Genomic DNA, 144179 nt, shown 5'->3' with positions numbered 1-144179 from the left:
TCAAAACACTTAAAATTCCAAACTCTACTCTGTTTGATGACAAATAAGCTTCCAAAATAGGTATTATGCCTAAAAGTTAGAAAAATTTTGACAAAAAATTTACCATCACTAAAATTTGTCAAAACACTTCAAATTTGTATTCTCTTTACCTCATAGATCCACAATGATTTCTGGTTCTTTTCTGCTTCTTTACTAGCTTATTCGTTTCTCAAGTCAGTAAGAAGATGTGAATGAGTTCTTCTTGCTCTTTTACTCTTTGCTCCAAGCTTTCCATCTTTATGGATCAAAGCTGTTCTAATACCACTTGCAACATGACTAGTCACAATTTGATGAAAATCAACACAATTTTCGTTAGAGAGACACTAGTAGAAAGACAGAAAGAGAAATCTGTATTAGAGTTTGAAGGAAAAAGGGGATTAGTAGATAGCACAATCAGAAATTGTACTCTGATGCAAAACTCAAACCTCCTACAAGCTGACTTCATATACATGAGAATGACAATCTCACTATCAATTGCACTCTCACTCACAATCTCAAAAGCAATCACAATCACAATCACATTCACAATCTTAATCTCAGATTTTTAAAGAAGAGGATGATGAAGATAACTATTCGTTCAGTTTTTCTGCCAAATGGCTTCATGCATCCAGAATAGGCATTTCCAAGAACAGCATGTTCTTGAAGAAAAGTGTGTGCAAAAATTGACGTAATGCTCCAAATCATCACTCGTGTCATGCAACCTACCAAAAATGAAAAGAAAGCATAGAAAGCATGATAGGTTTTTTTAAAACAATTCTTAAGTGCTAAGAATTTTTGTTTTCGAAGACTCATATCTCGAAAACAATGGAGAATTGGACCGAGCCTATGAGACCACAAAATACTCTCCTCGATCTCCTCTTTGAACTCCATGAGCAGAACTTTGACCAAACTTTGCTATGTTGGATCACAAATTAGCTTCTGAAACATGTCTCATGCCTAAAAGCTACAAAATGTTTGACCAAAGATTACCATCACCAAATTGTGTCAAAACACTTAAAATTTGTAGTCCCTTCACTTCCTAGATTCACAATGATCTCTTATGTCTTTGCTACTTCTTTATCGACTTGTTCTTTTTTTAGGTCAACAAGAAGAGGTGAAATGAGTTCTTGCTCCTTGATTCTTTCTCCAAGATTTCCATCTTTAGGAATCAAAGCTACTCTGATACCACTTCTAATATGACTAGTCACAATTTGATGAAAATCAACACATTTTTCGATAGAGAGACACTAGTAGAAAGATAGAAAGAGAAATCTCTATTAGAGTTTGAAGGAAATAGAGGAGTAGTAGATAACATAATCAGAAATTGCAGTCCGATGCAAAGCTCGAACATCTCGATCACCCTCCTCGAGTTGACTTCGTGTGAATGAGAGAATCATAATCTCACCCTCGCTCACAATCTCATTTGTAATCACAATCACATTCACAGTCTCAATCTCAAATTTAAAAAAAAGAGGATGATGAAGATAATTGTTTGTTCAGCTTTTTTGGTGAAAGCTTCACACATTCAGAATAGGCTAGAAGATATTGAATGAGTTCTTCTTGCTTCTTAAATCTTTGCTCCAAGATTTCTATCTTCACGGATTGGAGCTACTCTAATACAACTCGTTACAATTTGATGAAAATCAACAAATTTTTTTATAGAGAGATGTTAGTAGAAAGACGCAAAGAGAAATTTGTATTAGAGTTTGAAGAAAACAGAGGAGAGCAAATAGCACAATCGAAAATTGCATTCCGATGCAAAGCTCAAACATCATGACCACCCCAAAGTTGACTTCATGTACATCAAAGAATCCCAGTCTCACTCTCAATCGCATTCTCACTCACAATCTCAATCACAATTGTGATCACATTCACAACCTCAATCTCAGATATTAGAAAAAGAGGATGATAAAGTTAATTGTTCATTCAATTTTTCTACCAAAAGGTGTCAGGACACTGTGCGTCCACCACTGCAAACTTGAGGGTGGAGTTTTTCACCTGGAATATGATCTTATCATGTCTTTTTGTTTGTGTTTTGCATGACGCAAGAGCGTATGTAGTTAGGCTAGGCACAATTCTTCAGTGCATCCATAATTTTTGTGTGAGCATTTTTTGATTGATTGCATCACATGGATCCAACATTGCATATTTTCTCGAATCATGAGTAAATGAGCACGAAGTTTTATTTCAAAGCATATTTTCTTGTTAAGGCACATTGTATGGAAGAACGAGTTCATATGAAAGGAATATCCGTTTTGAAGACTCAAGGATAAAAGGAAAAGGTTATAAGTTTTACATCACCAACGAGTATTCCATGGAGAAAATGGTGAATTTTCACAAGTCTCATGAAGAAGCCTAGATAATGCTTACAAAGATAGATGAGTTTTTCCAAGCATGGAGTGGATTATAATGGAAGAGAATTCAAGTCAAGTATACCTATTAGGGAGGAGCTGCAACTTCTAGCACAATAGCCCATTTAGACTTCCCATTGATGAGGCTCTACAGGCCATGGAAGATAAGGTTCTTTTGGTTATGATGGACATAGGCAAGATCATGAATATGGCTATATGGGATGTGACAAATGATGCTGAAAAGTTTGCCATTGTTGATGCTCTTCTAGCTGATTAAAAAAATCTGAGAGAATTGGAGCCCAGTTTGTGTTTGGAAGTTTGATGCGGTAGTGGCTACGTTATTACATCTCTTGCACTTATGCTTGGTGATACCAAAGGCAAGGTGCAATCTTTGGCTACAGATGTAACTAGTGAAGCTGCAATAAACACCACAATCACAACCCTTAAAGCCCACCATGTCCATCCTGATGTAGTTGTTGCAGATATCGTTTATAAGGGACTTATGAAACAAGTAGCTGGAGCAGCGGACGTGCTGAATAGCTTGTACTTGGGCTGGTGGTGCTAGAGGAAGGGCTGTCATTGGCCGCATGCAACAGTCGATTCATTGTTATCTAGCAAGGGTTTGTTGGTGGGGAGATCTGCAAGATCAAGAGAAAAAAGGGGTTTGCATCACGAATTGTTGTATAACGTTATACTGAAGATGAAAGCTTGCCGCAAGAGTTGAGTATGAGCATGTGGCAGCGTAAGCAGAATATTTGACGGCTTCGATTGATGATTTGGCATGCGAAGTCGACGGCATAACAGGCAGAATTAATGGCATAGTCCGTTGATCATGAACAAGACATAATGGTGAAAATTAAACGCTTCAAAGCATAAAAAGAGCGACATATTAATCTATTGAAGGCGATCAAAGTTGACGCATGGAATGACAACAAACGCAGGAATATAATAGCATATTTTTTATGGAAAAGTGTCGTGTTAACAACGAGGGAGAGGATTTTTCCGGAATCCATACTTTCTTTTTTTTGTAGCCATGATCAATATATAGTGAAGTTCCCAGAGCTACTTCGGGGCGGCGGATCATTCTGCAATTTTGATCATCATGGCATCGTAGGCCAATCCTGTCGGGAGTCATGAAGACGTTGCAGAAGAGACGGGCATCCTAGTGCCAACGCTGGCAGCCTCCATCGCATTGGAGATTCCAAGCTGCAAAGCCAGCGCAGCAGCTCATCCTTTTGAACAGACGTTCAAGATGCAGCGATCGTCCTCCTCCTGGAAGAAGGATGCGATGATTCTGCTACCCACCGATGCTGCAAACGGGTGGAGGACCACAAGCAATGAAACTGGAGCTCGATGGGCCATCTTGATAGCTGGCTCAGCAGGCTATGGAAATTACCGACATCAGGCCGATGTTTGCCATGCCTATCAAGTACTCAAACGAGATGGTCTCGAGGACGACAACATTATTGTCTTCATGTATGATGACATTGTGGATAATGACTATAATCCACTCCCTGGTATAATCATTAATAGTCCTACCGAATATGATGTTTATGCTGGAGTCCCTAAGGATTATCCAGGGTGAAATGTTACGATTGACAATTTCTTTGCTGCGTCTTTAGGAAACCGAAGTACCCTAACTGGAGGCATTGGTAAGATAGTCTATAGTGACCTTGACAATCATATTTTCATATTCTATTCGGATCATGGGGGTCCTAGAGTTCTTGGAATGCCTACCAACCCAAACCTTTATGCAAGTGATTTCAAAGAGGCTTTGTAGATGAAGATTGTCACCTTCGTGGGGATAAATGAAGGACATGAAGATGACATAAGGCCACAACAAGACCAAGACTTCAGCAAGTTCATAACTTTCACTAAAGCATTATAACAAGGCTGCTTCATCATTGTACTAATAGTCCAATTGATTCATATCAAATTGCTCTTGCATACTCACCACATCTCATCATACAATTGTGATATCCTTTATCCATACCTTCTCCATAGTATCACTTTACTTCTACATTTTAGTGCTTATACCATGGAGTGGATCTCTTACCTTGGAAGATCATTTCTTTGTATCTTGATCCTGAATGTAAAGCAAGTTTGAATGTATACATGACTTATTCCATCTTACCTTGCCCACATATGTATTTGACTGAATAGGAAACCTAATCATTCTTCTTACTCCACGTATTTGCCTTGAGTTGAGTACTCTTCATCATCCTTTACTCCCATCTCGTGTAGCGTCCATGTGACAAGCGACTTTTGCGAACTCCTCCGCATATTTTGTGTAACATCTGGTGAACTTGATGTGAAAGCATGGCTTTCAATCACCAAGATGGGAGACTCTTCGAACAATCCACCTTCATCATCGACTGTTTTCTCCTTTTCGACCGATGAGATGAAGATTTTGCTACAAACTCTTTCTTTAGCCATTATGATGCAGAATCAGTAGATGTGGAGTTATCTATGCAGCAGCAACATCAGTTACATCAGCAATAGTTGGATCAAAAATGATAGTTGCATAAAAAACAAGAGCACACGCATGGTATGACCAAGGCAATCAAGGCTGTGGTTAGTGAGTGAAAATTATTTGATGGCCAAAATGTTTCAGCCTACATTAAAGCCTTTGAAAGCTAGACGCTTTCGATTAATTGTAGTAATTATTTTTACAACTTGTCATGCCTGCTTTGCGTGCTAGAGTAACAAATTTGTTTGTGCAGGACTCTTCTTGGGTGGTTTCAAGAAAGTGCTCAAATATGAATAGTTCCTGGAGGTTTATGGTATTGCTACTACATGGAAGACATTCAGAGAGTGGGTTTATCAGCCTAACAAAGGACTTGTTGCTTTTGAATTATTGTGGGAGTTTGAAGAGCGATATAACCAGTTGGATGCACTAGAGCAAAGAGCTCTGAACTCAGAGAAAGTGAGAGTTTGAAGAGCGATACAACCAGTTGGATGCACTAGAGCAAAGATCTCTGAACTCAGAGAAAGTGGAGTTATTATTGCAGGCGGCTGCTCTTGCACTTTAGATGAACTGGGAGAGCTCCTAGAGGACTGTATGCAGCCTATGGGATTGAAGACGGATTGGTAGGATGCTATCGATGTGGTTTCTATACTAACGAAGAGGCGGAGAGGGAAGGCTTGCTTGCAGAACGTGATGCAGTCACCACCATCGATGTCTTTTCCTTCCACAACTTCTCCTACTTCTCATGTTGTACTATCCACTACTTCTCCTATTTCTCATCATATGTCTATGCCTATGCCTATTCCTACTATAGTTGTCAGACTATCTACAAAATTGATTATCAAAGATATGGTGGAGGAGATATCAAAGAACTTAAAATACCTTCAAATCAAGATGACTAGAATGGAGCAGCAACCACTTAGTCCAGCTCCAGTTTCAACCCCAACTTCTTCTACTCCTGCAAATTCTTCCGGGAATGATCGTGTCTGTCATTGCATGTGGTGTGGTATAGTCCATATCATGAGCAGAAGGACTATCAAGATTTTGAAGAGGAGAGAAGACTGAAGTTGATAGTCTAGAAAGACAAGATGATATGTTTTGGATAATCGTTCTTCTTACTCCACGTATTTGCCTTGAGTTGAGTACTCTGCATCATCCTTTGCTCCCATCTCGTGTAGCGTCCCTGTGACGAGCGACTTTTGGAAACTCCTGCGCATATTCCATACGACAATAGCTTTATGCATTCCAAATAGACTTTTCCAAGAACACCGTATTTCCTAAGAAAAGCATGTGCCAAAATTGACACGATCCTTCAAATCATCATTTACATCAGGCGATTTACCAAAAACAAAAAGAAAGCACAAAAAGCAATATAATTTCTTTTAAAAATAATTATTGTGTTAAAATAAAATATTTTTTATTTTCAAAGACTCATATCTCCAAAATGATGAAGAATTGGAATGAGACTGTGAGACGATAGAATATTATCCTTGATCAGCTCTTTGAAATCCATGAGAGGAACTTTGATGAAACTTTGCTTCGTTTGATCACAAATGAGCTTCCAAAGCATGTCTTATGCCTGAAAGTTAGAGAAAATTCGACAAAAATTTTATCATCACCAAAATTTATTAAAGCACTTAAATTTTGTATTCACTTAATCTCTTAGATCCACAAAGATCTCTAGTGTCTTTGCTACTTTTTAACTGACCTATTCTTTTCTCAAGTTAGTAAAAATACATTGAATGAGTTCTTCTTTCTTCTTGACTCTTTGTTCCAGGCTTTCCATCTTCACAAATCAGCATTGCTCTAATACCACTTGCAACATGACTAGTCACAATTTGATGAAAATTGATAGAACTTTCTATAGACAGATGCTAACTAAAAGATAGAAAGAGAAATGTATATTATATCTTGAAGAAAATAGAGGAGTAGCAGATAGCACAATCAAAAATTTCACTCCAATGTAGAGGTGGAACCTCTTGACCATCCCTGAGCTGACTTCATGTACATGAAAAAATTGCAATCTTACTCTTAACCACACTCTCTCTTACAACCTCAATGGCAATCACAATTGCAATCACATTCATAGTCTTAATCTCGGATTTTAAAAGAAGAGGATGATGAAGATAATTGTTCATTCAACTTTTCTACCAAATGGCTTCACATATCCAAAATAGGTTTTTCTAGGAGAACAATGCATTTTTCAAGAAAATCATATCCCAAAATTGATGCACTTCCTCCAAATCACCACTCTCGTCATGTGACATGCCAAAAATGAAAAGAAAGCACTTTAAATTTCTATTCACTTGACAGGCTCCTAGATCTACAATGATCTTGAGTGTCTTTGTTACTTCTTTGCTAGCTTGCTCTTTTCTCAAGTTAGTAAGAAGATGTTGAATGAGTTCTTCTTGCTCCTTGACTCTTTGCTCAAAGATTTCCATCTTCATATAGACCAATTAAAAGATCAACCAATGAAATGCTTAGTTCTTTGACTATGGCAGAGCGAGCCCTCACCCAAGCAGAAAGAGAAGAGATTTTGAAAGATGCGGGACTTTCTGGTAGATCATGCTTGTGGAGACTATATGAACTCTATGGCTTTGATTTATCCCTGGACCTTGTATATGATTGCATGCATATTTTGGCTCTAAATTTGTTCTCAAAATATATATGTGCTCTAATAAGGACTGTGGATAATAGGATGAAAGTAAAAATTGGAAACAACACATCGTGTCACTAAAGTAACACCATACTCTATTCGTTATGGTCGCTGGCCAAGATATCCTAGTAAGTATTGTGAGAGCTACAAGGCTTAGGAAAATCAAAAGTGGATTCAATGGTGTTTGCCTTATGTACTATGTGAGATTGAAGGTATTCTATGACCTAGGATTGATTCTGATAGACATTGCTCATGCTTTTTACAACTACACTCGTGACCATGGTTGGTCTAGAGAAAATATAGACACTTTGAGAGAATTGCTTGGTTCATGGAGAGTAAGCTCTGAGGAGCTCTTAGGATCAAACTCAGCTCCTTTGGAACATGTTGCAGGTATAAATATTTTTTATTTTCTTAGTTTCTTCATTTATATAGCAATTATATTTCACTTTAATCGTATATATTTTCTTGCCTTACTAAATGTAGGTTTTGGAGAATTCTTGGATGACATTATTCGACATGGTAGTCATGATGCTTTCTGGTGTTATATTTATGAGTGTATGGTCTCAGTATATGTCAATATCAAAACAAATAACAAAGATAATGAGATTTCTTATGCAAACTACCAAAGACGAAGATTCTTTACATGGATATTTATGCATATTACAAAAGACCAATGTGACAGACTTATGTCGTATCAAAGGATGACAAGAGAACTTCACAAAGCTTTACTACCACCTGATGGATACTTAGTGGATTCTAATAGGTACGATGAATGTCCAGAATGGCTTGCATCAGGTCTCATGCATGTATCATGTGTGGAGAAAGAAAAAGAAATATGGAGTTTTTTAGAAAAGGCTAATGATTGTGCATGCAAAAGAGTAGCTCTAACAAAGGGAATAACCATAGGAGCAAAGAAGTTAAGACACAGAGATGCAACTAATGAAGAAAAGAGATATGTTCATCATAGCTTCAACATAGAGGTGGAAACAGTGACAGAATATAAAAAGATTTTTCTAAAGGGAGAAGTTTATAAAGTGGGAGATAAAGTGGTGGTAAGATGCGATGAAGACTCTAGAGTGGACATAGATGTTGGCCATTGGAAAGCATGCATATCATCATTTTTTTCGTTTGAATGCAATAGTAAAGTGAAACTATTTTTTGGAGCTTATTACTACAGACAATGTATTGTGGTTGAAAGTGGCCATGAAAGTCTAGTTGTGGATACCACTACAGGTATGAGTGTCTTGCAAAATGGTTTTGTTCCATTTTCATGGGATTGTATTAAACCAATACAATCATTGTTACACAAATTTATTCCACTTCAACATGGAAACAATATCATCGCATATGAGACAAAAGATTTGAGACCAAGGTCACGTTTGATTAAGATAGGTTGCATCGGTTGCATTCCTCCTTGGCTAGAGGAAAATGATGTTGTCTATATGAAGTCTCATCTAGATGCTTTATGTGAGCCAAATGACCTCAAATGTGCGGTTATAAGAGCAGTACACTATGAAATGAAGTAAGTAAAAGTGGGATGGCTAACTAATGTACACTTGCAAGAAAATATTTGGAAAGTGAGAATAGAGGATCAAGATTGGAAGGATTGGTGGCTATGTGTATCCACGAAAAAGCAATGGCAAGTACTCAAAACAAAAGCAATTGCAATTGACAACAAAAGAAAGATTGTATCTACCATGTGGCGTTCGCATGATCATGAGGCAACAATGTTATGACGGTATGTTTATTGAAGTCTTTTGTTTTGTATTGCTTAATGTAATTTACATTTTCAAAAATTATGACGGTATGTTTATTGAAGTCTTTTGTTTTGTATTGCTTAATGTAATATACATTTTCAAACATGCATTGCAAATACTTTCTTATTGTTACCATGCCTATGTAGGTTTGCCATGTCGACTTCTAATCTAGAGATGATGGCTCTTTTGAAAAAAATGATGAGTGAGGATCCCAAACTACTTGGGCTTGTGTATTCAGTTGTGGAAGAAGTGAAAGGTAACTAACTCTAATAACTAAATTTATACTTAATTTTATTACTATTTTATGTGTTCTAATCCAAGTGCTAAGGAATTAAGTGATTTCGTTTGATATAGTACTTCTTTTTAAAAAATATAAGTCTCTTATGTTTCTAAAATTTGGTTTATTATGTGTACATAAAGGTAACAAAATCACAAATGATGGTACAAGAGATAATGGAACAATGAAAGCTAATGAGGTCATTGGCCCTAATGTCTCTTCAAATCACGATACAGGTATATGTCTTTATTTCTACTAAACTTTTAAAATTAAAATTTGTACATATATTACATCTTGCTTTATTAGGTGATTCATTTTGAGATTAACTAGCTTTAATTAGTCTCTTTGCCTAATTTAAAATGTTCATAGTTATTCATATATTTAAACTTTAAGTAATTGTGTGTATATATATAAACATAGATAAAAGAACAACAAAAGGTGGGAAAAGAGGTAATGTAAGAAAGGGAGATCAGGAGGTTACTTGCGATAATGTTTCTTCAAGACAAGATGCAGGTACCAACTTTAAGGATCAAAAACTTGTACAAATTTGGTGACCCAAATTGATACAAAATATCCAATTACTTTCTTTTGTGTTATTGAAAATTTTCATAACCTTGTATTATCGTGAGCTTTGGTTAACTCTATGTATATATAGATAAACAAGTTACTAAAGATGACACAAGAGACAATGTAAGAAAGGAAGACATTGAGATTGCTTGCCTTAACACTTCTTCAAGCCAAGAATCAAGTATTACCAGTTTTCTTATTTTGACAATGAGTCATTTTTTGAAATGGTTATACAAACTAAGGATATTTGATCACTTGAGTATCAATAGGAGTGATACGCATACCATCATATGATGATATCTATCGGCCACCCATGTTGAAATTTAGAGAAGAGGGTAGACTTTATGGAAAAAAGCTCTTGGCTGAATATTTTAAAAGTCAACACACTGTCATGCTCGAAATTTATCATCGAGTACGTAGGTGGTTTGAATCCTTAAACCCACATGATCTACGTTATAAAAATGCGGATAAAAAGTATATCATGAAAATTATATCAGATAATCACCATGAGATTTTACCATTGAAGTTTACTGGATGTGAGTACATATGGAGAGAGAATGACATATATGACTGGTGGAAGGGTACAAAGCAAGATGAAAGAAAGTATTTGAAGAAAAAAGATTTTTTAAAGAAGGTAAGTTGATTGTTACTTTTTTTAATTGGCTTTCCTAATATTTGAGGTGTAGATTCTTAGTTATTGAACTATTAATCTTATGACATATAGAGAGAATTATCCACATCTCTTGGAGTGGATGATATAGATAAGCCTCAAAATGTATCAAATGACATAACATCATCAATGGTAAGATGATATGATTTATAAGTTTGATATCATAAGTGTAGGATTGGCTCTTTTTCTCCCATACTCATTTAGGGGTGTCTATTGATGGCAGAGTGAACCATATGTTGCTACTATTGATTCTAATCAACTTGATGTATACATTCCTAGCATGGATGATATTGCGAATGAACAAGGTTTGAAAAATGTATTTTATAATCTTATATGTTTATCATTTTTGTACTTGATTCCATATATTTTGGAGACATTTGATGTATACACATGATCTTATTTTGTTGACGTAGCCTCTTGAAGAAAGTAGCTCCTTTGAAGGACAACAATACAAGCAAATAGATTTATCATTACAGGTAATGCTTTTAAGCTCATATCTAATAACTTTCTTTGAGAATGTCTCTTATACAGATACTTATACATTAACTTTCATTTCCCATAGATGAATATGTTCGTGGAGGAAGAAAAGAGCTTTGAAGAATTTCAATGTTATACATCCGATGAGGTTCTTTGCTTTATATTAAATTTAAGATTAACCATATGATTCATGTTCTTAACAGTATCTTATCCTTTACATGCTTAAAATGTAGGATGTTGAAAATGAAGATGAGACACTTGATATGGAAAATTGTGCCAGCTTTTCAAAGTTATTGTCACATGGTTTAGACAAAATAATGTACTCAACTAAACGTCAAGAAACTCTGGAACAAAGTATCCATAGTTCAAGCAATGATAAGGTATGTAACTTTTTTTTCTATATAAATGTTTTTAATGTGATTACTAATTTTAGTTTTGAATGTAGGCTAATCCAGATGATGACATTAATGAAAATCTCGAAAAAGTCAAAGAAAGAGGAAGGTATTTGATATATGTTTGTGAGAGAACAATAGCGTCATAGTTTAGTGAATAACTAAAGATATAATTTATTACATAACTATTTATTTTACGTGTTGACTAGCCAAGTGAGAAGATGAAGGATCTTTTGCAACAAAGGAGCATGAAACGAGGTACCAATATCAACGAAAAAGAACCAAAGGTGCTAGATGTAAATGTTTATATTTTTGTTTATGTCATACATGAAAAGCATAATCTAATCTTTTTATTTTATTTGAATTAGGAATTTCAAGATATCCCAAACCAAGGCATTATATATGTAAAATAGTCATGTAGTTAAATTTATGGCTTTTCATATTATAATTCGTGTTATTTAATTATCTATACATAGTATAATAAGTTACTTATTCTCTTTTTGTTATTCAATGCAGGTTAATATGACAAAAGAGAACATGGAAACCATACTTTTGAAGTATCTTGGTGTGCCTACAATTCATGATATGTACTTTTCTTTAAAGAGTACATACATGAATCTCAAAAAGATTAAAGCTAGCTTTCGAGTCTTGATTAAGGATACAAAGAAGCCAACAAGTGATGATATGGTTAAGAAGATTGTTTATTGGCTACTAGGAAATGGCAAAGTTGTATTAAATAAAAATAGCAATGTGCTTAGTCTAGATGATGTGGAAGTTTTAGCATAACTTCTACTTTGAGTTAAGAATTTATTGCTTTTCAACATATTGGAGATTTAAGGGATAAAACAATCAAGACACACATGTTGCTTAATTAGTTTTTAGTTTCATGCTCCTTTAAAAGTATTTTTATTTTTCTTTAGGTTGCTAGAAGTAGATGTTGATGTCTTAATTTGTTTAATCTATTTTGATCATTAGATGTATGTTATTGATCCTTACTTAGAAATGATGACATTCTCTATATAATTTTCTAGTTAAAAATTTATTGTGTAATTTCTTGTTTGATATTAGCATGTCTAAGAGTAAGGGCAAAGTAGATAAAGTGATAAGGAAAAAAGAGAATTCCCACGGAATTCCCTAGTTGAAAGTACATATAAGTAGGGAATGTGAAAAATGGAAAAAATGAGAGATTTCCTAGTGAGAGTACCTAGGGAATCACATCTAGATTTTTTTTCCTATATATGGAATATTTCTTATATAAGAATTATTTCCTACATAGAAAATTCTGTATTTTCCTATGTATGAAATATTTCCTACATAGGAATTTCCTATGTAGAAATTTCATATGTAGGAAATATTTCCTACATAAAAAAGATCTTATGTGATTCCTTACTTATTCTCACTAGGAAATGTCCCATTTTTCCTAGTTTTTACTTTCCCCACTTATATGTATTTTCAACTAGGGAATTCTATGGGAAATTCTCTTTTTTTCCTATATGGGAATCGATTGAAAGTTCCTTGTGGTATGCACATTTTACAAAACAAATACATGATTAAAAGCACGCATAAAATAATTGAGTATGCAAATTTGTTATTCTAATTATCGAACACAATGTTAGCAATCCCATATCCTTACATATAAGATCAAGTGTACAATAAATTACAAGTGAAACCTTGGTCGATTGATTTGCTTTGGAGGGCCTTGGAAGTACTTTCAATGTGTAGGCGATGGTCCCGATGATGCGACTCAACGTGGCTTGTCAATGTAATGCTGACTCCTGAGGTTTGCACCGCGCCCAAAACTATTGTACTTTTCTTCAACATAAACAAGAACTTGAGTCTTATAAATCCAAGAATAGAAGAGTTCGGGTATTAGGTAACGTCATAGATTTAGCGTGGCTCGTGTTGTGTGGAATGAACTTGGATGTGAACAAGCTCTTAAGGCTAAAAGAAAAACCTTAATGAACCTCCTCTTTCTTTTTTAAAATCAGAAGATTAAACCCTAGTTTACCAGAATAGAGTCAACGGATGGATGGATGGATGGGCACCGGCGGCAACAGGTGGATGTGAAGGAGGAGGTTGCTGACGATGGTGAAGGATGAGAGGAGGCCATTTTTGCTGGTCGTATGGTAGGTAGGTCGGCCAAATTTTCAATTTTCAAAAAACAAAAAACCGAAAAAAGCTGGCCGCCCGAAAATCATCATTACCTAAATAGACTCTAGAAATATTGTAAGTTTTAGGACGTTGGCTCTTTGCTAGTGTGCGAGAGTCCCCGTCTATCATCGGCGTCTGATCAACCAACGATGAAAGCACTAAAACGAGAGAGAGAGCGCGCGCGAGAGAGAGGCCTTCCAGAGTGGGTGGTCCTCTCTCACAAGCTTCCTCCCCTTTCTTTGACGTACCGCGACCATCTTATTCCATCTAAGATTTAAAATGAAGATTTCTTTCCCTTAACTAAATAATATTAATAATGAAAAGAGAGAAGATAAAAATATCTATGATAGGTTATATTGTCACATCAGCTCCCAATAATTCATAGTGAAAGAGAGGAGAGATTGTTACCTTGGAAAGAGAATGCACACTCAAATTAACGAAGGGAAAAGAATCTAGTGCCACCACTCACATGCCTCCTAATATTGATGATGCCCTCTTAGATGGATGTTGGATGGCTCCTCTTTCATGTTGACACATAGGGCCAATCACCTTGCTCAATTAAGCTTTTGTGCTCAAAATATATTGAAAGCATCCTTTTTGAGTTTTTGCTTCTCCTTGTCATTGCACAATTTGCTTTTATGCAAATAAATCGAACTCTCTCTATTCCAAATATCTCTTTATAACTGAAAATCGAAATTTATCTTCTCTAATAAATACATCAAAATAAACCTATTATGCACGTGTGTATGAAGTCCTTGTGCTAATAGGCACATACGAAAATATAGTGCTTTTTATCATATTTTTCCACACTACTAAGCACGTAAATTTCACGCATTAAAATGTGCACTTCAAAATAATAATTTCACCTAACTCCGTCTAATTATCTGCTCACCACAACATAAAACACATTAGTATCTTTCTATCTATCTACCAAGCATAATGCAACCAGTATTGTATGCACATTTTCGTGCGTAAGGCATGGATTTGCAGCAAAAAAGATCAAATGCATAGTAATCAAAATCATCTAAACTTTATAAGTTTTTTCATAAATATAAATTCATAACAGTAGCAAGCTTGTTTAAATCACTAAAATATGCCACAATACTTATGGGAAGCGAGTGAATAGTTAAAAAATCATCCTACGATCGAGTGGACCTTGTTAGCCGAGTGGCTTTCCCCTAAGATTAGAAAAAGATCAACAAGTGTGTCTTTCTAGAATCAGTCCCTAGAACCAGTTAAGTACCATTTTAGGGAGCCATTATGAAACTCTACCTTCTAGACACAAAGAGTGAAGCTTTATCTCCTCCTTATTTCTCACTCTCATTGAACCAAGTGCAGTGCTTGCCCACATCAGCTCTCTCATGGTGCTAGATATCATAGTTATGTCTTTAGGAACCCACAAGTCGATCCTCATAGAATGAGGCTAGACATTTTGCTTTTGCGAGATAGACCTAAGGATCACCTAGTGACTTAAATCTGTAAGCTCAAAGATAGCTCGGATGGTGGTGACTAGGATTGAATCCCTAAATGACTACCAAACTACCCTTCTTAGGAATTATAATCATGTATGTTTTAGTATGAAGATAATGGCAACGCAAGAGCACACCCTAGATCCTCTCATTTACAAGGGAGTTGATTACAACATTCTAACACATGATGCTTGGATGCAAATCAAGCAATCCTAATTGATCCCAACCCATGCCCAATTCAAATCATTTGGGAGCAAACCATGTGCTTTACTAGAAAAGTGCAAGGTCATGCTAATCATTGAGACTGAATGCCCTTCAATAAACTTGTTGTGCTACCAAATACAAGATTTAGGAAACAAGCTCTCTTAGGTAGAACATTTAAGCAACAAGAAAAGTGCAACATTGACTATGACAATCAACACATACACTTCGCTCTTCCCAACATAAAAATCATCATGGCTTTCAGGAAGGGAAATCTCACCTTTGCCAAGTATAGTACACCATCAATGCCTTCAATAAAACATGGATTCACAATAATGAAAGAGAAAGAATAAAAGTTGACAAGCAAAATCCTGAACCCTAACAATGACACAAGAAATTGGATCCTGGGAATAACAAGCACGAGCAAGGAAGCTGTTATATTGGAAACTCAATTGCATGGATCTACTTTCCATAAATGGAGACCAAAGTGTCATTGATAATTGTGATGGGTCCCCGAGGCCTTAGTGCATGCTTAAAGTTCATATGCTAGTAAGAGATTGGATCTAGCTCTCCAAGCTTCAGCAACCATCTACTACCTTGCAAACTACCAAGACACCCTCCACAATGATCCAAATGTCCTTACAACATCACCAATCAACAAAACAGATTGCATAGCCTTAAATGAGAATATCCTTCCATCGCAATCCAAACATGACTATTTAGAGGAAGAAAAAGCTTGGGGTACCACCAACCTCGATGCAACAACCTATTTCTTCAAGCTCTATACATATGCAAGTGACCCATTGGACATGTCCACCACAAAGAAATCATTGCCATAACTATGCAAGGTGAGGAAGGTACCGCACCAACCACCGATTGTTACCACTACATAAACTAATAACCCTATGAACAAGGAGACGATAATCAAAGACTTAAAAATTGTATCTTCTCATTCTTCAAAAGCCATTCCTAAAGAAAACCAGGGTTCATCAAAACAACAATCAACAACCACCACACCTACATAAACTACCAACGACCTGAGCAAGCATTAAAAAATACTACACCCACTAACAAGAAGACAGAACCATTCAAGATCCCATCATCAAGTAATTGCAATTACCAAGTATCTAGTGCTACACCTAAACCACCTCTAGGACTACACTCGCCGTATGGAAAACCATCAATCATGGCCAACATGACTACAAGCACATGTACAAATATTTTAGCATACATTAATTGATTGAATAACACCTTCACTTTATTTTGTAGCCATGATTGAATGAACTTGAGAATTCTAGATGATCAAACAGTTGAAACGATCAAAACTCTTCCACATTCTTGGGAGAAGTACAAATTTATCTTCACCAAGTGCACCACCATAGTAGTGAAATCAATAGCAAGTATCAAAAGGAAAAGTGTTGCATTACCACTTGATCACATCCTTCAAGCCTAGTTGCTTGGACACTTCACAAGAAAACCTAGATGATTTAGATTGCATCACCAAATCCAAGTCCCCATTCTTGTAAAAGTGGTTCACACAACATGCATTGTGGAAATGGATTGACTATCAGACTATGACTAACATTAAATAGTGCCAAGCAATAAAAGCCAATGAGTATAACCCGAGTTATGTTGCCCTAATGTCATTTCGAGTGCTTGCATTAACTTGCAATAGACTGCTAAAGGATCACATTATGCTACATCCATACTTGGACTAAAGTCTAAGGAAGACCTTCATGTAGCTAGTCGATTAGGTCCAAGTGGCATCTTAAGTGATGTCCTAACATATATAACCCACATTGACATGCATATATGACATGGATTATTACGTGGCCCTTGAATACAATCCTCACGTTTTTGAATGGTTGCTCCAAGGATTGCAAATTACAAATAAATAGACCTCAACTCTTTTGTAAATAAGTAAAAAAAAATTCTCTTCTTTATTTGTTTATTAAATTTATATATTTCTACCAAAAAATGAGCCGCACAGTGCACACTTGAATGCATCATTGACCACCTCCTAAGCCATCACTATAGTACTAGTCACATGCCACATTTATCAGATGGGAAAATGCAACTATGAGTCTAAAGTCCTCTTGCAACGTATATTGGCAAAAAACTTGACTTTTTATCAAGTTTTTCCTATTTTTAAGGTAGAATCAACTACATGATTATCTCAAATCTTCAACAAGTAAAGGTGGTATAAAACATGTCACAGTATCAACCAAGCAATAGTTGAAGACGACACCGAATACAATTGCTTCTCCTCAAAAATCACAAGCTTTAGCACCATCCAACTAAGGATCAAGTGAAAGACTTGACTAGATGTCACACACATCCAAGTCTACCAAATATGGAATCCCTCCTTCAAGAAAGCATGGCTTGAAAATCCACCTCAACCAACTATTATTTACCTCGAGAGGCTTGCAAGCACTCCCATCCTAAAGACGGGCCTTAATAAAAATAAGGGCTCTTCTTTGATAACACTTTCACCAAATGACCAAGCTTTGAGCTTTAAATTACCTTGGTTCAATATCCATTAGTCGCACATGAGTGTACTAATTGTGTCAGCCAAGGTTATTATCTTCAATTAGCCTCCTAAGCTCATACGCTTATCACTCATGTGAAACTAAAGTCTTAATGTATGGCATTGCAATTATTTTTTCAAAATAAAAAATAAACGAACGAAAGAAAGAAAAGAAAAATGAGCACCACATCGTGCCTAGGGGTCCTCAAGCTAGGTATACCTTGTGACCTTAGTCACGATTGGTGCTGTCCCTAAACTGGGGGCATGGTAAAATTTTCACAAATGTTACGTGAATCTTTTCTAGGCAAAAAGGAATCTTTAGTATAACTTCATCTTTCTACTTCTAAACCCTAGCAACCCATATATAAACATAAAGCTCTTGAAGAGTAGGTTCTACAAATGTAATCTTCATCGAAGTTTCAAGTTCATTTGTGAAAGAAAAAAATTGTGCCTCCATTTTTTGAGGAAATCTCTTGGTCAAACAACCTTACAATGCCATTTTTTTACCTTAAATTTTCCCTACTAGATCTATTACAATGCATTTTTGAGGCTTTAAATCCCCCCTAATGCTCTGTGTGTGTGTGTGTGTGTGTGTGTGTGTGTGTGTGTGTGCAATATCCATTCTCCTTGCAACTCCAAACATATTCTTGAATAGAAAAGATGCTCTTTAGTACTAAAGAACAAGGCATCTCCATCACATCTCATAGTTATCTTCATAGTTCTCTCCAAAAATGCATTTTTCTTCAATGACAACAACATTTCTATTTCATCTACCAACATGCATCTTCCTTCATTGAATTATTGACCAAAAAATACCATGGAACGGTCTTATAACTATGTAATAGCATATATAAGCAAATGCACTCACATAGTAATTGCACCATAACCTACACATGGCTTGGGTCCTCAACTATGGGACAACACTCCAAGATTGATTAGAGCTCAACCCATCTACCAAACCAACAAAATGTCTTATGCACACAAAAATACTAGTACTCTCCTAAGAAGAGAATGCAATAGAGATTTTCCCTTATAGGTGTAGATTTGCAAACCGCAACTTCTACTCTTAGATGAGTCTTCCACCCATTACAATCTTTGATAATTCCCCTTTCCCATCAAGCCACATCCACATATGCAAATTCCTCTCCAAGCTACCAATCCCCTATCAACCTTGTCTAATAACAACTCTAATGACTGCTCACCACAACCAATAGCATCAATTACAACCATTACTCCATTTCATTGCCCCTCTCTGTAACCATCTCCATTATTCCACATCTACAATGCAAGCTAAAGTATACTACCTTCAATGTTGAGGCTATCAGTTGCCTAGGAGAGGGTTAATATGAACTAAAAATGGTAAAGAAGGGTCAAGCCAAGCACAACATAACGTGCCAAAAACCATTTTGGGAAAGGATTGTCTTTTAGGTTGCATCATCGTTTAAATATGGCTATCCACAATGGGCAACCAAAAAGTATTCTAGTTATTTTTTGTGAATGCATTATTATTTTGTGATACTACTTAAGATCCAACAAGCTCGCTCGTGTAATTTGTAATATCTATTAACTGGTACAAGAGGATTCTTTGAGATGAGGTTGTGGCTACTAAGCCTCAATTAACTTTTGATAGAATAAGCTTGATTAACCCAAGGTGCGTGCATAAATCAAAGGAGGTCTAGTAAGAGGTAGCCAAAAAGAAGGGTAGGGTGCCCAACCTAACCATATGTATAAATTTGCATTTAAATGGAATACAAATTTATACTCGTGTAGTAATAGCCTCTCTATCTCACACATTGTGCATGCATATGTAAATATTGAAGTGCATGCATAGACTCTCTCTCTCTCTCTCTCTCTCTCTCTCTCTCTCTCTCTCTCTCTCTCTCTCTCTCTCTCTCTCTCTCTCTCTCTCTCTCTCTCTCTCTCTCTCTCTCTCTCTCTCTCTCTCATCCAAACAATTAAGGAAAACCCATGAGAAAACCCCTTCCTACTAAAAGGATGCCCAAGTGCACATAGGCTCGATGGAGCTAGCTAAGATAATATACAGATCCTTGAATATGTATCTTATAAAATATCACTCCTATGCAAAGTTGGCCAAATCACAATTAGCAAGTCTACTAGCTCCATACACATGTACATGTGTTTTTGAGAGATTTATCATGTCTAGCCTAAAACCACCAATGTTCTAACAAGAAGAGATTGCAAAAGAGAGGGTAGAACAAATGTAAAAGATGAAGGTAAAAAGCAACCACAATACATGAAATAAAATAAACCCAATTGTAGATTTTATTTATCATGATGTAGCCTTGACTTAGATTCAATACAACATATGCATCCACTTGAAGATATATATGTTTAAAGCTATAATTGAGAGGAAACCTAAAATAATTTAGCCTAAAAGTTTTATGATTGCAATACATAAATCCAAGCATAAAACAATGTATCCTTGATCCAAAATGTGGCCCCAAACGTGCATAAAATATTCTGAATTCAAAACAACTCATACACCAAAATACCATGTCCTAAAGCTTCAAAAAGACCTTATTTTGAGTCCAAAATCCCTATTTTGATTCAACTATAGCAAAATCATAGACAAACCTCAAATATATCCACATTATCTCTTTAATCAAGGTAGTTTAGAGCCATAGATTGCACCCAAATTAAGGTAGAACTCCTTAAGGTAGCAAATAGCAATGAATAGCCTATACTCTCTATAGAGATCAATTCACAGCAATCCAAAGACTCAATTTAGTTCCTCTTCATGCATACAACCACACCAATTGATCTTCTCCTACTACGCTTTAAGTTACACCCTAGCTTTTCCCAATGATTAGCAACCAAAAATCATCTTTCTTAATGATTTTCCTCAAACTAAGTCACATTGTAAGAGCCCACAAACCTACGTCTGTACTTTTGAGAGAGCATCTACTCTTGCTACAAGCTTATTCTCTTAAGCATATGAAGAGAGAGAGAGAGAAAGAGAGTGACAATGAGATAGGGTAAGTGTGTGGGGGGGAATGAGGAACCAACAAAAAAAGTTCTTCTCCATCACTATCTTTTTCTTCTTCCTCTTGTCATTATTCTCTTGATGCTTGATTTATCTATGCATTACAAGGCCTAATATTCAATTTGCAATCTCACAAATAAGCAAGTTTAGGCACCAAGCATTGGTAGACAACGAAGCATATCTTTCGCTACTTGAGTGATACTCAATACCTTGGATTGTTATATCCCAATGGTGGATCATTACTGCTAGATTTACATGTTTTTCGAAATTCCAACTCGACTGGTTGTTACAATTCTCTAATATTCATAAGTGATTTTTGTTTCATGCTTGGCACCTCATATATATTATGATTAAGTAAGAAGCAACCCACGATAAAGCGTGTTTGGCTTGCTACTTTGAACGTTGGACTATCATCTACCATCATCATTACCATAGATAGATGACATTAGCAATTGCATAACATCAAGTATTGCATGCATATACCACACATTGATGTGCACTATCATAATGTTTGAAAGAGACTCCATGCAAGAGAGAGCAACTTCCTCTACGTGCCAACACAAAATGTTGCAAGTATTTTCACAAAGAATGTCTCATGAGTAGTTTAAAGCCTTCCACAAAGCTTTGGACCAGCTTCCCTTTGTAGATTAATCTAGTCTATCAAGCTTGGTACTTCCTTATATATAAGTGACGGTTGTTGTTCACTACATCACTCCCAAGGGGAGGGGAGGATAGTTACCATATTTCAATAGTGATTTACATAAGACCACCAATGTGCTTTTTTCCATCTTTCAAAGTTCTATTTTCCCCGTACCTTGTATATATACCTATTCACTTGAGAGCATACAAGGTCTTGTAAATCCCCTTTGTCAATACCTCTCAATATGCTTTAAGTTGTGCTCTCTCTCAGACTTCTTCTCCAAGCTATGTTTGTGAATTCTTGAACTAACATTTCATGTGGTATTCACCCCACTATATAAAACATCTTCACTTTAGTGTCGCATGACAAACTTCCCATTGTGGTATAATTCATGAGGGCACATATAAGGCCATAAAGCACAACCCCTACACAACTACAATGTATACATTGCTGTGCAACACAACCCTATAAAGCAAGCATACCCCACATTGCCTACTCAAGATCCAATGATCCAACAAATGAGAGATTTTCAATGTGATCTAACTTGTGAGATATAGAAATGAGTCACATTAAGTGCGCTTTATACTTCAAATTTTCTAATAATACATCATACAACATCATTTTTTTCAACAAAATAAGGGGTGCTAGCAACAAAAGATAAATGATGCACCACAAAATGAGGTGCCACACAACAACAAAGTGCAAAGCTCAATGCAAGATAAACTCATAGAGCAAAGCATGATACACATTGCCTAACATGCTATACAAGCTAGTATGTATGGCCACAATAAACAAGGTAAGGCACTTCAAAGAAACCGTTTCTTTGTGAATAGTTATTTGTATGTATACAAAATCAAAAAAAAATTGTACAAATATATAAAATATTGCATTATTGTATTTAAAAAACTCATGTTTCACCTGTAGAGTAGAACCATCCAAAGGAAGACATTGCAAAGCCCTAGAATTGAAGAAAACCAAACCTTCAAGCTCATTGTATACACACACCAACCAATCATGCATAATCCATAATCCAAAAGGCCCTAGAGTTCACATTCCTTTGTTACCAAAGGGAAGCTATTTCAATCTTTTCCTTTCCATCAACTCAACTATACATATAGGAAAACACAAATTTTGCACTTCATTTTAATATATAAGTTCACATTAGGTTGACCTATGATTTCTTGAAAGAGCATTCACCATTTAGAAGATAACTACTACGGTTTTCATATTAGAGTGCTCATCACCAAAGAGGAATGTGTGCCCCAATTTCATCATGATTAAAAAGAAAAGCATCCTTGTCATAAGTGCCTCCATGCTAATGTGAGGGTCACTAACAAGCCATCCCTCTAAAATGCCTTGGGCGGGAAAAAATGAGTGAAGAACTGTAGTCATATAGATCATCTAACTAATCGTCCAAGTCCAGAGAGTTTTAATATTGGCCTTTCTCACATTTTGTTGGATGCCAAACTCACTCACATTCAAAGGATTTCAAGTTATCTCCAATTCTAGGTGACATTTTAATGTGAGAGTGACTACATACACTTTAGCCTCAAAAGTCCACATGAAGATGCACCAACATTTTACATGAAGAAAAACTCATACAAAAGACATTGCAACATACCAACATTGAACTAGCGAAACGAGGACTTGGAACACCAGAATGCCATATCCTAATAGTTAGGAACAAGGAACACATTCTAACCGATTGGAACATTCCATGTCAACCGTTCCACAATGTTCCAACTCTCCCATTCCATGTTGGGAAAGCATTCACCTTTTTTTTGTATATTTTCAATAGTTTGTTGAGTACTCAGTCTCATTGGTAACTGCCCAATACATTAGTTTGGGCTCCATATTCAAATTTCAGCTTGAGTTATGACTCGTAAGTCTGGAGTCTTGACTCTCAATTTTGTATTTGTATGTACTATTGACCTTGCCACTTGGGCATTCACTCTTTCATGATGCTTGGATATGTTATTGTTGTAGTTCAAGAAAGAGGTCTAGGATTGCATTGCTATACAGATTTTACAAGCTGTAGGCAGGTCACAGATGGTATTAGAGCAATGGGAACCTATCCTGTTTACAAGAACTATAGAAGAGAACAAAAGATCTGGTGGGCAGGAGGCAACCAAGTACATTTATGAGTTATGGCTCTTAAGTCTTTAAAGTTTCATCATTAGAGTTTAACTTTTCTCGGTTGTGTGCAGTGTCCTCAAGTCTTATTTGCAGCACTAATTGGTCTTAATGTATCTCACACCATTTATGCAATATAATTTTTAAAGTGTGCTTTAGAGTGTCTTTGAACACTTGTGAAGTCGTTTAATACATAATTATTTTTAAAATGTTAAATATTTATCTATTTTTTAATTTCCCTTTCCCCCCCATTCCTAGAATGCCCCCCGCCCCCCCCCCCCCCCCCCCCCATTCCAATCGCATTTCTCGTTCCTGTTACCGTTTCCCGTTCCCCGTTACATGTCGCCATGCATTGCAGCATGAAAATATTGCAGCTTGTAGAGATACTCATTCATAGAACCTGCAATTTTTCCAATTTACTAATTTCCTATCACAAAACAGATGGGTATGTCCATTTAAAGCTGGCAAGTCTGTTCTATAATTTAATCTAACTTTTTGTGCAAAATATGGAAGTTTCCTGATGCATACACCCAGAACTAAGCTGTGAGTGAAGCAGCTGTAATGTGTTCCACGTTTTTCAAATCAAATATTTCGATCCAGTAACCATCAGGGTCCTTGATAAATGCCAACCCCTTCATCTTGCCTGCACAGGCAACAGAGTCAGACATGGTATTGCATAATATCAAGCTCAAGTAAACAAACAAAGAGATTATAAGCTACACGTCAGATTAAGGATGCAGAGTAGTAAAGACTACCATATGTATGTTTGGGTTACTTTGGTTTTAAAATATGCATGCATACAAGTTGAGCTTTAAGTTGTAATGGCTAATGGCCATTAAACAAGGGTAGCTAACAATCTTCCATAGCTCCATGTGCTTTTACAAGCATCAGTGCCTTCTCAGTCCACTTAATTCTATTCCAGGTGCCCATTAACTCTTTATCCCACATTGAACCATGCTATGAAAGAGCTTGGACTTCTCAAATATTTATGACTTTTCTTGCAAGAAATACACTCAAGTCTTTCGAGAACACATTAGTGGTAGTGTTTTGTTGTTTTTTGGTAGGTCTCTTGAAGGATACAAACAGCAGAGGAGTATGATAGGCAGGATTGTATTGTTTGGGACCACAAGGACCAATGAAGTGATAAGTGAGATCGAGAAGACTGGTGTTCCGATTGCTATGACCATGAAGACCTGTCAAGATCGGGATAGAGGATCGATTGATGAATTGCGACCGGGTTTCTTCTTGACCACCTTCATATCATTCTAACCTTGTTGCATCTGGCCTTCTCCATTGGTGATTATGGCACCACCTATACATGTGCTTGTTCTATCCCCTATTTCCGCTTCCAAAAAGCTACATGGAACAAAGTATTCTCTACGGGCATATAGAAGGTTAGCATTTTGATTGTTGTGATTGTGAGGATTGTCATAAAGACCATCGAGATCAACACAAAGCTTGTGATCCTCGTTGATGGAGGGACTGTGACGGGTTTCTTCCCAACTACCTTCATATCATTTTTGTCTTGCATCAGATGTTTCTGGAGGTGAAATGGAGGCAAATTGCAAAAAACCCCAAGTTCCCAGAGAAAATTGAGAGAGAAATAGGTCAGAGTGAAAAGCCCCAAATTTCTGATGCAACTGCCTGCAAATTTCAGCGCCAACTGGGTTGCTGGCTGAGGTGGAGGTGCTCCTGGTGGCTACAGAGAGGTGGCAACTGGGGGTGTTCCCACAGACAGCTGGAATACCTGCAGAGGCGGCAGCTTCTGCAAGTGTGGTGGATAGGAGGGGCAGCAATAGACTGAAAGTGAGTGGTGAAGAGGGCAGGCAAAGGGCGGCTCTAGAACAGATGGCAGATCCTAGAGATCAGGGCAGCTATGGCATACAGATGGACAAATGCCCTTGTTTGAGTCTAACAAGGAGAACAAATCATGAAATACAAAGTGACTTTGTGCAAACCCTTTTTTCTCATATTCTGAGGCATCTAGGTTGACGTGTACTTAACTAAATAAGTGATAGTATTACAGCTTCAAAATTTAGATTCCAAGTTTCAGTCTCTCAAGCCTATGCAACTGAATTGCAATCGAAAACTTGGAGTGAGGACTAACCATCATCAGGCCTTTTCACAAACTCTACTCCCAATTCCTCAAACCTTTTGCAAGCCTCATAAGTGTCATCCACTGTAATACCTATGTGTCCTGCACAGAAGCACAAGCAGTATGAGATTATCATATATATACTTCACGAGAAAATATAAATTGGGGTTGTATACCAGGCTTACCATAACCTCGAGGCTCACTGTTGCCATTATGATAGCCTTTGAAATCAGGATCAGACTCAGTGCCCCAATTGCTGTGACAATTGCATAAATTTCTAACAACTAAATAGATAGCCTTATTCTCAATTCAAAGAAGTATTCAGGTAGAATGGGTAAACAATGTATAACTGTGTCAACTCCAAAGTTGCTTTGCACTTGAAAGTCCAGACACTCCGCTCAACTGGATCTGCAGGTGCTTTATCAACATTCTGCAATCAGCAGATGGTCATACCTAAGTGTCTTTGGAATGGCTTAAGTGCTATAAATAGTCAGTATGATCAGTTTTTTAATGGTAAGAAGTAGACCTCATAGCCCATGAAGTACAAACTGAATTTCATGTCCGGAAAATCAAACCTTTTTAACAGCCTATCAGAAAAAAATCCAACTTAATCATCACACATTGACTGCTATAGAGCAAGTCCTAAAAGCTGTGATAGTTAAGACAGCAAAAATGGAAAAAAACCATTGCCTGCACAATCTTTAACACTTACTTCATGCCCAAAACACGTGAGTAAAAGTCTAAGCTGACCTTTGGGTCCTTGATTCTGTACATCTGCACCAGAAGAACCAAAAATCAGGTGGCAGTTCATACAAAGATAGTAAGCCCAGAGGGCCAAAAAGCTTCAACTCGTTTCATTGGTTGTTGATATACATGTAGGGATTTACAGATTTTCCAAATTTCAACAAGTTCAAAAGTCCCCCAATGCAATACTAACAAATTGCAAACTTGCTGAAATATGGACAAAAGAGGATGTGGCTGGGCAAACAAGTTGCAAGGCAGTCCTCCTTCCCTCCCTCCTGATGCAACAGCAGTAAGAGGTAGACAAGGCTCAAACACACATCACAGAGACAAAAGGTGGCTGGGCAACAAGTTACTGGTGAGTTGATTCTGATTCAAAGCATTAGGATAACCACAATATCTCTCCAATGGCTGGCTCTCCTGTGTCCCTCTCACCCTCTTCAAAGTTGTAACATACAATAGTGTGGCAGTGGCCAATGTCCCAAAAAGCCAAAGCTTCATCTGTGGCTCTTGAAACTGGGCATGAGCAGGGCAGCATATGGTTAGAGTTTTCTTATCTGGTCACTTCATTCATGGTATCACAGCATAGACTTCAAAGTTCATTCTCACCATTTCAGCACTGCAATCTAGACCTGTGGTTTTTACACGATTTTTCCAAGCTGATCTTGTCTGCTGGTGCATTAGCCTTCAATCTTTCCCAACTCTAGGTGCTTGTTTGGGATGCTTAGAGTCAAAATTTGATATGCTTTCATTGAGATCCCTTAAGGTCTTTCATCACTGATGATAACTGCATTTTTCTGCACTTTCACAGTATATCTGCTGCCACACCTCATCATGACACACTGCCCCTTTGCCCTTAACATTAAACTGATTGACCCACAAGCTTGTTTGGAAGAAAGTTATGAAGTCCCAACTAATGTAAAGAAAGCACAAGGAAACCACATGATCGCTCTGAATGTCAGAAGTGGTGCAGCAATGGAAGCATAGACAAGTGCTGAAATAAACTGCTAAACACAAGACACGAGAGAAAACAAAAGAACACTGCAAAAGAAGAGAACTCAGAGATGTGCTCGGGAAATGGAATCCATATACCAAACACGAGAATGACGTATACAACAGTGAGTCACTGGCTGCATGGGCACTAGCACCGACTCCTCTCCAATGGAAGACCACTTGAAGAATGATGATGATTGCATGGGGAGGGAGCCCCTGAATAAAATTTAAATAGGCCCAATGTATGCCAAATATAGCGGCTGTTTGGCTAGCATTTAATGCTGTCTGACTGGCATAAAATGCCACAAATGCCATACAAACCATCACTAAAATAATGCCTTAAATACAGACTAAAATGCCCAACCCTCTCGCATGCACAAACCCACACATGAGCTAACAATCCTGCTAACACTCTCTCCCATGATCTGATACAATACAAGGATACAGTGATAATGACTCCTCACAATCTATACAACATAGAACCAACAGAGTAGAACCATGGATACCCAAGCAATGGGTGATCAAGCCACTACCAATGTGTCTTGGACAAAATTTAATGTCAATGTTGTTTGTATCAGCCATAGTTGTCACGTACAAAACGTACGGTACGGTACGGTACTAAATGGTACCTTAAGATTTTATAAGGTACGGTACGATATTAGTACAAAAAAATTTTAACTTCATTATTTTGAACTATAGATGATAGAACCAATGTTTAAAGTCTAAATAGCAATGCTATTGGAGTATATAAAATGAATACTTGAGGGTAACACGCCAAAACCTCTATGGCATATGCCGCATGCGCAACATGCGCTACAACTTACAAGTACATATATAGGAGTGGATACATCATACATGAATGATCATACAAATAAGAGGCATGTATGCTTGAGAGAGAGAAGGTTGAGAGCGAGAGAGAGAGAGAGAGAGAGAGAGAGAGAGAGAGAGATATGAAATGACATGAGAAGCTTTATTAACGTCTACAAGAGGCCAAAATGACCTGTGAGACCAACAGTTACCAAATAAACCACCAAAGGTTTTGGTACAAGATTTATGAATATTGTTATGGTTTTTTTGCAATTGCTAAGGCTAAAGTAGCTACCGATTGTACATTCACTAATTCGTGTACTCTCAGAAGGTACATTAGACCAAGCTATCCTCTGGCCTAGTTTTATTAGCAATGTGTACTAATGCTTTGGGTTGGGTGGTGCAAAATGAGCTGTGAACAAAGGTAAAATCAATAGGATTAAGCTACTTGATGATTCTCAAATGATGCTGAATTTATTTATTGACGACACTAACATATTGTGAAAAATGATGGAACATCAATTAGAAACGTTTGGAACTGCTTGAATACCTTATGTATGGCCTTTGGCTCTAGGATAAATCATAACAAAACATGTATGAGGAGTCTAATCAAGCTTCCACCCCCTTTCTGTTAGCAGAGTATTTGTCAGCTCATGTGTGAGTCTGAGCTTGATCTGGGCTGGGCATTTTTATTAGGTATTTTAGGTATTTTTCTGTTGTGGCATTTTATGCCAGTGCAGCATTTTTATGCATCAGTCGGCCAACATTAATGCTGTCCGACCAGCATTATTGCTCCCCACTTTTTTAGCCTATTTATACTCAGTGCTCCTCCTCAGTCATCATCATCATCTTCACCATCTGCAGACTCTATGGAGAGAGGAGCCAATGCCAGTGCCAATGCCCACACATCCAGTGACTCACTGTTGTATGCGACTGTCTCGTATTCAGATATATGGATTCCATCTCCCGTGCATACATCTGAGTTCTCATCTGTATCGTGTTCTTTTCTTTTCTCTTTTTGTCTTGTGTTTCAGCAGTTTATTTCAGCACATGTTTATGCTTCCACCGCTGCTCCACTTCTGACATGGTATCAGTTTTTAGGATTTGTGTTTCTGCTGTGTTTTCTTGCTGATTTCAGGACTGTTTTGTACCCCTGCTGATCGGACGACTGCTGTCGCAGCCAGGCGCCTTGTTTTGGGGCTGTTTTCAGCCTGCGTTTTTTTTGCAGTCTTACCATCGCCTGCTGCCTACGCACCCTTTGCTGCCTGCGTTTTTCATCTGCAGCTGCTGGCAACAGCTTTCTACCTGTTTTTCTCCAGTTTACAGCCTGCGTTTTGCTGATTCAGCGTCTCTTGTGGCTGGGTGACTGTTAATTCAGGCCGTTTTTGCTGTTTTTGGCAATTTTTGACTGATCTTTTAACTTTCTGCAGCAGATTTTGTCTTCTATTGATCAGATTTTGGATTATATTGCATGTGAACTTTCGTTTTCTGCAGTCTGTGCTTGTGTTTTGGCTGTGTTTCCTCTCTAAATTCCATCTCTTCTCTACTTCTCTTCTTATCCTCTCCATATGGCTCCTCCGTGCACTTCCCCTGATAATAAGTTACATGGACCTAATTATCTCACATGGAGTGCTGTCATGAAAGCTTGGTTTGTGCAGAAGCGGTTATGGTACATCGTCTGTGGAGCTATTCCTCGACCTCTCCGTCCTTTTCCTCTTCCTGAAGACTTTGATGAGGACAACCATGAGGAAGCGGTGCTCACATGTGACTTGGACGATGCCCGTGCTTACTCGACGTCGCTTCGGTGTATTTCTAAAGCAGTCTTACCGGTGGTTACCTCCTGTAGGACATCTCCTGAAGTATGGCAGAAGTTGCAGCAGATGTACGAGGCACCTTCCACCATGCGGACAGTCACACTTTATGGCCAGCTCCAACAGATGAAGTTTGAGCCGAAAGATACTATTCAATCTTTTCTTCTTCATGTTACGCAAGTACAGGACCAACTTCGGCACATGCAATCTGCTCTTCCGAAGGCGCATCTCGTCGAGACGGTCCTCTACAAGCTCCCCCCGGAGTTTGATGGAGTGGCCAATGCTTTGCGGGCGTAGACATCATCGTCTCCTATCAGTTTTACACATATGACCTCGATGCTTCTTGAGCATGAGACATCCTTGAGATTACAGGGGCGGCTTCCGGCACATTATGGAGGCGAGGCTTATGTAGCTTTAGAGAGGGGTAACGGGAAGAAGAAGTCGAAGGCCCAGTGTTACCACTGTGGCAAGAAGGGACATTTGCGGAAGGACTACAAGACGTTAGCGGCTTCCAGGAAGAAGGAGCAGAAGACGAAGTGGGCTGTTGACTCTATCGATGAGTCCTCTCCTTCATCGGACTCCGACTCTGATCCTCCGCCCAAGAAGAAGTCCAAGGCGCGGAAGGGATCCTCTTCTTTGGATCGCGGGAAGGGCTTGGTGGCCCCTTCCTCGGCTGCTTTCTAGTGGTGGTGATGAGGTCATCCCTCACGACTCTCTTGTGCCAGAGAGGGAGTGTGAGTGGGTGTTCAGATGGGGCAGCCGCGCCTCATCTATACTTTTATACAGGTGCACAGGTTCCAGAGAGGGACGTCCCTGACGCATCGACTTCAGTCTGGTGGAATCAAATCCTGGAGTTGGGATTGACATCCAGGTTCATGATGAGCTGGTTATCTGACAGAGAGCGGGAGGCTTTCGTTTGGAGCTCATATGGGGGACACTTTGGCGGTCTAGCCAAAGGCGGGGAATCCATGGTCACCTATGTTCAGGGGCATTTTTGACAGGATGATCTTGTATACTCCTGCGAGACATTGGTAACGGACACAGAGACATGCTATGATCTTCTCTCTTTTCAGGTGTTTGGTACGATCGACATCGACATCAGGTTCTCTCCGAGGCACCTTGGTGGTGGCTTGATCACCCACTGCTTGGGTATCCATGGTTCTACTTGGTGGTTCTATGTTGTATAATTCCTGATCCCTTTTCCTTGTACTATTGTATTGTATCAGATCACCCATGATCTGAGAGAGGGTGTTAGCAGAGTATTTGTCAGCTCATGTGTGAGTCTGAGCTTGATCTGGGCTGGGCATTTTTATTAGGTATTTTAGGTATTTTTCTGGTGTGGCATTTTATGCCAGTGGAGCATTTTTATGCATTAGTCGGCCAGCATTAATGTTGTCCGACCAGCATTATTGCTCCCCACTTTTTTAGCCTATTTATACTCAGTGCTCCTCCTCAATCATCATCATCATCTTCACCATCTACAGACTCTGTGGAGAGAGGAGCCAGTGCCAGTGCCAGTGCTAGTGCCAGTGCCCACACAGCCAATGACTCACTATTGTATGCGACTATCTCGTATTCAGATATATGGATTCCATCTCCTGTGCATACATCTGAGTTCTCATCTGTATCGTGTTCTTTTCTTTTCTCTTTTTGTCTTGTGTTTCAGCAGTTTATTTCAGCACATGTTTATGCTTCCACCGCTGCTCCACTTCTGACACTTTCTTGGTCGATCGATCAAGGCTACAAAATCACCACCACCACCACAACAACAACAGTCAACAACCCAAACCACCACCAACAACAACAACCACACCACAACACACCCCAAAAAAAAACCCAAAAAAAAAAACTTGCCTTTTGTACGAATTCGTACGGTACGGTACGGTACGAACTGTATAGTACGAACCAGTTCATACTCCGTACGAGTGCAACTATGGTATCAGCTCCTAAAAATAGAGAAGAGTCACAACAGATCTTTGTGTCCATCAACCATAGTCACAAGTGACAAGGGATGGGAATGGTGATAGGGACGAGGACGTGACTCGAGGACGGCCAAAAGTAGGGGACGGGGAATGGAAAAACGGAACAACATTAAAAAATGTAAAATATGCTTAAAATTTAACAAATCTGTACTCGACAATCTTTAGAATGAGAATATGCATCATCAAAGCAAAATACAAAGCTGTGACTTGAGCAACGACTTACGAGTAATGAGTTACGACACTAATACAAGGCCCAAGCTAAGTCGCTCTCTCTCCTACATTGCCATCTGCATTAGATCCAACCTTCCTTGGCTGCGTTTGCTGGTGTTTGACATCTAGAGGCTACCTTGCTACGTTTCAAGATTCATTCGGAGTACAGGAGTTTGTAGCATAGTGTTTGTTGCATGAGCATTGTATATTCAGCAATCGTTTATTTCACTATTATCTATGCTCATTGTCTTCGAGTTACCCTAACCCGAGCATCTTGTCACAGTCAACACCATATCTTCATGGGTGGGGTAAATGCACGGGATCTCTTTTCTTAGGCAATGCTCCACACAAGACCATCCATGCCTCATTGCTCTCCTCCAAGATAGTTTGTCTCCAAGCTAGTTGTGACTCAAAGCCAAGCACCAGTCTAGGCTTTTCAAACACCTTATTTTGCCAGTACCTTGCTTCCTTCCACTACTCTACCAAATCGTAGTAACCAAAAACGTTCAGAAACAAAACGTCAAAAACATATTTCGTAAGTTTCTTTCAAGAAGAGGTAAAAAAAGAAACACGGGTTTTTTATATAGAGATTTTTAATAGTTTTGACTAGGAAAAGAGGTTCTAAACCTCTATGGAACTCTCTCCTAAACAAAGAAAAGCCAATTGAACTTGAGTGATAATAGAGTCAATTAAGAAGAATATGTTACATATCCATGATCCATTATTGACTTGTCACTTATGTCAAAGTTAGTATTTGGACAAGCTATACTATGATTTAGAACTCAAACAATATGATTCATATATATCATACAAAGAAAATTGAAATAAATATGTAAATAGTCTATCTACAATATAGACTGAGTCAAGTTGCAACATCATGATTATTATTTCAAAATTAATTGACAATTGTCAAAATCGAGAATGAATCATAATATATCATAAATAACTCATAAACGAGACTAAAATCGTATAATAATCAACTCTCAAGACAAGAATAGATACTAGATTGACAATGTCCAATAACTAAACAAAATCACAAAAAAATTAGTCTCTTATCCAAAATCTTGAGCCCTCACAAGTCATTACACATCATCATTATCATATTTAACATTGCCCAATAGTTTTTGTCAAAAAAACCATGTTTTGGGTTCCAACTCACCCAAAAGAAAAAAACACCCACGTTTTTCTCTCAGAAACATTTCATACTTTAAGAAACGTTTTGTAAGTTTCAAATTGAAAGAAACGTATTTCTTAGCTGCTATGTATCAATTTGAGGGTTCTCTCCTTCATCTGCCTCACTTCTTCATCATCTAGCTGTAATTGTATAATTTGTTGGTCTTGCTCCTTCAGCCTCTCTTAGTTCTACTGTAATTTTTTAGGTTTCCTCATGAAGGGCTTCCGCCTTTTCCCTATTCTCGTTCTCCTATCTATACTGTGCCAATAACTCCTCATACCTATCATTATCCATTTTTTTTCTAGCCAATGTGGCTAGCTCTGTTCGAAGAGTGTAAACCTTCCTAGTGTACTACCGCTAGAGTGTTATATAAGCTTCCTTTTCCCTTTCTAGTGCTAACACCACTTGCTTCCTTACTTCTTCCTTCTGGTCTCTTTGCTCTTCCAAAGTCTTGAGAAGGCCATCAAAGCCCTATCCAGTTCCCTGTGTTCTACAGGGAACTTGAGACGAGGTGTCTTTTAGCCGCAGCACCTTCACCATCCTCCTTTCTAGTTCAACTTCTTCTACTACAAGCCTCTTTAACCTTGTAAGGACAGATTCCACTGATAGATTTCCTAACAAAAATGAGTAGAATTCTTTCATCTAGGAAGCTGTGGCAACGACAGTGGGATAATAGGTAGTATGGTTCTTTTAAGTGCTTGGGTAGGCTGTGGTGGTAGTGATAAGGGATGGACTGGCTCTTTCCCCTTACCTTCAATCAGCTTGTGTCCTTCTCCACTAGTTATGCTTCCCGCTCTGCTTGAGCTAATGCCTAGGTGGAGCTTCCACTGGGCTTTTTTCTCTTCTACATATCTCCTCCACTGAGTTTTGTACAGATAGGCAATATTCCTTCTTTGCTTTCTTTTCCTTGGCTTGTCTTTCCACTTCAGCTTTTCTGGACTCCTCCATGGCCGTTTCCAATGCATCTTCTTGTTCCAACGGAGTCTTTTTTTCTTTACCCTATTTCTTAGTAGTGTTCTTCTTTCCCCCTTTTGGAGAGCTTTTCTCCTTGTTCTTCTCCAGATCATCTTTCTATGGCTCTTCTTCATTCCTGGCCTTCTCTTCCTTTTGCTTTTTAATGGCTACAAGCTCTGCTTGTTGTATATCTTCCACTCTTTTCCTCCTCTCTTCTTCGCTCTTCTTTCCCCTATGTGTCTGTATTGCTAGAAAATGGCAGCCAACTATGGACGATAGAAAAGAGAGACAATGAGAAAATACTTGCTGAACTAAAAGAATGAGAATAAAAGGTACAAGATTGGTCTAAGATAGACCTACCTCTAACTCAACTAGAGTTAACCGACTCTAAACTCTAACTCTAAGAGTGGTGAGATAACTTATAACTTTAGTTGTGTTCACACTAAGAACTGAAAAAAAACTAAAGACTAAAACATTGGACATTGCCCATAGAATTGGCAAATTCTAACAATCACCTGCAATGCCAATGTGGTAAAGTACAAGAATGACCAATCGCTAGATGGTAGTACCTTCGTGAAAATGCAGCATTTTCCTATGTAGAAACATACATCAAGCTGATCTCTCCTAAATGCCATCTCTCTCTAACACAATGGTGATGCACCTCAATATGTTTCATGCAAGCATGATACATAAGATTTCGTGCCACTACAATAGTACTCTGACTCTCAGAAAGAATGGATGTAGGACCCTCCAATAGTAAATCTAGATCAGCCAACAAGCTGCGCAATCATACACATTCCACTATTGCTGTAAAGGCTGCCTGTACTTAGCCTCAGAGAACGAGGTAGCCACTATAGGCTATTTCTTGCTTAGCCATGAAATGCATGAATGGCCCAAACAGAAACAGTATCCACTAGTAGACTGCCTAGTGTCTACATCACCAACCCAATCTAAATCACTATAAGCCTGTAATTGCAAGTCTCCCCTATATGAAATAATAATGCATGTGACTAAGCACCTTGCAAGTATTTGAAGATCCGCTTAATTGCTTGTCAATGTATAGTCCGTAAGCTATGTATATACTTGCTCACTTGGGATACTGCATACCGAATGTCGAGGCGTGTGTTAGAAAGATAAATAAGACATCCAACAACCTAGCTATAAATTGCAACATCAAACATCTCTTCACCATCATGCATAGACAGCTTTAAGCCTAGCTCCATAGGAGTGCACATAGGTTTGCAATCTTGCATATTAAACCTATATAACAGCTTATCCACGTATTGTGTTGTGGGTGAACTAAATCCCCAATAATAGTATAGACAACCCATATTTGACATAGCAAATGCCTTGAAATCTGTAATTTTTGCTTTTGAAGATCCAGTGAATAGCATGTTATCTATATTAAAAAATGATAATCTGCAAGTCTTCCCCTTTATTCTTAATATATAGAGTGGGAGCAGTTGGACTGTTTTTAAACCCTTTGCTGGCCAAATATGCATCAATTTTAGAGTACCATGCATGCAGAGCCTCTTTGAGACCATAAAGAGCTTTGTTTAGCTTGCATACTGTGTGCTCTGTCCCCTTAACCACAAACCCTAGAGATTGTGATACATAAACATCCTCATGCAAATCCCCATTCAAGAATGATATCTTAATGTCCAACTAATGTACCTTCCAACCATAATTTTCTGCCATAGCAATTACACATCTCACCGTACTCATACAGGATGTAGGAGCAAAAGTCTCTTTATAATCTATGGCCTTCTTCTATGAATAGCCTTTTGCTACCAACCGTGCTTTGTAGTTGTCAATGGTACCATCAAGCTTACATTTGAGTTTAAAAACCCATTTTGTGCCAATGGCCTTCTTGCCAAGTGGTAAATCCACAAGATCCCATGTAGAGTTAGTGGCAATAGAGTCTAACTCGTCCTGCATAGCTTACATCCAATGTACATCTTGCTGAGCTTCGTCCAAGGAAGTAGACTCATCATCATCCAACAATGAGCTCATAAATATAAGTTCATCACTATCATCTACTTCCGTAAAATCAGTCAAATGGGCTCCCCTGCATCATGTGCTACATGTCTAGTAGCCTCCTAGTGCGTTTAGCAAAAGAAGCATCCATTTTACTCTCTTGGAGAGTTTGCAACAACCATCTCGGGATAGTTTTTGCTACATTTATAGCAACCCTTTCATGTTCTACTACATCTTCCATTGTATGTGGCAAACCATCATCAATACCCTACTATTCAGGTGCGCATGGTGCAGCAACAGCTTGTTGTATTATGTCTATCCGGCCATTTACAGCATGCAAGGATTCCACGTGTCCTCATGGGACCATAAACATCAAAGTGAATAAGCTGCAATTTCTGCATAGCACGCACTGCACCATCCTTTTTTAAGACAAATATATGCATCTTACCTAAAATACATCCCTCACATACATGAGGAGATGGAATCTTGACTTGAGGCAATGCATCTACCATATGACACCTCTAAAGGGTCATCAAACTCCAAAAACTCATATGTCCATAGTGGGCATGCCATAGCTCCGCATTCTGCATGGCGGGTGATAGAGTAGTGACTGCCAGAGTATCATGAGACTCTGCATCATAGGTATCCAACAAAAACAAACCCTTATACAGGGTCCCAAATAGTCAGAGTACATAATCCATCTCCATGTCTCTGACAATGCATTTTCCATCCTCAAAGATGACCTAAAAACCATGCTTGTTAAAAGCAAATATAAACAAGTTCTTTGTAATGCCGGACACAAACAAGACATCTAGAAGCATGAAGTCAGAACCATCTACAACAGTAATAATGCCACAAATATCATAATTGCTCTTGTTTGCACATGTAACACACTTCCCAGCAAGGGCTGATTACAAAGAGGAAAACAAACACTTCCTAGAAGTGATGTGCTTTGAAGCTCCACTGTCAGAATACCATGTTTGCTGCATTTTAGCAGCATTAAATGCTGAATCAACCATTGAAGAATCATAACTACAAGTCAAAAATGCATAGTCCTCCACGAAGTTAACTGAAGTATCACCCTCAATAGAATTGTTTGTTGATGTCTCTTGGACAACCAAACTGGAGTCCTTTTTCTTCTCTTTGGCTAATCTCTTATGGCATTCATCAATATAGTGACCTGACTTATTGCAATAATGACATTTCCCCTTTTTTTTTTACTTTTCTATGTCTTGAACAACCTTATTTGATGACTGTCCATTGCTGATTTTTTGCATTTTGCTTGACTTTTTCTTTGCCTTTAAACTTGCAAAGCATAGCCACATCTCCTGAATGCAATGCAACATTCTTCTAAGTCTGTTCCTCTTGCAACAAGAGGCCTTCTAACTCCACAAATATAAGGGGTTGTTTCCCCCCCTCAAATACAACATCAAAGAGGTGTGGAAACCAAGATACGACTCTAGAAGAGAGTTCTCTCCATAGAGAGTTTGCCAATGTGAAAATGAATAAGAGTAATAGGGCATGATAGATCACCTTACTCACATACACGATTTGCATGAGGAGCTGCTCAATGTAGATGAAATCATTTAGAATGTTGAATTGGTAAACATCACACCTGGCCTCGTTACGTGCTGCAAACATACTCTCGAGTACATCCCATGCTGATTTTGAGGTCTTACAAGACCGAATGTGTGAAATGATTGATCTTTTCACTGACAAGGCAATTAAAAAAAGTGCATGTGTATCTTTTGAGTCCCATCTCCTCTAATCCTCGGTAGGAGGGGAAAGAGGGGCAGCACCACTACCAACCTATTCTCTAGCATTGCACTAAGGTGTTTGAGGTACAAGACCTCTGATCCTCAGTAGGAGGAGAAAGAGAGACAACACCACCAACAACCTATTCTCTAGCATTGTGTCAGAGTGCAGCGGTGCGGAAGCGTAGGACTGAGAGAGAGAGAACGCAGAGAGAGAAGGGAGAGAAAGAGACAGTGGACGATGAAGATCTGCTGTATAAAGAATGCTGAATACAAAGATATACACGGGCGCAGTGCGCTAGACTGCGTGTCTCCACCTCGACGATGCAACCTGCTGTCCACCTCGAAGTCTGCTGCGGTCTGCACTGTCTGTTGTCTGAAATCTGTGAACAGAGACAGAAACTGCGCGTCACCGGTCTGTAATCTGCGTCAGAGAAGTGTGTCCAGACTGCTGAAAGTGTCGGATAAAAATAGCCGAAATCTGCCAGGAAACAGGGCACAACCAGAACAGGTCGGCTGCATTAAATGCAGCCGACTGGGCTGCAGGCAGTCGGACTGCCACGTGGCAGTCCGACTGTGCAGACTGCCACCAAACCTGCCCTGTTGTGCCCTGCTGCTGCCAAACAGGCTATGATCTCTAACACCCCCTCTCAGAGCCTGGACAGGGCAGAAGCCTGAGGGATCTGGAATGTCGCCGAAGTAGAGCCTGAGGAAGCGCCTTCGTAAACAAATCCGCAAGATTGTCCTCCATCTTGCAATACTCCACAGTGATGGTCTCATCCAGAAGCTTTTCTCGGATGAAGTGGTACTGGATCTCAATGTGCTTCGTCCGGGCATGAAAAACAGGGTTCCTTGCCAAGGCAATGCAACTCTCATTGTCACATCGCAGCAATGTAGGACGAGTCTGGGGGGACCCAAGCTCCTCCAATAATCTACGAAGCCACACAACCTCGCATGTGGTGGAAGACGCGGCCCGATACTCCGCCTCAGTAGACGAAAGGGCTACCGTGGGCTGCTTCTTGCTACTCCATGAAATAACACCTGCACCCAAAGTAAAACAGTAACCTGTAGTAGACCGCCTGTGGTCCACGTCACCGGCCCAATCCGAGTCACTCCAACCTGCAAGTACAAGATCTGACCCATCTGTCCCTGCGGGGTAATGAATCCCCAAATCAGACGTCCCCCTCAGATACCGAAGTATCCTCTGAGCAGCCTGCCAATGCACCGTCTTAGGTTCACTCATGAACCCTGCCAAGAGCCCAACAGCAAAACATAGATCAACCCTGGTGTTGAAAAGCCAAATCAAGGACCCAATCAACTGTCGATAGCGGGACGCATCCGCCAAAGGAGAAGCTGAATGGGAAGTGGCCTTCCAGTTCGGATCCATAGGAGTAGAGAGGGCCCGACAATCCTCCATCTCAAAAGACACCACACCCAAATCCGTCATCTCGAACGTCCGATGTAAAGCTGACTTCGTCTCCTGGACCTGCTGTGCAGCATCACCTATGACAATCAAATCATCAACATATAATACAAACAGCACACAACCATCCTCGGAAGTGTGAACATACAGCTGCGGATCGGCCTTGGACAGCCGATATCCCAACTGAGACTGAAGGAACGAATCAATCTTCTCGTTCCATGCACGCGGAGCCTGCTTGAGGCCATACAAGGCCTTCTTCAACCTGTAGACTTTCCCATCTGAAGAACCAAAGCCAGGAGGCTGCTCAACATAGATCTCCTCCTTCAAATCACCATTCAGGAAGGCCGACTTCACATCCAACTGATAAACAGGCCATCTCCTATGGCCAGCCAAAGCAAGAACAGCTCTAATGGTCACCATACGAGCTGTGGGGGCAAAAGTGTCATGACAGTCAATACCTGGGCGTTGTGCAAAACCTTTAGCAACAAGGCGAGCCTTGTGCTTATCCAAAGTACCATCACTGAGATATTTGGTCTTGAAGACCCACTTGACTCCAATCACCTTCTTCTTCGGGGGGCGGGGCACGAGTGACCAAGTGCCATTCCTCTCAATAGCCTCCAACTCGGCTTCCATAGCTTTCTTCCGTGGGGCGGACTGTAAAGCCTCCTTCACGGAGGTGGACTCTCGATCCTGCATAACACGGGTCATCAAACAATAGTTGGAGCAAACAAGCTCCGAAGAATGTGCCTGGTGCCTCCATGACCGCCGCGGACCATCCTGCGGTCCCCACTCCTCAGGAACCCCCTCGATCCCTGAATCACGGAGTGTGTCACGGGCCCAGCGAGGAGGAGGCCGAACCTCCCCTCGTCGTTCTCCATCAGCAAAAGACTCTGGAATATCCACCAGTGGTAACTCCTCAGAGTGTCCGGTGGAACTGTAGACTCTGTGTCAGAAACAGAATCATAATCAAAAGGCACGGGCTCCAATGGAACTGTACGAGGAGCCCAACTCTCCCCTGGATCTCCAAGAACCGGATGCTCCTCACCCGTTGAAGTAGCCGGAACCTCCACAAACCGCACATCATGGCTAGTGTACACATCCCGCTTGACGGGATCATACAGTCGGTAGCCTTGGGACACGGAGCTGTAGCCAACAAATACCTGTTTTCAGGAAGCTGCTTCAAATTTATCACGGTGAGCCTTGGGAATGTGAACATAGGCATCACACCCAAAGACCCAAAACTAAGAAATATCTGGCTTCGATCCAAAATAAGCCTCAAATGGGGTCATCCCTTCCACGGCCGAAGTAGGGGATCGATTAAGGATGTGGATTGCAGTAGCCACAGCCTCGGCCCACAGAACCTGAGGGGTCTGTCGGTGCTCCATCATAGTGCGCGCCATCTCGATCACACTGCGGTTCTTCCATTCAAGAATACCATTTTCTTGAGGAGTATTGGTATTGGCAAACTCCTGGTGAATTCCTCTATCTGCACAAAACCGAGCAAACTCATTAGATACAAATTCACCTCCCTTGTCGGATCGCAAGGTCTTCAACTTCCGGCCTGATCGGTTCTCCTCAAAGAGAAGCCAATCCTTGAAGTGTGAGAAAGCTTCTGACTTTAGTGCCAAAAAGTAGGCCCATGTCATCCTGCTATAGTCATCCACGATCAGCATGAAGTACGAGCTCCCACGCAGGGACTCATTCCTCATAGGGCCACATAGATCCGTAGATACTAGCTCCATCGGTGAGGTAGACCGCCGCGAAGCTGTGTGGGGAATGGCATCTCTATGCTGCTTCCCCCGAATGCAGGAGACACATGGCTGCTGGCTCACCACTATATCCGGCAACCCTCGAACAAGCTGTCCACGTGACGCCCTCCGAAGATAGTCATAGTTCAGATGACCAAACCGAGCAAGCCATAACTCAGACTGTGACTGTGAGGTAAGAAGAAGAGTAGAGAGGGCAGTGGAAGACTTCAGTTTGTAAATGCCGTTCTCCTCATATCCAGATGAGAGAACCTTCCTCGATCCACGATCAAGGACTCGCACCGTAGAACTGTCAAACTCCACCAAAAGACCAAGGGAGCAAATCTTATGAACTGAAAGGAGATGGTACCCTAATCCTGATACATGCAAAACCTCTGAGGTATGGGTACCACCTCGTCCATCCGGAATAAGCTGCATCTTACCCCGACCTGCAACAGAAACTGAAGAGCTGTCTCCAATGAGAATCTGCCCACGCGAGGGTCGCAGCTGGGCAACACCATCTGATAAAGGAGTCATGTGCCATGAGGCACCACTATCAACAATCCACTCTCGAGCTTGGGGAGCCGTCATCGCAGCATCAGAAGCATTTGGTGAAGCGTCCTCAATGACAGCTAGATGAAGAAATGCAGCTGATGAGGGTGCAGCCACCGCTCTAGAATCCTTGGTATCCTTCTTCTTGGTGTCCTTCGTGTCTTTGTCAGGGCAATCCTTCTTCCAATGGCCAGTCTTTCCACAAATATGGCATGTGGAGTCTTTGTCCTTGTCCTTCTTGGACTTGTTATCCCCCTTCTTCTTCTTTTGGTCCTTCCCCTTCTTCTGAGAGGCTTGACCTGTCAACGCCTCCGACTTGGAAGCATTCTGTCCCTTTAACTGTTCCTCTTGGTCCAAGACCATAGGAACCAACTCTTCCCACCGAAGAGTAGACTCTCACCCTGAAGCAATAAGGGCAGAGTAAAATGTACCAAATAGTGGCGGCAACTGGGACAATAGTGTGATCGCCATGTCTTCGGAGGAAATGGGCTTCCCCGCATTCTGAACCTGCATCTGTAGCTGCCTTAGCTTGTTAATGTGTTCCCTTAGCGAAGAAGACTTATTTACGGACAAGGTCCGCATCTTTACCTCCAAAGAAACCCTCTTCATTAGGGTCATCCGATTGTACATTTGATCAAGTTCCAGCCATATCTCACGAGCCACCGTCAAGTGCTCGATGTGAGCGATCACGGCTGTAGTGCATGATAGAAAGAGAAAGGATCGAATCCTGGCATTCAGTTTGTCCCAATGAGACTGAGCCTTAGCCAACTCCGCACGAGCATCGGAAGAGAGTTTGGACTCATCTCTTACCGAGGGCCGGTCAATCTCCTCTTGTACCAACTCCACCAAATCATAGGACTCAAGGATGGCCAACATCATGACGCGCCAAATGCAGTAGTTGTCGCCGTCGAGCTTCTGATCTGTAGGAAGAGCCGGTAAGACAGGCACCTTCCGGTCCATAATCGCCTGGAACTCCAAGTCCATCTCGGTAGACATCTTCACCTGCAATGCCTTCACAAACACAAAAGCAGCCCCCTCTGACTGGGAAAACTCAGCCTGCTAAGGCTCTTGCGCGTCCTGAAGCTTCTTCACCCGCCGGAGGCGATGAAAAAAGCAAAACCTGCACTTGTAGGCTGAAAACTCAAACTTCCTCTGCGTCAAACAGCAGTAAACAGCAGCAAATCCACCACCTGTACTCCTTTCGTGTGCGCCCACACTCGTTTCAGCCTTGTTCCAAGGCACAGCCCTCCTGTCTGCCCTTAAACGCAAAAAACGCAAATTTGTGTCGCGATGGAAACTCCTCTTCAGGTTGATTCTGCGCTCAGTCAGCCCTCAAACACTGCTCTGATACCATGTCAGAGTGCAGCGGTGCGGAAGCGTAGGACTGAGAGAGAGAGAACGCAGAGAGAGAAGGGAGAGAAAGAGACAGTGAACGATGAAGATCTACTGTATAAAGAAGGCTGAATACAAAGATATACATGGGCGCGGTGTGCTGGACTGCGTGTCTCCACCTCGACGATGCAACCTGCTGTCCACCTCGAAGTCTGCTGCAGTCTGCACTGTCTGCTGTCTGAAATCTGTGAACAGAGACAGAAACTGCACGTCACCGGTCTGTAATCTGTGTCAGAGAAGTGTCTCCAGACTGCTGAAAGTGTCGGATATAAATAGCCAAAATCTGCCAAGAAATAGAGCGCCAGAAATAGGGCGCAACCAGAACAAGTCGGCTGCATTAAATGCAGCCGACTGGGTTGCAAGCAGTCCGACTGCACAGTCCGACTGTGTAGACTGCCACCAAACCTGCCCTGCTGCTGCCAAACAGGCTATGATCTCTAACACATTGTACTAAGATATTTGAGATGCAAGACCTCTTAGTCACTACAAATCACCTATAACATAGTCCCACAAGTCCTTCATTACAAGAAGGTTGCGGACCATAAAACTCCACAACACATAGTTTGATCTATCAAGTTTGTCCTCCTAAGTGAGGATACCAAGGATGTTGCTTTGAATATTAGTCCCGTCACATGCCATGCTATCAGTAATGAACAAAAATCTGCAGTCAAATACATCTCTGCTGAAATATAGATTGTACTCCTCAGAGTACCAACAAATCCCCTCGGGATTATACAATAAGTACCAAATTGTCACACAAATGCCGAAGTATGCCCAATTTGATCCAAATCAGCACTCAACCAAGAAATAATAGCAATGCACTGTTGTATCACACTGCCTCATAATGTATGGCCTCAAAAGAACAAATTACAACAAAGTTATGAGCTATAGAGTGCATCGTACTCCAATTGGATCCTGAATCACAACAAGGCAGTCTCCATGCGTCGAATACCAACAAACACAGTCAAGGAAGGCTAGATCTAATGTAGACAATAGTGCAAGAGAGAGAACTAAAAACGCAAGTATCTTGAGAAGAGAGAAAAACTAGGCAACAATTGTTAGATACAAATGCAACAAACAAAGAAGAGAGAAAGTCAGGGCAGAAAGCAAAAACTGTAAACTGATGATGACAACACCAAATGATGATGTCAGCATCAAATGCAGCAATCTGACTGTAGGCGGCAACTCCAAGGTCCCACATGATAGTTGCAAAGTGAAGGCGAATGCTAAAATCAAGCGTCAAATGATAGTAGATGGCTGGGATAAGCTCTGACCACACTATTCTCTACAAACAGTGTCTGGGCAGTAAAGATACAGCTCTTGAAACCTGCAAAAACGAGATTGTGGGAGAGTAGTGGGATACATTCTTATTTATAGAAAGTTTAGGGCACATAAATTAGGGTTTTGCATTTGGGACACAGTAACTCTCTAGAATCGTGTCTCTTTTTAAAATAAGAAGGTTTCTTCATTAATTAAGTGTATTTTGAGACTATTTAAGCCAAGCTAATGCATTTTTTAGCTCAACAATATATCCTGAAATTTAGCCTAACATTGAGGAGTTAGATGAGATCTTAGTACCCGAGCAAATCTTGGCACATAAGAAAAGAAAGACCGAGGGCAAAGTTTCCAATAGATATTTGGTGAAGTTTTTAAACTATTCACCAATGGATACAAAATGGATGGAAAAGGATGACTTAGTAGACCATCCTCAATTGTTGTACCTTTACCTAGATGCCTTTCAGTTGGAGCCGACTTTAGTTCGAGCTCAGTCAAGTTTGGCAAAGCAAGAGTTTGGAGCATTGTCCGATGCTCAAGGGGGAGGTAGCACTTATTAAGACAACTCTTGTGTGTAGTGAATCTGGGACATATTCAGCATGCATCCAAGCTACTGTGCTAACAATATGTCTACCATGGGGGTTACTACTCAGTGTACTAGTCACTGTGAGATGTAAGCAGATGAGTATGGGTTTCACCACAACACTGAAACTATACATTTGCATTAGTTTAGCATGAGCTTATGCCTCAATTTTAAAATCAAATTCTGATAAGTTTTAATTATGTTTCTTATCAGTTTGAGAACCGTTTTCGGTCACTTTTCAAATCATTTTTGCATCATTTTTTGCAATCAGTTTGGGATCACATTTACAGCAGTTTGTGGTCAATTCTCAGATCAGCAAGTGGTCAGTTTACGATCAAATTATGCTCAATTTTCAATGGTTTACAGCTAGTTTCATGGACAGCAGCATGTTAGTGAATACCATTGATTGTTTCAACCATGGTTTATGTTGAGAATATGCTTTACTCTGGTGGTGAAGTCAAAACAGCTAAGAAACATGAGTTGTGGATGTATCCAATGGGTTTCTAGCAATAGCTTTGTATTGTTTTTCAGATTTATGTCATATTTATGCTGACTGGAAATTTTTAGTAAGGTTTGGGCCATGTGGCATGGTTAGACAATAGTGGCTAATGTTGTGACTGAGGTGCCTTATGGGAATTCTAGTACAAAATGTTTTTCCTTTGGTACAATGCAGTGTAATTGAGGACAATTACAAGGATTTCAAGGGTGAGGTCTATCATGGGGACGTGAAATTTTGAGATGCTTTAATCTTGCCAATAATATTTGATTAAGTTACTAATCAAATGTGCAAGATTATTTAGCACATGTGATGCACATGGCAATTATTTCATAGTAACAAGCCAAGGATCCGGAGGAAGTAGTGGGTATCAAAGGTAAAAGTTGTAATAAGTTTTGCCAACAAGGCTTTATGGGTTAGTTGGTGATAGTTTTGATGCTAGGACAATTGTTTGGCAAATACGTATCAGTGGTGACACTAGGGACTAGCATTAATTAATTAATTAATGCTAGTCTAAGGGTCAACAAAGGTTGGGGACCACTCCAAGTTGCAAATGGCCTAGCCAATGTACTTATGGATACCTGGGCACGTTTAATTTTGGAAAGTCTCAAAAGGGCTAAACTTAATTTTCATAATTATTTAAATTTGAAAATTAATTTAGGCTGGATGATACTGAAAATGGGTTTAAAAGATTGCCGCTTGGCAAAAATGCCCATGCAAACTAAGAAAACGTTTTTGGGGGCCGAATCTCAACCATTCAGTTAGTTTTCAATTGGTGGGAGAGAGACAGAAGGTTGCTGGTCATTCTACCTATGCAAAAATTAGCATTGGATGCAAGTGACTGCCATCTCGGACCTTCCAAGGCCAAGCAACAACACGAAGATACCTTCCAAGGGCCGAAGATAGCATTGCTAATTGAGTAACAGCATTTTGGAGTTGCTTCGCAGTAGGTGACTGCATTAGATGTTGGCTACATCAAACAGCATGCAGATTTCAAGGTTTTCTCACTAAGAAAATCAGATTTCTCCATCTTGACTTTCTCTCACCTTCTCCAATCTATTCTCAAGAGATCTCAGCTTATCTCAGCTGTTTGGAGAATATCTTGGCAAGATTTGGTGGACAACAGAGGAATTCTGCTGCAAACCCTAAATTTCTGCAGAAATTAAGGTTTAGCAGTCACCTCAAGACTCGTGCCATCAGTAGAAGGCATCATACACTGAAATCAGCACCTACAATTTGTGGTATTGTCAGGGATTAAATGCCCAGCCATCCATTATAAATTTGGGGTAGCATTTGGCCAGCTGGGATCCAATTAGAGCAAGTCCCAAGTGAAAATCAAGAGGTAAAGTGCCCAATTTGTTTGCTAATTGTTAGAACAGCAAAGGGCTTTTGGATTAGCCAAGGGGATTGTGGAATCTTGGCTTATAATCAATCCATTGGCAATTGAAGTTAAAGAATACAAAAAGGGGTGCCAATTTTGGGGTCAATAGGGTGTCCATTGTCTAAGAATTTTGAAGGTAAAGTGTGCATTTCAATTTATATTTATTTGCTAATTGTTGTAATTACATACTTGATAAGGGAATTACCACCCTCTCCAAGAAGGAAGGCCATTTTCATTGAGCATTTATCTGCATATAAGGCTATTACTATATCACTAAATACCTCATATAGGCATAATCTGCTACCACCCCAATAGGTCTCTCCAAAACATGAAAGCTCTAGATATCAAAAGTCAAAACAAGTGATCTTATGAGGCAGTCAACAGTACTAGCACATCCTTTGTTGTTCCAGCAAGTGAGAGCCCGAGGTTGGCCACTTAGCCAAGCCATTGTAGATCATGAATCTGTGTGCACTAGAGTCAGTACATGTGTTCCATACTCAGTTACACATCCCCTCTGTCATGCAGTTCTTTGCATACCATACATGAGGCTATCTGTAACATAAAAGGTCTATATTGACATGTGTACTAATGTCCAATAGTAGAAGTATGTCTCCCATGCTGGCAAAGTGCCTAATGTCATCATATAGTAGCATGTAATGTAACTCCCCTTGTGATCCATAGCATCAATAAGCTATGGGTAAACCCTACAAATCATCATTTACACCACAACTCGAATTTTATTACTGTATATTCTGCAGGCACATTCATTACTGTTGTCTACATTTTGTATTCACTATTTTCCCTGCTTTCACTGTTTTCACTATTTTCACTGGTTACACGGTTTACAATTAAGTTCACACCACTGCTGGTCATGATCATTTCAAAGCATCAGAGACACAGAGCATCATGATTGCCTCAGAGTATTAGAGCATCGCAACAACAATCTCTGTCACTACAGCACTCAACATGCATTCTTCCACAGTTGCAACAGCATCACGCAACATTCCCCCTCATTACAGCAGTCAGGGGAATTCTCTCAGTCACAACAGCATCAGAACATCACTAGTAGCATTTCAAAGCGAGAAGGAGAGATGTTGGGGGTGCAAATGGTGGAGAACGATCTGGATGCAGTTCAATTGAGCATAAGTTTAAGTGGGGGACAATGACAGCATCATGACCACAAAAGAGAATGCTCCTTGGATTGACAGACTAGCCTTGGAGTATGAATGCTTGGTGCTTTAGGATAAATTAAGAGAACAAGCCTTAGACAGAGCTTTCTGGAGAAAAGAGGACTATGAGTATTTGGAAGGTTTTCTGAAAGGTAACGTAATGGAAATCGGACCTTGAGTTGGTTCAGTGAACTATGACAAAGAAAATGTCCAGAGGTGAACAGAGATCAATTGAAACCAGCAATCGGGGGAAAGGAGACCTCAACACTGAGTGTCAGGCAATCCAAGAAATTGAACAACGGACCTCTCATAGATTGCATTCACCTATAAGTACTTGAAGTTTTCTATGAAAATTGATATCCAAGATTGAGTCGGCCCTTCCATCAACCACCCTGAAGGGGCTCACAACGGGGCAAACACACTCTTTTATGTATGACAACCATAAAGAACATACCTCCTGATTTGATACATTGGCCTAATTAGCTATGGCAAGTCTGCTTGCAAGGACAAAAATTTATCTCTGTGCATGTTATGTTCTTACATCCAAGCAAAAAGGTGGAGGAGAAAGCACTCTTGGAGACAACAATGAAAATGTTTTTTTAAAAATGTTCCAGTTCCAATATTCTGTGAGCAGTAAATTCAGAAATTTGTCCCATTATCATGAATTCAAGAAGAAGGGCAACAAGAAAGTTCTGGTGTGAGCGGACCAAGTCTGCTATATGCCAGCTTTAAATAACCATAGATTCTAACAAAAATGTGAAACCACTTATTCTAATGACATGAATAAAGGATTCTCTGCAAACATCAATTTTCAATTTTCTTACTTGCAAAATTCTAAACAATTTGTGTCATCTTACTGATATTCCAAAGTGAAGAGACCTTACCACATAGGAATCATAAATAAAATTCTGACACACCACTTGCAGAAACCTTTAAAAGAACTACATAAATTTGTAAAGCATGTAGAGTTGAGCTTACAGTTTGTTGTAGAAAATAGTTCTTGGTTGCAGCTTCTGATGTTTCACAAAGACCTGGATTGTTTGCAGGGGATTCTTTCAAAGCAGTTGCCATTATATGCACAGGTCTATGGTGTGCAATGTCCTATTCAAGCACCATAAAGGTAGAATTAACATTTGCAAGCTATGAAAATAAGCATATACAGAACAGGAGAAACAAGATGATGATTCAAGATGGGGAGCAGGTGACTACCAGTACTTAAAAGGTTGGAACTTAAAAAGATTACATGTAGGTGCTATTGAGCTCAAAAGTGCATTACAAACTTAAAATATTCAATTAGCTCTTTAAAACGGCCCCAAAACATTAAATTACCAAACTTTCCTAGAGAGTGTCTATGTGCCATAAGCCAAAACCCTAAATTTAGGAGGATCCACATCCATACATAGAAGGCTGCCCACCATTGAGCCCTAGTCTTGTCTTGCAAATTGTTGGTGCCCTGTCTACTACTGTCTACATCCCTCTCCAAGTGGATACCTCAGTTTGTGGTGCTGTCCATCAGTTAGGCGCCTGCATCAGCCTCTTCCACTGCTGCACTTGCTGTCCATGGCCAGTTTTCAGCATGTCTGATGCAGCCCACTACCTAGCACTGCTGCAAACCTTGCATTTTCAGCCCAGCTGCTGCTGCACAGCTTCCACATCATCAAAACTCCTCTCAGCTGCATCTCAGCTGCTGCATTTTCATTCTACACCTGCTGCCCTGCTGCCATACTGCCTCTGGAAGCTGCTGATTGTCTCTGAAGTGTTGTAGTATGTACACTTCATCAGATCATTCCTTATCAAGAGCAGCCCTGAGTTTTTTGGAGCAGAGCAGGCTGCACTGCTGTTTACAACAGCTGCTCACTACTTGGAGGCTGCCTGCTATGATTCGGGATCCATTCCAAGTATGACACCCCCCAGCTCATCTCTATCCTAGCCTTTCAAAGACATGAAAGTTCCAGGTTTTGTATTCACTCTACATAGTGTGTTTACTGCGTTGAGCATCATATTATTCATTATTCATTCTTCAATCTTCAATGTCTCTAAGTTACTCTTCACCTCTCTAAGTTCTATTATCACTGTGTGTTTTGTCATACACTTGCGTTTATCTTCTTTGTTCGGGTATTTCTTTACATGGTATCACAGCTAGATACTCTCTAGACAAACCTAGACCTTGATTTGAAAGCTCGACATGAAACCATCCTTCCTCCTCGGATAGGGTGGTAAATAACCTAACTAAGCACTAATTACAGCAAGCAGAAAATTCACGTAAACTAAAATGTACACTTTACCACTTAAATCTTGGACATTGGACACCCTATTGGCCCCAAAATTGGCACCCCTAACTGTATTTATTTATCTTATATTGCAAATGGAAGGAGAACAACTGAGATCCTCTGATCTCCTCCACTAATCCAAGTGCCTTTTGCTATCAAAATTGACCAAGAAGCCTCCAAACCGATTCGCCCCTTGATTTACTTGGGACTTGGTCTTTACCTTGCTCCTTGAAAAACAAATTCAACCCAAATCTCATATTGGCTACCTGGCCTCTTGAATCTCCTTGAAATTTCTCATTTCAGCTATTGTAATTCAAGTTCTAAGCCCTCAATTCTGAGTACACATCCCAAGGCGGTTGTCAAACCCTAATTTTTGCTATAAATTAGGTTTTACAGCAGAGATTGACTAAAATCTCTTCTTCTAATGGCTCAAACTATTGGAAAATGCTAAGATAACTTGAGAGAGAGTTGGGAGATGAGAGAGAATGCTATAGAGAGAGAAAATTTCAGAGTTTCATCGCAAGAAATACTAAAAATTTGTTGCTGCCCTGCTCAAACAGCCATGAAGTTGTCACCTACACCTTAGGACCACCAAAAAGACTGTAGCACCCTCCAATATGCTATCACCTGCACCAAAAGAACCTTGGGTTACTATCCCCTACTCCCAAAGGGCTCCAAATTACTGTCACATACTATAGGACTAATCCTTGGTGCCTATAAACCACCTCATGGCAGACATACTATCAGCATAGTACCTTAGATGCATGTTGAATACATCCAAGATCCACTACATACGAGAGCCATCCACAATTGGAGAAGTGGAAATGCTACCTCACCCTTTGAGTATCATGCAATACTTCGAACCCTTGCTCTGCTAAACCTAAATAAGCCCAAACTGAAGTCACTCTAACTAAAAGGCATTTAGATAATCCTACAACAACTGAGGATGGTCTACCAAGTCATCCTCTTCCATCCATTTTGCATCTTTGGTGAAACAATATTGAAGCTTCACCAAGAAGCATATGGAAATTTTACCACTAACTTGCATCAAACCTCCACTAGATTGTAGGCATTTCTTCCCCTTAAGCATTGTGATGCTTTATACTTTTACATTGTTGCAATTCCAACTTAACTAATACCCAATATTGCATCCAATTGACTAGCCCTCATGTGTATTTGACATGTTATAAGCACCATATGCATTTTTGGACCATTGCAGTGTAACTATGCATGGAAATTTGCATACTACCAGTCATACCAAGATACATTTTTCCATACATTGCATGCATTACTAGCAACATTTTTCCTTGTGGCCAACACTATACGGAGCAATTGCATAAGCAACATTAATACCATGAGTCCCAAACACAATGGGCTGCATATATAGCATAGGTAACCTCACCCACAGGTTGCTTCTAGAAGGACTTCTTCACCGTTGGAGTTGGTTCATACCGATCTTTGCAAACCTATGGGCACCACCTCCCTTGGGAAGGCCAAGTATCTAATGCTCATTGTTGACGACTTCAGTCATTATGTGTAGCCATATTTTCAAGAATACAAGAGCAAGGCGTCCTCTCAATTTTTGCGAGTGGAAGGTGTTTGCGGAGATGCAAACTACTTCCAAAGTTCGTGGTGTACGAGTTGATCATAGTGGCGAGTTTACTTCTTACCTCTTCTCTCAGCTTTGCAAGGATCACAATATTCGAGTGGAGTATTCCCATCCGAACACACCACCAAAGAATGGTGTGGTGGAGCGTGCGAATCGAACCATGGTGAAGACGGCCCGATCAATGTTGGTGGAGCATAGGAGTCTTCCTCATTCCCTTTGGGGTGAGGCGGTGGCTACTGAGGTTCACATCTACAACCGTTCTCCGACTTTGGCCTTACACGACATGACTCCCTATGAGGCTTTCTTTGGGAAGAAGCCTTCCATGTCTCACTTTTGCATCTTTGGATGTGATGCCTATGTCCATGTGGACAAGAAGAAGAGACAGACAAAGCTCGACTCGAAGTTAAGGAGGCTTATCTTCGTGGGCTATAGCACGAACACGAAGGGATATCGGCTCTATGACCAATGACACAGAAGATTAAGGTGAGTAGGGATGTGATCTTCGATGAGACTGCGGCTTTCGAGGATCCTATTGATGGTTCTCTTACCGGTGATACTTTGTCATCGACTGACACCCCCCCTCCCCCGCCTTCTATCCCTCTTCTTCCTTCCAGGTTGCCTCTTAGCACTCCTCCATCTTCCGCTTCTCCCCCTCCTACTGAAGGGGTGAAAGTGCACAATGGTGTGCAAGGTCAAGGCTGAAAGGTGAGAAGGATCGAAGCTTGTACGCGAGAGCTATGGTAGGAGGGTAGGAGTAAGAAAGAGAGACAAGAAATGGGAACTCCAACAGTCACAATGTGTGACCAGGCCTTCCTTTATTCAAACTGGTACTAAAAGAATAAAGAATAAAGTGACAGTGACGGGCGCCTGCCACCTACAGTGTGCAGTGGCGGTGACTGTCAATGTAGTAATACACGGGCGGCTAGGCAGAGACACCTTTACCCCCAACAACCTCCCACTTAAAGGCGAATCTGCCCTAGTGAGGAGTGAAAAGAAAAAGAAAAAGACAGTACAACATGTACATATGTACAACAAGATGAGAAAAGATGTCATCTCATCCCACGCCCATCAACCTCCTGAGAAAGGCAAAGCGCTCTGTAGAGAGGCTTTTCGTGAGCAGATCTGCAGGATTCTGGTCAGTTGAGATCTTGACAAGGTCAACAGACTTGTCCTCAACGACCCCACGTATGAAGTGATACCTCACCTCAATATGTTTCGTCTTCGCATGGAAGACCGGATTCTTGGCTAACTAAATAGCACTCATAGAATCCGAATGCAGTGTAGGGATAGCATCAATACCAAGGTCAACAACCAAACAACCCAACCAAATGGCCTCCTTGCAAGCCTCAGTGGCCGCAACATACTCGATCTCTGTAGTAGAAAGGGCCGTGCATTTCTGCACCCTAGACATCCAAGAAACAGCACCTCTAGCATAGGTGAATACATAGCTGGAAGTGGACTTCCCACTACCTGCATGTCCTGCATAATCAGAGTCAGTGTATCCTACGGTCCTGTATCCTGGTTGCCATAGCATATGCACATATCTACAGTGCCCTTCAGGTACCTCATGATACCCTTCACGGCATCCCAATGCTTCTTGCCAGGTGTAGCCATATAGCGTGCCACAACACCAATTGCAAAGGCAATATCTAGACGAGTGGCTATCATGGGATACATAAGACTGCCCACTGCGGATGCATAGGGAATCTTGGCCATCTCGGCCCTCTGCTCATCTGTCTGCGGGCAATCAGCCTGTGATACCTTCACATATGAAGGCAATGGACAACCAATAGACTTTACGTTCTGCATGCGGAAGCGCTCAAGGACTTTATGAATGTACTCCCTCTGTGATAAGTGAAGGAGTCCCTGATGCCGCTCGCGTCTAATGCGCATACCAAATATGTGAGAGGCTTGTCCTAGATCTTTCATCTCAAAGCTCTTCTTGAGCTGAATCTTAAGAGCATCTAGCTCATCATGAGCTTTCCTTGCTATCAGCATATCATCCATATAGAGTACCAAAATCAATAAAGAACCATCACGGGCTTTCTTCGTGTAAAAACACGGATCCAAAGCACTCCTACTGTAGCCCTGTGACTGCATAAAGGCATCAAACTTATGATACCACTCCCTAGGTGTCTGCTTTAAGCCATAAAGACTTTTCTTCAATTTGCACACTAGATGCTCTCTGCCAGGTTCTGCAAAGCCCTCAGGCTGCTCCATATAAATCTCATCATGCAAGTCCCCATGTAAGAAAGCCGTCTTGACATCCATCTGGTATAGATCCAAGTCAAGCTGAGCAACCAAAGTCAAGATAAGTGCAGGGTGGTCATCTTAACCACAAGAGAAAAGACCTCATCAAAGTCCACACCATGCTCCTGCTTAAAACCCTTTGCTACCAATCTAGCCTTGTATGCCGGCTTGGGATGTCCAGGGATACTTTTCAGCTTGTACACCTACTTGCATGACAAAGCCTTCTTGCCCTGAGGCAAGGAAACCAAATCCCAAGTCTCATTCTTATGCAAGGAGTCTATCTCAGACTGCATAGCCCTCTCCCAGGAGTGACTGTCACCCCTGCGCATAGCCTCATCATAAGTAAAAGGCTCTCCTGCATCTGTAACCAAGACATAATACATCGAGGATTGAAATCTATCAGATGGACGTCTGTCTCTAGCAGACCGTCTCACGGCACGCTCTGCTACCTGCCCAGCTGTCTGTCCAACACCCTGACCATAAGCATCTGCTGCAACTGTAGGCTGTCCAACTGGCTGTGCGGGAGCTCTCGGCTCCTTCTGAAATATAACCCTGCGGATCTCAGCAACTCTCTTAGACTGCCTATGCATCTTATCTTCATGGAAGACTACATCATGACTGCGGATGACTTTCCGCGCCTACGGATCCCAGAGACGATAACCCATCTCGCCTGCATCTCTATAACCAAGGAAAATGCATTTGACACTCTTAGGATCCAGCTTACTTCTCTTGTCCCTGGGCACATGGCAAAATGTCTCACATCCGAAGACACGGAAATGCGCATAAGAGGGAGGTTTACAATCCATACCTCCTCGGCAACCTGGAAATCCAAACCACTAGAAGGTGATCTGTTTATGATATGCACAGCTGTACTAACTGCCTCAGCCCAAAAGCTCTGTGGTAGGCCTGCATGGCTAAGCATATTGCGTACACGCTCCTAGATGGTTCTATTCATCCGCTCAGTCAAACCATTCTGGGGGGGGGGGGGGGGGAGGGTGGTGTAGGGGACAGTCAACTGACGCTTAATACCCCTCTCATCACGAAACTGCTCAAAAGCACGCGAGACATACTCGCCCCCATTATCTGTCCTTAGGCATTTTAGCCTATATCCAGACTGGTTCTCAACCAATGCAAGCCATCTTCGAAACACAGCCAAGACATCGGATTTTAACTTAATGGGATAAGCCCAAACTTTCCGTGAAAAATCATCTATGAAAGTAACAAAATACTTTGCACCACCTATAGACTGACAAGGCATGGCCATACCCACAAACATCCGAATGTACCAATGCCAAGGGCTCACTCATGTGTAGCCTACCAGACTTCTTATGCGTAGACCTAGTCTGCCTGCCATAAAGACAATGCTCACATGAATCAAAATATGCATAATCAAGGGGCGGTAAGTACTGCAAACCAGAAAACATTTTCATTCCTTTCAAAGACATATAGCCCAAACGGACATGCCAAAGAGATACATGTGGAATAGAACCCACAGACAAAACATAATCAAGGGAAGAAGCGGATACAATCAAGGGATAGAGGCTGCCAGCCTTAGCACCTCTCGCAATCACAAGTCTACCACGAGTGATCTTCCATGCAGAGTCTCCAAAAGAGACATGATAACCTGCGTCATCAAGCTGCCCAGCTGACATGAGGCCGCGTATCAAAGCGGGTACATGATGTACATCCTGCATAACAAAACTACTGCCAGAAGGAAATTGCAACCTAACATCACCAATGCCCACAATATCAAGAGAGCTGTCATCACCCAAGCGCATAAAACCCGAAACAATACGGTATGAATAAAACCACTCTCCTCAAGGTGTCACATGAAAGGACGCACCTGAGTCCAAGAGCCAACACTGTGCATACATAGAGTGTATCTCTATCATCTGCGAAGCACTAGAAGAAGCTGCAAGGATATAATCATCATCAACATCCTCAGGCTGCATAACATTGATCTCTTCAATTTTAACACTGAACTTTGCAAACACTATGCTGCGATCAGAAGACTTATCCTGCACTTTATCAAGTGACCAGACATAGTCACATTCTCCTTCATGCGCAGATCCATTAGCTGCTTCAGCCAATACATCTGACTCACTGGACTTTTCTTGTCATAGAGATTCTTGATTTTATCCCACAACTACCATGCACTCTGTTCTTCCTCAAATACATTGTAATGAACCTATTCTGTGAGAGATAATACAACAGTGAACTTGCATAACTCATCAACCTCAAGCCATTCCTCATATGATATAGTTGCAGGCGGATGCCCGCTCAACCTCAATGGTTTGATCTGCGATTTCTGCACCAACACTTGCCAAATCTGGCTCTTCCAATAAGAATAATTCGTACCATCAAGCTTAGTGATGTTGAAAATAGCATGATCAATGGACGAACTTACCATAATGCACGCTGGAAGACTGCAGACAATTCAAAACTACTTGTTGTTTACTGTAGAAAATGACCAAAAAATCACCAAAATCGAGAGAAAATGGCAAGAAAAGTGTAACCAAAGCTGCTGCCCACTAAGTACTAGTGAAAGTACATCATTTCAGAATATTTCAGTGTGAAAAATCCATGTCAGTCCAGAGTTATATGCTTGCTGTAATAAATGACAGCAGGATACTATGAGAGTCAATTGCTGACCAAATCACTGCACCAAATCAATAAATGACAGCCAAGACATAACCAGCAATAAACGGGCATAAATCAGCACCAAACAGTCATCAAGGCCCTGAGCAAACACCCAAACATGTCACCAAAGCATCCGTCGGTGAGTAGGCATATCCCCTGGACAGTAGGGTAAAGTATCTGGCAAGACCTAACACTAGTAGGTGTATGCTCACAAGAGTGCAAAGCCCAAGCTCAGGTCAAAAGCAACTCCAAGATATCAGTGCATGAACCATGTAACATTTAAGTGTAAGAGATCCCAAAGTCTCAAGTATCTGCAAAATGCTCAAATAGCATAAACCTCCTGCTCAATGTCAATCAAGCATACAAGGTGCTCCCACTGGCACAAAAGTCGGATAAACGAGCTCAACAGCTCGATCAAACCAAGTCAAAGTACCAAAGACAGGTAACCAAGACAATGCTTCAATAGCATCCCAAGAGCATGACGACTACAAAGCAACTGTAGGTGCATCCATGAGCAAGACATACATCCCAAAAAAAATCTCTGACAACCAAAAAATGACATTCAATACAAAATTCCCGAATAACAAATGAGAATCCAAGCCAAGTCTTCAGAGAGCACTACAGCTCAACAAGTACATGGTACACTATGCCAAGACAAATACATCAAGCCGTAGGCATCGGGTAAGACTGTACCCAAAGAGCATATAACTATCAAAGCACAGACCACTGTCAAGCATAGACCGATGTCAATAAGTACGGGCTTAAACAAGCTCAAGCTTCCAAAAGCATCCGGATCCAATGACAAGCTCAAAGTCGTCTCTCGATGATCGATACATCATAGCATAACCCAAGACATACACCCGGAACCAATAGGCATATGTCAAAGCATGAAAGATAGCTTCAGCCCAAGAGTATTCAGCATGCATTTACTGTTATAAACTGTGTATTTCCAGCCCCACAACCAGGCCAAAATCATAGCATGGCATGTAGCTTCAATCCCCCAATCAATCGGGATGCAATAGGCATCAAACCGGTTATGTAGTCATGCCCAAACAAGCATAGGCATAAACTGTGAATGTAGCACTAGCATCGAATGTCTATGGACTGTTTATAACAGTCCTAAAACATTGTTTTCAGCCACCAAACCAATGCCTAATCTCAAAGGATCAATGCCAAGTATCAATACATGTGCAAGAAGCCCGAAATGAAGCCCGAACAAGTGCTTAATGCCAAGTTGGAGCTGGAGTTGAAGTGGCTGAATGGTGGCTGTCCAAAATCAGGCGCAGATTTACGTGATGATGCTGCTCCTGCTGGTCCACGTGGCAGGTCTAGAGAGGTTGGAGAGCTCAAACATGAGCCAAAGAGGCCTGGGAACAAGCCTTTAGCAGCCCACAACCAGTGGCAAAGAGATATGAAGGTTGGAAGCTTCAATGGTGGCTACCCTGTTTACCTAGACCTGTGGACTGAAATAAAACTCTGAAATAATGAAGCAATACCTCAATATCAATGCCCTGATGGTGCCTCAATAGGCCGGGAAGAAGCTCGGGAAGCCGGGGAGTGACGGGAGCTCAGGAGAATGAGCTATGGCTGCCGGGAAGGAGACCCAATGAGAGCGGGGGGTCGATGGGAGCTGAGAATGCCACGAGCTAAGCTCAAGAGTCCGAAGCCGTACTCTAATACCAGTTGAAAGGTGAGAATGATAGAAGCTTGCACGCGAGAGCTATAGCGGGAGAGCAAGAGCAAGAAAGAGAAAGACAAGAAATGGAAACTCCAACAATCACAATGTGTGACCGGGCCTTCCTTTATTCAAACTGTCACTAAAAGAATAAAGAATAAAGTGACGGTGACGGGCGCCCGCCACCTGCAGTGTGCAGTGGTGGTGACTATCAGTGTAGTAATACACGAGCGGCTAGGCGGAGGCGCCTTTACCCCCAACAAAGGCGTTAGCTGATACATTTCAGCTGATTTTCTCTCTTTCTACAACATTCTCTCATCTCCTCCAGTCTATGCTCAAGTATTCTCAGCAATTCTCAGCCATGGGTAGCAGAGTACAGCCAAATTTGGTGGACAGTAGAGAGTTTACTGCTGTAAACCCTAAATTACAGTAGTAATTAGGGTTTAGCAGCCACCTTGGGACTCGTGCCATCAGTCAAAGGCATTGTATACTGAAATCAGCACCGGAAATTCATGGAATTGTGAGGATTTCAGATGCCAGCCCATCTATTGTGAATTTGGGGCAGCATTTGACCAGTCGGGGTTCATTAGAGCAAGTCCTGGGTGAAAATCAAGGGGCAATTTGCCCGCATGCTTAACTGATTATTGGAACAGCAAGGGGCTTTTGAATCAGCTAAGGAGATTGTGAAATCTCGGCTTGTAATTTATCCATCAACAATTGAAATTAAAGAAATATCGAAAGGGGCACCAGTTTTGGGGCCAACAGGGTGTCCACTGTCCAAGCTTATGAAGGTAAAGTGAGCATTTCAGTTTATGTTCATTTGCTAATTGCTGTAATTAAGTGCTTAATCAAGTTAAACCACCCTATCCGGGAAGGAAGGCTGGTTTCAGCAACCATGGCATACATCAAAGATCCACAAGCTGATGCATAAGGTATACCCTTCATGGCACTAGCAGCTGCATCATCCTTAGGGCAATCAGCTTTGCTAAGCTTTGTATGGGGCGATAGAGGCACACCAAGAGGCTTAGCATTAGCCATATTAAACCTGTCAAGTACTTTGTTGATGTACTTGCCCTGTGAGAGAAACAACAAATGCTGCCCTCTGTCTCTTTTAATGCGCATGCCCAAAATGTGTTCACCTGCCCCCAAATCTTTCATGGAGAAGGCTGAACTTAGCTGCCTTTTAAGAGTATTGAAAGTACTCTTATGATGTCCTGCAATCGACATGTCATCCACATATAAAACCAGCACAATAAGGCTTCCATCATCAACCTTTTTAGTGTATAAGCAATGATCATGACTGCGTTTAAATCCATGGCTGAGCATAAAGGTATCAAATTTTTTGTACCATTGTCTAGGGGCTTGTTTTAGCCCATATAAGCTGTGTTTCAGCTTACAAACCAAATGCTATTTTCCTAGAATAGCAAATCCTTCTGGCTGCTTCATGTGCAACTCTTCATCCAAGTCACCATGAAGAAAAACAGCACATCCATCTGATCCAACTCTAAATCCAAGGATGCAGTGAGAGCAAACAAAACACGGAGCGTAGTCATCTTCACCACTGGTGAAAAGACCTCCTGGAAGTCTATGCCTTTCTTCTGTGTATAACCCTTAGCAACCAGTCGTGCCTTGTACTTGGGCTTCCCATCAATACATTTCAATTTATAAACCCATTTATTAGGAATAGCTTTCCTACCCTTGGGCAAAGGTACAAGCTCCCATGTGTTATTTGCATATAGAGACTTCATCTCTTCTTGCATAGCAAGCTCCCACTTTCTCTTGTTTTCACATGACTGTGCCTCTTTAAATGTCAAAGGCTCACCCTAATCAATCAACAAAATGCAATCCAAAGATGGCTGAAGCCTCTGTGGCTGCCTTCTGACACGTGTAGACTGTCTTACCCAATGATCTATATTATCAGACAGTGGGCCTACATCCCAAGGAATGTGCACATCATCACCAAGTGGCTGATTTTCAGCATTTTCTTACTACTGTAATCTATTTTCAGCATGTTCTTCTTGCTGTCCTATTTGATCCTGTGTATCTATTTGTTGTCCACGATCTTCTGGGTGTAGCACAATAGGTTGCTGCTCATTTTCAGCATCAAAAGGGATAGAATTTTCCACTAATAGCTGCTGAATGGCTAGTTGTTCATGCTGAAATTTGACCTTCTTTTTGTCAAGATCACCATGTGTAGCATTTTTCAGCAACTTTGCCTCATTAAATATTACATCTCGGCTGCATACTATCTTCCTGCCTTGAGGAAGCCAAACTCTATAACCCATCTCTCCCTCATCTCCATATCCTATGAAGATGCCCTTGATGGATTTCATGTCTAATTTGGTCCTCTGTTCTACAGGTACATGCCAAAGGCATCACAGCCAAAGACACACAAATGGTTATATGAAGCAGGTTTGCCAGACCAAACCTATTCAAGAACGCCATTTTCCAATGCACGATTGGGAGAGCGATTGCATACATGAACTGCAATTTTAAGAGCCTCTCCCCAAAACTGCTGCGGGAGATTAGTTGTGGATAGCATGTATCTGACTCTCTCACAAAGTGTGCGGTTAAATCTTTCAGCCACGCCATTTGATGCAGGATTATAGGGGACTGTCAACTCCCTCTTAATGCCATGCATCTCACAAAACTTGTTAAATTCTTTTGAGACATACTCACCCCCATTATCTGTTCTTATGGCTTTCAACTTAAGCCCTTTTTGTGTGGTAACAAAAGCATGAAACTTTTTAAAAGAATCCAACACTTCCTTTTTGCTCTTAAGTACATACACCCATGACTTTCTACTAAAATCATCAATGAAAGTAACAAAATACCTTGCACCCCCATACGAATTAACAGGCATAGTGCACACATCAGAGTGTACTAGGTCAAGAGCATTAGACTTTTTAACGACACCAGAATAATAAGGAGACTTCACTAGTTTTCCATATAAGCAACCATTACAAAATTCAAGACCAGAGTCTTTTACATCAAATCTCCCTAAAGAGGAGAGAACTTGAAGGCCTTTTTGGCTCATATGACCAAGTCTTTTGTGCCAAAGCTCCATCTGTGAATGGACTTCACCCAGCCAAGAACTTGCCAGGTAATGCTTTACAATGCAAATAATATAAAGTCCCCCTTTTGCTGCATTTAACAATCAGCATAGAGCCCTTATGGACCTTTCAAGATCCACCACCAAATATAGTAAAATACCCTTTAGCATCAAGTTGCCCAACTGATAGTAGACTCTTCTTTACGCCAGGTACAAATCTGACATCCTGCAAAATCAGCTCTTGGCCATTTTCAAGAGCCAAGTCAATGGTGCCAACTCCCTCTATCTCACATACATAGTTATTACCCAAGTAAACCTTGCCTAGACAAACTGCAATGTATTCAGGAAATGACTCCAAAGAGGGAGTAACATGAAAGGAGGCACCGCTATCCACTATCCATGATTGTGACAGCCCATCATGAGCTAAAAGTAAGGCATCAATTACCTCCTTTTTGGTGATGTACATATTAACCACACTAGATGCAACATTTGCGTTTGCAACTTCTTTTGAGGAAGAGCTGTCATCATCTTTCTTATCATTCTTCTTTTTCTTACCCTGTTGTTTCTTTCTTTCCTGCTCTTTCTTGAAGTACCGACAATCGGGCTTTTTATGCCCTTTACGCCCACACTAATAGCGTGTGACATCCTATTGTTTGACCTTGCTTTTGCTTCTGCTTTTACCTTTACTGGCTACATTACCCCTCTTTTCGAACCTACCTCTCACATGGTAAGCTACACCACTGCTTTCACTAGACTTTCTTGTGATTTCTTCATTAGGGATTGAACCTCTTGCACCATCGAAAGTCAAAGCAAAATTGTTGCTAAGTGGCATAACCAAAGATTCCCAGCTGTCAAGCAAAGTCATCAATAAGAAAATAGCTTTTAATTTATCATCGAAAGCTACCAAACCAAAGTCCTGCAACTAACTCAAAACCCCTGTGAAAGTACTCAAATGCTCAGATGCTAGCTTAGACTCATCTAACTCCATGTTCACAAGCTTACGCATAAGATACACTTGATTCACAGGAGTTGTATTTTCATAAGTATCCTTAAGCTTTTTCCATATAGCATAACCTGTGTCAAGACGCTTGATGTCTATAAGTACATCATCAGACACTGCCATCTTAATGTATGCAATGGCCTTCTTATCAAGTCTAGCCCAATCCACATCTGTAATAGCTGTAGACTGTCCATATTTCAGTCTTTGGACCAACCATTACTTGGCCATGCATTCTATCCAACTGTAGACCAAAAGTAGAAGCATGTACCGCTACATAAGCATTTCAAACAGCCAAGTCTTCCAACAACTTCTGCATACCTCCCTTTCCAAAATTCAAAGCAAGAGGCAATCCCGCTTCTTATGCATGGATCTTGCCATCTTTCCAAAAGATGAGCTCTCAGTCCTTGAGAAACAAAATGCCTTGCATCCTATCCTTCCACAAGTCAAAGCCACTGCCATCAAACCTCTTGATTTCAAAGAGGGATTTAATGTCACTGCTGCTAGAAGCATTTGCAGCCATTTTTCAGCAATAAACCAGAAATTCAATGCTGCAACTTATGACAGCAAAAAAATGAGCTGAATATTCAGTTGATTTCAGCCCAATTTTTCAGCAAATAATAGCAAGATTCAGTCCAAGTACATGTACAGCAGTAGAACGAATGACTTTCAGCAGTATGACTGCAATTTCAGCATACATTAAATGCATACACCACTGCCAGGTAACTCCCACTTCAGCAATATCACCAAAAATACATCTGCACCAATCCCAAATCTGCAAATGATCGCTAAGACTGCTGCAACATGAATAATCAGCAATACATTAACTCAATGGGAGCTGTCCAGCAAGTGTACCGCATACATATGTACTTGTATCATCTTCTGATACCCAAAACGCCAAGAAATCTCTGCAATTTCTCCAAAATCGCACAAGCGGGAGATAAAAATGCTCAAATCACTCTGTTTATAACCACAAGATTGCTTCAGCAATATTTCCAAAGTACATTTCATGCATTAACTTTGCCAAAATCCACGGATTTCAGCAAAAACCCCAAAATTTCAGGGTCCAAGTGTGCACGAATGTCAGCCAATCTATCTCAGCTGAACAAAATTTTACCAATACAGCAAAAGCCCCAAATTTTACGGGTCCAATGTTGAGAAATTTTGCTCAAATGAGCAAAATTTCACTAAATTTGGTGAAATCCTCAATTTAAACGCACACAATGTCTGCAATTTCTGATGTAGATGCCTCAATCTTGCATGAGCAGCACTCAATCTGAAAAAGCCCCAAATTTATGGGCCTAAATCTACACAAACTTGCAAATTATGCTTGCGCGCACAAACCCCCGTCAGTGAGCAAGGGGCCTCCTTGCAAAAATTAATGAAAAATTGACGAAAATTGCTGATCACGTGACGAAAATATCAGCCAACACCAGCCGCCTGTCCCACGTGCTTGTCGCCTGACGAATCTGCCTGCGTCTGCCCTCGTGAGCTGTCGTCTGCCTGGGAGCTGTCATCTGCAGTCATGCTGACTTGTGCAGGCTGTCGCCTGCCTGTGCAGACCTGTCCCTGCTGCCACTTGGCTGTCACCTGCTGCAAACTGTGAACACAGACCAGAAAACTAACAACCTGACCTGTGGGAGGTGACAACTTGCTGAAATGTGTCGCCTCGATGTGCGCGCAGCTGTCTGCTGAAAAACGACCTGCTGTTTTCTTCGCACACACAAGCTGAAACTGACTCGCCTTGACTTCAGGAAGCACGCACACCTTCGCCAAAGCTCTGATACCAATTTGAAGGGGTGAGAGTGCACGATGGCGTGCAAGGTCAAGGCGTTAGCTGAAGAGTAGAGATGAGTTGAGAGTTAGAGGAAGTGAACGCAGAGATAGGTGTACCGTTTTTTATGGTACACAAAGAATAAAAGAATGTATTTATATGTTAGGGTACATTAAGGGTGTGTTCACACCCATAAGACTATACACCGAGACGAAGGGACTTTACACCCAACACCTACCTCTCCTCCTCCTTTACCCTCTACCCTGACGTCCCTTCAGCCTTTGATGGACGCGACTACTACTTTGTTGAGTTCTCCTACCCCTTCAGCCTCCCCTCAAGAGTTTTCTAGGGATACTCAATCGTCAAAGGGGGAGACTTCTTCAGATGAGGAGGATCTACCTGTTAGCCTGCTCCTCTTCAATCTCAGTCTGTCATCTCCTGGTTGTGAGCTCCTGTCAGAGTCTGACAGGAGACAGAGGAGCTCTGTCAGGACATTTTTGTGGCTGCCCTAGTCAGCATGCAGCCCTGGGTTTGTTACAACCCCACTGCTTCCAGTCTGTCCTGGTTCCCTCACTGACGCTCCAGGCTGCGTGCAGGGACTGTTCTGTCCATTCCAGTGTATTCAGCATTCATCTCAGTCAATGCAGACTTTCTTCCTCCATTCTCTGCTTTCTCTCTCCTCTCCTTCATGTTCGTGTTCTTCTTCCGTTGCGCACTCTCACATGGTATCATCGCCTGATTGAGAGCACGGAGGACACACCTTCAGGAGAGAAATACCTTACTGCTGCTGCCAACAGATCCACAACAGCCAGGCGACTGCTTCAGGAGGCTGCCAACAGTTCCATAACAGCCAAGCAACTGCTTCAGGAGGCTGTACAGCCTGCGTTTGCTGCCCACGCTGACTGCAGAGGCTGCCACGTCATCCAGCGACGCAGCAACCCTGCATTTTACCCCAGGCGGCCTCTCCTGCTGCTGGGCGACCTTTGCTGCTCTGCAGGTCGCTTCCACCCCAGGCGGCTCTTTTCCTGCTGGCGACCTCTATCCGGGCTGTTTTTCTGGTGCTGGTGGTCTCTTCTCTGGTGTTTGTCATCAGTATTCTTGCGTTTTGCAGATCCAAGTGTTTGTAGGCACTCTCTGCCTGCGTCTTGGTGGTTGGTGACCACATTGCTGGTCCTATTTCGACAGCGGCACAACTTTCTTTGGTATTTTGCAGATTGGAAGATGTCTTACCAGTTTTCAAGCTTTGAAGACTCAGAGGATGAGCTTCTTTCTCATCATTCCTCTGAGCGGAGGCGGGATTATCGTGAAGTTCAACATCGGGAAGAACCTCCTCGCACTCGTCCTTCTTCCGTCCATGCATCTCAGAGGGTTCCATCTACTGCGAAGGTTTCTTCAGTGAAGACTGCTTCAGATGTGCGGATGCCTTCCTTGATTCCCTCTATACAGGTGCCGATTCTCCCTTCCTTTCCGAAGGAAGATAAGTTGGATGGTTCCAACTACTCCCTATGGTCATGCAAGGTGGCTTGCATCCTTGATACCTTTGACCTTTGGGAGCTTGTTTCTTCGCCCATCGACCGACCCCCCGTGGATTCGTCCGATGGCACCTCTATGGACCGTGCAGCCTTATGGGATAGGCTCAACTCATGAGCCCGTTTCTTTCTTTTTATGAGTCTCCATGATTCCGTTCTTGTACATGTTCACAGGTTAAAGACCGCGGCGGAAGTATGGACAAAGCTTGCGTCTTTGTATCAGCACAAGACATTTGCCCACAAGATTTCCCTGGAGAAGAAGTTGCGGATGCTCAGTCTTGATGGTTCTTCTTCCATGAAGGAGCACATCACGAAGATGGAGGATATGCGAGGCGAGCTAGCCTCTCTTGGTCGTCTGATATCGTCTGAGGATATGGCGATGATTCTGTTGACTCAGCTGCCATCACCCCGTTATGATGTCTTCTACACCAACCTCATCACTTCGAGGACCCGTGAGACACTCCTATGGGAGGAGCTTTCCCCGCTTGTCTTGGAGCATGACGAGCGACTCAAAGAGGTGGGAGCCAGTGGCTCCACCAAGGCATTTACAGCTGGCACAGGTGGCGGCAAGAAGAAGAAACAAAAGAAGGAGAAGGCCAAGGACAAGAAGGAGGAGGACAAGAAGGATGCGAAGGAGAAGAAGCCCAAGTGTCCCCATTGTGGGAAGGGCACTCATCCCAAGGAGAAGTGTTGGCAGAAGTATCCCCATTTGAAGCCTAAGGAGAAGGACTCGAAGGCGGCCCCAGCCACAACAGAATCTGCATTTGTGCATCTCTTTGTTGAGGAAGACACTGCCCTAGCTTCTACCACACAGGAGAAGCCTTGGCTCGTCGACAGTGGAGCATCTTCACATATGACCTTCCGTTAGGATTGGCTTTAGGATCTTCGTTCCAGAGGGGGTACAGTCACCATTGGTGACAATTCTACACTTCCTGTTCGAGGCGTGGGGACTTTACCTATGTTTTCTGACAGGCGGTCTTCCTCCGCCAAAGTTCTCTATGTCCCTGATTTGGGTTTTAACCTATTATCTGTGCATGGTCTTACTCAGTTAGGTACCCGAGTCATTTTTACTCAGGATGCAGTCACAGTGGAGGATGCTTCTACAGGTGATGCTCTTTGGACAAGTACACAGGAGGGTGGGCTTTATACGCTCACAGCCTTGGCTGCGCGGACTTCCCATGAGCTTGGGCTGCTTTGGCATGCTCGGTATGGTCATTTGAACCTCGATTCTCTTCGCCGGGCTTCTAGGAGGAAGATGGTGGAGGGACTTCTTGATTTCCCTCCTCTTCACACTTTGTGCCCTAGCTGCTTGAGGGGCAAGCAGCACCGGCAGCCTCACCCGCAGGTTGCTTCTAGGCGGGCTACTTCTCCGCTTGAGTTGGTACATACTGACCTTTGCGGACCCATGGGCACGGCCTCCCTTGGGAAGGCCAAGTATTTAATGCTGATTGTGGACGACCTTAGTCGTTATGTGTGGCCTTATTTCTTGGAGTACAAGAGCGAGGCGTACTCCCGTTTCTGTGAGTGGCAGGTGTTTGTGGAGACCCAAACAACTTCCAAGGTTCGTGGTGTTCGAGCTGATCACGGTGGTGAGTTCACTTCTCACCTTTTCTCTCAGTTTTGCAGGGATCATGGTATTCGGGTGGAGTATTCCCATCCGAACACACCATCTGAGAATGGTGTGGTGGAGCGTGCGAATCGGACCATGATTGAGATGGCCCGATCTATGCTGGAGCATAGGAGTCTTCCTCATTTCCTTTGGGGTGAGGCGGTGGCTACAGCGGTGCATATTCACAACCGCTCTCCAACTTCGGCATTACAGGACATGACTCCGTATGAGGCTTTCTTTGGAAAGAAGCCTTCCATGTCCCATTTTCGCATCTTTGGGTGCGATGCTTTTGTCCATGTGGACAAGAAGAAGAGGAAGACGAAGTTTGACTCTAAGTCGAGAAAGCTTATCTTCGTTGGTTATAGTACGACCACGAAGGGATATCGGTTCTATGACCCGACGGCGCGGACGGTTGAGGTGAGCAGGGATGTGATCTTTGATGAGGCTTCGGCCTCTGAGGTTCCGATTGATGGTTCTATTACAGATGTTTCTTCATCCTCGACGGACCCTCCCCCACCTTCTCTCCCTTCCCTTCCTTCCAAGATGCCCCTTAGCACCCCCCCTATTCCTCCTCCTTCGGCTTCCCTTTCCCCTTTGGTGGATGTGCCTTCGTCTTCTACGAGCTCTTCTACCGCCACTTCGGGATCTTCACGGGATATACAGCCTTCTTCAGATGCGGAGGATCTACCTTCACTCGGTGAGGGGGAGTCCCTCTCCGATTTGGGTGCTTTACAGGTTCCGGAGACCCCCCGGTCTCCCTCACAGCAGCAGGAGTCTCTCAGGATTCCTTTATGGTATCGCCGGCTCATGCATGATTCAGGTGTTACTCACTTTCCTGCTTCTTCTACAGGTCCCCATCGCTCAGCACGTTTACAGGCCCAGCTGGATAGTTCACTATGTGTGAACTATGCTCTTATGTCACAGATTCTTCAGGATTCCGAGCCTTCCACTGTGAAGGAGGCTCTTGCACAGGATATTTGGAGACAGGCTATGCAGGCCGAGCTTGATTCCATCGAGCGAAACCATACGTAGGAGCTTGTTCCGCGTCCCGCGAAACGGAAGGTGATTGGTGTGAAATGGGTCTTTAAGACCAAATATCTTGCAGATGGCTCCTTGGACAAGCATAAAGCTAGGCTTGTTGCCAAGGGTTTTGCACAGCGTGCAGGGTTGGATTACTTTGAGACTTTTGCTCCTACAGCCAGGATGTCTACCATCCGAGTTTTTTTGGCTCTTGCTGCTCACCACCGTTGGCCTGTCTTTCAGATGGACGTCAAGTCTGCTTTTCTGAATGGCGTTCTTGAGGAGGAGATTTATGTTTCACAGCCTCCTGGTTTTCTTGTGCAGGGGAAGGAGGATCATGTCTACAGGCTGCGGAAGGCTCTTTATGGCCTCAAGCAGGCTCCTTGTGCTTGGTACCAGCGGATTGACCGCTTCTTTCTACAGAGTGGCTTTGCGCGCTCCGCTTATGATCCCAACCTCTACTTACGGGTTGTGGATTCTCTTTCGGTGTTCCTTTTCTTGTATGTGGATGATCTTATCATTACAGGGAGCGACACTCAGCAGGTGGAGCATACACGGTCCATTCTTCAGCAGGAGTTTGACATGACGGATCTAGGGATCCTTCACTTCTTTCTAGGTCTGGAGATCTATCAGATGGCACAGGGCATTTTTATCTCGCAGCACAGGTACATCTCCGAGCTTCTTTCGGAGTTTGATATGGCTGATTGTCGGCCTATCTCATGCCCCATGGACCCTGAGTCCAAGCTTTTGACAGCTGGAGTTCCTCTTACAGATCCCACCCGTTACAGGTGCCTTGTCGGCTCTCTTATCTGGCTGCTTCACACTCGGCCGGATATCTCTTTTGTGGTGGCTTTATTGTCTTCTTTTATGCAGACTCCTACACAAGATCACTGGCAGGCGGCCTTGCGGGTTCTTCGCTATTTACAGGGGACTCGATCCTTCGGGATCATGTATGGAGATGGGATTACCCTTTCTGGATGGAGTGATTCTGATTGGGCAGGTGATGTGGATTCGAGACGATCCACTACAGGTTATGCTTTCACCCTTGGATCTGGTGCTGTATCTTGGAGCAGCAAGAAGCAGCCTACTGTGGCACTTTCTTCTACAGAGGCTGAGTATCGGGCCCTATGTTCGACCGCTATGGAGGCAGTTTGGCTCTGTCGCTTACTCGCGGAGATTGGCTTTTCTCAGACCGGACCTACGGAGCTGCGAGTGGATAACCAGAGTGCTCTTGCTCTGGCTAAGAACCCGGTGTTCCATGCTCGTACGAAGCACATTGAGGTTCAGTATCACTCTGTTCGAGAGCGGATCGTGGATTCGGAGCTGGTGGTGGTCTATTGTTCTACGGCGGCCAATGCAGCTGATCTCTTTACAAAGCCGTTGCCTCAGGCTTCTTTGCTTCATCACATGCGGTTCTTGGGTCTTCAGACTCTCCTAGGAGTTGAGAGGGGGTGTTAGCCTGCTCCTCTTCAGTCTCAGTCTATCATCTCCTGGTTGTGAGCTCCTGTCAGAGTCTGACAGGAGACAGAGGAGCTCTGTCAGGACATTTTTGTGGCTGCCCTAGTCAGCATGCAGCCCTGGGTTTGTTACAGCCCAAACTGGGCTGTTTTTGTCCAGACTGCCCATTTTTCTGGGCAGTCGGCCAGATCTGGTCATAGTCGGCCAGATCTGGCTGGTCGGCCAAATCTGGCCAGGTCGGCCAGTTTGGCTGGTCGGCCAGTTTGCTGGCCTGGGGGCTATTTATAGCAGGCCCCCCAGTCAGTCCAGCATCATTCTCTGCAGGTACAGCACTGCTCCCTCCGTCTCCATCTCCGGCATTGGTGCTGCCACTGCTTCCAGTCTGTCCTGGTTCCCTCACTAACGCTCCGGGCTGCGTGCAGGGACTGTTCTGTCCATTCCAATGTATTCAGCATTCATCTCAGTCAGTGCAGACTTTCTTCCTTCATTCTCTGCTTTCTCTCTCCTCTCCTCCATGTTCGTGTTCTTCCGTTGCGCACTCTCACACTACCTTCCCATGGTGAGGGGGAGTCCCTTCCACAAACAGGTGCTTTGCAGGTTCCAGAGGCTACATGGTCTCCCTCGCAGTAGTAGGAGTCTCTTAGGATTCCTCATTGGTACATGTAGCTTATGCAGGATTCCGATGTTTCTCACTTTCCGGCTACTGTTGGGAATAAAGGGCCATCGTGCCTTTTATATGTGCACGAGTGTGAACACACCCTTAGCGCATTTGTACTTTCATATATATCTATCTAAAACCTAAAGAGGTACACTAGTCTTTGTACCAAACATCAAAGGTGTCGTGCTCACTCTCCTTTCTACTACTTTCTACTCTCTATGTGTGTTATCCGTCGCGTTCACTCTCAGCTCCGTCAGGCTCCATCAAACTGGTATCAAAGCACAAGGAATGCACACTTCTCGAAGCTAGACAAGCACAAGCTAGTCAAGCAACCTCAAGTGAGAAGTGTCGACATCAGTATAGTCAGAGTTCAGCAGGTGCAAATCAGCGCAAGGTCAGCATGGTCGACGAGGGGCCAGGCGAAGATTGCACGACGGTTCATACGGGCTGTTGGAGAGTAGGCGACAGGTGATAGGTCAATGGGGGGTCATGCAAGACCTGCATGTGACCAGGACCAGGTGGCAGACGAGACAGGCTGGGACGTGTTCAACAAGTCACCCGTGACTAGACAGGCCACGGGTCACGAACCGGCAATCAAATCTCTGTCCTTTTTTTTAATATTTCAAATTTGTTCCCCTTCCACAACTAGGTGTTCACACACACATGCACAGTGTGCAAGCCTGACCTGAAAATTTGGGGCTTTTCCTAGATTTTGAGACTTTAATGTAGAACTCGACAATCTCATTCAAAAATTGCAAAATCAGTACACATTTGTCCGGGAATTTTGAGACTTTTTACATTTTAGTGAAATTTTTTCAATTTCGCTGAAATTTGTGCACACTGGACCCGAGAAATTTGGGGATTTGTCCAAATTTGATGCGAGCAAGACACAACATTGATATTTGTCTCAGAAATTGCAGGAATTTGTGACATTTTGCCTCCAACATTTGGGGCTTTTCATGTACATGCAAGAATTGGGCTGAAATTTACCCAATTTCTCGACATTGATGCACATTGGACCCCGTGCAATTTAGGGCTTTTGTTGTTTGGGCAAAATTTCTATACCATTTGGTCATTTTATGTACATGCGGGTTTAATTCCATGCAATTTGGACATCTAGCACTTGGACAAATTTGGAGGTTTTGCTGAAATTGCTCTATTTTGGCAAAATTGGCCTATTCTATGCATGTCGAAGACAATGCAGATGTATGGTTGATGCTTTGAGCACAAAAATTTTGGGGCTTTTAACCGTGCGTGTCAAATTTTGTGCCCATGGGTGCATGTACAACAGAAATTGCAGCTATTTGTCCTTGGAACAGCTGTAATCAGTTGTGGAGTGCTGTAGCACAAGGTTTAGTGCTTCTGAAATTTTATTTGCAGATCTGAAATTTCTGCTTTTATGTGGTTATTTATTGCTGGTTGGTACTTGTTTGTACATTGGTCACTTGTGTGATAGTTTGGGCCTGCATTTGAATTTGTTGCTCACATTTGGGCTGAAAATCACGGCTGGCAGCAGTGACAGCAGTCATCTCATGCACATTAAGAAGCTTGAAGGAGCACATAACTTTGCAGTCTAGCAAAAACAGTGCTATAATATCCTATTGCAAAAGAAGCAGGCAAGGCCGATTAAGACCAATGGGGCAAAGCCCGCAAATATGGAACAAGAAGACTGGGATGAGTTAAATGAGCTTGCATGCTCAACCATCGAGCTATCGATTTTTGATGCCTTGTTGTTTAACATTGAAGGTTTGGATTCTGCCTATGCTATTTGGACTCAACTGGAAGAACTGTATGCCCAAAAGAGTGCCGCAAGCAAAGTTTACTGGCTGAAAAGAGTGCCACAAGCAAAGTTTACTGGCTGAAAAAACTTATGGATTGTGTATGAAAGAAGGTACAGCAATGTCTACTCACTTGAGTGAGTTTAACTCAATTTTCAGCCAGCTGGTTGCCTTGGAGTTCAAGATTGATGAACAATTTAAGGCTACCTTCTTGCTTTGCACTCTGCCAGAGGGTTAGGATACATTCAGGATTGCTATGAGCAATTCTAATGCGATAATTTTGTATGCTAATGTAGAGAGTGCTCTACTCATGGAAGAAATGAATCAGCAGAACAATGCATCCAGTAAGTCTTCCAATGCTTTGCATACTAGGGGCAAATCACATTCACAACAGAAAGGCAAATCTGATAGCAAGGGACGTAGTAAATCACATGGTAAGGATGTTGAATGCCATCATTGTGGCAAGAAGGGTCACTTTAAATGTGACTGCTACAAATGAAACAAAGAGAAAGGAAAGGGCAAGAAGACAGATGATAACAAGGAAGAGAAGAAAGAGAGTCAACCTAAGAAAAGCAATGTCAAAATTAAAGAGATGAATGTAGTCTCTCATAACAGTGACAGTGGCAATGGCGTACTCTTTGTCTCTTCACACTTTAGTACAAATGCTTTACTTGCAGATACGGATGATGACATGCATACTTGGATTCTAGATTCACGTGCTTCCTTTCATGTCACCCCTCATCGTGAGTGGTTTTCTGACCATACAAGGGGTCGACATGGTGTTGTCCATCTTGGGGACAACTATGCATGTGACATTGCAGGTATTGGCAGTGTGCACTTGCAGTTTCAGCATGGTTTTGTCTTCACACTTCAGCATGTACGGCATGTACCTCAGCTCAAGAAGAGCTTGATTAGCACAAGGCAGCTAGATGACGATGGATTTCATACCACCTTTGGTGATGGGAAGTGGAAGAACTGTAAGGGATCTAGAGTGATTGCCAAAGGTTGTAAAGGTGATACCTTGTATCCTCTCCATGTATCTAGTATGCGTGACCATGTTGTTGCCATGACCGAGCAGCCAAGTGTTTCTTTGTGGCATGGCCGGTTGGGACACATGAGTCAAACTGGAATGAAAGTGTTTTCTCGTTTGGGTTACTTGCCTTGACTTCATTATGCTGATTTTGAGCATTGTGATCATTGTGTTTATGGTAAACATGCACAGACATCTCATAAGAAGTCTCTTTCGTTGAACTCTTCTCCGCTAGAGTTAGTACATTCTGATGTATGTCAGATGCCCGGGTTATCTTTAGGGGGGGGAAGAAATACTTTGTCACCTTTGTTGATGACGCTACACGAAAGGTATGGGTTTACCCTATTCGTAGCAAGAACGAAGTGCTTGACAAGTTTCAAAAATTCTTGGCATTGGTTGAAAATCAAACTAATAAGACACTTAAGTGTCTTTGCTCTGACAATGGTGAAAAATATGTGTCCAAGGCCTTTCAGGCATTTTGTGACAGCAAAGGGATAAAGAGGGAGCTCACTCCCCCTCATAACCCATCCCAAAATGGAGTTGCAAATCGTACAAATCGGACCATACAGGACAAAATCCGTACTATGATGTCTCATGTTGCATTACCTCATGGCTTTTGGGCGAAGGCTGTTATGACAGTTGTTCACTTGATTAATCCGTCACCGAACAGGTCTTTGGGAGGGGGAATCCCTCAGGAAGGGTGGTCATGCAAGCCACCTTTATATGCTCACCTGAAAGTGTTCGGTTGCGAGGCTTTTGTGCACATTTGTAAAGAAGAATACAACAAACTTGAGCCAAAGTCCTGTAAATGCATTTTCCTAGGATATGGTGATGAGAGTGAAATGGGGTATAGATTATGGGATCTTGAGAAAAGGAAAATAGTACGCAACAATGATGTTATCTTCCAGGAAGATCGCATGCATAAACAACCAAAAAAGACTGAGGAGGTCCATAGGGTTGTATTCCAGGAAGAAATACCTTTTGGACAGCAAAATGTGCCCGTTGTACAACAACAAATACCTGTTGTAAATGAACCTGCAAATGCAGAAAATAATGCTGGAAATGATCAACCAACCATTGCCCATAATGATGAGCCATTGGATGTGCACAAACAGCTAGGACAGCAAGCTGTTAATGCTGATTTGCAAGCTGAAATGCCAGGACAGCATGCTGAAAATGGAAATATGCTGGCTCAACAACCAACAAACAATTATCATTGGGTTAGGAGATCATCTAGGGCTACTAGACAACCTAATAGATTCATTCTTGGTGCAAACAATATGGCTGATTATGTCATGTTGACAAACTGTGGTGAACCATCTTGCTTCAAGGAAGCAATGGACGGACAGGACAGCAAGAAATGGTATAAAGCCATGTTATCAGAGATGGAATCTCTTGAGAAAAATGGCACTTGGGACTTTGTGCAGTTGCCTAAAGGGCAGAAAACCCTTCCATGCGAATGGATTTACAAGATGAAGGTCACTTATGGTTCCATGGGATTTGGTTCCTTTGTCTAGTGGAAAGCATGCTTTGCCATGCAAGTGGGTGTACAAGTTGAAAAGAACCTCTGAATGCCCCAAGTCGGCATACAAGGCTAGATTGGTTGCTAAGGGTTTCAAGCAAGAGCATGATGTGGACTTCAATGAAGTCTTTTCTCCTATCGTAAAGATGACTACCCTATACTTGGTACTACCTTTGAATGTTCAGCTTAACTTGGATCTTTATCAAATGGATGTCAAGATGGCTTTTCTTCATGGGAACTTGCATGATGAGATTTACATTGAGCAACTTAAGGGCTTTGCAGAACTTGGCAGGGGCCACCTAGTATGCAAATTGAGAAAGAGCCGGGGAATTATACCACAAGTTTTATGCTTTTATGTATTAACAAGGATGTTCCCATAGTGATATGGATACGTGTTTATACACAAAGAAGGCTCATGATGGCAACCTTATGATTTTGATCCTCTATGTGGATGATATATTGATTCTTGGGAGTGCTCATGATGAACTGAATACCTTGAAAGGTTAGCTCAAGAAGAGCTTTGAGTTGAAGGACATGGGACAGGCCTCACATATTCTTGGAATGCGCATTACGCGTAATCGCTCTAAGGGGCTCCTTTACTTGTCACAAAAGGAGTACATCTAGAAGGTCCCTAAGCGGTTTCATCTACAAGATGTTAAGCCTATTGACTGTCCTTTACCTTCTCATGTAAAGGTTAGTCATGTCGATTGTCGGCAGCCTGATAAGCAAATAGTTGAAATGGTCAAGATCCCTTATACATCCGCAATGGGCAGTTTGATGTATGCCATGTAGCCACTCGCCCTAACATAGCATTTGCAGTGGGAGTTATAGCATGCTATACGGCTACACCTAGTTGACGGCATTGGGATACCATCAAGGGTATCATGAGGTACCTAAAGGGCACAATAGCTATGTGCATCTATTATGGTGGCCAAGATACACGAGTCATGGGATACACTAACTCTAATTATGCAAGACATGCAAACAATAGAAAGTCCAGCTTTGGCTATGTCTTCATCTTTGCTATAGAGGTGTTGTTTCTTAGATGTCCAGGGCACAAAAGTGCACGGCCCTATCTACTACAAAGGCAAAGTATGTTGCATCCACTAAGGCTTACAAGGAGGCTCTCTGGTTAGGCCGTCTGGTGGCAAACCTTGGCATTGAGAGGATCCCCAGAAGAAGGTGCCTTACATTATGAGTCAGAATCGATCACGTGTGAGTCTTGCACAAAGACTAGCCTCCACAATCATCGTTGCAAGATACTCTTTAGAAGAGCATCGGGCTCTGATACTATGTGAAGATATGCTAGGTTTGCACTGAGGAAACACAACATGTACAACCAAGACTCAGATAGTGACAAGCAAAACTCAAATCCTAAACGCAAAATGCAAAACGCAAATGCAAAACTCAAAACTCAAGTACACGAACAAACACAAAGAGAAGAAATTTTGAAGTGAATAAATGTTGTAAATGAATGTAAGAGTGTACAAAATGCCCAAGGGCAAAGCAATGAAGGGTTGGAGAGTGATGTCCACCGAAGACAGATCCCAAATGCTATGACTACCAATCAAAGTACAGAAGACGAGGAAATCACCAAACACTAATCACTAGGCAGTCAGTCGATGGCAAAGATGATGCTTGATGATGTGGGCAGTAGCAAGAAGCTGCAAATGCAGCAATAGGAGGGCCACCTAAAGGAGGAAGAACACAACCAACTGTCGCTTGCAAACAAAAAGGCCAAATGCAAGCTCCCAAAGGTCGCCTGATGCTAAGGAAGGCCACTGTCAACTATTGCTTGGCTAATGAGAATCAAACGCAAGCAATAGGAGACAATATAATCACTAGCAATGGCTAATGGGACCAAACACACCAAGTGTGGGAGAGTGCCAGACAGTAGGCAATAGCTATGAAAGCACTAAGCATTGGAGGAACTATGAAAGGAATGGCAGTAATCGCAAAGGCTACTACCATGTGGATAAAGGCTGATGGCTAAAATCTGCATACAAGGGTGAGAACCTACACAGAAGAAATAAGACTTAATGATGGGCAGCCTATCTATTTATGCATGTTGAAGGATGCCCCAAAAATTTAGGGTTTTGGGGGACCATTGAAACACACCAAGTGTGGGAGAGTGCCAGACAGTAGGCAATAGCTATGAAAGCACTAAGCATTGGAGGAACTATGAAAGGAATGGCAGTAATCGCAAAGGCTACTACCATGTGGATAAAGGCTGATGGCTAAAATCTGCACACAAGGATGAGAACCTGCACAGAAGAAATAAGACTTAATGATGGGCAGTCTATCTATTTATGCATGTTGAAGGATGCCCCAAAAATTTAGGGTTTTGGGGGACCATTGAAACTCTCTCAAACCATGCACCACTTTTGTATTTTTCATTAATTAAGCATATTTTGGGCCTATTTAAAGATGCTAATCAGCTATAAAGCATGTTTTAGCTCAACAAAAGCTACTAGATCTAATTCCCTACAAAGTACAAAACATGTCCTACTCAAATCCCTATGGCAATTCCCTAGTGACATCATGCTTTTCTTAGCTCCTTTTCATCCTTTGAAAAGTGTTCCACACTGTGAAGCGCTCTTCGTTGATGGTAAACATGATACATGTTTCATGACTCAGACATGATATATATTTTCCTCTTCATGGATGGTAAAAACGATACATGTTTCATGACTCAAACATCTCACCCTAGCTTGGAACACCAAAATATTTAATATACCCTTGGCATTTCACTAGAGACATGCATGGCACTCAAATGTTTCACGCAAACACGTAACATTTTAGGGAGTGAACATTTCATGATGACCTTGCCAATACCTAGTGGCAACCAAATATCGAGCAATGAATCCCCTTGGAGGGATGTGTGATAAACTGGAGGAAAACCATAGGAAACTGCGAGGAACTTTGGAGCTAGTGGAGTTATATCTAAGAGATCATGCCCACTTGTGGTTGTCCACACAACTCTCTTTTGGGTCTTGGACCAAGTATTCAAATGGTAGTATTGCAAGCATTGACACATCTGAACTACAGAGTATATGAACCACAAGTTGGGCACATATGCACCAATTGTCTCATGAGATTGTAGCCCAATATAGCAGCAAATGAATATTTCACAAAGCAAGCAAGGAAGACATACTTTTAATTGATGATATCCTGCTCATTAGTCCCAATACTAGATGCACCCAATAGATTGGGTCCTTCTTTGCATCTGTTGGGTATTAAATTCTTCAAGTATCACAATGGTATTATGTTGTTATTACAATCCAGATATATTGAGTGAGCACATGCTGGATTTGATCAATGCACACCTGCTGGGACACTTCACACAAGAGAAGCAAAGGCATTGCACAACTTGGTTCCCCTGGTCATGAATTGGCAGCATATTACATTGGCAAGTGCTTCTTGTGTCTTTCTAGCGGGAGAAGTTGTCAGCATATTACACTGGCAAGTGATTCTTATGTCTTTCTAGCAGGAGAAGTTGTGAATCATTTGGCCCCTGAACATCTGAAATGTGCCTTTATAAGAATCATTTGAAACCTGAACCATTGAACAGGATCGAATAACTAGCATTCCACACTTGTGAGAACCTGAAGTCAACAAGAAGCCATACGATGATGCTGATTCCTTTACGACTCCGTTTGTCTCCGTGTCTTTAAATTAGTTTCCGACCCTCGCACCGGGCTTTGACGAGCAATGCAAGCTAATAGCGTTGTCCATCAGACAGATCGCTACCCGTTTACAAACAGACATATCAAAACGTACAAAGCGAGGAATTGTTAGTAGGCAATCACTTGGTGGATGGTGGTGGATGTCGGGTGCCTCCTGAAAGCGTAGCTGTTGACACCCGCAACTGCTCTCCCAAAGCGGAAACTCCGTAGCTGCAGCGCACGGCATAAAGGAGAGGCAGCTGTGACCGAAAGGGCTGACATGTGTCTCGAAAAAGGAAACTGTCGATAACCTTCCCACGTACCAGAAAGGCAAGGGCTCTCTCTCTCTCTCTCTCTCTCTCTCTCTCTCTCAAGAATAGAAGAGGATACCTGTAAACTTGAAAAGAGTCGAAGATCGTCTGCCAGTAGCACCTTCAAGGTTCCATCCGATCAAGGTGATTATTACCTGTCCTGTTCACAAGGGAGATCTGAGCGTGTAATCGCTCTATTTCAGCACTAAATCTACTATTTGTTAGCATGGCCCATCTATAGAATCTACGGTGACACTGGACAGGGTAACTTTTTTTTTAAATAACCCCACTTGGCTTATTTTTAGGAATGAATTTTAGTAACAAAATATAAATGCTCCTACTTTATTTCTTGAGAAACCCCACACTACAGGTGGTGGACACCCATCAATGTTACTTTATTTTTTATTTTTTTTGTGATATTTGAATAAAGGAAGGTCAATCAGACATTGTGAATGTTGGGGTTCCCACACCTTGAGTCTCTCTCTTTTGCTATCTTGCTCCATCTGCCATAGCTCACTCCTCCATTGCTTCCATTTGCTCGTGCTCTCACTTGGGCTTCTCCCTTCAACTAGTATTAGAGTATTGGTCGATGAGCTTCTACTCAATGTGTTTCAATCCAAATTTAAAACCTACAACTCAAGGTTTAATGACTACCCATCAAGAAGGTATACATCAATCCTATGCTTCATAGGCCTCTTTGCAGCTTGTGTAGACTCCTTTGTAGCATCAAGCAAACCTGATTGTGCTTCAATCCGATGCTTCATAGGCCTCTTCCTAGCTTGTGTAGACTCCTTCCTAGCATCAAGCAGACCTGATTGAGCTTCAGCAAACAAGTGCTCTAGTGTGGCCAACAATAGCATCAAACAGGACAAACTTGCTACTTAAGTTGTGCACAGGACAGACATGATGTTTACTCTATGTAGGACAAACCTACTATTTACTCTATGCACAGGACATACCTACTATCTACTCTGTGCAAGACTAACCTACTATTTACTCTATACAAAAAAGATATTCTTGGTACCGATTGCATACTTAGTGATAGTTAATGATTTGTACATATCCGGCTTCTTGCTTAATACACCTTGCAATTATATATTGGATTCTTAATTGATTGCTCGCACTTGGCTTTGGATTTATTATAGTCATTATTTTTAGATCGCTATAATTATAAATTTAGGCATCATTTATGAGGGAAAATGCTTTGGCTTGTTTATCATTCTTTGGCAATTAGTGGATAGCCCTACTCTTTGTAGTTTTTCCACTATTAGACACTATTTTGGCTATGGTTTTAGCCTAATTTGCTGCATTTATAGTATAGTCTATTTGTCTTGGACTGTGCTTCTATTCATTATATTATGGGTGGTGGATTGAATGATAGTGCTATCTTCAACATTGACAAGTTGGATGGCACAAATTACAACTATTATAAGGCACAAATTTGATAGGTTCTAATGCAAAAATTGCAGATTAAGCCATTTTTACATAAGGGTATAAAGCCCAAACACTTTGATGTAGAGGATTGGCCTAAACTAGATGAGTTGTGTAAATCCACGATCATTTTGTCACTCTCTAAGCAAGTCTTCTAAAATGTTGTCTCTAATGGGCAAACTTCCTAGTAGTTATGGGAGAAGATTTGTGGTATCTATGATAAGCAAAGTCATGCTTTATATATATATATATTGGTTGAAGCAACTCATGGACCTTCATATAAAAGAGGGGACTTTCATGTTCGCCCACTTGAATGATTTTCATTCTATTTTCAACCACTTGTCTTCATAGGGGATTGTCTTTAATGAGAATTTATTTCCCTTGTTCATGTTGGTTACATTGCTGAGTCATGGGATATATTATGTATTGTTATGTGTGTAAATATACCTGCTAATGGGCTGAAATTGCAAGATATAGAAGATGCACTCTTGAATGAAGAGATTACTAGAAAGAATGTTGATACTTCCCATAGTTCTCATGCCTTGACAGCTAGAGGCAATGATAGTAAGAGCGGTAATGACCCAGGTGGGAGAGATACTTAAGTTTCTCGTTCTCGATCACATGGAAAGTTTCGTCGTGAGTCCCATAATCATAAATCTACATTATTTGTCATTATTATGGAAAGCATGATCATATTCGGTCATAGTGCCAAAAATGTGTGATGACAAGCACAAGGAAAAGAGAAAAAGTAAAGTGTAGGAAAAAACTAATGATCACAACATTATCCCTAGCAAGTCTCGTGTCAAGATAGAAGAGATTAATGTCATGCAAATTGATTTTGATTATGATTGCATACTTGCAACTTCTTCTCTGATGTTTTGTAGTTGACCAATTCCTTGTCTACCTATGCTTAGCATTGGTTGATTGATTCACGGACTTCATTTCACATTACCCCTCATCGAGAGCGGTTTCACTCTTATCGTAGCATAGCAAGATTTGTCAGATTGGGCAACGACTTTGCATTAGATATTGTTGGTATTGGAGACGTTTAGCTGCAATTTCCTTCAAGCAATATGTTTATTTTGCATGATGTACGTCATGTTTTGGCTATGACTAAAAGCCTACCTTCTTATGGACAGTTGGATGATGCACGCTATGTTGTCTCTTTAGGTGATTCCCCATGGGAATCTCGTCTTGGCACGAGGCGCCAAGTCTGACATGCTTTATTCCTTGCTTGTATTTGGGTCTATCGACCATGTTTTGGCAATGGCTATAGTATCACATGTATTGTTATGGCATCATTGCCTTGGGTACATGCCACTCAAGGGAATGAAAATGCTTAGTCATTTGCAGTATCTTCCCCCCTATGACTATAAGTGTTTTGATTCTTGTGATCGTTGTCTTTATGGCAAATAGATTTGTAGTTCGCATAAAAAGTTTGGCATTACACGCATGGGTGAGCCTCTAGCTCTTATTCATTCTAATGTTTGTGGACGTATGCCCTACAAGTTGTTAGGTGGCATGAAGTATTCGTTATTTTCATTGATGATTACTCATATAAGGTCTAGGCATATCTCATAAAGCAAAAATCGAAAGTCTTAGCTATGTTTCAATGTTGGCTTGCTTTTGTTGAGAACCAATCTGGGTATAGATTGAGATGCCTACAATCTGACAATGGAAGCAAGTATGTAAGCTTTTGAGGAGTTTTGTGATAAGAGGGTTATTAAGTATTAATTGATCGCCTCATACACCCCATCCCATAATGGTATAACGAAGCACATGAATATGACAATATAGGAATGAGTTCATGGTATGCTTAGTTAGACAAAATTACCACATCACTTTTGGGCTAAGGCAATTACTACCGTTGTACATTTGATTAATTAATTCCCATGCACTGCTCTCAATTATCAGATTGTTGGGGAGGTATGGTTTAGCAAACCTCCATCATATGCTCATTTACATACCTTTGGTTATAAGGCTTTTTGCTATGTTTTCAAGGACAATAGTAATAAATTGGATTCTATATATTGTGAAGTGGATCTTTCTTAGTTATGGAGATGCAGGTGAGATGGGTTACCGCCTATGGGATTCGCAAGCTTGGAAGGTCATCCATAACCATGATGTTGTGTTTCATTAGGAGAAAATGCATAAGCAGTCCTGAGCAGGTCGTTGAGGCATGCATGGTAATATTTTAGGAGGAGCTTGTTGTTATTGTATAGCTATCTAGGCAGCCTATAGCACTTGATGCTCCAATGGTTTAGGACCATGATATTAGACAGGATATACATGTCTCACAACTTGTTTTGAGGTAGTCTACTAGAGATAGACATTAGAATAATTGGTTCGTACCCTCTATGGATTATGTTATGGTGACACGTGCTCGTGAGCCTCTTACTTATGATAAGACCATGCGTAGAGTTGATAGTCACTCTTAGAATAGGGCCATGCAATCAAAGTATGACTCATTGCATAAAAATCATACATGGGATTTAGTTATTTTGCCTAGTGGAAAGTGTGCTTTACCATACAAGTGGTTATATAAGTTGAAAAGTACCCTTGGATTGCCCACGCCAACCCATAAGGCCAGAGTGGTTGGTGTTAACCGTCAGACAAATAAGGTGGAAAATTTGGAAAAGATAAAGCAGAAGACAAAGGCCAAGGCAAAGTGAAACGGAAGACGAAGGCGCGCCAAGAAAAATCTAGAAACATGAGAAGCGTAGAAAAGTCCTAAATAAGGGAAAAGGCGCACAAGAAAAAGCACAAGTCAATACTTTTTTAAAAGAGCGCAAGCGTATCGTGATTAAAATTTAAGGAGCGCCGGGCTCTCACCCGTGCAATTTGTAAATATAGACTGGCGGTGGAAAGGAAGCTAGGAAGATAGAAGGACAATAGGAAAAAGGGCCTAGGCCACGGTTGTCCGTGTAAAAAAGGGGATAAGGGGATGATCGCCCAAAAGGGATTTAGGGTTTTGTATATAAAGTTGAAAAGTGAATGAGAAGCTCATTCTTGTGTGTGGCCAAAAGTGGGTCTCCTCTTCTTCTTCTTCTTCTTCTTCTTCTTCTTCTTGCTTGCTTGTGCTTGTGCTTGAGAGAGGGAGTGTGAGAGTGTGAGGGTGAGGGATTGGGGAGGAGAAGCTCTCCATCTTTCCCTCTCTTGTTCTCTTCTCTTCTCTTATCTTCTCTTCTCTTCTCTTGCTCGCGGAGATGGAGCTTGGAGCGTGGAGCTTGAGGATGAAGCTTGCACTTGGATCGTGGAGCTACCGGAGTACGTGAGAGAGGAGGTAACTCGATCGGCATGGAGGTAAGCTCACTACACCCGTAGACATGGATGGCGCGTCGGCTATGTGAGAGGTAGCCATTAGTGCTCGGCTTGGAACGCTTGAAGCAATAAGCGGTCCGTGGGTCTTGGCGGTTGAGTGAAAGCTCCCACATTTTGGTTCCATTACTGGGACCAATGGATTCAAGCCTTGAGGGCTTGCGCGCTTCGAATCGAGCATTGAAGTAGGGTTCTCCCCAAACCGGTGCTTGAGGTAGATAGGTAGGAAGTGAGGGAGTTTAAAGAGGTATTTGATCTCCTTAGCAAGTAGATGTTTGTTGTTTTGGACTTGGGAAAGCATAATAGAGTAGTGTAGGTATTTTTCTTATAATTTTTTCTTGCAATTAGAAAGGATAAGAGAAAAACGTTGGAGCAAACAGTAGGGTTTTCTGCTGCTATATAACAGGTTGAAACAAGGAAAAGAAGGGCAAGAAATGAAATTTTGGGTTAAATATTAGTAAGGGAAGCAAGATTGAGGTGAATGCAGGCCTGGACAGGTGATAAGGGGCCAAGAGTGGCAAGAAAGGCCACATTGTGCATTGCAGGGTTTCAAGAGAGCAGGAGAGAGGAGGAAAGCTTTGTTGAGTGGATCCGCTTCGATCTGGCCATCCAGGAGTTATTTTCCCATCCCAGGTAATTCTACACCTTCCCCTACATGAGTAGGTTGGATCTGGAGTTGCTCGACCAGGGGGGAGACCTTCAACGCCTGACGCGGCAAATTTTGTGAAGTCCAACGAAAAAAACGTGCCGCGCTCGGCGTGTCTGAGTGACGTCAATTTTGGATCAAGTCCCAGAATCGGCCCTCGGATCGCTCGGATATTTGGCACTTGGCCCACTACCACTCGACCACTTGACTCGGCCCACTCGACTCGGACACCCACTGCTCGGCCCGTCCGAATTGATCATCCAGACCAACTTCAAAATTCAGCCTCGACCCACTAGACTGTGCCCACCTAACTCGGCCCTCGACCCACTTGGCCCGCGGACAACCAGACTCGGACTGGCCGAATTTGACATTCGGACCAGTTACATTCGACCCTTTCTACTCGGCCCTCGAACGGCTTGAATCCAGCACTCGGCCCCTGCAATTCGGACCTGTTGGGCCGAATTTAGATTTTTTTCAAATTTTAACTTGAAGATGGTGAAACTGACCAAGAGACCATATAGAGCCGAAACCATATCATAGATCAATCACTGGGCTGAAACTTAGAGTAAGTAGTTCAAAATTTGGCTATAAACGGTCTTTCAAATCACGTATGGCATTTATCGTAACGGCCCTGCGGGTCGGGGGGACTGCCCCCCCCCCCCTCGGGACCCCCGCAGAGGGGGCTCTACCCCCTCCGCACCTCCCCCAAGTAGGTTGGAGAGAAAACGTGTGCCGTGACAGGTCCTCCAAAATAGACCCTAGTGTAGTAATGGCTCTATACGAGCATGGATTCTCACTTGCAAAAGAGCGACCAAAAGCCCATACCCAAATAGAGACAAACAGAGATCCTAGAACCTCAATGGGCCCATCTAGCCGACAAGGGCAAAAAGGCCACACTGCAAAAACACATACATGTTGCATTCGGACTGCGTCTAGTCAAAGCAAAAAGCAACAACATCAAGCTACAACAACAAGAATGACTAGATGTGACAGTCCTGATGATAGATGCTCCTTGAATAGCACTGCACTGATGATCCAAGACATCAGTGGAGAATCCACATTTGGTCATGCAGTTGGGGACTCAAGGACATTTGTCAGAAGGCTTAAATTTACAAGCCAAGACCCGGAAGATGAAGACATAGTACCACCTACTTATCTTAGGGTCAAACTCACCACGAAAAGAGAGCATACTACCGATGCTCTGATTGATGAAGGAGCAGATTTTAATATCTTGACCTATGAATCATGGACCCTACTAGGCCAACCAGACCGACTAATGCAACTCTTAATCCTTACGGGGAACACCCACAAGCACTCATAGGAAGTGCAAAATCCTTGCGACAATTGAAACTAAAAGCTTGCTGATCCTATTTCATGTTCCTCCAAATAGTACTAATTATGGGAAGGAAACCCTCCTGGGAAGACCCTTCAAAAGGGTGACCAAGTGTGAGGCCGACTATGTAGCACAAAGGATATACCTGACACTACCGGGTGTAAGGATAGTCACAACCTTTAGCAAGGGTGACCTCATCGACCCTTGAGGGAAAGGCAAGGTACTGACAGAACAGTCAAGCCTACTAACGAGGGCAAGGACTTGTTTGAAGAGTTGATACAAGCATAGGTTGAACAAGGAAAACTAGTGAGTGAGGCCATGTATGAAACAAGAAGGTCAGGAGACAATGCCAAGAGCCGGCTTTAGACTTACAAATATCGTAGAAGACCCCAAAAGAAGCCTAAGCCTTATAGACGAAGGTATCGATGGAGGGTCAACACAACGCCGCGATGGATATCCAAAGCATTGCTACGTGCTCAAGGGTATTATGCAGGTAACCGATGGATTTGGGTACCAAAACCCCCTGCTAAACCACCTCTATCAGCTGAAGGCCAGATTGCATCAAAAGCAATGAGGCACAGGAGGAAATCTAAGAGAAACTCTAGGTCTCGAGGCAAGAAACCAAACATGAGTGTTCAAAAAAAAGAGCCTCAGCCTAGCATGCTTAATAAGCAAATGTCATATGTAACCATTGAGCGTGCACAAAGACCATTAGTGCTCAAGGAGATTTTGACTTCCTAAGAGGATAATGAGCACCAAAGGCACAACGCTGCTCGTGAGAAGGCTGATTGCTCAACAAAGCAAATGGCACAATTGTCTAATAGCCTCGAGTAAATCTTCCAGCCAGTGTCAGAGCCACTTAAGAGTCCCAAGTCTCCTATACCCTCTTTCCCTAAACGGACATAGGAAGCACAACAACAGTCATCAAGTGCAGCTGCTCAATCCCAATATCTATCTCCATCTAAGCTTCCAAATGTCCAAGAGGTGGGACATGACATCATTCGAAGCTCTCGGCCCAAGGACATTGGTGCACAGATCGGTCGCCATATGCGTACATAGTGAGCGTCAAAAAGTCCCCAAGAACAAAAGAACTCTACTTTTTGCACACAAATCAATGAAGAAAGCTTGCACGACATGAACAAGAGACCAATTGGGTGCAATCTCCTCCCATGCCTTGTGTGAGGGCTTCACAAAGCATGTATTTCATATATTATTCATCTTCAAGCTCAAATAATAGCCTAAATTACAAAATAGCATGCTTTAGCTTTTGAGTTTGCTTTTATGCCAATAAATAATTAAAGCTAATGGGTGCCCAAGAAGTCAGGCGTACCCAAATACAATGTCTAATACAAATATTTAAATCGTGTGCCCATGCGCATACAAAAATAATAAATAAATATCAAACGCTTTGATAAATAAGCGCGACAAAATATAGGCGCCATGCCTAAGATACGCGCCCATCAAAATATTGATGATAACTTGAATACACACTATCCTCAAATGCTTTCCAGTGCCACTGTGCTTGCTCTACACATCAACTGAAGCATTCACAATTGTTACAAAAATAATACAATTAAACCGACAAAAGTGAATACCTAGCAATCTTCAGCTATATAAATAAATTGGTTAGAAATCAATCCTAACCTTAATTTATTACGAGTGCGCACTCTAAACTCATAAACATTTATTAATTTAAATATGTATTTTGCAGAATTACCCGCTATGGAATCACCCATGTACACACAAAATTAACAAAATGCCCGAAAAGGATAGGTGTCCCCATCGACTTCTCGCACAAAGAATCCACTTTGTGTATGAGCCCCGGTAATAAAATTTTACGGAATCCACCGCAAAACCTCACAGAATCCACCGTTGTCGTATCGCTGCACATTCGAGGTGTGAAAACCACCCGAAAGTTGTGTGTGTGATTTGATACTTTGTACATACTTAGTCGTTATGTTGCGCTTTCATTATATGCGAGAAATATAGTGAAGAGGGTTTGGAGCAAGAGGAATTAATCAACAATGCTCTGGTTGACATGTACGCTAAATGTGACATGCTTGTAGAAGAACAGGGAGTGTTTGATAGATTGGTAACTCGAGATGCAATCTCATTGACTACACTTATTTCAAGATATGCTGATTATGGGCTTTGTGAGAAAGTACTAAACTATTTCCAAGAGATGCAAATCGAAGTACATTGGTGGATATGTATGCCAAAGGTGGGAGCTTGCTTGATGTTCAGCACACGTTAACTACATGCCACAACGCAATGAGTATTCTTGGAGTTTCCTTAACCTTGGCTATAGGTGCCATTATCAAGTTGCATACGGATATTGACAATGTGGAGTGCATTGGTCAGCTGACTAACGAGGGGGAGCTGCATCTTAGAGAATGTGGGCCTGAAAAACAATCTATTGCCCTTGGTATCACAGACTTGACGAAAATAAGATGGTTTCACCTATAAATAGATGACTTTCCTGCTATTTCTCGGAGTGTTACAATTGCAGATGGGGGGAAAAAGTATCTGTGGTTATCGGCATGCTAAACCTGCTATGTTAAGAAAAAACGAGGCGCTGAATATATTTTAATCTGCCATTTTTCTTGGAAAAAAAAAAGCACTTGGTTCCGGCTTGACGAGCAATGGCTATCTTGTGGAAGGATCAGGCAGCAGATTGGTAGAAAAAGCCCACGATTATTTTTTTGATCTCGGTCAAGATATTCAACACTTGAGGAGAGCGATTCAGGGAACCAGAAAAAACTCGACTGAGACAAAAAAGGACTACACTGAAGTCCAAATTCAGACCATTTGCGTAAGAGAAGGGAGATTTCGGAGAATGAAGGGAAGACAAATCCACTGACTTTGTTTGTGTATTGACCATGTCGTCATACGTCTGAAGCATCGAAAAGACTGGGCTTCTTATAGAGAGAGAGAGATTTCATCTGGTTATTCCCCCATTCAATCAGAAGCAGAAAGATATCACCTGCCTTCGCATTAAAGCTATCGAGAGGGACTGCTGACTGCGTATCTCGTTTTCACACACAGAGTAGCACTTACAGAGAGAGAGAGATAGAATTGGCATCTTCTTCATTGCGTAGGAAGCCTCTCCTGGGAATTTAACACAGTTTCGCTGTGGCACTCCATTTGCTCACCTCTCTGAAACATAATCGAATGCATGAGAGACTTTTGTTATCAAACCAGAAGGATTTTCTCTGTTTGATCAAAGATACGGTCGCATCTCCGGGCTTCTTCGTCTTGACCGTCTTCCTCAAGAGGATCCTTGTTTCTAGTGATCCGTGACGAAGCCTCCACTGGTTGCTTTCGTGGGGTTGAGTGAACCTTTCTCGCACTAAAGGAGAATTGCCAGTTTGGGATCTCTCTCCTCCACACTCGGGACAATTGTGCTCTTTCCCCCCCATATAATTTTTGACAGAGGACTGGAGTCGCAGAAGACAGAGAACCAGCATAAATTTCTACATCTCTTTCTGGAATCCGAAGACACAAAATTTTTCTCTTGTGAATGACATCACGACAAGAGAAAATGAGAAATTTTGATTGATAATTATTGCTCAGAAACAGTCTAGACTTTCTATCAAGTGCTCTCTGTATCTTCTCTTTAAGCTCATCAAGAGTGCCATCGAAGAATTAATATCACAAACAACACTTTGAGACTTTAGTTCTTGTGTAAACAAAGGCCACTGATTTCAGTCACATTAAAAGACGATTCTTAAGAGGATCTGAATGTATTGTAACAAACAATGTTGCAACATGGACATTACATTTGTCTGAACATGTCTGCAAGGTCTAAGGATGTTCACAGCACCACATGAAGTCCTAATACTCTCCACTAGCAAACAGAAATGTTCTATCATGCTGCTTGCTCATCAAAATGTTTACCAAATCTCTGAAGAATGTGCTGTAGCTAATCAGACTTTGTTCTAGTTAAAAATTGAAAAGAGTTCTACCAAAGGAGACTGTAGAAAAAGTTGAGGGCATATCAAAGGGACGTCAAGGACTTCAGTTTTTGAGCAGCCAATTTATAAATCAAATTTGTTTCCTTTATGAAGCTGAAGCTGTTGAAGTTGAATAGGGTTGTAAATGTCACGCTTGATTGATCTTCTATCTTGAAATTTATTAAGGACTTCTGAAGTTGCGACATTGCTTTCGAAACCCTTCGACACCGTGGAATATGTCTCCTGGCATCATAACCCCGGGGTGGGATAGCATTTGCACTCAATTGCTATTAGCTCAATGTGGAGCTAACAGAGTGGGAAAAGCATTTAAGTCTCTAGCATGCATTCATTGGGCCTCTTCAACAGGATGGTTTTTAAACTTGACCAAATATCTAGAATATCTACGGCCAGTTCTAGTGGTCATAAAGTCAGTATCTAAAATAGTTTCAGGCTCAAGGATTTCAGTTTCATCATCTAATAAAAGAGGGTTTTCATAGACAGGGTGTACGGGTAGTTGGCCTCTAAAGGGTCGTAATAAACTGATATGAAAGGTGTTGTGGATTTTCCAATGTTATGGTAGTTCTAGTTTAAATGCATTGTCATTGATTTTGTGTATGATCTTGAATGGTCCATAAAATCTAGGTGCTAATTTCACAACTGGGTGTTTATCTACACTTTGTAATCTTCGTTTTTCTATGCGTAACCAAACATAATCATCAACTTTAAAATTCATAACATGTCTTTTCTTGTTTGCTTGTTTTGTATATGATTGCTGGGCTTTGGCAATCATATCTTTAACTTCATAAAAAATAGTAGCATGCATATTAGCAATATCATCAGCAGTCTGAATTTTGTTTGATAATGATGCAGCAGGTGTCGGCAATCTATATCCATAAATAACTTCAAATGGTGCTTTCTTTGTAGCTATATGTGGTATTGTTATATGCAAACTGAAGTAAATGTAGATGTTTATCCCATGTGTGTGGTTTTGAAATGGTGTAAGCACGTAAAAGATCTAAAATAGTACTGTTAGTAGCTTGTGTTTGACCGTTTGTTTCAGGATGAAATGCAGATGAAAAATCAATATTTGTTCCTAAGTTAGCAAATAAAATAATTGAAAAATTATTATAAAATCTAGAATCACGATAAAAAATAATGACTTTTGGTAAACCATGATTAGTGAAAATAGTTTTCAAAAACAATTGAGCAGCTTGAGATGCAGTTAAAGTTTTCTTGCATGGAATGAAATATGCTCGTTTGCTAAACCTGTCTACAACAGTCCAAATCATATCATGGTTAGCTTTAGTGTTAGGTAAACCAGTAATGAAATCCATTGAAATTCGTTCCCATGGTCGTGATGGAATAGATAGTGGCATTAGTAAACCATATTGTTTACCATGGTGTCTTTTAACTCGTTGACAAACTAAACATTCAGATACAAAGTTAGATATATCAGTGTCCATATGTGGCCAATAAAAATCTTCAGTCAATGTACGCAAAGTAGATATAATATCTCTATGACCTTGATATGGAGGACAATGAATCTCATGCAAAACAAATGATTGAAATGGAACTATCACATATAATCTTTTTTCATAAAACATGAATCCATTATTGTAAGACAGTGAATCAATAGGAATCCAATTATTTGCAACTAATTTATTCCAATTAGCTTGAAAAGTAATATCCTGATGATAAGTATCTTTCATAAGGACAAGGGAATCAAATGATATCACATAAATATTATGAATTGTCGGTCTTCTACTCAAAGCATCAGCTACAACATTCTCTTTTCCTGGTTGATATTGTATAAGGGGATGAAAACTTTGAATAAAAGCGGCCCATTTAATGTGTCGGTCAGATATTTGTGGTTGACTAAGGAGATGTCTAATGCTTTGTTGGTCAGTTTTGATCATAAATTTAGATCCCATTAAATAATGTTTCCATTGATGTAAGGCTTGTACTACAGCTAGTAATTCTTTATCATATGTAGAATATTTAAGTTCAGATGGTTTGAGTTTATAGCTAGCATAGGCTATGGGATGATTATCTTGCATAAGGACGGCTCCTATTCCAGATCCACTAGCATTAGTAACTACTAAAAAGAATGGTCTATTGAAGTCAAGTAGTTGTAATACATGAGCATGGGTTAAAGCATGTTTCAATAAATCAAAAGATTTTAGTTGATTGTCAAACCAGTTATACACAATACCCTTCTTTAAAAGTTTTGTCAAAGGTAATGCAAGTAATGAGAAATTCCTTACAAACTTTCTGTAAAAACTAGCAAGACCTAGAAAAGAACGTAATTCATGCACATTTTTGGGTATGGGCAAATTTAAAATTGCTTCTATCTTTTTAGGGTCAACTTTAATACCTTCTGATGAAATAATATATCCTAGATATTGAATTTCTCTTTGAAAGAATTCACTCTTTTTTGGATTAGCATATAATTGATTGTCTTTTAACAACTTAAAAACTAAAGACAAATGTTCATAATGCTCATTCTCATTTTTACTGAATACTAATACATCATCAAAGAAAACTATGACACAATGCTGATGTTTTAGAAATATGCGATTCGTCATGCGACTGAATGTGGCTGGTACATTAGTTAAACCAAAAGGCATAACTAAAAATTCATAGTGTCCAATTTGTGTTCTAAATGCAGTTTTGAATATATCAGATTTATCCAATTTTACTTGATGATAACCAGATTTAAGATCTATCTTACTGAATATGGCAGATCCTTGTAGTTTATCCATAAGATCATCTACCCTAGGAATTAGATATCTATTCTTAACAGTAATTTTATTTAGGGCACGATAATCAATGCACATGTGATAAGTATTATTTTTCTTCTTTACTAATAAAACAAGTGCGCCAAATGGAGAACTACTAGGTTGAATTAATCCTCTGTTAAGCAATTCCTCTATTTGATTTTGAATTTCTTTCTGTTCAATTTGGTTATATCTATATGGTGCTTTACATGGTGGTTATGTTCCAGGAATTAAATCTATTTTGTGATCTTCAGGACGTGAAGGTGGTAGTCCATGTGGTAAATTAGCAGCAAAACAATCTTGAAATTGGGCAAGAAATTGTGTATGCCTAGGATGCATTTGTTTTTCTTTAGCTTGAATTTCATTCACCCATATTAAATAAGATTTGCTACTTTTACGTAATGTACGCTTAGCCTGAGTATGAGTAAGCAGTGGAAAATTATTAGAAGCATGCATACCATGCAATGTGATTTGTTTTCCTTGAAAATAAATTTTAATTGAATGCGTAGAATAATCTATATCAGGATTATATTGATGACGCCAAGGCATTCCTAAGATAATGTCACTAGACTGCAAAGGTACAACTAGGAACTGGCTTTTCTCGGATTTGATCTCATCCATGCCTGGCAGTGACATGCAAGTCAGAAATTGCAGACATTGCGTGTGGTGACCTCAATTAAATTGGGGATTTTACCAAATTTGTCAGGATTTTACTCTTTTGAGGAAAATTGTCTTGACATTGGATTCCATAAATTTGGGGCTTTTCATGTATTGGTAAAATTTTGCTTAGCAAGGTTAGATTGGTTGAAATTTATGCACTTTTGGATCCAAAATCTTGAAGATTTGTGCAGAATTTGGTAAATTTTTGCATTTTTGCCCGTGTGCTGGCTAGTTCATGTGTAAACAATAGAGATTTATTACTGTTTGAGGAAGGACAATAGTGTGTTTGCTTGTTCAGCTTGTGCTTTTGCAATTTAGAGGCATTTACTCTTGTGTTTGTGATAAAATGGGTACAACTTCTTCCAGTTCAGACATCAAGAGTTTGATGGAAATCAAACAGTTTGATGGTCATGGCTTTGACCTTTGGAAAGACCGTATGTAGGGCATATTGCTCCTAAAGGATTGTGAGGATGCTTTGCAAGAAGATAAACCCGCACAAATGTCTGATGCAGATTGGGCCAGAGTAAATAAAAAGGCTATGGCTTACATTAAGATGGGTGTCACTGATGACATCTTGACAAACATTTAAGGGTTTAGCTACAGGTTATCCAATATGGGAGAAGTTGAAAACTACCTATGAGATTGCCACACCTGTTAATCATGTACATTTAATGTACAAGTTGGTGAATATGCGATTGGATGAGTCAAAGCCTGCAACTGAGCACTTGAGTGCATTTACAGGGATTTTAAATCAGCTTAAAGGTGCAAATTTGGACTTTGATGATAAGTTGAGGGCAATCTTTGTGATCATGACATTGCCTGATTCTTGGGGGACCTTGGTGGTTTCTCTCAGCATAACCCCAGTCCATCATATGATGGAGTGAGGGGTTCAATCTTGAATGAAGAGATTAGATGTATGTCTAGTGAAGAAGGCAACAACTCAGATTATAATGTAAGAGGTAGTGCTAAAAAGAAAAATGCAAATACAGGATAGAGAAATAGGAGCAAGAGCAAATGAAAGAAAAAGAGTGACATTACTTGCTATCACTATGGTTGGAAGGGCCACAAGAAACCTGATTGTAGGTATTACAAGAAGGAACAAGAGAGAAAGAAGAATGCATGAGACAAAAAGAAGAAGGAGGATAAGATAGATGCATCTGAGGGGCAACCAAAGGCAAGAAAAAGGCCAATGTGGCCTCTAGTGTGGTCATAGAGGAGCTTTCACATACAAAGACTGATGTATTATGTGCAGTTGATTATGATACCCTTGTATGTCACATGCAGGATATGCAGATTACCAAGGCTAATGTGATTGATGCACTTTTGTCAGTTAATAATGGTGTCACTCAGACTTGGATTGTAGACTCTAGTGCCGCTTTCCATGTAACTCCTTGCTTGGAGTGTTTTGCTATGTTCAATGAAGGCAATTATGGAAAGGTGTATCTTAGAAATAACCATGCTTGCATCATTGATGGGATTGGTATTGTACACTTTTCTTTAGACAATGGGTAAGAGCTTGTGTTGAAAGATGTTAGATATGTGCCTGGCATTAACAAGAGTTTACTACCTATTGGTCAGCTTGACTTGCATGGTTATACTACACTATTTGGTGGTGGATTGTGGAAACTAAAAAAGGGTTTCATGTTGATTGCAAAAGAAACCAAGAAGGGCACTTTGTATTTTTTGCACTGTAAATCTTTGAATGGCAAGTTTCTTGCAGTTGCTGAAATAGGCAGTCACTTGGACTTATGGCATAAGAGATTAGGCCATATGAGCCAAAAAGGACTTGATGTCCTTACCTCTCTGAAGAGGGTTGATGGAAAAGGCTCTAAACTTGACTTTTGTAATGAGTGTCAGTTTGAAAAGCAAATAAAAATTTCATTTTACTCTAGTGTCTCTTGTAAGTCTAATGTCTTGGACTTAGTGCATTCAAATATATGTAGTATCCTCGTGAAATCATTAGGTGGTGTTGCATATTTTGTCTCCTTTATTGATGATTGTTCCAAAAAGATTTGGGTATACATGTTGAAAAAGAAAATTGAAGTGTTTGTTGTTTTTAAAACTTTTAATGCATTTGTGACCACTCAGATAGGTAGAAAGCTAAAATGCTTGAGAATTGATAATGGGGGTGAGTTCACATCTACTGTATTCAAGTCTTTTTGTGACTTACATGGAATTAAGAGGGAGCTTACAGCTCCTTACAGCCCTTCTTCAAATGGGGTGGCTAATAGATACAATAGGACTTTATGTGAAAGAGTGCGGTGCATGCTATCCACTGCTAATCTCCCTCATGAATTTTGGGGAGATGCACTCAAAACTGCAGTCCACATTTGCAATTGCTCTCCAAATAGGTCCTTAAATAATGGCATCCTTGAGGAGGTTTGGTCTAGCAAATCGGCCTCATATGACCATTTACGCATATTTGGCTGTGATGCTTTTGTGCACGTTCAAGATGAGCTAAGGAACAAACTTGACCCAAAATCCACCAAAGGCATCTTCATGGGCTATGGTGATGAGGGTGAATTTGGCTACAGAGTGTGGTTACCTCAGTCCAATAAAATTATTTGCAGTCATATTGTTGTGTTTAATGAGGCAAATTTGCTTAAAGGTATTTTAGCCTCTAATGAAGATATAAAAAATGTCCACCTATTACTTCAAAAAATGAGCCTAATGGTGTTGTACCACAGGCTGAAATTGATGATTACCCGATTATTTTTTAGCCAGATGATGATGAACAGCAAATAGAAGCACAAGAAGGTCATGGACAATAAGATAGACTTGCTGATTATGAAAATGCATGTGTTGGTAGTGAAAATGAAGGTGTTGTACAACATGAATAATGTTGAAAATGGCTTACAATAGCCAATAAATGTTGAAAATAACAAACCTCTAGATGTAGGCCCAATTCTTGAAAATGTAGATAATTGGGTATGCATGTCTGCATGCTTAAGAAGGCAGTCACATAGGTATGACCCCTCTTTTTATTATGTGATGCTTACAGATGAGAGTGAGCCTCTTACATATAAAGAGGCCAAGTCATGTAAATTCAGCAGTAAGTGGAAGCTAGCTATGTGGGAAGAGATTAAACCTATGTATGCTAATGATACTTGGAATCTTGTGTCATTGCTCAAATGAAGAAAGAATCTTTCAAACAAATGGGTTTACGAAGTAAAGACAATTGATGGGAAACCCAAGTACAAGGCAAGACTGGTTGCCAAAGGGTATGCACAGAAGGAAGGGATTGACTTTCAAGAGGCCTTCTCACCTGTTGTGAAGATGACCACTCTACATGTGCTTTTTTCTCTCATTGTTGTATTGGACTTAGAGCTGAACCAAATGGATGTAAAAACAACTTTCTTGCATGGTGACATTGATGAGGAAATTTACATGAAATAGCCATAAGGCTTTGTAGTTCTTGGAAAAGAGCAGATGGTGTGTAAATTATAACGCAACCTGTATGGGCTATAGCAAGCACCATGGCAGTGGTACATGTACAAATGGTAGCCCTATCATACTTATTTTGTATGTGGATGATATGTTGCTAGCTGGGAAAAGAAAGACTAGCTTGGACGCTCTCAAAAATTAGTTGAAATCATATTTCTCCATGAAAGATTTGGGAAATGCAGAGCATATTTTGGGCATGAGGATTCGCAGAGATAGAATGCAAAAATTACTATTTTTATCTTAAGAAAAGTACATTGAAAAGGTATTGGACAAATTTAGCATGGTTGAAGCTAAGTCTTTTGGGGTATCCTTACCTCCTTATCTTAAGCTTAGTAAAGCCAACATCCCAAATGATGACATGGAAGCAAATGCTATGAAAGGAGTCCCTTATGCATAAGCTCGTGGCTCTCTTATGTATGCTATGGTTGCTACTTGTCCAGACATTGCTCATGCAGTGGTAGTTGTTAGCAGGTTTATGTCAAATCTTGGCAAAACACATTGGGAGGCTATCAAGTGTATTCTTTGATACCTAAAGGGTACACAAAGAAAGTGTATTTGCTATGGGTAGGGTGCACTTAGTTTGCAAGGTTATTGTGATGCAAACATGGTAGGTGACTGGGACACTCGTAGGTCCACCAGTGGGTATGCCTTTACAGTTTTGCTGGTGGGGCTGTTTCTTGGTGTTCCAGGTTGCAAAACATCGTTGCACTAACTACCACTAAAGCTTAATGCATATCAACTACTGAAGCTTCTAAGGAAGCTATATGGTTAAGCAAACTTATAGAGGATCTCGGCATATCTATGGCTACTGCGGTTTTGGGATGTGATAGCTAGAGTGATGTGTATCTGACTAATAATGCCATGTATCATTCACGCACAAAACATATAGATGTGTGATATCACTTCATCAAATAGATTATGGAAAATGGTCTAATCACATTGACCAAGATTAAAACATAGGACAACCCTGCTGATGTTCTCACTAAAAGTCTAAGCAAAGCTTAGCACGAGCATTGCATATGACTGGTGGGAGTTGGTTAGAGGTTCACTTCAAACCTATAAGTGGGAGGTTGTTGGGATAAAGACCCGTTTGACCTCCATGTATAGTACACGCACATTATTTAACTGTACATGTGAATGCACCCTTACGGCACCCTACATACAAATACATTTTATTCTTTGTGTACCACTTTAGGCAATCAAATCCATTGATATCTTACATAATACCCTTGAGCAAATAACAATGCTTTGGGAACTTGATAACTGCTTATTTTGAGCTATTTTTACACTATTTTTTATGGAAACTAAAGGGCTTTGGCTCTGTATTACATAATATTTTTCATAAAAATTTAATATTAATAAGATTGTAAAGCCATATTTAATCATGTTGAGGTGGAGTTAGAAGTAGAGATTTGGGACATTTTAGAGACGGAAAATTTTAGGGAGTGGAAAAAATAGAAAGTGATAGAAAGCGGATATGAGGAAAGATTTTTAGTGAAAAACATATACATTTTAGATGTGGAAAAAATGCAGGTATAATTTAGCATACATACATAGCATTCGGGTGGAGAAGCTATGAGCGGGGTCAAAAATAAGTCCAAAGATGTGGAAGGGTGCCAAAAATATCCAGTTTAAGTGGGAAAACATTTAAATTTAAAAAGAGGATATTCAAGAAGTTGGAGGAGGATATCATGGAAAGTGGGGGGGTTGAGCAAGAAGCAAGAAAATGAGCAAAACAATGGGTGCCATGTTGCATGAGAATGTTGATAAGTTTGCTAGAGCATTTTGCCTCAATTTTAGCATCATATGTTGTGAACAATCCCTCTTCTCATCTCTTTCCTTATCATCCTGCTCTTGAAGAGCATTCTTGGGTGTAGGGAGAGAGAATTTTTAGCAATATTTAGGAAAAAATAGAGAAAAACACGGGAAATTAAGAGAGTTTGAAGATTGTTGAGCATGAAGGGAGAGGAGGAGCAAACACTAGCATCATCAAATATGGGTGAAGATCTTCCTTTCTCTCATTAATCAGGTATGTCAAGTTCTATTAAAGATTGAATGAAAAATGCATAGTTTGATTAAGGGCTCTACCTTTCTTATTAGCTTGAATAGTGTAGCACAATTGAGATTGTTTAATATGTTCAATGACATTCTCTAAATTTTTATTATCATCAAATACCAAAGCATCATCAACAGAAATATCAAAAGCTATAATGGTCATGGGGATAGGCAACTTCTTACCATATACAATCTTGAATGGTGCTCGGTTGGTAGCAGAGTGAGGTGTGTTATTACAAGTGAATTGTACAACAGGCGCATGTTGATTCCAAGTGTTAGGTTGATCGATTGTATAATATCAAAGGAGCTCTAGGATAATGCTATTAGTAGCCTCAATTTGCTAACCATTGCTTTCAAGATTGAAAGTAGATGTGAAATCCATTTTTGAGAACCTAAGTTCTTAAATAATGTAACCCAGAAATGATTGTAGAGGGGATGATCACTATCAAATAAGAGAATTTGGAAAAAATCATGGTGTAAAAAAATAGTGCTAATGAAAATCTTGGTGGCTTGAGGAGTAGTTAAAGTCTTTTTACAATGAATAAAATAGGCTTGTTTGCTAAATATATCAACAATGATCCAAATCATATCATTATGGGCTGAAGTACTGGGTAGGCTAGTGATGAAGTCCATGGAAATCTACCCACATGGACCAATAAGGATGAATAAAGGTATGAGTAAACCAAATATTTTACCATGACAATGTTTAACCCTTTGAGATATAAGACATTCAGATACAAATTGAGCTACATCATGTTTTAAATTAGCCAAATGGAAAAACCCTTCGAACACTTAAAGTAGATTGAATACCTCAATGGCCAATGTAGGATGGCATATGGATTTCATGCATATTCATGAGTCTAAATTGTGTAGATACACACAACTTCTTTTGGAAATACAAAAATCCATTAAGAGAGTATAATCATTGAAAATAGTAATGTTAGAATTATGCACATGTCGCTATTTATCACAAGAATCATGATTAGAAGAGTAAGTGAAAATCATGGAATCGAAAGATTGAATTGCTATTGAAGAAACATGATTCAAATAAATAGCTTTTATCTTGTCAAAACCAAGAATATGATGAGTAGAAACTTTATCATGGAAGGCGACTACTAAGGACATCATCTATAATATTAGTACATTCAGATTGATACTAAATCATAGTATGGAAGTTTTGAATAAAGGAAGCCCATTTAACATTCATATCATAAATTAATGACCGAGATAAAAGATGCTTTATGGATTGTTGATAGGTTTTTATTAAAACTTATGAACTTATAAGGTGATGTTTCTAGATATTTAGAACATGGAAAATGGCTAATAGTTGTTTATTATAGGTGATATAATTTTGCTCAAATGGTTTTAGTTTTGTACCTCTCATAGGCCATGGGATAGTCATTCTGCATGAGTACATCACCTATTCTTGATCCATTGACATTATTGACAAAAAAAAGGCTAGTTACAGTCAAATAATTGCAAGAAAATAGTATGAGTTAATAAATATTTTAAAAAACTGAATGATTTTGGTTGGCTAGCCACCCCAATGAAAATCAACATTTTTATGCAATAAGAGTGTTAGAGGAAAAGCGATTGAAGAAAAAGTATGCATAAAATTCTTATAGAATCCACCTAATCCAAGAAAAGAATGAACTTCATGATGAATTTCTAGGTATGTGCTATTCATTAATAGTACACATTTTGTTTGAATCTATATTGATGCCTTGGGCAAAAACAATATGACTGATCTTGAAAGAACAAACTTTAAGCAAGGTTCACATATAAGTGATTAGCCTTTAGCAAATCAAAAACCATTTTTAAATGTTCTTTATATTGACCTTTTGATTTACTAAAAACCAAAATTTCATCTAAAAACACAATGATGAAATGGTGATAATCAATAAAAATTTTGTTCATAAGCCTAGTTATAGGTGCATTCATTAAAATGAAAGGCATAACAACAAATTCATAGTGACCAAATTGTGTATGAAAAGCAATTTTAACAATGTCAATAGTGTCCATTCTGATTTGATAGTATCTCGAATTTTAATCAATTTTACTAAAAATTGAAGCTCCCTTTAATTTATCTAACATATCATCAACAAGGGATATATGATACCTATTTTTGATAATGATTTTGTTAAGTGCCCTAAGTCGATACACATGCGGTACATTTTTTTTCTTTTTGATAAGAAGTGTAGATGATCCAAAAGGTGACAAATTAGAATGAGTGAGGCCTTTATCTAGGAGTTCAATGACTTGCCATTGAATTTCCTTTTGGTGAAGTGGACTATGCCTATAAGGTGCCTTATGCAAAGGAGAAACTCTTGGAATTAGTTCGATCTTATGGCCTAACTCTCCTCTAGATGGTGGCAACTAAGGTGGATAGTCATCAACAAAATAATTCTTGTAGAGGTAGCTAGAAAATGCTTTTGTGATGGCGTCAAAAGTGCAGTCTCAAGATCCTCAACCTTTGTGATATAAATTAGGGCTTTGTTTCCTAAGAGTGCGGTTGGCCTGGATATGAGAAATCAAATGGCATAACTCTAAGCTTGCATTAACATATAGAGTGATATACTCTCTGTGAAAATCAAAATATATTGAATGAATGTAGCAGTTGATATCAAGGTTATATTGATGGCAAAAAGGCATACCTAATATAATATCAAAAGATTCTAAAGGAGTCATAAGAAAATTATAGTTATTTCTAGACTTTTAACTTCACCAATTCCATTATACCTTATTTCTTAGAAAGTAGATTTGACCTTATACAATGATGGAGTGGTTTCCAAATGCAATCTTTTAATCAATTTCTTAGAAATAAAATCATGTGAGCTACTGTTATCAATCAAAATAACTACATCTAAATCTTATATAGTGACTTGTATCTTTAATAAAGCATTAAGAGAGACATGGGTACCTTGGTTACCTTCAATTATTTCTTCTTGTTGTAGAGAGTCAGTGGTCCAATTTGAAGCATAGTCTAGAACTTTTTTTATATTGTGCAATTGAGCAATCATATTGTTGTTAGTGGTTCTATTGTTGTTGTTTGGCAATTTAACCCAGTAGCTTACTCATAGATGGCTAGGATGACCACAATGGTAACACGTCAGCTTAAACTTCTTACATTGAACATTGAGATTCATAATTTGAAAATTTAGCTTAGATACTAGCACTACCATGTGATGATATGGAGCTCGGGGTGAAATGCTAAGTGGGTCTAAAGCTTATACAATTGCAGTATCATACTTCTAGATTCAAGTTTAGGCCTCTCCCTTCTTCAAACCACTTTTAGGGGGTGTTGAAAAGCAACGTGTTTGAGAAAAAAAAGGCTCGAGAAAGAGACATTTGAAAAGGTCTATATCACCTTGAAAATGGTGAAATTGATATCTTCCAAGCCCAAATGAATAAACCACTATGGAAAAGCTTTATCCCGTAGATGTTTCAATTATGTTTGATGGTGACAATGGAAGAGACCTTGAGGATGGATGGATGGATGTCTTGATCTTGATAGTGACCTTGAAACCGATGCATAGACCAAACACTGCACTTTGATACCAATGTTGCATGAATTCACCATAGTTTTTCACCAAATTGAAAAAAATTCATAGAACTGCAAATTGCCAAAGAGTAGAGTTGAGAGACAAGAATGCATGAGAGACCAATTAGGTACAATCTTTTTCCCATATATGGATGAGCAGATCCCCCATGTTTGTATTTATTTGATTTTGTTCTCTTGGTGCTTAGAATACATGGATGAGTAGATGTCCCATGTTTGTATTTATTTGATTTTATTCTCTTAGTGTTTAAAATACAAAAGACATCCCAAAAATAGACTCACACATTTCTCTTCCTTACACGACTCGTCTTTCCAATTCTTTTCTCCAAAGTAGACTATATTTTCTAAAAATAAGTTCTGAATATCAATCCTAATTTGATCAAGATACAAATCAATAAAATAATAATGTTATGCTTTTATAAATTAGCGCTCAAATAATCACTAACACTTACGCACATATAACCCTCATATTAAGGAGTGTGCATTCAAAATAAAATAATTCCATGCTACTCGAGCACCTAGTAAATATCTCTTGTGTATCATAAGTACTCTTCAAAGTATAATATCTTCATTTAATAATCAGTTGTACCAAGCACAAATCACATTAGTTTGTGCCATTTAACTACCAACCATGAGCAACGAGTGTTATATGCAAGCCAACACATGACAAGCTATAATCATGTGGTAATTAAATAATATTGAAAATCCAAATAAATTAAATCATCATCTTATTTTCTTACAATTATTCTTGTAATTTTGATAACATTCTTTGCATAGTTCTTTGTACAAATTCTCTAGGAAAATGTGCACCCCCTCTATCACCATGGGGTGTCACTTACTCTTGGTGGGTTGTGGACAAATCATCTTGTTGGTGAAACCCTTCTAAGGCAACATTTTCTAATTCTCACTCAGCTCTTGGATGTTGGCTTACAAAGCTTACAAGGAATTTGTGACATCCATAATGTTGGGGACTTTTCTACTTTTTTTTTTGCCTTTGTTCAAGCTTTCCACCTTTTCTTTTTTTTCACCCCCTCGTTTCACCATCCATTCTTATTGTGTAGCCATGTTCACTCCAAGAGCTTAATCTATGCTTTAGTCACTTTCAAGCTTCAGCCACCATGGTAAGATGGGAAGAAGAAGAAAAAGAAGAAGAAGAGGAAAAATATGAAGTTAAATAATGCTTCACCCTTTTCCCTTACTTTTTCAACCTCAATACCTCTCACACACATACACTTTAGGTCCCAACCACTCATACACACTTAATCCCATGCACATACTCACCACCCTAGGGATATCATTAGTATAGATTATATAGCTACATACTTTTAGATACAACCTTAGGCTATTATACCCACATTCACCTTGCCACATGAGAATTGGCATCCTTACATGTAGCACTGTATCCTCACATAGGCACCATTGAATAAGGGTTGACACATTCCGCTATTATAGCCATATTCACCTTGCCACATGAGAATTGGCATCCTTACACATAGTGCCATATCCTCACATAGGCACCATCAAACAAGGGTTGACACATTTTGCTCATGAGGCATGAGTGCATGCGAAAAGTGAGCTTTTGGAGCAAGCTTTTTTTTGGCAACCTCCAGTTTTATTCCACATGGTCCACTTGAATCTCTTTTTATTATGGGTATATATCAAGCACCATTGTTGCTCCTTGTTGGGACCTAAAACGGGCCCAACACTAGCTCTATAGCACTAGCCAGGCCTCTATTATGCACCAAACCACCCCTCGATTGCCTCCCAGTTAGGAGCGTCTAAGGGGTATACTACCCTAACCTCTAATGTAGAACTTCACATTTGTATGGATTGTAATCCAATGGATAACCCTTCCCACACTCTTCAAAGGGAGTCCTTGCACATATCGGTGTAATACACCATGTAAGCACAGACAAAGGGAGTGCTCCTCAGCTAATTGCCATAGCCCCATTGCGGCTCTGCTACACCTTGGGGATTGACCCCAAGATGCACCACCCATACATAGAACACATACGATACATGCTCCACTCACTTTAATGAATCGTTCCAAGAGATGTAATATATTCCTCATTGCACGCTCCCTAAGGAGATTGATCACTAACCCTACAGCTTAGGGTACCTCACATCCTCAACGTAGGTTAATGTTCACAAAGACAATTGCTGTGCATCTAGGATGATACCATGTGTTGCATGCAATGCAATTGTGTGTGATTCATAGTGCTCAAACATTTCTTTCGTCAACAACTAGCATTATGAAGGTGTAAAAACATTCCTTTTCATGCCTTTACTCTAAACATAATTGCTATGTTGCATATGGCCATCTCCAAACATGCTTGTGCTATTAGACCCTCTTAATTTTTTCAAAACCATGTGTCCTATATTCTATGCATTAGAGAAAAATCAAAATTTAGTGTATTATCAACCCTTAACACCCCCTTCTCCCTACAACTTAAGATTGTGCATTTACTAATAGGTTTACATAACATTTTTAATGTATTTTTTTCTTCATAAAAGTAGTAAATACCCACTTTAACATAAATATAGTGCTAAACTAAGGCTCATCCTCATGCCTTAGCCTTATCATACATTCACAAACACAAATGTGAATTTTCTCTATTTTTTAGACGCAAAACTTATTTTTTTCCTTTTTTATTTTTCTCTGTTTATTTATTGATAAGTATCTATTTTTTTTTATTTAGTGATTTGGATTGATTGGGCTTGCTGAGAATTATTTTCATATAACATTCTATTCCATTGGGGCACCATATACATATCAAAACCCTAAAAACTCATGATTTTTCTTAAAATCACAATGTTGCGAGTTTTTCGTGTTCATAGAGAAACTATTAGATTACTAATTTTTTAATTTTCTTAACATTTTTGATAGATCACAGCATTAACAACCAAGGACAATTATCTTCAACCATTTACAAATAGAATTTATTATAAAATGATTAAATTTACGACTTACTCATTGAACAACGCTTTATATTATATGCATCATGTGATTGGAAGGTTGTTGACGCTTCCCAATAGCCACTGACACTCCTTTAAACCTCGATCTATGCTCATTCACACTCCAACATCATCCCACAATCCATATCTCTCACCATGACCCATACCCTTCTCTCATAAAATATGCATAGAAATGGGCTGTAGAGAGGAGAGAGAAAGACTAGAAATTAGCAATTTCATTCGTTGCACCATATCTTGTGGGAATATAGTCAAAACAAAGGTCTCTCTACATAGATTAGAGCCATGGCATCAATCCTCCATCCTTCCATGGATGGGAAGATGCATGAAATTCAAGGAATGAGAGGCACAAATTTTTTTTGTTGCCCCCTCCTATCGACTAAAATTAAGTTTTTTAATGCTTTACATTTCATTTGAATATCATTTAACAAATATTTGGTTCACAAACTGAGTGTTCACACTACAAATAAAGTGGTTTATTTCATTTTGGAGGGGCAACCAAGCTTGGATTCGAGATCTGATTAGCTAGGTGGCTCCATGGTATCAACATCTATAAAGCTGGCCTTTGTCATGCTCTTTCTAGCCCCCAGATCACATAGCTGCTTTAGAATTCCAAACCTTGTGGGGATTAAATGGGGGGTCAAACAACCTCCGATTGACGAATCAAGACTTGTGTTGCGTTCTTGGCATCAAACTCTACTTAGGAAACTCCAACTCAACCACCCACACTCATTCCTTTTTTCATGAAAATTTAGTCCTTGGCACCTCCCGGGCCACTTTTGTGCTCTAAAAATTGGCTCTAAAATGCAATTCTCACTCCTCCACCACCACACCACCACCATATCTAACTCTCCCTCTTGTCATCACAAAACCACAATCAATCACTCACACACACACACTCTCTCTCATTCATTGAGCATATTGATTAAGCATAGAATTTATACTTTTTTTCACCAATCAACATCCCTTCTTGCCACCACAATAAATAATTGACAAATGTGCAAGCTTTAATAATGAGTTTTGGTTTTTAAACCAATGTTTAGTGAGGTTGCTATAGCCATATGTAAAGAATAATCCTAAAATTTTTATGGATGATCTCGTATGGTAGTCACTTTTAGAAAAATGCCAACAAACTCATAAGCTAAGAGTATGCTAGGAAAATAATTATATGGATATACTTGATTTCATGCCAAATGATGAAAGTATACAAAGGAAAGGATAACTATTGTAAAAAAATCCATATGGAGATAATTCTCCTTCTAAATTGAGTTTTTGAAGTCTTTAATGAGGAAAGGGACGATAATTAAAAGTTGAAGAATAATTGAGAAAATTCAAATGAAGTTAGATCCCCTACCAAATTCATGGGGTTTAATTAGAAGATATAATGGGGAAATTTTTTTCACAATAAATAGATTTTTATGGTTAAAGAACCCAACATGTAATTGCTGAGATTTATAAATCGTGTAGTAGAAAGAAAGGTACATTTGGCAAGCAATTATACTACGTGTATCCTTTGAGTGTTTATCAAATATAATATGTCTTTGCAACACTTTTCATAATACAATAAAATTTAGATTTTTATAATCCAGAGTGTTCACATGAATGATTTTGTGGGAGAGAGAGAGAGAGAGAGAGAGAGAGAGAGAGAGAGAGAGAGAGAGAGAGAACTATTTTTTATGGACACACACACACACACACAAAGAAAGAGATAGAGAGGGAGGGAGGGTTCATAGACAGATTTTGTAGAGTCATACATTTGTAAATCTTCACAACATTATCGAGGACACCCATCAATCACCCTACTTGGAACTTTTTAGTTTCCAAGTACGCCAAAATAAATATTAGCGCCACACCTAAGACATGCGCCCATCAAAATGATAATTTCTTCTAAATAACTTGAATACACGCTATCACCCAGTACTTCCGAGCGCCACCGCCGCTTGCTCTACATATCAACTGAAGCATTCACAATTGTTAGAAAATAATAAAATTAAACTGAAAAAAGTGAATACCTAGCAGTCTTTAGCTACAAAATAAATAAATAGGTTGGAACTCTAGCCTAACCTTAATTTAATACGAGTGCATACTCTAAACTCATAGATGTCCATTAATTTAAATATGTATTTTGCAAAATCACCCGCTATGGAATCACCCACTTGCACATTAAATTAACGTGACGCTTGAAAAGGACAGGTATCCCCATCAATTTTTGGCACAAGAAATCCACCTTGTGTACGAGCCTCGGAAAATAAATATAATTTTACAGAATCTAGCGTGTAATATGCCTTGTGGTATCACAAATGACACATTGCACTTTCCTTGAGGTCATTCCCATAGGCATTTAGGTTAGGATTACACTTTCTCTAATTCCACACACACCCCTACTCTTAAGATAGGTTCCACACATCTACATCATCCCTTAATAGGTGTACATCTCATCCCATGACAACTAGTCACACTTCCTAGCATTCTACCATTAGACGCATTCACACAAGCCTAGGATAGCTTTATAGCACCTTTCATAGAGTAGGTATTTTGCATAGTAGTGTGCATGTGCCATTCCACTTAAGGCACACACTTTAGATCAATCCCATCAAGCCTTGGGAAAGGTTACTCAAAACCCTAGGCACTCTTAGGTCATCCCTAGCTTGCATATCTAGATAAGGCATGGCCCTTAGTTTCACTTAGTCTCAGGCAACACATCAAAATATCCTCTTAAGTTTCAAGTCCTACCCATTCACACTAACCCATTTTTGTAAGCGCACTTAGGTGTAGTTAGAGTAAGTCCCATTTAGGTGCACTCCACCTAGAGTCAAATAGTCTTTAGAAGCATCTACTAGGCCCAACCCTAGCATACTCTCACACCACATTTAAGCACGACACACTAGGCTTAGGTCCTCTAGGATCACATACTAGAATACATTGTATTAGGCACAACACATTCGCATATAAAGTGAGCATACAACTAACTAGTTGCAAACATTGGGGATGAATTCAAATAATTATAAGGACACATTTAGAGCATTTTGGGACCATTAAAATGTGAGGAAAAGTCAACATCGAAGCTAACTATGGACTAAAATTGCACACACATTGTAATATTTCCATACAATAAAAGTTAGTTGGTTAGTTCAAAAGTTAGTTAGTTAATTAATAAGTTAGTAAGATTACTAACTAAAGACTAACTAAGGTAAAAACTAACTAACATTAATTATTAATAATTTTTATTTAATTTAAAATATTTTATTTAGAAAAATCAAGAGCCGTAAATTCGATATTTTTTTCGAATTGGCAAGGACCGTGGCCATCCTTCACGTAAATTACAACGTGAACGAAACTTATGAGTTATATTAATCACTAGGATAATGTGTATAGTTTGGATGGTCTAAAAATATTAGACTTTTGGACAATACTAGAATGTTTTAGATATTTTAGAGATTATCTTAATTTAAAAAAAAAGAGATATAGAGATTTCTAGAACTAGATGTCATTTAAAAGAAAAAAATAAGTGATGTATTAGTTAGTTTGAAGATTTTATAAAAAGAAAAATAAAGAAAAGTGACTGGCAAAATCGTGCGCGCCGCGATCGCAGTTTACAGGCAGTAGACAGGACTTCGAACAGAGAAAAGAAGGAGTGAACTGAGAGCTTCCTAAGCAAGTGTTTTGGAGTTTTACCCCCCTTTTGGAGCCAATGGAACCATCAGATTTATGATCTGAGCATCAGATATCTGATCTTTCCAAGATCCCTCTCCACAAAGAGCTCCACTTCTCAACCACAAGCCCTCTTCTCCAATTCACTATAAATATGAGGCATGAGAGAGGCATAAGGAACATAAGGAGACCCCGAGAGGCTGCGAGAGAGAAGAAGAGAGAAGGAAAAATACTCCTTCAAGAGGCTGCGAGAAGCTAGAGAGAGAGAGAGAGAGAGAGAGGAAGAGGAAGAGAGTTAGCTCAAATCCCTTGTCTCGATCTTTAACTAAGCTATATTCTCTACCCTCTCTCATCTAAAATCTATCCCACCTTCCCTATCTCTCAAACTCCTCGTGGACGATGGCTCCAAAGCGACGAAGTGGAAAAACCATGGAAATCAACGCAACCGGTCAAGCAACAGGTATTGCCAATGATACGGGAGTGCCCGAGGTTGCGGGAATTGCCACCACAATTGGAAAGTCGGGTGTGGCTAATGCAAGCGCGGGTAAAGATGAAGTTCCTAATGTCCTCATGCTGCCAAACCAGGTTATTCATTACTAGATTATCAATTTTACAATATAAGATAAATTACATAGGATATTAGCTTTCATATTCACCGCTTACACATTAAACTGATAACTCATCTAGAAAGACATATTAGTTCAAGCATAAAACAATAAGTCACTATGATTTCTAGCTAGAATAGTTGGGATACTAAGGCATAGAATCATGATAGAATTGATTGCCAAAGGTTATTGTACATATGTCTTTATGCGCATTCAATATAGTTATGATCAAATGCGACAAGGTTAAGAATTAATTAGTGAAGGTTATAGAAACTGCTTATCTATTTAGGAATCCTAAAGATCATCTCGTTGAGTTTATTGACACAATATATTTCCTTAAGGGATTTTGCTTATGTTAGATAAGTGAATCCAAATGGAAAACTCATGCCCTGCTTAACATGTTTTAAGAGGTGTACTCAACACTTCTTTATGGGGAGAAGTATCCTCATTAGAATGAAAGGTTACGTTAGGATAAGGTCTACCTTGGCTATGTGAAATTGTGATTTACATGTTGGGATGATTGTCATTGTACTATTTGATACATATTTGAAAGAACTGTTTGTGTTTGCTAGAATCTAGAGACCCTATTCCAAGGGGGTCATGATTATCGCTACGAGAGGCTTCCAATATAATAAGACTCGGGCTTATTATATTGGATAGTCTCGGGCAGTAGGAATTGTAGGTGCTAGAGGGGGCTCTGGCTGTAAATCCTGCATTGTTCCAAGAATCTGACGAGCCTCTTCGTGACCCAGGATGGGATCCTGGAACCCTAAATACTAGTTATGAGGGTGGAATCTTGGTGGACAGAATGTCCTTATGGAATTCTGTGTATCTTCCACTGGGATGGAATGATGGAAATTGTAATAAGACTTCCAATATAATAAAGAAGTTTGCTTTACTGTTCGAATTGTATGCGTGTTAGTGAGATAAATTATGTGAAGGAACGTGTGACTAAACGGACTAATTAAGGAAGCTGGTTGTATATGTTCCAATAAATGTGTTGTAGGTAATTAAAAAACTAAAGATGACCCATCATCAGAGGAAAGCGGGTGGGCGTAACCCCCGATGGGTCCGTCCAATGGTAGGGTGGTCCCGGTTAGCTGGGAGCCTTTCTACATCGGATATAGAAATAGGAAGACGATAAATTGACCAAGTAGTCATTAGGTAGAACCGACTTGCATTGTTTTAGGGGACCGGAATGGGATTTTGCCTTATGGGCAGGAGGGTTGACGTACCACACTCCCCTCCGTCTCCCATTCTCTTTGAACCAAGTGCAATGGCAAGTCCGCTTTAGATTGAGTAATCCTCTAAAAAGTGGAACTCGAAATTACTGACGCTAGCTGGCTGCTAGGAGACCCATCCGATTTTAGGAACCCAAGTCTTCAGGTCGATCCTAGTGGGTTCGGCCAGAACTCTCCCGTTGCGAAGTAGACTCGGTAGGGCCTAAGTGACAATCCCGTGATGTTCCAAGGGAGCACCGGGTGGCATCATTTATGGAAAAACCTACTGATGGACTACTAAAAGGTGTGCCGTGGATTGGGATTAGCGGACACCTCACAGTTGGTATCAGAGCGCACGTTAGTATAGATTACGATGTAAGCTTTTTTTTCTAAGCATAGCCTAGGACATGTTTTCTTCTCTTTATTAACGTATGCTTTTTGAATCATGCCAGAGTAATGAATCTTGGAAGCGATTCTTGATCTTTCAAGTAATGTTTATGTCAGCTATGCATTCATCCAGTTTTTCCTGGAGAATTTAGATGATGCGAGTACTAGATCAGTTGTACAACCCGTCGCCTCTATATCGTGAAAGACGGTGGATGATTAGTGGAGGATATTGCTATATTGATGCAAGCCGTCTAGCTTATCTTCAAAATAATCTGAAAAGGGTAAAATGGATGGAAGATCTTAAAGTTGTTAAGATCTATCTATTTCATGAGGCCATTGTAAACTCAATCCTGTATACTAGAGGCAAGAAGATCAAACTAAACCAATATATCTATGGGGAAGTTACGAAGATCCTTCCGGCTCACAGAATAAAAGTCATAGGTCGCTCTTCGCCGCAACTACAAAGAAGACGGATTTCCTGAACTCCCTAAAAAATATAGATTCCTAGATATTTACTCTCCGAATCCAAGTTACTTCATAAAGGATGTATTAGAGTGTCATACTTAGATTGTGGTAGGGAATCCTTTCCTGAGAGAAAATAAGATGAGCCTGCGAGCCATCTGAATAATGTATTTCCTTCCATCTGATTACCTTGTACATCCATTGTAATAAAAGATTGATTGATACTTTATCAATCAAAGAAATAATGCAATCCTATTTTATTATTTTTGTCTTGAAACCTCTGAAATTGCAATTTAACTTTATGGGAAGAAAGTTGATTTGAGAGTTGTTTCAGTAAACTAAGCGAGAGATATTTTGAGTACTGAACTCTATTATTGACGCTACATAGAGTTGTAAAATTTAACTTACGAATTGCTTAAAATTTCCCAGAATCTTGCACCCACAACAATTCCCAATGAAGCTCAAGAGAAAAGGAATCTTTTGAAGCAAGTCAAACCTCCAGAGTTTAATGGGAAAGGCGAAAATGTGGAAGCTGATGCAGAAATTTGGATCGAATCAATGGAAGATTATTTTATTGCTGCTGGAACTATCCCAGCCAACCAAGCCATGATAGCTAAGCTAAAATTAATTGGCGAAGCTCGACTTTGGTGGAAGCAGTGGTGCCGAGATCAAGGTGTCCCTGAAAATACCATTACTTGGGACTTGCTGAAAGAAGTTGTAAGAGGAAGGTATTTACCTCCAGCTTATCGCACCCAAAAGATGAACGAGTTCTTCAATTTGAAGCAAATGGGACTGACCTTGGAAGCATATTACTCCAAGTTTGTTTCTCTTCTTAAATATGCACCCCCCATGGATACTGTTCAACAAGTGTCCAAGTTTTGCAATGGGCTAAATTATCCTCTGAACACTCGTTTAGAATCAATGCGTCCCATAGACCTCCAAGATGCTTTGATTCGAGCTGCTCCTATTGTGCGGGAAGTACAATCAAAGCCTAATAACAATAAGTTCTGGAGCTACAATAACCAGAATAAAGGAGGATTCAAAGGTCAAGCAAAAAGAACCCAAGGACAATTTTTCCAAGGACAAAAGAAGAAGGCAAAATCCAATGCAGTTGGAAATTTTATTCCTACCCAAGGAAACAGGGATGGTCTTAGGTGCTTCCACTGTAATGAGACATGACATTTCAGGAGAGATTGTCCAAAGCTTGGTAGAAACCATCACCAAGGCCAATTTCGAGGTCAAGGCAGAGCTGCCCAAGGTTGTGGTCATGTAGCTATGGCAAGAGGAAGAACGTCAAATATTACCCTAAAAGAGACTAATAAGGAGGAAGACCCTACTATGGAAGAAGATATTGAAAGAGCAACTGTTCATGCTACATTCCACAGGAAAGGACCAAATTGTCAATATTCGATAATACAGACACCGGCTAGTCACCAAGGTAAACCATTTAAAGTTTTGATTGACTGTGGAAGTACACACTCATTTATTTCACCCAAGTGTGCTAAGAAGATAGGTATAGATACTGTAAATGCATCAAAGCTTCTTGTGGAATTAGCAAATGGAAAGGAAGCACTTTCTACACAGCAAACTGCCAAGGTAGAGTTTAACCTAGGGGAGAACCTTTCAAGTATGAGGTTCAGGGTAATGAACCTAGGAGCCTATGAATGTTTACTAGGAATGGATTGGTTGATTCCCAATGATGCTCATATCCATTGTGGAAAAGGTCAAGTCACATTTCAGGATTTGAATGGTGAAATAGCAACTACACAAGGTGAAACAGGGAAACCTAAAGTTCAATTGGCAAAAGCTTCTTGAATTGTGAAAGGCTTGAAGAAAGGATTACATGTTTACTTGATCAAGCTTAACAAGGTAAATCAAGACGATCATGCAAAAGAAGAACCATCCTGGTTAAAAGAGTATGCTGACATATTTCCTGAAGAGCTAACTGAGTTACCTTCGGAAAGAGAAGTTGATCATGAGATCAAACTTGTTCCAGGAGCCGCTCCAGTGGCAAAAAGACCTTACAAAATGTCTATTCTTGAAGCCATCGAACTAAAAGAGCAACTCAAGCAACTGCTAGAATAAGGGTATATTCGGCCAAGTAATTTACCATGGGGAGCCCCAGTATTATTCCAAAAGAAGAAAGATGGAACTCTCCGTCTTTGTATCGACTACCGAGGGCTAAACCAGGTGACAGTAAAGAATAAGTACCCCATCCCAAGGATTGATGAGCTTCTTGATCGTCTACAAGGAGTAAAGATATTTTCTAAGATTGATCTTCGATCAGGATATTACCAAATTAGAGTCAAGAATGAAGATATTCCAAAGACCGCCTTCAACACAAGATACGGCCATTTCGAATTCATTGTGATGTCATTTGGATTGACAAATGCTCCAGCTACCTGCAACAGGTTAATGCAGGACATTTTTAGACCCCACCTTGATGACTTTGTCCTTGTATTCTTCGATGACGTCCTAACTTATTCTAAGGAGGAAGAGGATCATGAACCACATCTTCGCATTATCCTAGAGACAATGAGAACACACAAGTTGTATGCCAAGAAGAAGAAGTGTGCATTCTTCAAAAGAAAGATTGAATACTTGGGATTCATAGTGTCTATTGAGGGTATATCAGTAGATCCTGCCAAGGTCAAGGATGTTCAAGATTGGCCACCCCCAACCACTATCAAGGAAGTGAGAAGTTTCCTTGGCTTAACAGGATGATATAGGGTATTCATCATAAACTATGCTCAAATTGCAGCACCTCTTACAAATTTACTTAAGAAGCAAGTTGCCATTAATTGGACGCCAATCGAACAATCTAGCTTTGAGCAACTAAAGCATAGTCTGGTAACTGCTCCTATCTTAAGACTACCTGACTTAAGCAAGGAATTTGAAGTTGTCACAGATGCCAGCTCTCTTGCATTGGGATGTGTACTAATGCAGGAAGGACATCCTATAGCTTACTCTTCAAGAAAATTGAAAATCCATGAGTAGAAATATGCTACTCATGACCTGGAGTTATTAGCTGGGATTCATGCTCTCAAATTATGGAGACATTACTTGCTTGGAAATAAGTTTTCTTTAGTCACAGATCATAAAAGTCTTAAGTGGATTTTTACTCAGCCTGATCTTAATATGAGGCAACGATGTTGGATCAAGGTTCTACAGGAATATGACTTTGAAATTAAGTTCAGACCCGGTAAAGAAAATGTAGTAGTAGATGCCCTTAGCCGTAAAGCCTTCCTTAATGCTCTTATCACTGAAGAACCATCTAGGTCAGAAACTCTGGCTACAATGGTATCAATGCCGACTAATCCTATCATCGAGTTGACCAAGGATGAAGCAAATAAGGACCCAGACTATCAACAATTGTTTTGGAAAGTTCAGAATAAGGAACAAGATCCCAAACTCAAGAGTAAGTATCGGGAATTCTCTATAGAATGAAGATGAAGGACTTGTTTATTTCAGAATGAGACTATGCATTCCTTCAAGTCAGACTCTCAAGAAAAGGATACTTTGGGAAGCACATGATTCTCCTTTTTCAGGACACCCAGGATATGCAAAAACTCTTAATGCTGTCAGGAAAAGTTATTACTGGCAAAAACTCAAGGGTGATGTACTTAAGTATGTCACTGAATGTCTAAATTGCCAAAGGGTAAAATTTGAACGTGTCAAGTTACCAGGAAAACTCCAGCTACTTGACATTCCCCAGATGAAATGGGAATTTATTAGCATGGACTTTGCAGGTGGATTACCTTCTGTACAAGGAGGATATAACTCAATAATGGAAATAGTAGACATGCTAACAAAGGTCGCTCATCTTCTCCCAACAAAAACCAATTACAAGGCTTCAGATATTGCTAGAATTTTTGTAAAAGAGATTTTTAGGTTACATGGGTTACCTAAAAGGATCATCAGTGATCGTGATTCTCTTTTCACATCACACTTCTGGAAGAGTTTATTTGAAGCCATTGGAACCCAACTTTGTTTCAGTACTGCTTATCATCCACAAACTGATGGGCAGACAGAACGAGTTAATCAAGTAATTGAGGATATTCTGCGTGCATATTGCAGCAAGGAACCTAAAAGGTGGATTCAGTATCTATCCTTAGTGGAATTTGCCTATAATGCCTCCTATCATCGAAGTATTCAGATGACTCCATTTCAGGCACTATATGGTCAAGATTGTCGTATGCCACTTAATTTTTCCGATCCTACTCTAAGGGTAGAAGCCTCGAGAAAAATGTTAGAAGAAATGGATGATCAAATCAAGATCATCAGACAGGATATTCAAGCTGCCAAGGATCGACAAAAGGCGTATGCTGATCTAAAAAGGCAAGAACGAATCTTCAAAGACGGAGACATGGTCTTCATCCGTGTCCATCCAAAGAAGAGTTCTTTGTCTTTAGGTGAGTTTAAGAAGCTAAGTCCAAGATATTGTGGACCCTATAAGATTCTCAAGTGCCTAGGACCAAGCGCTTACAAGATACAACTCCCTGAGAATATAAAAATCCACAATGTATTTCATGTTAGCTTATTGAAAGCATACGTAGCTAACCCTAACCATATCCTTGATGATGAACAAGTTGTAATACCTAGCCAAGGAGTCCTTGAGCTACAACCTGACAGAGTAATTGATGTAAGGGAGAGAAAATTGAGGAGTAGAACCCTTAGAGAATACCTTGTCCAATGGAAGGAATACCCTGAAGAAGATGCTTCATGGATAGATGAGGATGCTCTTTATCAACAATACCCACAGTTTCTCTCGAGATGAGGACATCTCGATTTCTCTAAGGAGAGAAGGATGTAATATTTCCACACAATAAAAGTTAGTTGGTTAGTTCAAAAGTTAGTTAGTTAATTAATAAGTTAGTAAGATTACTAACTAAAGACTAACTAAGGTAAAAACTAACTAACATTAATTATTAATAATTTTTATTTAATTTAAAATATTTTATTTAGAAAAATCAAGAGTCGTAAATTCCATATTTTTTTCGAATTGGCAAGGACCGTGGCCATCCTTCACGTAAATTACAACGTGAACGAAACTTATGAGTTATATTAATCACTAGGATAATGTATATAGTTTGGATGGTCTAAAAATATTAGACTTTTGGACAATACTAGAATATTTTAGATATTTTAGAGATTATATTAATTTAAAAAAAAGAGATATAGAGATTTCTAGAACTAGATGTCATTTAAAAGAAAAAAATAAGTGATGTATTAGTTAGTTTGAAGATTTTATAAAAAGAAAAATAAAGAAAAGTGACTGGCAAAATCGCGCGCGCCGCGATCGCAGTTTACAGGCAGTAGACAGCACTTCGAACAGAGAAAAGAAGAAGGAGTGAACTGAGAGCTTTCTAAGCAAGTGTTTTGGAGTTTTACCCCCCTTTCGGAGCCAATGGAACCATCAGATTTATGATCTGAGCATCAGATATCTGATCTTTCCAAGATCCCTCTCCACAAAGAGCTCCACTTCTCAATCACAAGCCCTCTTCTCCAATTCACTATAAATATGAGGCATGAGAGAGGCATAAGGAACATAAGGAGACCCCGAGAGGCTACGAGAGAGAAGAAGAGAGAAGGAAAAATACTCCTTCAAGAGGCTGCGAGAAGCTAGAGAGAGAGAGAGAGAGAGAGAGAGAGAGAGAGAGAGAGAGAGAGAGAGAGAGAGAGAGAGAGGAAGAGGAAGAGAGTTAGCTCAAATCCCTTGTCTCGATCTTTAACTAAGCTATATTCTCTACCCTCTCTCATCTAAAATCTATCCCACCTTCCCTATCTCTCAAACTCCTCGTGGACGATGGCTCCAAAGCAACGAAGTGGAAAAACCATGGAAATCAACGCAACCGGTCAAGCAACGGGTATTGCCAATGATACGGGAGTGCCCGAGGTTGCGGGAATTGCCACCACAATTGGAAAGTCGGGTGTGGCTAATGCGAGCGTGAGTAAAGATGAAGTTCCTAATGTCGTCATGCCGCCAAACCAGGTTATTCATTACTAGATTATCAATTTTACAATATAAGATAAATTACATAGGATATTAGCTTTCATATTCACCGCTTACACATTAAACTGATAACTCATCTAGAAAGACATATTAGTTCAAGCATAAAACGATAAGTCACTATGATTTCTAGCTAGAATAGTTGGGATACTAAGGCATAGAATCATGATAGAATTGATTGCCAAAGGTTATTGTACATATGTCTTTATGCGCATTCAATATAGTTATGATCAAATGCGACAAGGTTAAGAATTGATTAGTGAAGGTTATAGAAACTGGTTATCTATTTAGGAATCCTAAAGATCATCTCGTTGAGTTTATTGACACAATATATTTCCTTAAGGGATTTTGCTTATGTTAGATAAGTGAATCCAAATGGAAAACTCATGCCCTGCTTAACATGTTTTAAGAGGTGTACTCAACACTTCTTTATGGGGAGAAGTATCATCATTAGAATGAAAGGTTACGTTAGGATAAGGTCTACCTTGGCTATGTGAAACTGTGATTTACATGTTGGGATGATTGTCATTGCACTATTTGATACATATTTGAAAGAACTGTTTGTGTTTGCTAGAATCTAGATTTTGATTGAAATTATTGCCAACAGAATAAAAGGAAGGATCGCGCTAGGCTACCCCCAAGCTAGTGGCGAGACCCTACTCCAAGGGGGTCATGATTATCGCTACGAGAGGCTTGGACCGACTCCGTAGGCGAAAGGTCTGTCAGTAGGAATAGTCTCGGGCAGTAGGAATTGTAGGTGCCAGAGGGGGCTCTGGCTGTAAATCCTGCATTGTTCCAAGAATCTGACGAGCCCCTTCGTGACCCAGGATGGGATCCTGGAACCCTAAATACTAGTTATAAGGGTGGAATCTTGGTAGACAGAATGTCCTTATGGAATTCTGTGTATCTTCCGCTGGGATGGAATGATGGAAATTGTAGTAAGACTTCCAATATAATAAAGAAGTTTGCTTTACTGTTCGAATTCTATGCGTGTTAGTGAGATAAATTATGTGAAGGAACGTGTGACTAAATGGACTAATTAAGGAAGCTGGTTGTATATGTTCCAATAAATGTGTTGTAGGTAATTAAAAAACTAAAGATGACCCATCATCAGAGGAAAGCGGGTGGGCGTAACCCCCGACAGGTCCGTCCAATGGTAGGGTGGTCCCGGTTAGCTGGGAGCCTTTCTACATCGGATATAGAAATAGGAAGACAATAAATTGACCAAGTAGTCATTAGGTAGAACCGACTTGCATTGTTTTAGGGGACTGGAATGGGATTTTGCCTTATGGGCAGGAGGGTTGACGTACCACACTCCCCTCCGTCTCCCATTCTCTTTGAACCAAGTGCAATGGCAAGTCCGCTTCAGATTGAGTAATCCTCTAAAAAGTGGAACTCGAAATTACTGACGCTAGCTGGCTGCTAGGAGACCCATTCGATTTTAGGAACCCAAGTCTTCAGGTCGATCCTAGTGGGTTCGGCCAGAACTCTCCCGTTGTGAAGTAGACTCGGTAGGGCCTAAGTGACAATCCCGTGATGTTCCAAGGGAGCACCGGGCTGCATCATTTATGGAAAAACCTACTGATGGACTACTAAAAGGTGTGCCGTGGATTGGGACTAGCGGACACCTCACACACATGAGCTATGACCTGATCTAACAAACCCCCTCAAAGCTTACTTCCTAAAATTTTATCAATCCTATCTTATTTCTTTTGAGCCAAACTCACTTCATTGGACAAAGTCCTACTAAGGGGCTTGCCCTAAAGTATCATTACTTGAGATAGCATTGGTTTAAGTTGTTTGACAAAAGTGACACACTTGATTGCACATTAACCTAGCCTAATAAAAAGAACCAATTGTTAGAGCTAGCCAAGAGTAGCTTAGTGCCAAGGGCAAGAGATTAGGCATGAATACATTAGGGATTCAAGGGATCTACACACTATTGAAAGCAAGGTCTAAGATAACTAACTAGCCTAGAACAAGAACACTAGTAAAGAGCAAACCAAGGATATTTGCACTTAGTGGAAGATAAGGGAAGATCTTTGAACCAACAACCTAAGGGAAAAATCATAATAAAAACTTTGGTGAAAGGAGAAGTAGAGTAACCAAGAAAAGACATGGAGACAAGCCCTAAAGCTTCAGGGATGAAGCACCCATAAGATGACATCCAAGCTCTTCAATATCACAACTAAGACACACACACCACATACACACACATATATGAACCTATGAAAATACTCAAAGAGTTCTATTTGGCTATTGAGAACATAATACTTTGTTGACTTACTTATATAGTGCATTAGACTCTTAAATCTAAAAAGTTTTGGTTCCTTATGAAACAACAAGAATTGGAGAATATTTCCATTCAAGAACTCATTGACAAAAATAATCAAGCTAGCCAACCAATAAATAAATCAAGGACTAGCCACAATACAGAGTTTGTCCAAAACTTCAACAATGCCATAGAATTGACATCAACCAATTGACTAGGAAGCTATGCTAGACAAAGTACAATAACAAAATCCTTCACAAAGAGAATCCAAGATGATAGTCTACGAGCCCATACTTAAGAAATTGACCATTGATAGACTCCAATGTCAATGATATGCTCAACAAGGCAATTAAGATAGATGATCTTTTTAAAGAGAGAATCCAATATCAAAAAGCAATAGGGACGCTAGACTTTGAGTCAAATCAAAGTGGCAGAAAGCTCAACATTACATAAGAACTTCTAGCTGCCTTTCAATAGCAACAACTCAAGATCTCAAAACTCGTGTAAGCCATGAAGCAACATAGAGCTTGTAGACATATGCTACATACATTTTCGTGGGGCCACTTACCATTGAAGTGTTCTATACCCAATTGAATGTGCTCTAATTACAATCATTTTGGACATGGTACAATGTATTGCCTCTAGAAGGCTTCCTTATCTAGATCTACATATGAATTTTGGATAGCATCAAAGTACCCCTCACTTAGCATTGCTAGCCCCACCCCCAATTGCTATTGTCGGATTGAGACTAATCCATCAATGATACCCAAAGAGTCAAGTCCAATCATAGCCTATCCACCTAGAAATGATCCTAGACATCTTATCAAAAAATAAATACAATGAGGAGAAATACAATTACTACCATCCTATTAGAATCATGTTGCTTGACATCCTATTCTAATCATGTTGGTTGTCATAGAAGAGGAAGAGGTTTGAATTACCGTCAAGAAATAGTTGAACATTGGAATTGCCACAACTACTGCACATGTCAAATGGTTGCCGTGAAAGGCAAAAACCTTTATTGGAAACTCAGGTAGACCCAAGATGCAATGAATGTGCCATCACTCATTTGTATCATGATTGTCCTAAACACCAAATGTCTAGTACAAGCTAAGTAGAATATACTAGATGCATACAAAAGGCCACACAAATTGAACTCAAAGAAAAAATCTCATATTATCTACATATCTTAGGGTCAAATTTATTATAAAATGAGAGTAACCCAAGTCAAGGCCACCCAAGTCAATCAAGAAAAAATAAATTCTTGTATATCACAAAAAGGTCCCATATCTTACAACTACTTAAGAGTAACACCCTAAGGTAGTTGAATTGCAAAAGAAATAGATGGGGTCCAAGAATTTATCTCCTCAAAAGAAAGAGACAAAATTGCCAAGTCCCTATGAAAGCACTCAATCCAAACTAGGAAAAGTAGACAAGGAGACAATAGAAACATCAAGCATTGACAAGTATAATTAAAGCCATTAGCTAGTCCACTTAGATGCCCAAAGCTTCCTAAGTTTAGCAACCATTCATTAACAAAATAATAAGCAAAACAATAGTTGCATGATATGTTGGTCAAGTACCAAAATGGATCCTAAAGGGAAACAACCACCATTGGATGAGCAACAAAAGAAACCAAAAATGTCATCAAGGACACACTTGAATAATCAAGAGTCGAAATGCTTCCAATTACTTCTAGGATCCAATTAAGAAATTGCCCTCAATTTATGCCATAGGCAAATTCACTAGCCCTGCACATACTACTTCCCAACTTGAAGTGGAACCCTAACAATCGCACCCCCTAACTGTGACTAACCTAGTGAACTCCACCATGGAGGCAATCCCAGTGCTCAATAAAACAAGATACAAGCATTGATTTTAAAATTACCATCAACCAAGATCTTGCTAAGAACTGTTCCTCTTGAGCTAAACCTCTAGCACACCAAAAACCTCAACTAATTAAGAAATATTTCATGGAAATGGCAAAGGAAAAGGTGTAAAAGGAGAATCAACCACTAATTAAGTACCATAAGAAACTATATAATAAAGTGAAATTAGTAGCTTAGGTTGCCATAAAAAGCATGGAGGAATTGCAAGCATTGGAATTAAAAGCATAAGGACAAAGCCAATTCGAAAACAAATGGTACACTATGTGGGCTTTGATAGTAAGACTTGGAGCAAATAATAACCATTGCTAAGGAAATATGAGCTATAAGTTACCTTAAGGATGATTTGATGTATGTATCTCTCACTTTCCAATGAGAGCTTGCAATTAATGAAATGTTGAACTACAAGAACTAAAGACAATGCAAAACCACATGTTGCTACTAGTAGATTGGGTTACAGAGATGTGGTACCAGACATTATTGTTTATATACTAATTCTAAAAAAGGTACCAAAGTTTCTTGATCATTATGTTGCAGTTCAATATAATCTTGATTTCTACAAAAGGCCTATCCCTAGACTGAGTGATATTATACATAAGCCATTAACTTATATATACACTCTATTGGGTCCCTCTTTATGTTTCTAGCTATTTTATTGATTTTTCTCCAAGCATGAACTTTTAACTCACATGTAATGTTACCTAGAGGATTTAGTGGACGATGTTAAATTTTGTTATGGATTGCCCTTTTAAATTATTCAAAGAATATCCATAAGCATCAGAAATAGACTGCAAAGCTTAAGTAAGTCTTTGCTATAATAAATTCATCACAATTATTGTATATAAATAAAATTTTAAATAGAAAACATCCATGTATACCACAAAAGCAATACCCCTACATTCTTTTTAGGGGGAGCAGAGAATAGATGAGTTACTATAATACTCGTAAGTAGTAAAAATATAAATTTAAAATTTATATTTTTGGAACAAGAATTAACTACATATGCTCTCAAGTTTATCACATGAATGTAGGATAAACAAGTGACATGCAACAAGAGCTCAAGCTTGAGAAGACTTCAACAAAGTAATCGAATCTCTTAGAAGAACTCGAAGTGCAAAGGGAAAAATTATTAAAAACTAGCACCATCAAGGCCCAAATATATTGATGTAAGGTGTACCTTGAGTTCTACCTCAAATCTCTCAACTCCTTCCCTAAAGGATATGTGAATTTCTCCTCTAGAAATTCCAATGCTCATCAATAATGATGGTTCTCCATCTACAATATTTACTCTATTATTGAGGCTTGCACTTCAACTATCCTAGGTCAACATGTGATTGATGTGCTTCAATGCACAAATAACACAAAGAGCTAGAATTACTATAATAGTCATCCTTCTAATTTCTAATGTTTCTTGTTCACCCCTGTAACATTGGAAGCCTCACTGTATGGGACTTTGATATTTATTTTGAAAAAAAGAAAATAAATATGTACCCACGAGCACTACACATACACCTAGTTGTTCTCAAGTTTGGTGACTTTAACTGGTTAGCTCTATCTCTAATCCCCTATCCCCTCTTTCCAATTTCCCCACATTTACTCAAGGCTCATTAAGGGCAAGACACACCTAAAGAGCTTTGCCTATGATTAGACTTTTCTCCTAAGTCACTTGCACTCTTCTCTTCATACCTCTCATTCACCTTAGTGCCACCAATGCAATAATGAAAGAAATCTTGAAAGGCACTTAAGAAAGAAATTAATCTCTCCAACTTCTAGATGTAGTTGCATCAATTGGAGACCGTACCCTTACAACATTTCTTATCTTGGACTCAACAACTTCATCCAAATAGCAAACGAGGTCTCCTATAATCTTCTTCAAGCACCCTTTTCTCAGCATCAATAGTTTCCTTACTTCAATCAACCATGTCATCATGAAGAATGGTGGAGTTATCTTCTTCCTAAGTGATGAGCTAAGTATCCACATATACTCATATAGTAATTGCACAATAACCTACACACAGCTTGGGTCTTCAAGTGTGGGATAACACTCGAAGCTGGCTTGGAGTTTAACCTACCTCCTAAACCAATAAAATATGTATTGTGCACTAAAAAGAAGACTGTAAATTTTCCTAGGAAGCACACAAGATTTTCCATTGCAAGCATAGATAATTCCATATCTATTCAAGATTTACCCAACCACAAGAACTAATAGTCAAGCATGTATCAACAATGTCATGAAGTTTAGTAGTGTGGTCACCAACCACCACTTCAACCACCAACTACTAAGTACAAAGAGGCATTCTTTTTTAATGAATACTATAAATCATCCAAGGACAACATTAAGAAGTCCCCATCATTCCACATCTTTGATGCAAGTTAAAGCATTCTACCTACAATGATGAGTGCCATGGGACTAGCACCTCATGTAGGAGAGGAATAACATTAATCTCATGTGACTGAAGAATGATGCAAGCTCTTAACCTCACAAATGAAGAAAGACGCAAGTTCAAAGCAAAAGCAAGGAAATTCAAAATATTGAAATTGGAAGGGTTTTTTTTTTTTGGATTGCATTAGAATAATTAAGGCACCATCATTTGCAAGGTGCAATATTTATGTGCTCCAACTATCTTATGATGGCACTATTATTTTTATATCATTAATTGAGATATGGGATTACTCCTATATAACGTAGGATTTTGTTAGCAAGACCTACAACAATGTGAGTTTATGGGCACAAACATTCTATAAACTCTTAGATCCAATTCACATAAAGTGCATGCATAAATTTGGAAAAAAGGCTAAAGGAATTCCAAGTCAAAGCAAGTAGGTAGGTTTTAGGCTTTTGTTTTCCTATTTGGTTGTCAATCTTAGTCTTTGCAACTTAATAAAATAAGGTATTCACTTGGGTTAAGTATATAAACTTTGTTTTTGGGTTTGATTTCTACCAGAGTTCAACTTTGTGGCCAAGATTGGTTTGTCTTTGTAGGTTGAAGTGAAGCTTGATTGAAGGAGCTAAGAAATTGAGGGACAAGAAAACTTTTTACATGATGAATCTACAATACACAAGGAATGGAACATCACATTCACATCCTGATGACCACAACAATTCCATGCATTGCATAAGGGAATCATCACTCTACATATTCAATGTGACCATGCTAGGATTGGGGAAATGCACAAAAAATGAATAGAGGAGCTCATTCTTGTATGCACAACTTTGAGAGAAACTCTTTCTCCTCCCTTCCATCTTATCCATTTGTGCACCATATTGAGAATGAGGGAGAGTGTGAGAAAGGGGTTGGAAAATGAAACTTCCCTCTCTTCTTGGCTTTCTTCTCTTCTTTCCCTTCTTATTCCATATATTGGAGGGTGAGAAGGTAGAGTTTGGGGATGAGATTGGTACACTTTCTTTCTCTTCATGTTTCTTCTTTCCATATATTGGAGGGTGAGAAGGTAGAATTTGAGGTTGAGATTGGTACACTTTCTTCTTCTTTATGTTTCCTATTTTCATTAGAGTGCTTTGAAAGGTGAGCAGAAGGTGGAAGCATGAGTGAAAGTAAGAAGTCTATAAGAGCTATGGAGGTTCAAGTAAAAAGAGAGAGACCGGTGTGTGGAAACTCCAACAGTCACAATGTGTGACTTGACTTCCCTTATTCTATTTGTAGACAAGATAGTAAGCTCCCACTACAAGGGATATTCAAGTAGCAACTAGGATATAAAGAATGCAACTAGCAGAATAGGCATAGACCACTAGTACCAAAGACTTTCATGAACTCAAAGTGTTAGTAAACCATACATTCCATTAGCATACACATCATGCATGTAAAAAATTCTCAAGAGTAACTATGGAGATTTTCCACATGCACAATGAACTAAGCAAAGAGCAACAACACTCAATACATAACCGATATGCATGTATATATCATTGACAAACTAATGATAGAGGTAAGTGTCGGTATCCAAAGCATATGAAATAAACCCACAAGTCGAAGTGGCTATATCAAATAGCATACATGAGACCATATATGAAAATCAAGAGAGTTCCACTATCTCAAAGAACCTAAGCTTTGCCAATTGAATACAAGCATCTCCCACTAGAAGCCAATCCATAATTATAAGTGAGAAAAATAAACTCAATGCATCAACCATATAACATGAAGGCGCCCAAAGCGTATCAAAGATACATATGGGAGTAATATATTCAATAAGCCTTCAACTCATAAGTGAGAGTAATCACTAAAGCAATTGACCAAAATGCAACTACATTGAGTGTAGCTCAAATCCGAGCCTCAAAGCATGTCATAAGCATATCGGGGCATGTAGATCAATGGTAACCATCGTTGTAGACATGTGGCATACTTGAAATACCATGTAGACACAAGCATAACTTTCCTTATGAAAGAGCTTGTGGGTTTCACTATTACCATGGAGCCCCAAGAGGAACACCAAGGAAAAGGGAATTATCTTGCAAGAAAATCTATCTTGTAATATCAACAAGCTTGTTTATCATGTTTCATATGATCACAATGAAGAAAATAACACTAGGCACAACAAATCTTCATACAGTATCATGTAGATCTCCCACGGATTTGATAGAATCAACCATATTCTTCAACATCTTCACAAAATCCATCAATAGAACAAAGAAAGCAAAGGAATACACCATCTTTGAATGGAAATACATCACATAGTATTCATCTTCAATATCTTCATAGTCTTCTCTCTCAATCTCTCATATACAATCACTCTGGTTGAGTAGAATTGGCTATCTCTGACTCTCTCTCTCTCTCTCTCTCCATCAATAATACATCATATCCTCACTACAATCTCTCAAAATCACTCTCAATAATCCTTCTTAGGTCGTGGATACCCCTCCCAAGAGGTATGTCTGATATGAAGAGTCACCAGAGCCACTACAGTGTCCTTTCATAGCTCACTACTGTCACTTCACTCTAGTCTTCACTTGAGTCTTCAGTAGCTACTTCTTTCACTTCTTTCAGCTCTTTTGCACTTGTATTCACCTCTTTCCAAGGCTAGAAAACTTTCCCAAGATACACTCTCATCCATTAGAACACATATAGAAGCATACATAACAGTCATAGAACAGCTACAGTACAGAACATAACAGAACAGAACAAAGGCTCTATAGAAGACCTACAGAAGGTTACAGAAGGTCATCAAAACCACATAACTCATTCTCAAACCATTCCAAACTCTCACAAACCATTCAATAAGCTTTCACAATATCTCATTCTTCATCAATCAATACTCCATCCCTCCTTACAGTTGACAATCAGAATAAAACAGACCAAAACAGAACAAAACAGAAGGTATACAGAACCAATCAGAACATCACAGAACCACCAATAAACATCATGAACTTCCAAAACACAATCAATATCATCCAAAACACTCTCAAATCACTTCCAAACCAATCAATCATCTCATAAAATCAACCATTCAGCTCTCAAAAACAACAAAAATCAGCCAAAAAACAAGTCATTTCAACACTCAACATATCCCCACACTTAATAAGGAAGCGTCCTCGCGACCCAGGAAAAAGGGAATACAAGTTCAGGGAAAAGCTCAACTTTGATCTTCAATATCTTCTCAAAAAGAATCCATCCATTATGACCCCAACTTTTAACCTGTAGCCGAGATAAAAATACAAAGAAAGGAAAACCCGTTTTACAGTAACACTTCTTATCGAACTAAAAATCACAACAAATTTGTAAAGGATATAAGAGTTTTCTTCTTCTTCATCAGCATCAGCTTCAACTCTACAACCACGACCCCATCACCAAAATTGTCCAAAATGTAGCTCGCACACGAAATCCAATCCAATAGAAAACCACCACGTTCGTTTTACATAAATGAACTCACAACACAAACACTAATACAACACAACCATCTGAATGACTCCTTCAAAAAGAGAGATTTTCATTAAAAAGCATCCACCATACATTGGAAAGGTATTAATGAAGATGATCTCTCTTGAAAGATTGATGTTGTCGGAAATGATCCATAGACAAGGATTCATCTACAAAGGTTTTAGGAGGATTTTGAAAAAACTGAAGACAGCACATCCTTTCCAACAGGACCAGGTATCTGCTAGGCAAACAAAGGGCATGAAAATACAATATATCCAGCTGTTGGGAATCAATGCTCACATTGACATTCATGCACAACTTTGGAATAGGCTTGGAATCATTATGAGAGTGCCTATGCATATACGCCAGGTACCAAGCAAAGTGAGCAGCTAATCTCACTGAGGGATCTGCAGACTGTGAATACTGCTGAGCAAAATGAACATAGTTCTGATAAGCTTGACTGGAAGCTGTCCATTCTCCTGGAATTACTGGCCAATTGATCTGAGGTCCTATAAGGCAATCATCTGAACTCCATCCCCTTCTTCTGGAAATCTGATTATCAAACTTGTCACAGTCACTAACCAACTGAGGTGGTTGAGATATAGAAGTGTTAGGAGAGGGTAATGGAATAAGGAAAAGTGGATGAAGGGAGGGATAGAAAAAATCAGAAAAGGAAGAAAAGGTTAAAGAAGGAGTGGCAGAAATTTGTAGGGAATCACTAAGGAAGGGTGTTAACTGATAAGTAGGAAATGTAGAGGGTACATTAATGGATGGAGAAGAACAGGGTGGAGAAGGGGAAAATACCCTATCCTCAATAAAGGAACAGTATGTAAAAATGAAAATTTGAGGGAAAGATGAAGGTTGGAAAAGAAGGGGTAAAATAATTATGGAATTAGATTGACAAAGGGAAAGATATATAGCATAGCGGTGAGCCAATTGTTGGTAATAGAGGAGGGTAGGAATAGAAGGTCCTAAGAGAGATCGTCTATGATAGGCATCAAAGAAGGTAGAATCAAACGGATTATGTTTGGAAAGATAGGCTAAGAGATCCATCCTCAGTTGATTAGTACTCTGGGCAGAGGTAGGAGCTGTGTTTTGTCTTTGATTTAGGACCACAGAATCAATCATGGGATGCCAGAAATTATCATGACAATCAGCCACTTTGGAGGAGTAACTCTGGAACATGTCAGCTATGCGCAACTCCAAATGGTTGACATACAAAACAGCCTGTAAGACCACATCCCCCACATACCATGCCATATCCACCTCATCTGGAATTAACAAGTCGCCTCGTAGATACATGTATGACATCAACATGGTATCTGGCGTGACAGAATCTTCAAACACCATCCTTACTACCTCTGTCAACAACTCAGCAGACCAAGCCCCACTCCATCCATCCTCTGGAAGAGGTAAATCCATCGTGGAAAGCTTCATGTAGAAGACCAACTTCTGTAAGTGGTAGTGGACAAAGAAAGAATGGTCGGGTGAGACATATTCCTGAAACTGCTCAAATGTAGACCATAACAAGTCCATTCTGGACTGCAATCTTTCCACTTTATCTTGGAATAGAGGACACAAAGTAGCCTGTCTCTGAAGAGCAGCCAAGTCCTGCTGTGAAAGAGAAGGAATCAAGGGAACATTAGGACTTGGAGGAACAGAGCGTGACTTCGCCACATCTAGAGCTTTGTAAATCATCATGATTGCAAACAGTAATAAAGGAGGAAGAGAACCACCTTATGTTATCTAGAACCATGAGAGATTTTAACTCCACCATTTGCAAACTAGGTCTTCATGGCATCACACATTTCTTATATGTTGCATTCAAACTTATATTTTAATTCAAGAAATTGATTCAGTAAAAGAAGACCACCTATCATTGCCATGAGTGCATTCACAGAGTGTCATATCTTGCTTTCATCACTACAACTGGCCCAAAAACACCACAATCTATTGCTTCACAATATCCATCCTACATCTATTACCTTCTTTTCACTACTAAATTCAATTTGGCATCAGCTTGAGTTTCCATAAACTCAATATTGAGCACACTTGTAGATTGTGCATGATGGGAGTTTTATCTAAGAGATTGAATGTGTTATAGCAAAGATGAAACTGCTTTTATTGTGTGGATAACCTATGTCTTGATTTATCGAGTCTTGCTATCAAATTGTTGTAGTCATACACAACATTTGGAATACTTGATCACCTCGACAAACTTTTGGGCATCCAACCATCACCTTTATTAGATCCATAGGAAGAGTTGCATGATTATTTGAGGTCAAATGGAAGGCTTCTAGACATCACCTTGATTAATACTTGGTAGCACCTCAAATTTTGGTTTTGAGGTCTTAAAATCCATTATTAGATGCCTTTGTTGTTGAAAATCACCTTGATTAATACTTGGTAGCACCTCAAATTTTGGTTTTGAGGTCTTAAAATCCATTATTAGATGAGTGGGGTGGAGAGTAGGTGGATGGAAGACCCAATAGCGCCATCCTTTGGATGGGTGGACTTGATCAATTGGGTGATTTAACCACAATAAGGATTCAAGGATTACAAACAAGGTAGAAACTTTAAATCTAGATTTCATCTTGTTTTAGGGGATTGTGGTGTAAGTGTTGTGCCCTACTGTGAGAGGGATTCTTGAACCAAGTGCTAGATTAAGTTGTTAATAAACCATATCAAGCTATAACATTCTTGATTAGATGGCCCATAGTAATAAAACTATGGTTGTCACTAAATTGATTGCTTATTACACATTCTCTATTTAGTAAATTTATATCAATAAACTAATGACTCACTTTTCTTTAAGTGTTGATGATGATCTAGCATGGCCATGAAACCATTTAGAGACCAATATTCCTAGTGCATCACTTAATGGGGTGATCAGAGCACTATGACGGGGATATCTGGTATAGGTAATACAAGTTATGAAGGGGGAAGGAAGTGTCTACCAAGTGTAAGAGTGTACACAAGAACCAAGAAGTTACACATAAATGAAAATGGATTAAGTTCTAAGAAGAGGAAGTATCTTGGCACTCAAGTCTCTCTCCAAGAAGAGAAGCTCTTGAATCCTATAAAAGTGGAGGCTCTCCTTGGGTGTGGGGGAGGTGAAGGAGGCATCACTTTGCATGCATCCAAGAGGAGAAGAGAAGGTGCAAGTGCTGCGGAAGCTCTATTGAAATCAAGCTCCAAGAGAAGAGCCCTACACATATTGTGTAGGAGAGAGGAGAGACTCAAGAAGGATCAAAAGGTGCCAACTTCCAAGTTGTGCAAGTGTTAGCTAGTTGTATGCCGTGCAAGGAACCATAATCTTGTTCCCAAGATCTACAAGTTAAGAACTGGTTTATGTGTAATAGAGGAGCTTGCTCCTAAGGGGGGGGACTGGCCCATCTTCTAGTCCCTAGTGTGTTGTCAATCCATCTCTCTCTCTCTCTCTCTCTCTCTCTCTCTCTCTCTCTCTCTCTCTCTCTCTCTCTCTCTACATCTTTATTTTCTCTCATTTGTTCTCTCTCTGTGCTAGCATAATATTCACCATATATCTTTTAAGTATATAAGAAAGTCGAGCGTGTATCTCAGATCTTATAACAATGGTTCCCTTGTAAGGTAGAGCTAAGTTCTCCGATTGGTTGCAATCCTCAATCCACAATGGGTTAGGATGATTGTTGCTTGGGTTCCCTAATGAGTTGAGTCACTTATCAACTAATTGCTTAATGTGCAAGCATTAGGTAATCCACATTTTTTTCATTTTTTTACATTAGTGTTTGTGTCACAGTTTGTGTGTAAGGAATGTTAGGCCACTTCACAATAGAAAGCAACTTTGTAAGGAAAGAGAAGTTTCTAAAGTGGTAATTTGTTTTCTTTCCCGGACATCATGTTCACTTTTTGAATTGTCTTCTCATTTCTTTCAACTTCATTCTCTCTCATTTGAGTCTGATCTCTCTCTCTCTCTCTCTCTCTCTCTCTCTCTCTACTATTTGTTCTGTGTGTGTATGTGTGTGTGTGTTAACCCTCAAATGAATGAAGGTGGAAATACGAAGGTGGAAAATCCGGAAAAGCTAAAGCAGAAGACAAAGACAAAGGCCAAGGCAAAGAGAAACGGAAGACAAAGACGCACAAGGAGAAGAGTCCTAAACAAGGGAGAAAGGCACACAAGGAAAAGCGCAAGTCAAAACTTTTGTAAAAGAGCGCAAGTGCATCACGGTTTAATTCAAGGAGCGCCGGGCTCTCACCTGTGCAATTTGTAAATGTAGACGGGTGGTGGAAAGGAAGCTAGGAAGATAGAAGGACAATGGGAAAAAGGGCCTAGGCTACGGCTGGCCATGTAAAAAAGGGGATGACCACCCAAAAGGGATTTAGGGTTTTGTATATAAAGTTGAAAAGTGAATGAGAAGCTCATTCTTGTGTGTGGCCAAAAGTAGCTCTCTTCTTCTTCTTCTTCTTCTTCTTACTTGCTTGAGCTTGTGCTTGAGAGAGGGAGTGTGAGAGTGTGAGGGAGTGAGTCTATGAGGGTGAGGGACCGTGGAGTGGAGAAGCTCTCCATCTTCTCCTCTCTTCTTCTTCTCTTCTCTTCTCTTCTCTTCTCTTATCTTGCTTGCGGCGATGGAGCTTGGAGCTTGGAGCGGGAGGATCGAGCTTGCTTGAAGCTTGCACTTGGATCGTGGAGCTACGGAATGTGGGGGAGAGGAGGCAACTTGATCGGCATGAAGGTAAGCTCACTACACTCATAGGATCAGCGGCGCGTCGGCTAGGTGAGAGATAGCCATTAGAGCTCGCTTGAAACACTTGAAGCAATAAGCAGTCTGTGGGTCTTGGTGGTTGAGCGTGAGCTCGCACCACACTCTCCAAGGCACCTCTCTCTTCACACCCTCACAAGCAAGCTAATAGTCTGTGTGTGTGTGTTTGTATGCATGTGCACCTCTCTCTTCACACCCTCACACTCTCTAAGGCACCTCTCTCTTCACACCCTCACAAGCAAGCTAATAGTCTGTGTGTGTGTGTTTGTATGCATGTGCATGCGCTTATGTACATGTTAATATATTTTGTATTCATTCATTCTCAATGGGTAAAAACACATTGCATAGACAATCCTCTCTCTCTCTCTCTCTCTCTCTCTCTCTCTCTCTCTCTCTCTCTCTCTCTCTCTCTCTCTCTCTGTGCACATATTAACATATTTTTCATTCATTCATTCTCAGCATGTTGTACAACACATTTTGCAATGAATACTCCTCCTCGTAGCCAATAGGTTCTCTGTGTGTGTGTATGTGTGTGTGCATTAACATATTTTTCATTCATTCTTTCTCAACAGCCTAAACAACACATTACAAGAACAAACCTAGCTTGATCATGTAGCCATGCTTTATTTCACACTGAAAGCTTTACTAAAAAGCTTTGCTTTTAATTTTCTTATATATATGGTTTATGTGTTTTATCTTCTAGCCTAATCATATATTTTTCAATTCCTCTTGTATTTGTGATTGGTTTTGATATATGTTCAATATTTTCTTCTTGTTGTCTCCTTGCTAAGTTTAAAGCAATATCTTCAAATTTTAAGTAATTTATTTGTCCTTTTTGTGTTTGTGTAAGTGTACTTTTTGGCTTTTTATTTAATGATATTGATATTTGCATTGTATACATGTTGCCAACTTTTGTGGATTCATAGTAATGTATGCTTGGTGTATCATGTAAAGGTACATAGAGAGTAAAAGTTGTTATTTGTAGTAGTTACTTGGATCTTTGCATTTGTTGTAGTTTATGTAGCGTATTATTTGTTTTTTTATTGTTTCTTAAATATATTATTGTACTTGTGAAGGTACATAGAGAGTGAACATAGTTCTATGTAGTAGTTACTTGGATCTTTGTGTTTGTTGTAGTTTATGTAGCATATTATTTGTTTTTTTGTTGTTTCTTAAATATATTATTGTACTTATAAGATGTTGTTGTATCTGCTAATGAGACATTGTCTAGTTATGGAGGCCACTTAATGTCGTTGTATATAAGTGATGATTTAGCTATTGCAATTGATGTATCATTAGGTTTTTTTAAAGTCTTCTTGTTTTTTAAGTACAAAAGTCTATTCATGAGGACTACTTGTGTCAATAAAGTGGTACTAGCGTTTAGTGCGCGCTTCGCGCATGCATAATGCTAGGCTGCTTCGTACGCAAAGTGGCATACGAAGTTGCCGTGCTATCGCACAGTAACTTCACTCAATAATCCATTTCTCCTCTTTTTCCCTCCTATTTCCCCTCTCCATTTCCAAGATGATTTATTTCTCTCTCTTTCTCTCTCTCTCACTCACTCACACACACACACACACACACACACACACACTCTCTCTCTCTCTCTCTCTCTCTCTCTCTCTCTCTCTCTCTCTCTCTCTCTCTCTCTCTCTCTCTCTCACACACACACACACACACACACACCAAACTTAAAACTAAAAGTAGTTTATAAAATTTGTAACACAAAATTCCAGACATAGAAACAATCTCTTCCATGCACCATACTTACAAACTTTCCTTCGACATCAATGTAAGCAATCATAGGCTTGCATGCGCGATACTTAGAAATAACAACGTTATATTGAAATGGGTCATAATCGAGACAAAGACCAAGTACCACAAAAAGAATTTCTATAAGAGACCTAGTCAAAATGAAGCCACAAAGGGCAAGTATAAGGCATGCAAGTGTTTCCAAGCACCATAGGCAAATGGCCGACGCCAACAAACAAAGACAATGTCTCCAAGATGCCTCTTCTTTGAGTAATCATTAACAAAATCTTCCTCGTTGAGCAAAACATGCGACGGCGAAGTAGGGAATGATCCCATAGTTTCCATTGGTAATCGCATGGGCGATGTAATAGTCCTACCTCTCTCTTTACCACCTGCATTGGAACAAAAATCACAATATAAGTACATGGAACAACAACGTTACACTGAAACGGGTCATAATCGAGACAAAGACCAAGCACCACAAAAGAATTTCTATAAGAGACCTAGTCAAAATGAAGCCACAAAGGCCAAGTATAAGGCACTCGAGTGTTTCCAAGTACCATAGGCAAATGACCAATGCCAACAAAAAAAATACAATGTCTCCAAGATTCCTAATGGAAAGAAAGCTTCCTCTTCTTTGAGGAATCATTAACAAAATCTTCCTCCTTGAGCAAACTATGTGAAGGCGAAGCAGGGAACGATCCCACAGTTTCCATTGGTAATCGCATGGGCGATGCAATGGTCCTACCTCTCTCTATACCACCTGCATTGGAACAAAAATTATAATATATGTACGTGGAACAACTAACAAAGATCATTTCATCCCAACAATAATAATACTTGGTCGAATATTTGTGAACCATTCCGTAGGTACTGACAAACGTTGATGCAACATCACAAAACAACCCAAATCCTTGAACCCATACTTGAACCAATGCCTTGGTATCTTATCAGTATGGGAGCGTTGAAATCTCTTCTTATGGTCAACCTCGTACATATGCACTCGAAAACATTGCATGTATCCACAATGTACAACTTCAATAAATACTGGGAGCTTGATATCAATATTAACATCATCATATAAACGCTCGATGACCCTTACAAGTGTCCTTCTTATGATATCATCGGGAGCTACTGTGAGCAACATGCACTGTAGCTCCTTTTGATAGTCAGAAGCTAGGTAATAGTGCCACTCTAGGGTAGGCATCTACAAAAGTTAAATAAATAGCAGAACATGAAAAAAAAAAACTTTCAAGAGAGTATACGCCAACCAAATAGGGCACAGAGAGCAATTCACATATATGCAAAACCAATGTCCCTACATGGTCGTCAATAACTACACCTCCACAAAGAAAGCAATAGAGAGCAATTCACATATATGCAAAACTAGTGTCCCTACATGGTCGTCAATAACTACATCTCCACAAAGAAAGCAATGCACATTATTGCAGCTTTCAAAGAACATCCTTGTATACAATGTTTGTGGTCATATCCCCATCCTCTTCACCCAATAGCACTTTCACACCATGCGAAGATTTTACCCTTAAAAATGTAACATATAGCTAACCATGTGTAAATACTGGTGTCTTTAGATAAAGCCCAACAATGAACAAAGTTTGCCCCTGTGACTTGTTGATTGTCATAGCAAATGCCAACCAGATGGGAAACTGTCTCTACTTCATAGTAAATGGCAATTATGTAGCATTCAAAACAAAAGTAATCCGAGGAATAAAAACTTGTTTGTCCACATTTTTTCCTGTCATTATCTGAGCATCTATCACTTTCATATTGAAAGCTCTTCATATCAATTGCGCACCATTACACATACCCCTTCATGGGTTTAGATTTCTAAGAAGAATAATAGGTGCACTTATCTTCAACACCAATAAATGAAGAGGAAATCCACCTCCAAGGTCCAATGTATTTAAATACTCAACAGAGTACAAAAATGAGTCATCGGTCTCTACAATCGAATCTGCACTATAATCCTACCTGACCTCCCCTAGCATTAGTTGCAATGCATGATCATTCAAAGTAGCCACCTTTGTATTTCGCGAGGCAAGTATAGCCCACTCACTAAAATACGATGTGTAGTCACCCACATTGGACACGTCACTGTAGACACTATCAATCAAGGTTTCGATAGACTACCCTTTTAATACCATGCTAGGTGGAACACACAACTTATCACAACTTTTGGTAATACCCACTCCATCCCCTATTCCTTGAATCCAACAGATGAACCCATTGTCCACCACACTACCAGTTGTTGACACTCGCATATTGACAGATAGCCTTAACACCCTTATGTAATGCCACAAATTAAAGTAACACAATGCAGCATTAACAATATCCTCACGTGTTCCCTTTACCACAACCAGCAAGACTTGCCTAAAATCCCCTCCAAACAAAACAAATTTTCCACCAAATGGCTTATCACAACTCATAACATCTCTTAGAGTTCTATCAACCGCTTCAAAGGCAAATCAATGGGTCATAGGAGCCTCATCCCATAAAATAAGGCTCGTTTGTCTCAATAACCGAGCAAGGTCACTTTGAACAGGAATATTGCAAGTAGATCGATTATTTAATTCTACTAAGATTTTAAACCGTGAGTAAGCTGTACGACCACCTGGTAAAAGCAAGGCAGTAATGCCACATGATGTTGTTGCCAACACTATACGACCACCATTGTGCACCTTCGCAAGTAAACATTTATATAGACAAGTCTTCCCAGACCCACCAGGACCATCCAAAAAGAATACATCCCCAGTATCTGTATCAACAGCATTCATGACTGCACTAAAGGCAATTCTTTGTCCCTCATTCAACGTTCCCTCCATGGATTCAGAAGCCCTATGTTGTTCATATATGTTGTATGCATATTCATCTTGCAAAAGAGGGTTAGCATGTAGTTGTGAGTTTGGTTGATGAGGTTCAGGCAACCCCATCAAAATCAAAGAGTCTTTGTCCTACATGACGCAAAAGGTCTTGCAGACGTAACAAAGCCATGTTAGACGTCTCATGTTGCAGAACACCAAGAGAGGCGTGCATGTGCTATAGCTGCAATCTATACATGATATGCTCTACCATTGGCACAAAAAATCTTTCCCATAGATGGCCAGGCCGAGTTGGCTCAAAAAGACCAAAATTACAACAAAAAAAGTACGGAGTTGAGCACCAGTTTGCACAGAGGTAGCTTCTTCTAAGCACACAACATATTCATCATCGCTCTCCAACATACCCCTTGCAATGCAAACATCTCTAAAAGTATCATAGATCACATTATCAACAGTATACAAATCTTCAAGAGAAGTACATCCCCGACACTCTGTTAAAAGCATCCGCAAATAGTAGAGCTCACCACAGGTAGGCGCCACAAAATACATCCGACCACATGTATTCCTATGCTTCCTCTTAGTCCACATCTTATGTCATGCATTCCACATCCAATACACTGGAAAGTCCTTATAACAAATAGTCCTAGCCTCTGGATGAATGCGGTTGCACACAAACCATTTAGTAAGAGTAGTTTTCTAGAGGTCTTCATTCCGCACATCTAGTATACTACCTGTATCTCGAAACACCACATAGTTCTCACCAAGTAAGTGTACCTACAAACATTGTATATCAAGCTTTTCATTGTACAATGCATAATCATAGATCCGCCAACATGCCTCAAAGGCAGAAACATATCGTGCATCCAAATAACTTTAACCTCGTAAACATCGCCGCCATTTTGGACTGAATCAACCCCAACAGAAAATTTGACGATTGCACGATCATGCCCCTTGTACACATACTTATACAAATACTTAACAGCCGCAATTGTCGAGCACACCTCCACATTTATGTGTGCATTGTATTTCTTACTCAAGAATGGATTATATGGAACAATCCATTGATTATCAATAGCATTACCATTTATGATCACAGAGGTTCCATCATCTCGTCTTTGATAAATGGGATAGCTAGAACTATCAAGCGTTGTCATGTCCATTAATTTTTGTGGGTAATCTTTAGTACATCTACCCTTGTCCATACAGGGACTCTTGGGGTTCAATCGTCTGCAAGGGCCATGAATGTTGCACTTTGAAATTGTCTCAAATAAGGCTGGAAACTTAACTCTATCGGGCAACTCAGTACAAACCAGTCTATCGTAGTGACATGCTTCAGAAGGTTTGAAAGATGGCTCTAAAATTAGCAAAGTATGAGAATGTGGTAGCCCCCTCTTTTGGAATTCAATCACGGTAACATAGCCTGCAACCTTTCCAAAGAGATCCTTCTGCAATGTGTACATTAAATCAACATGCTTTTTATGAAACATGTGAGGAGTCAAATCCGAAAGGTCATAAGCACTTCGCCCAGGCAATAAAGTATTAGTTATCTCCAACCACTTTGGATTGCATGTCATTGTTATAAAAAGGTCAGGTTTTCCCTTGGATCGCACTACAGCCATGGCATCCTGATATAATTGATACATGTGCCTTGGCTCACCCATGAATGACAACGGTAAAACTATCCTCTTGCCAACATAGACACCAACAATCTGCATTGGCTGATTATCGTTTGCCCCCACCATGTTTTCTAGGCCTTTGTAGGCCTCCGATCGCAACACTGATTGATTCTGGCGACACCAAGTTAACCTATACTACTCTATACTACAATAAGCATCAACAATAAATTGTTGCAATAGTCGACCGGCACGCAATATGCATACCTCAGTATCTTCACGCACTTGAAGATGGAATGCATAAAATTGCATTTGGATAACAAAATTTTTATTGGACAATTCATATATGTTAATAGGAACTCTAACATTACTGTAGGGAACCTTTACATGCCAATCATCATCTCCCATAGGAAAAAGGAGGACATATAGCATTGGCATATATGCTCTATGCAAGTTTGAAATAGGAACACATCGACCACCCCGAGTGTAAACATGAATATCCCGACAATCAAGAGTATCCTCGTCACCCTGCCCTGGCATGATAGGTGCAACCTTAGTTGCTGCAGGAGCAAAGTATTGTTTACTGGTTCTTTGAACACAAAAAATACTCATTCTTAGTTCTTGCACGAGATTATTTTGCAATTGCAAACCCACTCACCTAAAAGCCTACGCATATATGTTGTGTCGATGCATCATACATTGAAGCTCCCCTAGCAAATTTGGTAATAAATCATACATAACCCCCAGCCTATTAAGCAACTCATGCTCGATATCATAAACATAGAGTTGTGCAAATCTTGGCCTTTCTTGACACTACACATCAAGAAGCAAAGTACCTATATGGTGATAAACAGAGCCATGCACTCTAAAGGTGTAACCATTCCCGATAATAGGTAGCTCGTCAACATTAGCTCCGAGTGATACAAATGCAAGAGCACTATTGTATACTCATATGTTATTTTTAAATATCCTACTCTAAGGGTGCATACCATGCAACAAATCATGCAATGGCTGTGGTGGACGTTGCAATGGTGGCAGCATTACTTTTCTATTTCGACAACAGTGCCTTCCAAACAAAATCAACCCTTGCACCTGAGTCTCGCATCTCCACAACTTAGCTGAACACCTTTCACACATTACACAAAGACTTCCCATGGAATGCACATCCAAATCTTGAAATAGCAGTATTGATGTTGTTGGGTAAACATCTGTTGCAGGCAAAGCATGTAAAATGGAGCACAATCCACCACTTTGGAGATAAAAAACAACAATATTATGAACACATGACTCATTAACCATGGAATTTTCCACATTGTGGTGATTCCCAAAATCTAAACCAGCATGTTGTTCAACTAGCTCATTATTCCCATTTACAATTTCAACACGGCGAGACACACTCTCACAAACCACTCCATTAAGATTTCCCCCACTCTGCAACTTAGACATTGAAACATCATTAACGTGTGACTCGATAATCACATGATTAAGACCATTGCAACAAGCCACTGATGGCAAAGCATTCGTCAAATCCACACCAAACTGTCGCGCGGCTTGAATTCCCCTAATGGTTCTATACGTTGATGGCAAAACATTAGCTACATCTATACCAAACTGTGGTTGGCCTAGTTTATGATAACCACTTACAATCTCATGATGAAATGTCAGGTTTTCAATATCTCTATGAATGGGTCTACCACGATCTAAAATCCCTTTTCGAGCCTTGAGCTTAGCAACCTACCGTCGCTCATACCTTGTGGATGTAAGCATGTCCCTACGAACACGCAACACATAGTCTCTGCCAGTTGCTCGATGCAAACACCCCATATTGATCGGATGGCCACAAAACCTATTATCAACGAATAGACACATTTAATATTTAAATATTTAAATATTAAGATTAAATATCAAGACACAAAACCACTGCCACCGTATTTGAGTTAATGCCTACAACCCAGTCAATGTATATGTCTACAAAGACGCTGCACCCGCCCATGAGAGAGAGAGAGAGAGCCTGGTTTGCTGAGATAGAAGTAACCTTGGTAATAAACACATGCATAATTAATCCATTTCAATTAACTAACAAAAGAAAGTAAACATGCAACCACAAAAACGGTTATCAACACACTTTATCAAAGGCATGGTTTGATTTCAAAACTAAATGTATTGCGTACATTCGATGTATGCAATACATCAAATGTAAATGTACTAGCCATCATTGGACTATTAAATCTGCTCCATGTAAATCTCAAGAAAGAGACATTACGTTATACACACTCAATACATTTTACTCAAATACGCTTTGCTATATCAAAAGTGTTACACATCTTAGCACATTCCACGTAGGCTTTACAAAAAGGAAGCATATATTGTCATAAAAAGTGCTAGCCCACGCACTTTAAAATATGCAAGACAATTTGAACCTATAAGTTCCAGCCTGAGCAATTCTTTCTCCTTAGATGCGACTGTTCATCTGATGGCTCAATTGTTGCAACAAAGTATTAAACCTACTAACATTCATTTGAAACTCCAAGAACGGCAACTGACAACCCCTTTGGCAGATCACATGTTTGTGGTCATCTCCAAGCCCCCAAACCAAAGCCCACATATCATTCACCAATAGATTCATTAATCTACTTGTCTTAGAAATAATTGCTGAAAGTGCCCTTACGTCCCCACCCAGATCAATCTCAACACTTGCTGGAGAACACCCTGTGTGTGCTTTGTCTCACACACAATACCATACAGACCTTTAGCCTGTTCATATAACTCCATTGAGTACATGGTAAGTGCACAATCAGCATGCGCACATAAACTCGTTTGCATTTCCATCAACTCATTCATCTTGGCCTCAAGTTTTTTAAAGTCTGAAGCACTTGAAGTAGCCCTTATGTTTCTTCCAATCTTTGTAGCTCTTGTACATTTACCAACATGCATCTCTTGTCCCCTTTCCACCTCTTTCATTTTTCGCACATTCATTCTATTAGAGCCCATACGTTGGCTACAATGAAATATATAAACAATCATCTCCAAAAATATATATAGTAGCACTTTGATGCAATCACAATTAAAGAAACCATCTTCCATACCCATGCAAATGGCTCTAAGCTGGCAAGCGTCGAAGAGATGATGTCGTTGCCATTTTGTTTAATTCAATTGAATCCACTACATTTAATGGAGTCGAAAGTACTACGTCAGGAATATCTCCTATGGCTTTGCTTTGTTCCATGGCTACACCAAACTTTAAAGAGAACATAAGAGTCACACAACAAATAAATCTCAAAGCTATTCGCACACCAAACTTCAAGACATAAGCGATAGACACATTCGCAACCATAAACCCTAAATGCATGAAAGAATATATGTACGCTACACATGAGTGCTATCATGCACACATGGCACTCACCAAGTACCAGTCATGCATTGCCTAAAGGCCCTGCCAATGGATCTTCACTCACGTACATCTGCACAATCTTGAGAGAAAAGAACATGTCCTATACAGAAATATGTCCCCAGTCTCGGAATACTTATTGGTGCCAATCCCATAGGACATACAATAACTTACCAACTCACATTTGCAACCACAAACCCTAAATGCATGAAAGAATATATGTACACTACACATGAGTGCTATCATGCACACATGGCACTCACCAAGTACCAACCATGCATTGCCTAAAGGCCTTGCCAATGGATCTTCATTCACATACATCTGCACAATCTTGAGAGAAAAGAACATGTCCTATACATGAAGGTGTCCCTAGTCTTGAAATATTTATTGGTGCCAATCCCATAGGACTCACAATAACTTACCAACTCACAATAACAAAGAGAGAGAGGCATATGTACCCTAATTGCTGAAACCAAACTATACAAAGCGTGAGGCATATTGAGGGAGCCACACATAAGCCACCTAAATATGAGAGTGAGAGTGTGTGTGTGTGTGGGAGCTCATGCTCAACCGCCAAGACCCACGGACCGCTTATTGTTTCAAGCATTCCAAGTGAGCTCTAATGGCTATCTCTCACCTAGCTGACGCGCCGTTGATCCTACGAGTGTAGTGAGCTTACCTTGATGCTTGATCGAGTACCCTCCTCTCTCTTGCACTCTGGTAGCTCCACGATTCTTGATGCTAGCTCAAGCATCCTCAAGCCTCCTCCATCTCCAAGCTCCATCCTCCATAGCCGCGCGTGCAAGAGAAGAGAAGAGAAGAGAAGAAGAGAAGAGGAGACGGTGAAGAGCTTCACCCTCTTGATCCCTCACTCCCACACACACTCACTCCCTCACACTCTCACACTCCCTCTCTCTAGAGCACACACAAGCAAGAAGGAGAGAAGAAGAGAGAAAGAAGAAGACTCTTTTTGCCACACACCAAAGAATGAGCTTCTCATTCACTTTTCAACTTTATATACAAAGCCCTAAATCCTTTTTGGGCGGTCATCCCCTTTTCCCTTTTTTACATGGCCAACCGTAGTCTAGGCCCTTTTTCCCATTTCCCACCATTCTAATTTATCATATTCCCAACTAATGCGTACACTTTGCACAGGAGTGAGTCTAGCACTCTTTTACAAAGATTCGGGGTCGCTCCCACATTTTAATGGTGCGCCCTTTTACTCTTTTGTTGTCTTGGGGCGACACCGAGGCTTTTTGAGGGTCGTGCCAGAACATTTAAATTTTTCAGGGACTGGTTACCGGTCAAGGCACCTTTTTCTGCTTATATCCTGCACCTTTTTTGCTATTTACTTTTTTTTTTCCATTTTCTGCTCCTCTGTGCTGCAGGAAACACGGTAACATTACCCCCCCTCCTACCCAAGTGCCAGTCCCATGGCACTGCGGTGGGACGTAGTGGCTAGTTAGGTCGGCTGCTAGGTAGGTGGATGACACTGCTTTCAAGGTGGTTGGGTGAATGTCAGGTGATGGAGTTTAAGGACGATGACCATGAGAGATTCCGGCGTGCTTTAGGCTCCATGGAGATACTTGGCATCTTTCACACTGTTGTGGCACCCGTTATATAGCCGGTCATCCCTCGAGTATCAGAAACGCTTGAAGCAATAAGCAATCCCTTAGGAGGATGGTATTGGAGGGATTTATTCTGGAGAAGCTCCCCCGAACTCTGTTTGCATTGAAAATATGTGTCTTTGATTTGAAGATCTTTGTCTTTGAGTTGAAAGTCTTCATCTTTGAGTTGAAGGTCTTCAGGCTTGGGGAATCAATAAGCGATCCGTAGATCTTGAGGCATTGGGCATGCATCTTTGGAAGATGAGGTTCCAAGATCTATGCCAATGGCAGACCTATCGTGACTTGGTTCAATTTTGGTAGCCATCAGTAAGCAGATGGCTGGACATTGGCACATGGAAAAGTTTTGGTGATTAACGGATGCCGTGGGTGATCCTCTTCAGCGGAGTAGCCATTTCTTGAAACTTGAACATAACCTGCAAGAAAAGTTGTGCACTCCCTAAGGGGTGTGTCTGCCTCTCCGTGGAGTGCGTGGTGTCCGTGGCAGTGGAACTGGGAGATGGGTCTAACCTTGGGCAAGCCCTTGGTAATGTCCCACACTTGAAAACTCAGTTAGTGTGTTGTTGGAGGTGCGGTGCAGGTCTTAGGGTGACAA

The 144179-nt window shown here is 40.2% G+C and overlaps 1 protein-coding gene and 1 non-coding gene across 4 annotated transcripts; both read right to left on the bottom strand.

The window, feature by feature from the left end:
- Positions 1-24147: 24147 nt before the first annotated feature.
- On the bottom strand, positions 24148-79191 carry LOC148016942 (lactoylglutathione lyase family protein / glyoxalase I family protein). 3 transcript variants are annotated; one of them, XM_087663260.1, is made up of 9 exons: positions 78748-78894; positions 78469-78664; positions 49250-49372; positions 26565-26626; positions 26379-26439; positions 26203-26282; positions 26038-26129; positions 25865-25954; positions 24148-24400 (listed from the first exon to the last, which is right to left on the bottom strand). In XM_087663260.1, the coding sequence occupies exons 2-9, from the start codon at positions 78502-78504 to the stop codon at positions 24294-24296; spliced, it is 651 nt and encodes a 216-aa protein (XP_087519386.1). In that variant the 5' UTR covers positions 78505-78664; positions 78748-78894; the 3' UTR covers positions 24148-24293. The 3 variants fall into 3 exon arrangements, with proteins under 3 accessions (XP_087519386.1, XP_087519384.1, XP_087519385.1); XM_087663258.1 differs by lacking the exons at positions 78469-78664; positions 78748-78894 and adding an exon at positions 78952-79191; XM_087663259.1 differs by lacking the exons at positions 78469-78664; positions 78748-78894 and adding an exon at positions 78952-79191 and having other exon boundaries at positions 26038-26108.
- A 48135-nt stretch (positions 79192-127326) lies between these two features.
- LOC148016941 (small nucleolar RNA SNORD36) lies at positions 127327-127394 on the bottom strand. Its single transcript, XR_015687981.1, has one exon. It is a non-coding gene; the product is annotated as a small nucleolar RNA SNORD36 (small nucleolar RNA).
- Between the last annotated feature and the right edge of the window lie 16785 nt (positions 127395-144179).

Source organism: Lygodium microphyllum, chromosome 22 (genome assembly GCF_053477565.2).
Source record: "Lygodium microphyllum isolate KBCC chromosome 22, Lygodium_microphyllum_v1.1.10, whole genome shotgun sequence".
In the NCBI taxonomy this organism is placed as follows: domain Eukaryota; kingdom Viridiplantae; phylum Streptophyta; class Polypodiopsida; order Schizaeales; family Lygodiaceae; genus Lygodium; species Lygodium microphyllum.
This window is presented reverse-complemented; position numbering and strand designations above follow the sequence as displayed.

What these genes read in the sequence shown, in the direction of transcription:
- LOC148016942 (XM_087663258.1), bottom strand. Translation starts at nt 79,089, where the DNA reads ATGTCAGCCCTTTCGGTCACAGCTGCCTCTCCTTTATGCCGTGCGCTG. An exon ending in ACTATTTTCTACAACAAACT is followed by an intron (nt 26,627 to 49,249) that starts GTAAGCTCAACT and finishes CTTCTGGTGCAG; the next exon opens with ATGTACAGAATCAAGGACCC. An exon ending in TGTGAAAAGGCCTGATGATG is followed by an intron (nt 24,401 to 25,864) that starts GTTAGTCCTCAC and finishes TTGCCTGTGCAG; the next exon opens with GCAAGATGAAGGGGTTGGCA.